Source organism: Manduca sexta, chromosome 11, assembly GCF_014839805.1.
Source record: "Manduca sexta isolate Smith_Timp_Sample1 chromosome 11, JHU_Msex_v1.0, whole genome shotgun sequence".
Lineage (NCBI taxonomy): Eukaryota > Metazoa > Arthropoda > Insecta > Lepidoptera > Sphingidae > Manduca > Manduca sexta.
In genome coordinates this window covers 4,232,033-4,365,632 of record NC_051125.1, presented here as the reverse complement: position 1 = coordinate 4,365,632, position 133,600 = coordinate 4,232,033, and the positions used below count along the sequence as shown (strand labels likewise).

The following is a 133,600-nucleotide window of genomic DNA, read 5'->3' as shown; positions in this document are numbered from 1 at the left end:
TGTGGTTTTGTTTTGTTATATGAAAATGGGCGTTCAAAAACGCACGCGTTGATTGTTTGCAAAAATATTTTGACAGGAAAATTCTAAGTTGTCCCGCTGTCAATGCTGCCGCCTAATTTGAAGCGTGCGCTTGTTAACGCCTACCGTTCATTTGAAATTAGAACGTTTAACTTTTTTATTGTAGCCACGTGGCTTATTTGGCGGCTCGCTGTTCCCCCTATTCGATAATTAAACGTAAACAATTTTTGTGATTTTATGTCAAGATTTTATTGGAGAATTTTTTTTTAATATTGTTCCCAAATGTGTAAGCTACTGGGAAAGTCATTAATGAAAACTAAACGAGAATTGTAATCATATATAATTAAAAACATATATTTACAACAGAGCTAAACGTGTTTTAAAAACAAACAGTAAGAGCTATTCAGGTTCCTAAAACACGGGTATTTAGTAAAAATAAAACCTCTTTCGTCGAAGTGAAACCGTTTTTCAACCTGGCTGCAAACATTTTTGTGTTATCAATTATTTTTTTGAGGGCAAACAGGGATTCGTTTTAGTCGTCGACAGTAGGTTGCGACGTCAAACGAACGGACGGTAGTCTTAAAAGCTCACCAATTAGGGGCTAAAAGCACCTTCGGGCCGGGCTTGCTTGGCGCGCTGCGTGGTTACCTACCCTCATCAATTTTGTACATTGCTCTCTTGTAAGTTGAAAACTTTGTACTCTATACAAAAAATCGACGGATGCTTACTTAGGGATTTTATTAATGTTTTGGTATCGACGTAAATACATACTTAATATTTTGATCTACAGTCTTAGAAGGAATATAAAGTGCTTTGATATCAAGACATGCTTTAAATTAGGTATTCTTTGCGTTTTAATATTTTATTTTTTGTTTTTATATCATGGATAGATATTTATTCGTTACGTTATGTTGTCATGTGTATGGGTATTAATATATATTTCTACAAGTCTTAAAAAAGAATCACAGTACATGAATTACTTTTAACATTCCCTACAATACAGATTTCGATGAGGTGACTAATATGATAAACAAAACTGCTTATATTTTTAAGTATAACAAACGAATAACGTAAACAACAATAACAACCTCTAAGCTGATATACTTTGAATCCCACGTTGTTTCCACCGAGCTAAACAGGCTTAAAACAAAAAGATGGCGAATCCAAGAGCCACAAGCAAACCTTAAAAACTTTCCGACATGAAAGTTTAAAAGTGATCCTGCTAAGGGGGCGCAGTGGAGGGGGCCGTTTGTGGGGGTGCCGGGGGCTGGATGTGGGTTGCTAAGCAACGCCCGCAACCACCCCACGCCGCAAATCTCCGTTTGATACTGAACACCGAAAACTCATTGTTCCCAGTACACGGATTTATGTTTCATTTAGTTGGTGGTTATCTTATATGCATGTACCTGTGTGGATTATTTGGTCGGTGATTTATTGGGATATAACAGGATTCGAGCTCATCATTATATATATTTCGTATCCATGTCATTAAAATCATGAACCCAAAAAATTTAGGAACATGAATGTTTTCCTTGAATTTGATTGAATTTTTATTACACATGTTAGGCTCGGATGATACTGAATGGTTGAAATCGTTAACCTAAGTCAGATTTTTCCGAACAGTTTTTTCAGATAGCACATGGATACTGTTTATAAAATTATTTTCTAGAAATTGAAAACTGATCGTTATGATTACTTTTTGTTATTATGTATTTACTTAGGGAATTTAAGAACGTATCGATGTAAATTTTTAGGAAAAGAAAAAAGGACTAGAATCAGCACAAACTTAGTAAAGAGCTAGGACCGTTTCGAATGTAGTTACCCTTTTTTTTAAGGGTTTTTTTTTTACAATTTGATCGGGCATATTAGCTAAACTATTTTAATTAGATTTATAATTAAGTAATTTTAGTTCATGACTATGCATGAGTCTAGGTTATTTGTATTATTCTGTTGTTTAAAATTTTGGAGAACAAAAACGAAGGTGATCTTTTTAAAACAGTTATAGGTACATTATAACAATTAAAAATTCCTTTTTTAAAATTTATCCAAGATGAGTAAACTTAAACATTATCTCTTTTTAGATAACGGGTGGCCAAACTTTATAAAATAATAGTTTTTTTAAGTTGTAGAAAGTTTATTAATTTATACAAATAAATAAATAAACTAATGTACCTACATATTATAATCCTAGCATTTAGCATGATAATATTTTGTAAAATCTAAAAATGAAAGATTGTTTTGATACGGAACCATAAAAAAAATCTATTTTATAATTTTCTGTTGCTAATATTATAAGACACAAGTTGATGCAAATCAAATCCAAAATGGAGACCTAAACATCCAGTATTGAATTAAAAGGATCCCATGTACTAACAAAGTCATGAGTCATGAGATACCGAGGAACTATGTCAACATACATTGTGAATGAAGATGTATTGGTAAAATCCATGTCTATATAAAATCTATTCTATAGAACCTATTCTCTATTACACAAAAGAAAGCCATTAGTAAAACAAACATTGACATACATTATCAAGCAAAGACAGTATCGAATTTAAATATCTCCGCCGCTAAACTTCCCAGCACAACCCAACAAGACGGTAATTCGTCTCAATTTGCGTCACATATACCAGAGACAAAAGGAACATCGCAGAAGGCTCCGAGTGGAGAAGTCAATTAGCATGCAAATGTAAGAAAACGACCATTAGGGAAGCCTTCGAACACACGGAGTACGCGCCCCGCACCCTCGCTGTATTGATCATACAATCCCTCACACGCTTACATACGCCTGTCTCTTTTTAACTTCCCCGCAACAGATCGCTATAAACATAAACATTTTCGCGGCGAAAAGCCTTTTCTGTTATCTACGTTCATGCAACTAACAACCTTAACCAAACAACTTTAGAGACCAAATGAAAAAAGCTTCTAAAACATTCGCATGCGATGTTCCACCGATGAAAATCAGTCTTGTTGTGCCAGCAAATTCTGTTCCTATCTTTAAAGGAATAAAGATCTATTTCAGCGCGGAGTTAATAGAAAATGAATCGTATATAGTAATTTCAGAGGCCATTATCGATGGGTAAAGTAATGCGTTCAGTTTTCAGTTGTTGACAAGTCTGGTCATGTGTAGGTATATTGTGAGTTGAAAGATAGAGGGTTGTAAACACGATGATGAGTTTGGCTTTTCCAATACTTATATACTAGTACATTTAATGTGTAGTTAGATTGTATTCTATCGCGCGAAATTGACGAAAAAGAGAAAATGTTTAGCTTGTTTCAAACTTTTTGGTTTTATCTTTCGTGGAAGCAATCTAGTTTTATATGTCAAAGAAATTTATTTCAGGAAAATCCGGATTCTTAGTATTTCAATAAAAAACAACCAACAGTTTATTTGGAATAAAACGTCATAGATGTAGGTATTTTATTATAAAATACTTATAGACTTACTTGCATCCATTTTATTCCCAGGGATGGTGGCAGGGATTTTATCAACTTATGCATAACATATACGTAAAAAAGAGGCTTGCACTATACTAAATTTTCAATCATTTTGGACAATAACAAAGTGAGACAAAAACTCAAAACATTTGTTTATTTATATTTATACATATATACAAGAAACAAAAGTAAAACTCAGTCAATAAAAATACTTTTCATAGATAAATTAATGACAGTTCAAATAATACCGTGATGTGTTTCTGATGATGCTGTTATTAAAAGGTTGCTCAATCTGTATAATAAGCATACTCGGTATGTTTATGCATTATATATTTGATCGGCCGCCTGTATTACAGTATTGATTGGCGTAAGTTACCATTAGCTGAACTGTTACAAGTTGTATAATGATTGCTTACGTTTACACGAATGTTAGACACTAAAATAAAAGACAGTGTGAGCTCATTTTGTGTAAACTGGACCGCCAATAGCTAGAATATAAAAAAACATGTAAGCTTATTCTGAGTAGATCGGATCGTCAATATTTAAAAAAAAAATTGTAACATGTAGGTAGATATTGTAATTTTACCTTTTCGGACGATCAACACTTCAGTTATCCTCACTATGAAGACAGTCTTCGAAACGTTACAAGAAAATTATAATATAAAAACCACGATAAAATTCGAAAAATAGTTTAATTTCAATGTTACAAGTTGTATGATTTTTTATTTTCAACTAATTAACATTATTCCTGCTGCTGTAAAATGAAAGATAAAATTATTTTCTTTTATTTATATTTTATTAAAATCTTAATCTTAGGAACCACTAAATTGAAATGCGGCGTTAAATATTAAAACATTAATTTATTACGAGTGAATAATTGATATGGCGGCTTCTACCTTGTAAGGAACGAAGTTGGAGTGCCCACTTTTTAGATAAGACTTGGGATAATTGTTAGTAATAAAAACAAAAATCACGAAAGGTATTTAGACTAATTTCGTACAAAGATCACGTTTTGCATAAGGGATGGCGAACTTTTATCAGTTAACATGCTACTAATTATGAAAAAATATCATAATATGCTTATAACGTGCCATCCAAAGCCGGTCTTTGATATTCGGGCGCCTCTTTCCTTGCGACCTTTTTGGTTTTCGTAGGTTGTAACTATATTTGTCGGCATAGAATTGTTATTAGCATGTCCGAATTATTTTGTATTCCACAATTGGCACGCGTGACATTGATTCGCCATACCTATCCTAAATTAATTCCCGGAGAAGTATGTAGCGGAGCTTTTGTACCGGTTCTTTTATGTTGGCAGAAATTTAGGCATACATTTGTAGCCTACCTTAATATTGATGGTTATTTGTGTTCCTTCAAACTAAGGTAGGTCAAAATACCTTATCCATGAAGTTAAGCTATCTATCGGAACAACGAATATGATTGTCGTTGATGAGTTTCGTTATTGCCATAGTCCCGCATGGAACTATTAATCATTGTCGTGTTAATCTATGCAGTAAAAATATTGAATATAATTATAGTTCAAAACATAAAAAATCAGACATTTTATTTAAAACATAACATTTGATACTTAGTAGTCAGTGCACAAATAAAAGGTTTCTGTGGGTGCACTAACTAGAGTTACGGGTGTTATCTTTTCTGGATCACAGTTGAGCATTCGAAATTTTATATTGAATCAGCAGTAAGAGTTAACGTAAGTTTTATTGTCGATTTGTGACTTGAGATAGCAAACTCCATCCTTACTTACTCCATCTTAGTAAATTATTGAGACCGCGCTCTATAACTCAACGATAATGTGACGATCTTTTGTCAATCGGTATTTATTTAGGAGTATGTATTTCTATATTGATAGAGTCACTATCACGTTTTTTTACTTCTTGATTGCCAATTCCATCATTGTGTCATCAAGCTGGTATTATTGTACCACAAAGTATCAGGTTTCTATTGCTTTAGTAAGCCGGGAGCCTAATGAAACCTTCTCTCTTTCCAATCCTTCCTTACTTCGTCAGTCGCATCAATAATTTTTATACAAGTATAATAATTTATAGAACTTAGAAAACAGGTCTAATTATAGGTAGCGTATAAAACAGTTCTGTTATTTTCAAATTGTTTATCAAACTCTTCTTTTCTTTCTCCTGCATTCTGCCCTTATTCAACTTCAAATCCAATATAAGCGAAAAAAACTTTCTCTCTTAATTTTTTAAAACCGACGGCTTTCTTTTACATTCGACATTCTTGGTCGAGCTAATTTATTCAATAATCATGGTGTAAATATAATTGTCTACCAAGTTCTACCGTTTAAAGATTGCATTGTGTAGGAGTTTCAACGACTTCAGGAGTTTAATTCGCTACACCATCTTATTTTGACAGTGCGTAAGAGGCATGTAACGCGCCGCGCCACATTTAAGACAATAGATATTGGTATGCAGAATATCATTCCACGCTATTTTCACGAAAATAACTTATCACGGCCGTGTTACGAGTTTACGCAGTCATAGGGAATAAGGCCTCAGAATAGGCAATCAGAAAATATTTCTTTTATTGTAATAATAAATTTATTGTATTTAATGGTTTAAAATAATTCATAATTTTGTTCTATTAAAATTACTTTTTAGACGAGGTTATTTTTTACATGTAACTATTTTCCAATATTGTAATACATACAATGAAAGTAAAACGTATTAGGAAGTTCGTTAAAAGTTGTTTACGTCTGGAATATATTATATCACTATGCTAAAGTATATTCGTCCCATTCTCATGAGTTATTTTCATAAATTAACCAAGCAGGCAGCAGATGTGCTAGACAATTCTTCTAATGCTCAATGTCTATTTCTTGTGAAAATGTTATATGCTTTGAAGTATAACATATTTTTTTAAGATAAGGAATTTTTTATACTTATTTGTAAATAGACTTTTGCAGCAGCTGCTTGCAATTCCCAGGATACATAGTAATTTATACTGAGATTTTGTAGCTTTTTACTAGTCAGAGAATTAAGTAAGATCGGTTTACTAGTTCTAAAAATTCCAGCCTTCGTATGAAAAAAACCTTTAGCTTTATATTATAATGTAGGCTACGGTACAAAAAGTTTGTCCGTCTGATGATAATCAGGTACTATTTGACCGTAAATAAAAGCAATTTCACCAATAGTCCAGATTTACAAGCCTTACAGCATTTGTTTTTCTAAGTTGTTATTCTTCATTATTTATTATTTTATTCATTTGTTATTCTTTGCATTGCATTTGTTATTATAAGGTCGGTGTAATACATCCGATTTTTGAATTCAGAATTATCCAGGACGCTTCAGATGCCATAACAAATAGCACATACTGAATTTTTCCGTGAGTAAGGTATAATGAATGATTCTTATTTATTTTTAACATTGGGAAAAAGTCGTTGGTGATCATTCTGGTTTCAGATTTGGATTTTATTCTATTTCCCTTAGTTTATAATAAAAGCGCTAATAAAGGGATGTATTTTTTATTCAATATTTCGTATGTTACGGATTTTATTACTCACAAACCTATAAGATGTATAGGTATAAGATGGCTATAATGACAATTTAACCATAACGCAATTACATGTACGCGCTATATTTGGAAGTGTAATAGATAATGCAGCGTTCCATATCCATACAACGTAGATAATATGAGAAATCTGCAATCAAATAAACAAAAATCAAGTTATTGGTAATTTACAAAATTTTTAGCTAGTTTTTGAAATTGTGGAATTCTATTTATATAAGTGGCATTCTGGGAAATAATATAATTAATATAGTTATCTCAATACACCGTTGACATATTTCTAGCAAATGATTTTTAGTTTAAAGTAAGGATGAGAATAACATTGGAAAATAAATCTTTTTCGAGTATGCTGGTTATTGTGAGTAGCGTGTTCTCGCTATAATGTTTTTCTTTTATACGCCTAACGCCATCTAGTTGGTTTTGATTTAGACTAAGAAAATTTTGGAAAACCTTTACCTGCCATGCGCTGAAAAAGTGCTAAGCGAAAGTGTTATGTATCCCAGTCGTGTAAAGCATACATTTGCACGAAGGTGTCGCGCCTGCGCCGTAACATTGATTTATTTTGTCAATGTTTGACAGATGTAAGGATACGCGATGCCCCTCAAGTTATTTTGTGTTTTTTGTAAAATATTAGATTAAAATACATCATACAGAGTGATGCAGCCACGATGAGACTTGAAGGTATGTTTTGATTGCTTACCTTAAGTTAAAGAATTTCATGCAATGATATTGGATCAAACGAGTAGCAATGATGTAAAACTATTATGGGTATAGTGATTTTCCTAATTGCCCTAAAATTACTATAGGTTGTGTAGAATAGTAAGAACGAGGCATTAATTATTTAAAATATAATTCATTGTTTTCCTTGTTGACTTATGTGTACATCTAAAAAAAGTGACTAATTTTGTCAACAAAATATCTCTGAAATTGGGTGACTTTACCCTATTTGCCTCAAACTTTCATTATTAGAAATTAAAAGCATTTTGTTAGTCTTCATGTGATAATTTTTACGTATATTTGTATTGCAAGTGCATAATACTATGTTAGGACATTATCAATAACAATTTCTATCAATGATTAACCTGATTACTGTATTGTACTCTATGAATTCCAAATCACTGGCTGTAGTTAAGAGCAACAACACTAATTAAATAATATACCGATCAACAATTCATGGTAAACGCAGTGCATTTAATAAATGATTATAATTTGAGTTTACTTACCAACGGTATGATCTCAAAGTGGTGTCATGACTAGGGTATTATAGCTTGTTTTAAGTAGGATAATGGCTGTTATCCAGGCCTCTAGACCCTGTTATTATTTAATAGTTATGGTATCATGCAATCTAGGGCTTTGTAGTTTTGTGTCATCTGCTTCTACAGTTCAGTAAATGATAAACTTCGAACGTTCTAACAATACATACAAGCGTAAGTCCAAATCATTGTCAGATTACTATTAATTGCGATGAAGTAATCGTTATTTAAATAAATTATTTGAGTAGATTTGGTAAAGCAGATCTTATTACTATTGCTAGAAGGTTTAATAATGTTCATCGTAGATTCAAGTGGTATCAAGTATCAGCCGATTGTATGACCTAAGGTCAACTTTGTTGATACTTACCATGTATGTCGAATTGTTTTAAAAGATGTAAGAGAGGTTTACATGAAGGCGAGTGCGAGTGAGCGAGTTAATTCATATATTCTAGGGGGAATTTCTGCGGTTCTCTTAAACCTAACGTAGACAAAATCTGGTTGATAATACGTGATATGTAAGGGTGGCATATTCTCTAAGCGAATCAACTCTTTCAATAAATGAAAAAAAGAAAAAAATATATTCAAGTACTGTGACTACGTAGCCGTTTATTATAATCTATACAAAACAAACGCATCACGCCTGTACTCTCGCTGGGGTGGCAGATCAGGGCAAACATGTTTTGCATGTTAGAATCAAATCTTTAATGATTTCTTTGCATTTATAACTTAAAACAGATCAATATTTTCTTATAAATATTGTAAAATAAATTGCAGAACAAAGTTGTTACAAATCATTGACACGAAGTGATATTTATCAGTCTAATTACAATAATCAGTATGTAAGTCTTTGGTAAAATATTGCTCATGCGACATTTGACCTGCGCCGCTATCTCCTCGCCACACAACACCACACCACTCGGCGCGACACACGTATCACAATGTTGAAGTTAATTATTCTTTTCTGTGTTTTCACCACTGTGTATTCAAGAAGTGTTATCGTCGGTCAAACATACGACTATAATGGATTAGTTAAAAAAGTGTTTGAGAAAGAAGTTGAGCTTGCATCGATACCTCTTATTAAGAGGACACAGGAGATATCATTCGAGTTGGCTGGAACTGAACAGAAGATCAAAGGCATTGCCATAAAAGACTTGGAGAATGGACTGTCCGTGGCTTCGATAAATCGGGGCGGTTTGGGTTTCAACTTTGTGAATATAAAACTCAAAAGTGAGAGGGGTTCGGGCTTCAAATACCTCATAGAGATTTACGCGTAGTTTTAACAATTTCTGTTGTATTAAATGTGACTTTTTATCATTTGTGTTTTTATTATTTAATCTTATTAACGGTCTGTGAATTTAATCTTCTCATAATATCTATTACATTGGAGTTTTTATTTTGTACGATGTCTAAAAAAAATATTACTCACTGCATCAGTTAAACATAGATTTTATTAACGCGTATTAAACACTAATATTCCATAAATTTAAATTTCCAATAATTAAGATAACATTACTCAGAAAAAAATGGACACGGCATAAAGTATTTAAAAATTAATACTATCTGCACATTGCGGGTCAGCAAACTCGAAGCAATGATACTTAGTGTGGTGGTGGAATAAAGGTATTTGCGAGTCGGTCTGTTGGATGCATTGTGATCACATGGGATTAGGGTGTTATCGAGCGATAATGTAGCGGGCTGCCCGGGGCGGTGCCTTTCACTACGCACCGGGGCTTTGGTTTGATTTGTGTTTGACATACGGCCAGATCAGACGGTGAATCTAGTGGTCATATTTTTGTGTATCGAATTATTAATGAAGGTGACCTAATAATGCATGTTATTTTTTTGGTTTTGTTAGTGGCTTCCTCCGCGTCCTCTTGAAATAAAATTCCCGCTTTGCAGTGTCTCGGTTAGAACATGGTGCATTGTAGTTAATTCTAGAATCCAGAAACACCTATACAACACATCGTTCTAACATAAATAGTAGAATAAAAATAAATACAGTGAAGTGGGGATATATGCCAGTAATTAAGATAATTCTGGACACTGTCAAGACGCTCTACGTCTCACCATTTTATATATGAATCACATTATCTTTTGGTCCAATGTAGGTAATATTTTACTATATTAGTAAGAAAGCATTAACACAATCGCAATGTTCTACAAACGCAAAGGCCGTGAGTCACTCATTGTCCCAAATCGCTTGGTACGGACACCCCGACATATGGAGCGCGCACTTGTCACCGCGGACGCATAATTTGTACTCCATTATGGCTTTATTTTATACACTGCGCTCTGTAATAAAGTAGGGTTCGATTAAAGACAGGTCTCGTCTTTCGTCGCACCAAATGTTCCGCGCGAAACGAGGGGGATGTGTCGTCTAAAATGTATTACGCATTCAATACATTGAAACATTTTTGTAATTGATTTTTGGCTGGATGTGACGTTTATTTTTTTTATAAATCGAGCGATTTTTGATGAATTATGATTTTCCGTTGCGTTATTTGTGGGGTTTGTCATACATTAGGTAATTTCGTACGAGGTTTTTATTTATAAATCGAAAGCTTTACTGATGCGTAATATTATATTATTGTTAATAAAAAGCTTAAAAATAATGAATCTGCTTAGATTACTTAAAACATTATTTAATTTGTATAGACTTTTACATATCATTGATATACATTGCCTTTTGTACGTAACCTTGATCATTAAAAATAGAGCTAATCACAACACAAGCAAATATTTAATGTGACGCACTTTTGACCAGACGATGTCTAATTAACGGGCAGGGTCGTTGTGAAATGAGGTGTGAATATTGCGTCCCCGCGGGGCCCGCTCCGGGGGGCTCGCTGCGACCCCCGGGGGACCGCGGGGCCCAGCTGCCCACGGGTACCCTTTATACTGACACAATGCCCGTCATTATAGACAGGTACTGCTGGTATTGTTTTATTTTTGTCATGAAAAACGCTGATGTTATGGGATTTTGATTATGAAATTGTCCCTTTATGTTAATTGCTGGGTAATGGGTATCCTCTTAGGTGGTTTACGTGGGTTGAGATTTATGTGTAATGCTTAGTTAAAGGGCAGGCAGGATGGAAAAGTACAGCAAATTTTTACCCAATAGGTATATTGAATATTCTATTGATAGCCAGTCGTAGTCGGAGTTTCTAGGTATAAACCAACACTTCAAGTTCTACCTATTTTGAATTTATAATAATCGGTAGCCTAAAATTTTATTAAAAACACTATTGACCCTTATGGACTGGTCGATGAAAAAAAAATAAGAGGAACTTAACTTTATTCATAAACTTTCAAATCACAATAAACTCGCAAGTTTCTGTGTCCAACTATCGGATTCTAAAAATTATATTAATAATGTTTTGCGTTTGATTTAGAATCAATACACGCATATGAGGAATAAAGTTATAAAACAGGGAACTGTTACTTCACACCGAAACGACGACCTTCGAACCAATTTTTTACGCTCTAAATCCAATTGTTACGCACTTCTTAAAACAATTGTTTGGAGCAAACTTCACTATGTCATCCTAGCGATCATTTATGTTGTTTTAATCCACAGGAGTTCTATGCCGCAAATAATGATATATAATAGATACGATAGATTGTGTAAAATTTCTGCTGATTTAAATAAATATTATTACTAAAATTAAAAAAATGATTTCTCATTCCATTTCATTGGATATCATACTTTTTACCTTCAAGCATGCCTCCATCTCCTTCTACTCTTGAACGGGGCATTGGGTCTCCGTCGGGGCCCACATCACCCTCACGGCCAGAGCCCGGTTGAACGCCGACACCACCACTACAAGCCGAGGGGCGTCGACTCACTCACAGCTGAATCAGAAGTCCTGCATGACGCTCAGTAAGTTGATAATAAGACTTGCCCTGGTTAATGCTTGTCCATTGCTGAAACACGGGCCTCGTCTACTACTGAGAGGGTTAAGGCCTTAGTCTACCTTGCTGGCTTAGTGCGGGTTGAAAGGCTCAATAGTTCACATACCTTCGAAATTCTCAGGTATGCATGTGTCCACGATGTATTACTTGACCGTTAAAGCGAACGATAATTGTTGATAAATAATACACACTTACCTTCGTAAAGTGAGTCTTGGGTTTTTTTTTAACGTGCGGGCTTTTGTTTCGCTAGTGCGTTCTTTCCCCAACTAGGCTATTGTTCACTGAGATGAATCGTATCATCATACATATCAACTTAGATGAATTTTAACATTAAGTATTGTAGTAACTATTGGCGAATTTTTTCAAAAGGTAACTGAGGCAAAAAATGCCTTAATTAACATATCGCGGCCAATTTAATAGAAAAAAAAAATAAGACAAACGTAAATAAACCTAAAAAGGGAAGCCGATAGGAATTACTCACTGGTAACACTTGTGCAAATGGATTTTATGTGCAGTGATGGAATTTATGATAACTGGTTCTGATTTGCTATTTATGTAGTATGACATTTTTATTGGTATACCTCTTGGTATAGATTAAGAACTATCCCTGGAGTAACATGTAGGTCACTTTGACATAGCAAGAAAATTTAATGCATTAAAAAGCTGATAACTGCCGATTTCAGTACACGATCCCAATCGCTCTTTTTTGATCGGTCGCGAAAATAGACCGATAAGAACAAATTTTTTTTGGATTGTTTACAGAGTACTTGTCGAATACCTTTATTCTTAGTATTGGATCTAGGATTAAGATTGAGTTTGTTCATTGAAATCGGTCGTAAAGATCAATATTTGCCATCAATTGGTCATAGACTTAGTCATCACCTACAGCGGGTTTGATTTACATGAATTTAAATATATTTGTAGACATTTAGAAGAAGATAATAAAGTACTGACAGCGGAGACATTGGCCAAGATGTCACCCGAAGAGTTAGAGTTTCACTACTTCTCAGCTCATGATTTTGATAAGAACTCCAAATTAGACGGGCTGGAATTGCTAAAGGTATTTTTTTACAGATCTTATAAATTGTGTGAATTAATACAAATTTAGTTCAAATAATCTAATTATTTTTTGAGAATAAATAAATAAATTACTATAATCATTGGAATCACAGGGGCACCAGAACTTCAATAGAATTGACCGACTACCTGAATTTGTATGGAACTTTTTTCACATTTTAATTAATATTCAATTATATTTCATATTAGTAAAATTGTAAGTAAAATTATCTGTAACTTTCGATGGAATTGTCTGATTGATAAATATATACCTTAAATAAAAGAAATACCGACAACTCTCAATGTGATTTGCCAAAAATATTAATATAATATTGTGTCATTTTCAGGCTGTGTATCACACTTTACAGCATGAAACTGATGAACCGTTTGAAGATCACGATATAGAGCCGAATGAAGACGAAATGGATGCTTATATTGGTATGTCATGTGAATACAATATTTTGTGTCAAATTTTGTTGCACAATTACATGAACAAAAGGAATATCGTATGCGATGATTTGATTAAAACAGCAAAACAATTTATAAAATCGAATCAAATAAATAACCTAACATGTAGCAAGCTGGCTGATTTAGTAAATTTTGCAATAAGTGGAGTGTCTAATTTATCAATAATTATATATTGCACCTTTAGAATTACAATGACGCAAGTGCAAAAACAGTTACGTATAATTACAGAAAGTCCATGTTGCCTTCGATAGTTTGTCACTTTTCAAATATTGCGGATTATAAAGTCAACTTAATGGTTTTTTGCACTTGCGCCATTGTAATTCTAAAGGTACGATATGTACAATAATCATAAATGTTATAAGTTATTGCTATATCAATAAGCTAGATCTCAATGCCAGTAAGTGCTACATTTGTTCTTACACACGGAAGCATACACCATATCTTCATAACTACTTCTTGTTAAACACCACTGTATCACGTGTGAACTCTATAAGAGACCTTGGAGTTACTTTTGACACCAAACTGTTGTTCGATGCTCATGTTGAGAACATAGTTAGGAAGGCCTCCATGGCACTTGGTTTCGTTTTTAGACTGTGCTCAGAATTTAGTGACATCAAGACACTCAAAATAATTTATTGTTCTTTCGTCCGCAGCCACCTTGAATATGCCTCGCAAGTGTGGAACCCTATATATGATGTTTACATTAACCAAATTGAAAAAATACAACAAAATTATACGATATTTGCAATACCGCTCAGGCAATTATTTTAATGACTATTTTACTCGATGTAAGAAATTTCATATTCTTCCATTGCAGGAGCGTAGGCGAATAGCCGATCTAGCATATCTTCTCAATATTCTCAATAGCACGGTTGATAGCCCTGAACTATTAAGCAAAATCGGACTGCGCACACCTTGTACTACGGTTAGAAAACCGAACCTCTTGTATGTTCCATTTGCTAAATCAGCATATCGGCAGAACTCGTACCTAATAAGAGCGTGCAGATCATTCAATGATGTTTCCTCTAATGTTGATATTGATCTCTTTAACTTCAACTGTACTAAATTAAAGAAAACTTTGTGCAATGCATTTTTTCACATATCGTAATGTACATTTAAAATATGTAGGTCTCTAGGCTGGTTATCTGCCTATTATTGTTCTATATTATTGTATTGTATTTGTGAAAACTTTTAATTGACCTTTATCTTTTTTGTTATATTTACTACTTTTTGTTATGCTAGTTGTAAGTTTTCCTTAAATAAATAAATAAATAAATAAATAAAATAAAAAATAAAAATAATATGTATGTCATAACGTTACCTAATTATAATCATCATTATACAAAATTATTATTTTTAAATTTCAGCTCTAGTGGACCGGACTTTAGAATCAGACGATACAGATAGAGATGGATACGTGTCGTACGCGGAATACCGGGCAGCCAGAGCTAAGAACCCAAGCGACAAACCGCCAATAGTGATGGCAATTAATAAACCATAGACCTGCGAAGGAATAGACAGGATAGATCATGTAGATTGTACAGGGTGAAAGTAATAAGATTTGCAAAGGTATAGATAGAGACAAGGATATTAAAAATTAATTTAGAGACGACGAAATATAAGTAAGTTTTACTTTATCGAGAAAAGCCATTTCTATTCAGTCAATTAAAATTCAGTTACTCAAATAAAGATATTAATGATGTTTAGTTATAAACGACACTTTTAAAGTGGTTATTCAGAGTTTTGAATTCTCAAAAACTTTTTTGGAAAAATTTACTTAATCTTCTTTATCGAATGAATATCTACAGGCGGACACATATAAGGTTTTATAATTCACCTGATTGATAAAAAATATTTATAAGGAAAGCTATGGTTGAGGCCAGACCGTTTCTCTGATATCTCTCCTAGATAATTTAAAACTTAATTGAATTTATACGAAGTCGTTTATTTAAGTAACTGTTATATGTGCAATTCGACATGATTTCCATTCTAGATAATAATCATGATTGAGTCCAGAATAGTGGGGTAATGTGTGGATTTATAGATACTACACTAAATATGTGTGTTGCGTCGCAAGTGTCGTGAAACCAACAACATTGGTTTTATTAAGCTAATTACGGTCTTGTTTTATGTTATAAATCGTTTTTTATTACGTTGATAAATTGTAAAGATTTGAATAAAAACATTTTGGGAAATAAGTTGGTTAGTTTAACAGTATTATTTTATTTATTTGGAGTTAGTGTACTGTCTTACATTATTACTTGTTAATATAAATTAAAAATACACTTCACTTAATTTTAAGCTTTAAATTGATTACTTAAAACACTTTATTTGAGCAGTTACGGTTTTAATATATTTTTACATTATATTCTAGTTTACAAAATGGTTGTAAGGTTTATTTGGCGTAAAGAAAATATTAATTACAAGTAATAAATCGGGTCAGGTTTTTAAATCATCAGATAAAGTTATTTATAACATGAAACACTACATTGTAAATTAGACTTTAATTAATGAAAAATAAATATTTAATTGTTACATTCTGTCAGGTTATTAATTAGCAAATAACCTTCATTTGATGAATGGATAATTAGACCTTTTTTAATTTATTTGATTCACAGTAACGTGTTTGAATAATTTTAAGTTTATTTGTTACTAATCAGTCAATACTGTAATTATCTAAATCTAGGCACGGTTACTTATACGGATTTTCCACATCGATATCTGGTGTCACAAGGCAAGCGTTGCTCCCCCCATGCGGCAGCCTGCTTGATCCCAGCTGCCACGTCTTCATATGGTTCAAGGTCGATGTTGTTACTACACATGGTAATATAAATTAGGTTAGTCTACAGGTCATGTCAGATATAGACTTGCGAATTGCGTTAGGCTTTGTTAATTGAGGAGAACATAAATAATATCGAATTGTATAAAAGTTTTAAATAAGATAATCTTTCGTGTGTTTTCCAGATGCCGGTTGCAGATACTATAGAGAATTAGTATACTAAGATATTTTGATCTCTTTAGTTACTAGTTCTTGTGCAGTTACTGAAGTCTACAATTTAATGCCGAAGATAATTATGCTTTCAAATATTAGTTTCGATTGTGTCTATTCAATTGTTATTTAGGCAATTTTTTCGTTATATTTTGTTACAACTGTCAGGTACTATCATATTATGGAATTAAAAGTATAGATACGAAAATCATGAAGAACATACCCGTGAAATAATTTCGTTCCTTGTAAAAGTAGTTCGGCTCCCGAAGAATACATTGCCGCTTGTTCTGGCCTCTGGCACGATAGAAGATATAGACAGTCGTAGTTCTTATTCTGCTGGCCGGCTAAGTAGCTCAGGTACAGAAGGATCTCGTCTTCAGAGATGTATGAGGCGTTCTTGTTGTCTAGAAAAATATTCATGAACGTTAGAAGCCATGAAATTGATATTTTGTGGTGGCAGATGCTAATGGCAGTGAAGAAACAGTTATTGTTTTGGAAAGGCAAGTATATTAATGTGTTAATATAATAAATTGAACGCCTAATAAAGAAGATAATTAGAAATAATTTTTGATAATCATTCTTGAAATGCAATATAAGAAACACATATTCATAGTAATTAAACCACACAGACAATTAAATCAAAGACCCATCGAAGAGTATTAACGAAACACATATGTTTATTTGTATCTAGTGCTATTTGAGGTACGTTAAAGGGTTAGGGTGACCGAGTCTGCAGCTTGCCCGATGGTCAGTTTCGACGTGTACAAGATAATCCCCAAGCAATGGGATTATCTGGACGGACACGGCATTCCCATCGAAGGTATATCGGATTAAAATTACTGGTCAGCGCGGCGCGTGCCGAGCCAATGAACAAAAGAAAACATGCCACTGAGAGCAGATGTATTGGCAGGAGACACTTCCTGTCAATGATGGTTCATTTTGGTGTTTTTGTTGGTTATAATAGAGATTATCTACATGGGAATGGCGAGTGTATTTTGTGAAGTGGTTGAAGCAACGAATGCTTCCTAAATATAGGAAAATTAAGTGTAACAAATAAAGTAATAAATGTAGGGTAATTGGGTAACGTTTAGCATTTTGTGGCAGACCTCGTAGCGAATCACGGGTTCCAGCCCCGCAATAGATGTTATATTATTAAACATCGTGAGAAAACCTGCACATCTGAGAAGTTCTCTATAGGAATTTCGAAGGTGTGTGAAGTCTACCAATCCGCACTAGGCCAGCGTGGTGGACTAAGGCCTAATCCCTCTCAGTAGTAGAGGAGGCCCGTGCTCAGTAGTGGGCAAGTATATAATACAGGGCTGATATTATTATTATTATTATTAATAGATGTTATGATATAATACAGTGTTGGTATCATTATTATAATTATATGAAATTTTTATCCACTTCAAAGCTAAGCCTTAGCTTACTATCGTCAAAACTCAGGGGTTTAAAACTAATTAAACTATATATAGGTACCTACTAATAGTTTTAGCAAGAGATTTGAACCTAAAGGAACTTGTTATCTGAATAGGAAATAAGACATACCTTCGAGACTTCTTCCGTAATGATGACCGCCCTTCCAAGCGCCGGCGCCAAAGAATCCAGCAGCTAATATCAACGCCTTCAGCACTATGAGAATGACCAGGTTCGTTAGATTTAGACTTAATACCTGCAAAGAAATACGTTAATTATTAAAATTTAAGCCGATATAGTGAAGTAGTAGTTAGTTATTGTTATTGAAAGACAGCAAACTCTAAACAAAAATTACAAAAAAACGATTGATACGTCACCGGCCCAAAGATGCAACTTGCAACTAAAATCAGTGACTAATGACAATAGAATGGAGAATCTCTTATCTTCAACATTCCGCAAATAGCTTAGTCATGCAGGAAGCGTGCAATTTTACATTGGAAGTGCGGTACGAACCTGAGATACGCAGTCAAAACCAACCTGGCTGCTTCCAGTCGACCTGGCGATGAAGTCCTTAGCAATGCTCGTCACCACTTGACCTCCGGTACTACTAAAGAAGTTATTAGCAGATTCTAGGAAACTCGATCGATGCATTAAAGTGTCATTGCCACTATCAAACCTCGCGATAGACTCCTGGCTCTGACTCTCTTGGTTTGGGTAATCACTACCTTTAAACGGAATAGGCGGCTTGTCCACTGGCAATAGCATGCTTGTATCATAGCTTTTCTTCGGATACAATTTCTTGGCGTACTGTGGTGATGAATACGCTCCAGAATGTTCCGCTGCAACGAAAGCAGCACACGACAGGAGAACAAATATTGTGACCATTTTGACCGTGTGTCGGAAACTGACTGGTCTGTAGGAAGCAGGTAGCGAACACAATGGTTAAAGATATAGTGTTAGCGATGTCTTGTCGTCCGTTGTTTTATCTCTTCCCGGCTGCTTTTGTTTGCACGCACGATGACATCTCCTAATGGCGCTATTGTTGTTGCGTTTTAGCTTCGAAACGATATTTTTGTACTCACACTACGTAAAGGTATGTGATTGTATTAAATGATGACTACGTAATAAAACGATTGTAATGAATTTAGATGAAGATGTGATGATTATACATGCTTTCTTTCTTTGATCCAGTAAAAATGTAATTGTAGATTTTGTTAACTTATATCTTAATATACATTTATTATTAGTTTAAAATAAAACAAGGTATTATAAAATATTTTAAATATTACTTGTTAAGAATATTTATTATATTAATTTATATAAAGGGGAAATTAAAGCTTATTTACAAATTATTACATCCAATTCATGTCAACTGCTATGAAAAGCAAAATTCCGACGATTGCAATACATATTTAATTTACCGGAACATCTTTGTTTACGTCGTCTTGGTTCCGTAACTGTGTTGGTGAACATGTGGGACATTTCACTCAATTGCTGCCATTTTTGGTAATACTGATGTAATACTATATAATGTTATGTGACGTTTGACGATTGCTCTATTTTGTGTCTGCTCATTTCATGTACTGCCGTAATCGGAGAGCAAGAAAGGTTGTGACATATTAATAGTTTGATGGAAGAACATTATTAGATAATAAACGCTAGGTAAATCGAATACAAAACCGTTCATTGCTCTTTTATAGCAAAAGATTGGTAATCCTACTAATATTATAAATGCGAAAGTTTGTGTGGATGGATGTATGTATGTATGTTTGTTCCTCTTTGAAGCATAAACTACTTAACGGATTTGGATGAAACTTTACAGTAATATTGGTTATACATTAGAATAACACATACGCTATAATTTATAATTATTTTGTTTAATTTGGTCATAATATAACGATACATATCAATTAATCGGAAAAAAAATATTCCGGAAAAGTTCTTCACGCGAGCGATATCGCCAGCAAAAGCTAGTATTATATAAATAAAAAAAAATAAACCCTTTATTGCCGTGATTCACACAGTAAGTTATACTTGTGTTATCGACAATCACAATCGTTAGTTTAATAATATTACGTAAGAGCGAAACTACTGTAAACCACTGTAAAATTATGAAGAAACAATAACTAAAATATATCAACTTATTTAACAGATGGTTCTCATCACCATGTGAGAAATGAGTGTATTGTCAAATGAGCTCAGTAACATTCCTGATAAGGATAAAGGCAATATCCTTTGCATCTCTTACACCTAAGACTGTACGAAATATATTTAGCAAAATTGCCATCTTACCTTGCTTTTCTGAGGCGATAATCTCATCCCAATTTTATGGATCAAATAATTATTGAACCTACTAAGTATAATAGGCATGTAACTCTAAGTTGATGCAATAACCCATAGAATTCTTCACGGTTGGATAATGGACATGAAACTACAAGTGATATCAATGGGCACAACGACGCAGTTCTTCATACCCACTTAACTGAATAAATTGTTCGTATTCAAAGACTTTTATTGGTTTTATTTTAAAGACATCATCTGCATTGTTGTGTAAGTAAATTGTTTATATGCATTTGTATTTTGCTATCTATTATTTGCTTTATGTAAATTGAAATCATGTTATGCAAATTTATTAGATTAAATTTGTCAAATACAGTAAGAACTCACAGTTCGTTTTAACTCGATTAAAGTCTAAATATCCTGGAGGCAGTCAAGATATTCATGCTAAAGGAAGATAAATGCCAACATTATACATGTTATTATGGGATATAAAAATATATGATGAAGTTATCCAATACATTGAACCCATAACATAAAAACACAGTATTCTAACATTTATCTACGAAAGGTTGGGCTGTGGAGCAACTAATGTGTCCAATTTTTACTAAGTTAAAGATATCTGTCCCATAATATGATAGAGAGTGAGCTCATATTTCAGTCTCTGGGAAACGAACCCACTGTTTCAAATAGTGAATTGCCTGAGTAGTGTGTACGCTACCATAAAACCATTAGGGTGGTCCATAACAGTTTTTAAAATTTAATGCCATCTGTACACCATTGCGGCAAATTCAATACTGCTGGATTTACATTTAGTGCGAAAAAGAAATTGTAGATGGCGCTACTGTAATGTAGAGAGTAGAGGTTCTGTTATAGCGTTGATAGCGCTTTATTTAGTTTCCTACAAAGAAAATAGATGGCGCCAAGAATATTTTCATATTTCATTTTTTTGATCCTTTTTGATCTTAGTAAATTGTGCACATACTGCGCCTTTTATATGACTTAATTTATAACTAAAAACTTTTATATATATAGTACTTATGCACAATATATTTTATTTCTTAACTTTTTAATTAAACATATACTTAGATTTCAAATTGTACTGTAACATTACTTTGAATTTACTTGGCTGCTAAGAAGTGAGAACACTTCATTTTTACCAAAAATGATACTTATTTACAATCTTTATAAATTACCTACCAAGTTTTTATAAGACAGGCTTTTTAAATAATTTTAATTAGATTTCAAGTCACGGTTTGATTAGTGAGAGTGGTAATTATTTTAGGGCTGGGGGTCAACGGTCGATAACTTCACGGTCGGTGGCCAGCGAGCTGTGATGGTAATGTGCTGGCCCGGACATTTCTCCGCATTGTTGAGAGCTCGGTGAAAATGTTTTGGTATCAGAAAGTGAAACCGGGTAGCCATCCTTGACCGTCACGCCTTCACATCTTTTCGGTGGCAACCATAATACTGATGTCCGTGACTCCACCGAGGAATTAGTAGTTATATAATTTATTCTGTGGTAGAGAATTCAATTCAGAAATGTCTAGCGAATGTTCGAGGCACCATAATACTCGTACATCCCGCACTTCCGTCTGAAATCAATAAAGGATGATACTCTAGTTTTCATCTTAATACCTTTTAAAAGCTAAGGGTATACGAATTCTTTACTTATTTGTATGTGACGTTGTAATACCAAGTTAGGCTGGAGTTGCGTCAAACGTTTGACGTGGGCGAAAACCGGTGAGCATCTTATACATTACTCATAATATTACTTAATAACTAACCGATGAGACTGGGCCTATAAATACTCCCAGTCACGATATAATACAGTTCATTTACTTGATGGTCCATAAATTGTTTTAATTTGGGTAGCGTTTTTCGTTTAGATCACTCGATACTCGAAATGTTACGCAACGTTTGATTGAGTTACTTATGGCAGAAGTTCAAACTGCATATTCATAATATTAATCATCATCTCGTATTGAAAGACTGTTGTCTCCATGTAATTTAGTTATGTTTTAATTTGCCACTTTATGCGTTTGTTTTATTTAGCTGATGGAATAGTATTGAAAAAATACTCATCACTTAAACTGACAAGTCAACCAAATAGAAAAGTCACACTCTAAAAAAAAAAAATTCACGTCGAATTGATAACCTCCTCCTTTTTTTGAAGTCGGTTAATAAAATGAGTACTATTTGCATTAGCTGTTAAAACGATAACTGTCAAATAAAATTTACTTGAAATAGGCACTTAGTAAATAAAATGTTCTGATAGCTAAATGCCGAACGCGCGAATGATTTTTTGCCAACACGAATTACGCTTTCGAGTGTGATGCAATTGTACTCAGTAAGTATAATGACAGCAACGTAACAATGCCCATAACAAATTATTGTAAAGAAGAGAACATACTTCCAAGTATTTGGTAGGAAATTATTATCGTATTGTTTAGGTATTGTTAATAAGGCAATAAGACTTTGTTATTTATGTGATTGAATTGCTTTTCGCTTGGAAAGCATAATGAGGAGTGTAATGATTTTTGGGTTTTGTTTGATCTCTAAGTTATTATTAATATCGTTTTGTCAGCGGAGTGCTAATGTTTATTTATTTTGTCTATGAAAATCTATGGCTAGACAAATGCCTTTTTCAAATTATCAGGATAGGGTAATGATTTTTAAAATTACTTGATACTCTTTTAATCGAAAGGATATAAGAAGTGAGATCCGTTTTAATTACGTAAATGATTGTTTAACTGTTAATTGCTTTTTAATTTATGCTTAGTGTGATATAAAAGAGACTTCATGACACGGTTTTAATTAAATGCCAGTCTATAGTCAATATCTCAACTAATTGCGAATGCCAAGGCTTATGAAGTAGACTCCGAAGACTTCGCTAAATGTGTTAAATGATCTTATAACGAGATATCTCGCATTGCCGCTGATTGAACTAAACTAGTTCACAGACCTTAATTAACTCGCATTTTTTCGATGTCTTTATGATGTAATTTTGTCGTGAATAAAGATGGTTAACGAAAATGAATTCATAATAAAATTTTGTATTGATTAACTGTATTTTTTAATTAAAAAAAAACAGGTATTTATAATTTATACCGTTCGAGGTTTGACAATCAAATAAAATCTATTAAATCATATTATGTCGAAACGTAACACACATTCATCGTTAATTTTCGATATGATTATAAATTTGTTTATTAAGTAAGAAAAAATAGTCTTTGAGGAAAAAAAAAACGCTTCAATATATTATTTCCAAAAAAATATAAATACTTCCAAAATAAATTGTATAAATTTCGCTTTAATGTATGTGTCAAAAGCATGAGTGTGCCATGTCCGTAACATCATTTAAAGAAAGCAACTGGCATAACACCGACGCGTGCAGATTGCGTTTACTCCACGACTTATAACCACGGACTTTCTTCTTTGTTTACAAAACTATCGCGTTGTCTGAACTCGATGTAATTGTTATAAACCCGGTAACAACTGTAACCCGTGACAATGAGTTCATTGTGGGAACAGTTTAAAAATGTATAGCTTTTGTCTCCAATTCGTCACTTTTTTTCTTTTGATATCTATTTGGATTTGATTAAATCCAGTGTGAGACTGAAATATTATATTTAAAAAAAAACATGTGTTACAATTGGGGAATATTTGAGAACTGGCCATTTTGGATAATGATTATCAAATGTGGATTTTTAGTGACATTAATGGGGAAATAAAATATAAATAAAATTTGAAAGCTTTGACGCAATTAATTATTACGTAATAAAAATTATATTTAAGAGAAAACTTAGATTAATAATTGTCGTTAATTATGTGAGTTTTAGCAATCATAAATGTTGATGACTGGAGAAATTTGTATAATTTCGCAAGTTACGTAAGGCAAAAAAAACGAAATATAAATTTTACCTAAAATTAATATAACTGCATTGCCACTGTACTCAAATGTTCCCTCTAGACTACGTATGTTTATTACGACGAAAAGTTTATTTAAGAATCAATACAAATATTTTAATTACATTTCGGATAGTGTGATATATTTTAGAAGCTGGTTGTTGACCATAAATATTTTTAAAGCGCAAAGTAAACGTTTTTGACAAATGACATATGTCTAAGACACAAAATATTAAGTAAGAAATCGTTGGCTTCTTGCATTTCAAGCAAAATCCATTCATCACAGACGCAATCGGTGCAATGTGTGAAGGAATGACAATCGTCATTGTCACGGCCCCGCTTCCGCCCACTTCCCTCATTTAACGCCATCCGACTCCTTTATGCTTTCTACAAAGCGACGCACAAACAGATCCGACAAGTTTCTATATAATTTTTTACACACTTTCGTCAACAAAAAATATTATTGTTGAACGTTGGCGCCGCGCTTTCCTTATCATTTCGAGTAATGACAGATGCAATGAGGATTGGAAAAGAAATTGTAAAAACGAATGACCATAATCATAATGTTTTACCCAGCTTTCTATTCGACGATAATATTTCAGTACGAAATATGTTTTTGTTGTGTTGTTTATTTATTATTCTTGTTTGCAAGTTACGATGGAGCGTGGATTGAGATTTATTCATGTTGTTTATTTTTCCTTATCTTTCCATTGTAGATGTTATTAGTGCTAAGTCGATTATAATAAGTCAAATTTAAAATTCGAACAATTAGATGTTAGTATGGACCTTTCAGTGTTATTATTAGAATGTTGGTATGGCATTACTTAACACTGTAGTACGAAATTATTTTTTGTTAACTAACGCAGCTTACGCACGTACATAGTTTAACGAATTGAGACAACCAACATAGTTTATAATATTAATTACTTTAAAGTATTACTATTATTAGTACTTATTTTAATTTTATTTATTATTAGAAATAGAAAAGTATCAGTTAAATATCGCAAAAGTTTGGCATTGCAGGTGATAGTAATAGTATACTGACACCGCTATGTTACGTTTCGTGTGTTCGCGTGTTGGAATATCCGCGGGTTTAGTATTTTGTAGTATTACCTCTGCACTTTATCATACATATGGCATTTACTGCGATATTATTAATTGTACAATATTGATTGACACTATATCAAAACCGTCACGATCGTAATTTTCGACACTCTTTATTAACTATATTTTGAGATATTCATAATTTAACTGTTATACTAATTAAATTAATAATTCTATTAAACATATACTTATTAAGTGAATAATCTCCATGCAGGGCAATCAGTTTTTTTTTTTTAAGACAACATAGATACTACGAGACTAAAACGAGGTAGTTTATGGATTTTAAATATTTTAAAAAGTATAAACACCAAAGACATTAGTTAATAAGGTTTAAAGAAAAGCGTAAACATATTCTTAGTACTCAATGTATTAACAATAGTTATCAAACAATCAACAATAGAGGTGAATCGTGTTTTATACGGCCCATAAACGTCATAACACCGCGGTTGGTACGTGCGATATCGCAGCGAGCTCGAGACGCTCGGTAAAAGTGCACCGTACAATTAGAGCGAAGTTGATTCGAGCCAAGATAGGGATAATAGGCAACTGCGCGATTATGGAGAGAGTCCGACCCGACGCTGCAATGGATTACCGTGGTAGGGGACTCAGCTGTTCTGCCTTAGAACTAAGTTCACGGGTTATTTTTTGTTTCGACTAATGACGAATATCTGAGAGAAAGTTCGTTAATTACTTCGAGGATACGCCGAATTATTCTTTGCGAAATCTTCGAGAGATTTATTACTACATAAATCTCGCCTGCACAGTTGAGGTTCTGTCTAATCATCTATCCAATGAATAATATTATTGCATTTCGACAGTACTACGCTTGTGTTCAAAATTAATTCTGTTATTAATTAAGTCCACACAATGCATGAATGGATTCATGCATTAACCGGTGATGAAAGCCTATGCATCCAAGATTCATTTGCATTCTATACATAACATCATATTTTCTATCTTGTGAGAAACATCTGCGAGCCATTTCACCCATTATCAACGGAGAAAACATCCCATAAAATGAAAAACGGTTTCACCGGAGCCCGGGTCACGGCCCTGAGAGAGCAGAGATAGCAAATTAAGATAGCCACCGACAAACGACAATCGCCACATAATTATCTCGCTCATTCGTCGTGACCGAACTGAATTACCATTGCATTAGAACGCAGGGAGGGTTATTGTGCATCCACGAAGAAAACTATATCAGAGAGCTGCTGCTGCGGCCGGCGCTCAGTCCACGCGCGCCTCGCCTGCGCGCCGCCACGCGACACAGCGAAAGTGAAAATATTACAATGAAACTGACAGTGCGTCTGTTTGCCTTTTGGTTGTTTGCCCTTGCGGTCGCTGACGCCAACGACCCGGCACAAATTGAGAAGCATAACAAGATCAAGACTTACCAACTCGATGTGCCGGGAAAGGAACCGATAACAATCGTAGAAAATGAAGATACAGAAAGAAATTGGAAACAGATCATGGACGTGAAGGATGAAAAGGATAATTTGGAAATGAAAAATTTAATGACTCATATAGTTCATGATTTGGATGGAAACAAACCCCGTTGCTACGGACCATCGTGTCAAGAAGGACAAGGTGACGACGACGAAAACTTCGATGATTATATTTTAACTTCCGATAAATTAAAGGACTTTGGAGATTTTCCTAAGGACCGATTGCAAGCTATTAGCGCGTTAGCTGCGAAACTTAAAAAGGAAAAATATAAGCTTGATCGATATCCGCAACCTGATAGTGAAGAAGATGAAGATAATAACGGAAAAGTTTACACAACCTGGAATAGATTAAAAGTGAAACAGCATAAACATCCTTACGATGATAAAGATGGTTGGGTAACTTTGGAGCCCGTTGCATGGTCTTCCAGCAAGATATCAAAATGGAAACCGAACGTTAAAAAGCAGAAGCCTAGCTATTGGAATGAAGACGAAAACAAATTCCCTGATGATGACAGATATATGTCTAATGTTGGGTCAAGCATCAGCAGTAGTAGCAGTAGCAGTGGAGGTTATAACTACCCACAAAAAAGACCATCGCTATCTCGGCCAGGATTCATCAATAACAAATTGCACGTGCCTCATGAATACGAGCAAGAGTTACCCTCTAGGCCTACGTGGAGTAAGCCTCAGCAAGCATCATATCCCCCATTATGGGCACAGGATGACAGCAGACGTCCACACAAACCAAACTGTGATAATGATGATGGTTATCCAAATGAAGACACGGTATATTACGGCATGTCTGATTCCGTTATGACAGACAACCGCCCATCAAACTTCCCTTATGAATACGAAGCACTGCATCCGTCATCCAGCTCAAAACGTCCTTTTAGAAGACCTACTCAAGTAGTCTATTCTGGGCCTTCAGATTACGATAATGATCGTGCTTCAAGACCACCATACGGTGATGGTCAATGGGTTTTATTATCGACTACCAAAGGCTACAGGAATAAGAAAAGACAAAGGTCTCTGAGTTCGCCTGCAGATGAACCAACTGATGCATCAACTGTAACATCTCATCAGGCAATTGCCTTAACCGTTCTGCCGGTTGACAATATACACACAAACATGACAACATCTCATGGCGGATTGTTAGAAGTTGAAAAGAGTTTTCAAACAGTAGAAGAATCGAAGAGAGATTTGGATAAGAAAAATGATTTAGATGTGTCTGCTTCACAAATAAGGCCAGTGAAAAGCAAAGTTGTGCGGAGGGTGATGTCTAACGTTTCCCCGGATAGCTCCACGCTGCTGGCTGCAGTTGGAGCTGGCATGGTCCCTGCTACGATGGCCATGGTTGTACCTATGATGTTAGGGCGAAGAAGAAGGGACATTCAAGAACCAGAAGATGCCCATATACAAAATATATTGTTTAGATACCAATAGGTTACTATTTAAGTATGAACTGTGATTGCATTATTAATTTATAAAGATATTTATAATGGTATTGTTATACCTTCGGTCGTTTATTAACAAAAAAAAAAAAACGTTTGAGAAATATTGTTAACGTTATAAAAATATTAATTACTTATAAGGTATTTTATAAAATCATATTAGATGTTTGAATTTTCCGGTTATACTATATTTGCCACTTGAACACTTTTTTTTATGTATAATTTATTATAGAACAAGATAACTTCTTGGAGTACCTTTTAAAAAGGATTTGTTGTAGAATATATGGAATTTGTTAGAGTATTTAATTTATTTTATAGTTTTAAGTTTTACAAATAAATATTTTTTAAATTATTTTTGTTTCAATGTCAATTTTGTATACCATAAAAATATTATAGTCTTGGCTACTTGCCTGATCCTGGATTGATATTTGACAATCTCATAAATTTGCCTAAAATATATAGTCATGTTCAATACCAAATACTATGACTATAGTTTTGTATAATTTAAAAATGTAGGTAGATATTGTAACTTTGACTTTTCGGACGACCAACACCTCAGTCCCGCCGTGGCCATGAAGGTTGCAGTCTTCGAAAGTTGGGAGAAAACTGTAATATAAAAAATCCGTAAAATAGTTTTATATTAATATTATTACTATTTTACAGTAAAAATTTGTAACTTTTTTGTATGTATTGCGCCAGTGTTTTTTCTTATTTTATACATCCATTCGATGCAACCGCAATAATTGCAGTCTCAGAGATTGTGAAACGCAAAACAATCTGATAATAATGATCTCTTAAGTCATAAGAAAGTTAGATCATGAATGAGAATAGTTGATCGTTAAAAATAAATCACATTTTATATTCGAATTCCACATATTATGTAATAAAAAGTGACATAAAAGGCATAAGTACTCACCATTTTCACTAACAATAAGATTGTCGTGAACAGGTCTTACAGAATGAGAATTGGATAGTCCTATTTGGAAGCTAAGATCTTCAATATAGATAATTCTAATTGCTTCTGATCGGTAATATGTATTAAAAGTACATACAACACTCACGCTTACGCGTTTTATCCCCGAAATGGTAGAGAAATGCGAAACTGTTGAATCCACTTATCCTCCCTGTGTATTCCTATGATATGACAAGGCACGAGCCTATTGCCTATCGGGCACAAAATTCAGTTTCCGGGCTGATACTGAGTAAAAGCAACCAGTATCATTTTGCCTAACCCGGGAATCGAACCCGAGACCTCAGCGCTAAAGTCGTACCGAAATACAACAACGCCACTGACGCATTCTGACTGACGAGTTTAATTTAATATTACACATTGGTGGCGGTTTTAGTTTAGTATTAGAAATTATTTATTGCTTCTTAAAATATTGTCACCAGAAAATAATTGTAAGCACTCAGTTAAATTCTTATTAAATTGTAAACTTCTATAGTCACTGTAACGTAGGTGTAAATTTTGTTATGGGTACTTTGAAAATATATAGTTTCATTATTTACCATCAAATACAAAATTAATGGACCATAAAAGACATATTCTCATAAAAAATAATCATTTATTTTTCGTTCACTTCAGTCATAACACATTATTAGTTTTTATATTTCCCAATCAAATAACAAATACAAGCGTCTCAATTTATAAAATATACAAATACATATATTATAATTTAGTCACAATTTAATATTTATAGTAAACCTCGCCAGGCGGACTGTAAATGTTTCCTGTGCGTATTGCTTCCATCAAATATTTGACGCTGAACAGGCAAATTATGAGGAGCACTGTAACAAAAAAACATAAGTTTAACGTAAATAAAAAATATTAAATTATAATTTTGATTTGCTTTAAAATCAATAAAGAAGAAATCTATATGATCTGTTGTAATGAAGGCGCGTGTAGTCATCTGCCTCTGGAAGTCTGAGGTCTATCCAAATTTTCGACAATAGAGAACTACTGACCCAGGACTCTTAGAATTTTTTGCCAACATTCGCTTATCATATCAGCCCTGTATTACATACTGTCCCACCACTGGGCACGGGTCTCCTCTATTATTGAAAGGGTTAAGGCCTTAGTCCACAACGCTGGCCTAGTGCGGGTTGCTTTTATTATATCTCATTTAGCAAAATATAATCAGTACAATAAAGTCGGCAAGTAAATATAATCACTTTTATACATGCACCGTTAAAATCATCTGTTTAGATTGTCCACAGTCGTGCAATAAAGATCGCAGTTTAAATTAAAGTTGAACGGAAAAGATAAAAAATCCATTGAATTGTAGAAAACTATTGTCAAAAGCTCATTGGAATTCTAATAAGAAAAGAAGAGTCATTTATCTGAGCACACTGTCAGGTGGAAATATTCATTTGATGAAATATGATCGAGGTGCGCGCTGAATTCTACCCACAGATGCATTTTTCTAGGAAGAAAAATCATTTTGATACTTTTCATGAATATTTTTCTTCTTAAAGATTGTATTGAAGGAAGACTTGTAGTTAATGTTTCCTTTTTAATCTGTGTGATAGTAACTGATAAAAATGATATAGTATGTACAGATGGTGTTAACATTGTGAAACACATATTGGTATTTGATGGTTATTATACTTTTTGTGCAAACTAAATATTGCGAAAAAAATATATTTCTTTATAATTTATCAATGACATATAAATAATGATTTAAATATATGCACCAATAATCCAATTAGGATAAAAAAAATAATGAAATAATTAAGCCCTTCGATAACAAATGGAACTGGTTTCGCTAACAGGTATTATTCTGGCACTGCCTATTTACTATTTGTAGCTTAAGGACAAGTACGACCACAATTCTGCTTCGTATTGGATTTTTTTTATTTCAATATAATATAGTACGGTAAATTTATTGAATAAGGATAAAATTTGTATTTTTATTTTTACACACACTGATCGATTATTATTTAAAGCTTGATTATTGCTAAAATTTTACAAAAAAATTATTAATTTTAACTTTTCCATAAAGTTTATTCGTAAATAGCTTGATTGATTATTGCTAAAATGTTATTGAAAATTTATCAATTTAATTTTATTAATAAAGTTTATTCGTATATAATTCAATATAACTTTATTCCAATTAACCCTTACTTCCCCATTCACCTTCTTTAATGTTCTATACTTACAATCGGAAAGTAATATTAATCCAAGCTGTATCCAGCCGGCAGACAGCGCCTCCCACACGACGAGTACGACAGTAAAGAACAAATGAAAGAAACTGTACACGAAGAATGTCGTCACAAGGCAGTGGTTAGCCTGGAAACAATAGACATGTTAGCTATAAGGATTATAAAACATAAATTGATCTTAAAATTAAACTACTTTTCGCATTTTATCGCCGTTTTAATGTATTACTTTTTCTCCTGACGTTTCGAAGACTGCAGCCTTCATGGTCACGGAGGACAACTGCAAAGTTTTCGAAACGTCGGGAAAAGGAATGTATTATAACCGCGATAAAATCCGAAAAATAGTTTAATTTTAATGTCTAAAATTCGCGTAAACATAAAAAAATTGATCTATTGATTATTTGAGTAATTTCGGTCGTAAAGACGTGGTTATCGCTTAGTAACTCTTGTAACTAAGGTAACTCAAGGTAGTCCTTCATTTACCTTGAACAAATTTTCGGGCACAATTTTTAGATACGATTGTATTTCTGATGTATTGACCTGATCATCAATGCAATCGTACCTAAGAGGTTGCCTCCCCGGGACTATTAAAACCCCTGCAAATCCTAAAAAAAACCCACTTAATGTTGGCCGATTTTAAAATCTAACCTAAGACATCAGTCTCAGTACTTCATCCCTCGGCTTTTAGACGACAAAGAATTATTTTTTTTATACTGACGTGACTTAATATAATTGACGGTCTATACCAATTCGTGCTAATATCAATTAATTGAAAGATATTCGCTTCTAGATATCTCAGGTCGAATCCAGCTCTGATTTAATTCATTCCGTCACTGCCAACTGTGAGTCACAATTCGCGACGTCATCAAGAAGGGATCGATCTTATGCAGCTTCTAAGAAAATTACGATGCGTACTGTCGTGTTGGTTTAATATTTTTTTTAATAAAAACTTTCATATAACTCTTATTTTTAATGTAATAAAATAAATAAATATACGTAAGTTACATATGATTCTAACTATGATACACTAGCAACCCGCCCCGGCTTCACCTCGGTAGCAGAATATGTGCTTAATTTTTTTTCTGTCGTAATATCAGTCTCGATGCGCGTCATCACTCGGCTTTTATAGTAAAAGTGGGAGTGCGTGGGCTTGCGGCTTCGACCGCGCGTATGATTTTCTGGGATAATAAGTACCCTATATCCTTCCCAGGACGTCAAACTATTTCCATACCAAATGGCGCGAGGTTCCGCACCCGCAAAGGTTTTTCCGGGATAAAAACCCGCTATATATTTTCCTGCGATAAAAAATAGTCTACGTCCTTCCCTGAGTCCTAAACTATCTCCATATGATTTTAACGAGATCCATTGTGTAGTATTTGAGTTATTCACGTTCAAACACAAAAGCGGCAGGGGACTTGGTGTTATAATACATAAGGGAGTCTCGTGTCGGGGATTATGAGGGACTTTCGATTTCATAAAACCAAATATTAGAACACAGTCAAATCATCTCTACCAACTCATTTTCCAAATATTTCTTCTATAAAAAAATATTTACATTATCGTATCATTCAAACATAAATAGATATTTTCATAATATTTTAAAAAAAACGGTGACACTAACTAAAACATGAAATACTTTTTTGATCGTAAATCAAATAAAAAAACAAAGTTGGTATTGTAAAGAGAAAGACTAAAAGCTGTTATATAATTTGTTTCACTTTATAGAATCAGACGCGACATTCGTTTTTGCTACTGTGTAATAAGAATTCGTTGTTTTTCCCTCTTTGTACCATTGGATTGTAGATGTTGAATAAGTCTTTTTTTATTCTTTTAATTGAATGAATCAATTGTAATTTTTTTTTTATGCTGAATACTTTGTTGTGTAATATCTCCGTCTAAAATTTAACTGAGGGTAATAACATGGAATATAAAATTGAAAGTAATAGGTTTGTTACCAAAACTAATCTTCCGATGTTACTACAGCCGGTTTCTATGTTTCTCTTTTTTTATTTAAATAAAGGTTAGTAGATCTGTGACTCCCTGAAGACATAATCACCCATAGATTTTATAAGTACTTGGGTGTCCCGGATAACGTATAGGTTATTTTTTATCCCGTAAGTTTGCGACTATGTGAAATGTTTTACATTTTTAATCTGAGAGGTGGCACTAACGTACCAATAGCGCTATGAGTCGCTACGGTGATTTAGAGATTTTTGTGGTAGGAAAATTTATTAACGCCGGGGAAGCCGCGCGAAACACCTAGTGTATTATGCTAAATATTTTATTATACAAAATAAAAATGCAGCAAAACTTTAATATTAATATTTAACTACAGCACTACTCAAATAAAATTTTATGGTTTATTTAATGGCAATTCCGCTTTTAACATTTGGCAATATGAAGAATGATACAACTGATTCTGTTTCCTGATTCGTTACGTAATGCCTGTCCGTGATGCCATGCATCGCTATTGACTTTTATTGGCGTGTGGCACGACATTACTTCATACATACAGAAGCTTTGCATGCAACTACGCCACTGAGGCACCGAGGTTTTTTTATGAAGAGACGGTTTTAGTCTGTTTTGCTAGGTGATATGAAATATAACATTACTCATGGGCGTTATCTTTATTTGGGTTTACACTAATATATCATTAGTATATAAAACAAACACGCATCACGCATTTATCCCCGGTGAGGTATGCAGAGTTGCAACCAGGGCACCCACTTTTCGCCAAGGGTGTTCCGTCCCTAACGCCATATCGGGCACAAAATCCAGACTCCAGGCTAATATTGGGCAGAAAAACCCAAATATCACTTTGCCCGACCCGGGGTTCGAACCCTCAGGACCTCAGAGCGCTACCATACCGCGCATGCAGTACAACTGCGCCACCGAGGCAGGCAGGCACCGAGACATCATTAGAATATGAATTCTGAAATTATCCATCTCAAACAAAATTGACATCATACAACTACTATTTGCTGGATTGACGATAGAGTTTTGATATAACAATCAGAGGATATATAATTAGTTCTTTTATAATATGCCCTACACAGCTCTATTATAATTCAATTGTTGATTTGAGTGCTCATCGTTCATTTATCCATCTTTATTAACATAATGCTTACCTTATATGCACCACATGTAAATATCACAGCAAATATAAACAGCAGAAATCCAATAATGACGTAGCTTAAGTAATAAGCGAGTATAGTTGCAGCAACCAACGCGTCTCTGCTAGCACCAAATATCGTGTCCAGATTTTGAAAATCTTTAAACCTCTCATTGTCTTTGTAGTCGTTGGAAATGTTGAGCCCAAGTTCGTATAAATTAAATGCTATTACTGCTAGTGTGATTAACTGTGGAAGAAAACAAATGAATAATTAAAAAACACATCATTAATATATAATTATTATAAAACATGAACCTATTCTATAGTTTAAGAATTCAACGTCGTAGGTGTTTACGATTTTTAGTTTCGATAATAAGTTAATCAATGTTGCGGAAGGTTTAAAAATAGAACTAGGCATCTTGAAGTTCTTGCTATTATAGTTTACGTCAATTAAAACTTTAATTAAAACAATGAACACAGAGCAAACGTCATTGACCAACGTAGCGATGATAATGATTAATGTAGTGTCAACAGTAGCTCGCTGCCTGCGACTCTGTGATAATTCCTTAAAAGCGATCCAATAAATGTCATAAGGAGTGTGTTATAGCAAGTCGTAAATTCAGAGCCACTCCACAGCATTTTGGTAAGCGCGAATTTCCATTGGAGTTTATGACATGCGAACGGCAATATTGACACTTGAAATTGTGTTTATGTGCTGAGAATGGAAATTTCTGATCTTTAATACTATAAGCCTTTAAGGAATAGTACTTATATATACTTGAGGATAAAAATGTGACGCACTATTGTCTAATTTTGAGATTCTAATTATCTTAGAATTCAAGAGGCTCATTATAATATGTGATAAAATTTGGCCTCTTTAATTGGTTAGTTAACGCGTACACTATCATTGCGGGCTCAAATAGTTTCCAATAAAAGCCTTTTAACTGTTTTATCTCCTCTATATAATCTCAGCAGTCAAAAAATCCCTACTTGTACTAATATATTTTGCAAATATCTAAGTATATTATAATTGTATACTTACAATTAAGATGTATCCAAAAATAATGTTTCCCACTCGCAGTGGGAAACAAAACAAAAACTTTCTCGTCATCTTGCTCTCATCGGGAATTCTGTAACAATAGCATTGATATGTTTCAATTGACGGCGATACATAGATATTGGTACCATTTTGTAAAGTATTTTAAACTAATATACGACTCTTAAATACGTAATGGTACCTTATAAACTTAGTTAAGTAGACTTAACCAAGTTTGAACACCAGTTTCATAATACATATTGGTTTATGTAAAGGTCATCATTTGTGTTTTCAAATATCTTTCCTATTTCTTAACACGTGAATACAACAGGAATATATCTCTATAAGTATTTTAAAAGTTGTTAAGTATCTACTGCAACTTACAATTCCAAAGCATTAGTCGACACCTCAGCACAATCTACTTTAATTTAAATGAAGTAACCGTTACCAATTTCCATAACAAACTGCGTTTGCGTTGTTCTTCAATTTCATATGACCCATATATTGTCCATTCTACGGCACTTTTAATAATCAATATCCACTGACCCTTCAACACTGCACTATCGAATTAACATATATTCAAAACAAGCCATACACAACACACAACCAGCAAGAGCCATAACGAAACACGGTGTGTTATTTTAGGGCACACAGATACCTAATTCAGTTGACCTACGACCAGAGCCATCAGAGCTAGCGTTAAATATTAAAAGGCTATTAACAGAGGCCTTTAAAAAGTGGCATTTGGTTGCGTCGCCACGGTCCGCCGCGCTGTTGCACAAAGGTTATTGTGTAGGGACTTTATATTAGGTCAGGCCATTACATACCTGTGTGGATTTTTGTTTTATTTTTAGGTTTCATCAGTAGTATCTTACCAAGTTATTTATTATTAAAAAGAATTTTGGATAAAGCGAATTTAAAGTACAGACCAATTTTAAAACCTTAATTAACATGTGGATAAATTTTCTATATATGGGCCTTATACCATGTCTAGACTATGTTACTATAAATAGTTTGGCTCGATCAGGAACTACTGATATATTTATTTGTGCTACGGTCTCGTAGAAATGACGCATCCTTAACAATTAATGAGTTTGGCCGCTAATGAGATTGTGGGGCACTCGATAAACCTCTTTTCCTAAATTGACCTTTCCTTTTTCTGAAAGTTCCGCAATAGGATATTATTCATTTGGTAATGGGGATGCTCATAAGGCGGTTTTATCAAACCTTAATACACAAACGAATCAATCTTCAGACGTTTTTGTTTATGAGGTCGATAAATACCTTAGTCATAATATCGTCAAATATATTCGCCGGTAGAAGGTAAGTTACGAAAACATTATATTTGTGGCATGAACATAAAAAATGTCTATTTGGTGATATCATCAGTTTTTGTTATAATGATGATGAAATATACTCATGATGTCCCACTACTTAAAAAAAGGATATGACAGATATAATAACATAAGCTATGCGAATTAAGACATCAGAGAATTTTGTTCATTAGACAGCACGCCATTCTGCATTTAGGTTAGGTTCACTAAAGTTTCAAAGACTTTTTATTGCCTTCGAAGGCGAAAGACCTCGTCCCATCAAATAATAAGAGGTGACTTTCGCCCATGGACGTCAACAAAGCTAAGGGTCCAGCCACCTACCGTATATAGCATCTTATATCTGAGTTTCTTTAATACCTCTCAGATCCAAATATTGACGCTTTAAAATCTTTATAAACTGTATACATGTATAAACCGTTTTACAGTGTTGATACGTGCTCGTAAGGATACAAGGCCAGATAAAGGTGACACAGTTCGATTCCCCCACTATAATAAATAAATATTTTTAGTGAATTAGGGCACCTTTCGTACGCACCTCAGAGGGGCTATTGAAATTTTTATGTTTATTTAGTTGAATTGGGATTTAGTATTGTGTGTGATTTGTATCACATATAGTACTGTTTTGTTTGGTTATATAACGAGGTTGGTAAACATGGTTAAGGAAAACGAATTTTTATTTGGTTTGGTTGTTTGTTTTTTAAAATACATACGTATAAATTAGGCGTAGTAGTGTTGCCGTAATGTGACGGCGATAATATAGCTTATAGGTTACTATATCGTAACGATGTAGTACAATACAATGAAATAGTAAAGTAATACAGTGTACGATTATAATCAAAATAATCAAAGATTTTTTAAAAAAACTAATTTAACGAAAATTCTTTACATGACTCGTTCCAACCCTTGTAAACTATATAAAGAGTAAAAAGGTAACACAATTATAATCTCATTAATTAAATTGTATTTAAATCAAGTTTCATCGATCCGAAACCGCTCGTAAAGTCGCTCTGAACCTTTTTAACCTTAGCAAAACTTGTTCCACCCTCGCTTTGCTCCTAAAATGGCTAATGCCGACCGATGAACAAGCCTATGGACAACTGGTTTTACATAGCAACTAACTTCATTGCACTCGCTTTTAGACTAGCTCTATTTGTGTATGAATAGTATGGACTAATATTATCTAATGAGTCATGTAGTTCAATTTATATACAATATCTCAAACATTTAATTACATGAAAGTGATAAAACAGTAATTAGTTATGATAGTTGACTCGAAAAAAGATAGTAGTGATAAGTTAACAATTTAGGTATTTAATTAAGACAAAACTGTATTTTTCTTTTACAAGAAATAAAAGGCTTTTTATTTTTATTTATATAAATGAGTTCTGTAACAAAAATTCAGGTCGAATTGAGAACTTTCTTTTTTGAAATTGATTAAAATATTGTTTAATAACGCTTATAGAGATAAGTGATATAGGGCCATGTTTATTGTAATAAATTTATGATTTATGCAAGCTTTTATACAATGTAACTAAACTGTAAGTAAGACAGTACTACAGCGGGTAGATATTGATTAGAAGTTGTATGTCTTGTTGGTTGTCCTATTTAAAATACAAAATAAAATAAATCGAAAACCTCACGTCTGATAGCCGGCATGGCATTAGTTTGATGGCAGTTTATCACCCAACGAATAAAATAAACATAACTAATTTATAATTATTTTGTATATTAACGCGAATGTTAGACATTGAAATACAACTATTTTTGGATCTTATCACGGTTTTTATATTATAATTTTCTTTCGACATTTCGAAGACTTTGCAGCCAGCATTAGAGAAAATTATAACATAAAATACCGCGATAAAATAAGAAATAGTTTTATTTCAATGATTATTAACAAAAAAGACGTAATTGGATCAAATTAACCTAATAAGAGTGTTCGTGCCACTGTAAAACAATTGGAAGATGTACGCCTTTAGGATCAGTAATTAGAGGTATAATTAAAATTCTGTGCAGCGCCTGTGTCGGGCGTGCGTGGTCCTTTTGATAATCAGTCTACAGGTGTCATGGATGAATATTTAAAAGAGTTGATCTAACGTTTATTGAAACTTATTGTTATTGTCAATCAACACACCTCACTTTATCCCCGACTGGCTTTTGCTCGCGGCTACTTCCGTTCAAAGGAGTTTACCGGGATAAAAGTCCCGCTATATATTTTCTCAGGATAACAAGTAATCTATAACCTTCCCAGGGTCTTAATCTATCTCCATACAAATTTTCATAAAAATCCGTTCAGTAGATTTTGAGAAAATCATCCACATACAGACAGACAGAAAAGGGGAGTTTATTTTATAATATGTTATAAGGGCTAGGTACAGGTGCAGTCAGGGAACACTTTTTTCACCATGTGTGGTTTATACATATGTGTATTAGAGACCTATCTCTGAATTGCTCATTAACACGATAGTTTTAGTATTCTGTTCTGCATAGTCTATAGAGAAATATTTTATGGTCAATAGGATGTTATTGTTAGTCAACTAGGACAGCAACATAAAATGGAATAATTCGGTAAACAGCGTGTTGGCATCATTCCCGATTTACGATTGGGGTTATATTGTTAATATTGTTTGGTATTTTAGACTTTTGCTTGCGATTTCGTCCGTGTGAAATCTTTTTCTGTGATCAATATTTTCACGGGATAAAAATTAGTCTACAGTACTGAGGAGTAATGTAGCTTCCTTTTAGTGGTTTTATTTCAAAATCGGTTTAGGGCTTAGCGCGAGTTGAGGTAAGCGCGTTCAAACAAACAAACTCTTCAGCTTTATATAATAGTATGAATAGATAAGGTTTTGTGACGATAAAATATTAGTTACCATCTACAAGTTATTATTTACATTTATTGTTAAATTGTGTAGATAATTAATTTGAAATTTGCGTTAAATTTAATAAAATCTATATTATTTGCGACTGATGACTTTACGTAGGATTATAAAAAAGAGGGCCCCATACACAAGTGATAAGATAATAGATTCATCATATTTTAGAGCATAATATATACACTTAGGGTTAATTTTTCAATCATAAGATTTATTCAATAGGACAACACAAGTGAATTAAAAATGACAGTTGTATGTATAAAGTTGTCAATGTATAGAACACATTTATATTTATTCAGGTTATAATTATTTATTTGACGCATAAATTTAATCTGACGATTGAAACATTAAACCTTAATGATTTCGAATTAATGTTATTTAATTACTGAGAATTATAATATAAATAAAATGTAAACAAAGCATACCTTCTTTTAAATAAAACTTTTGTTTACTGTAAATTTCACTAATTATACTTATTGTTGAAGAGCAGATAAATATTTAAAAAGATTTTATATTCGTTCTGTTTATATGGAGATGTGTATATAGAGGCAGTGAATCGTAAGAAATGAGTTTGGTTCGTAGTTCATGCTGCTATAATTCATATGAGATTATCTATTTAAATACATAGTATGTTTTTAGAACGAATTTCTAATTATGGAAAAAGGCAGGCTTCCCTAATTTTTTATAATTTTAACTTAAATAACCTCCGCGTAATTGGAGTAGTTGCATCTGTGTCTATAGCTTTGGCGACAAAGCGTAAACATATTGTAGTATAAGAATATGTAAATAAATGTACTAAGGCGTCAACGAGCATACAAGTTGTATCTTTAAAAAGGAAAAGCTTTTTGTAAATGTTAAGTATGACAGTCGTTATGACTCACACTCTAAAAGGCTACCTGCATTCAATTTATCTTTGTATTGCGTGACGTGCAAGTTGTTTGCAGACTGTGGGTGTCTGGCAGAGTGGAACCAAAGTTGTATATGTATTTTTTTCCAGTACTTGCCTTGTTTATATTTCCTTCTATGAATATACTCGTAGGAGGGAACATGTGTTCGTAATTCAGCCCTTATCCAAGTATAAAGGTGTAGTCCCAGCATGGGTACGTAAGCTAAATGTGTAAGTATCTTTACCGTCATTGACATATATTCTTAGACACGAACGTCCATATAAACTATTTGTTCAAACTCTGAACTAAAATGGCAACCAAAACGTCACTGTTATAACCTATTTATTTACTTAAACAATAAATAATTTTACTTATTTGACTAATATTTTTTATTCAAATCCAGGTTTACACTTAGACTCGAGTTCTTATATCATTAGCGCCACTCCGTACACAACCACAAGCTGTCAATATTGACCATTCTTAAATCAGTTTGAATGGATTGCAGTTCAATTCAGTTGAACACAATGAATGTTCGGACACCAAATCTAGAACGTAGTACGTAAATATCGATGTATATCGTCCATACTTCGCCATCTGTATTATTTATTAAAATGCATTATTACATTAAATATTTTTCCATGATAAAACACAAATATATCGGTAATAAATACGAGAATCATTTTAATATTTGTGAAAGTCACAATATAATATGAAACCAAGTAGCTATAATATACATTCGATTCCTAAACGTTATAGCTGTGAATTCTGTCAATTCTGTTCCCATTTCTATTTAATCTATGACAGGTCCTAATGGCGCGTATGCATGCGGGTCGTGATGCACATTACCGCGCGTCCAATGTCATTCTAATGATAACATTGTGCATTCGCCTTAAACATTAGCCAGGCTATTGATTATGAAACAAACGGCACTCGACATCACTTTAGATACAATGGGGAAAGAGAATAATGATTGTCATTTAAATATGCGCAGCTTGAGAAGGCAGTGGTACTATATTCAAAGGAAAGATGGAAGATAAACAAAAGATTAATATAATTTACCTAAACTAGAATTAATATTGTTGACTTCAGTGGGTTCAATTAACGGTATTCCATCACAAAACATGGCATGATCGATAATATGATGGTTAGTGGTCTCAATTATTTAAAGTCCTGTAAATATTTACAGAACATTTATTTGTTTATTTGGAACATTTCTTTCTTGGCGCCAAGCTATATAGCTTATGTAATAATTTTATTGTTATTTCGCTGAGCGTAAACTAAAAATGAGCGTAACATATCTCGGATTGGAAAAGTCAGTTGCTTGTCTTTTGAAGTTAGATCCTGGTGGAATCAGGGTTGTCTCTTCTAACAATAGCCTACTTTACCGACCAGCCACCCATCTATAGACATTGCCGGCCCACTTCTACTCCATAATACAATCATAAAAAGACATATAATAATACTAATATTCGTTATATTTTGTGCTACAAAACATGCTATTTAAATATATTTAAATACACCCACCGTTTCCACTTGAATATGATCTGTTGCTAGTAAAAACTAGTTTAGGATAAAATTGGCGTAAATTTATACGGACGTTCCAACAGACATCTTAATGATTGTGGGAACGTTGTGCAATTCATCTTTATGTGTGAAGAAAATTTATATTTGCAATATTTTTCAATATATCGTTGGCTCACTATTATAAGGTTCTTTGTTAAATTTTTGCACAAATTTAATTATACATATCACATGATTTTATGTCCATTTCAGTAAAAAAAAATCTCGATACATACTTATATAAAAGTAGTACGATGAATTATTGTCTTTCTTAAATTTTACCTACATAAAAAAATTATCTAATTTTTCCAATATAAATAAAATGTTAACATAAGGCTTGTAATACCGAGCAAACGATATATAGTTCTAGAATCTAGAGGGTTACATTCTGTTATGAAGTTTTAATTGATATAAGCATAAATTAAATTATAATTGCGACAGTAAAGCGAAAGTGTGTTTGGAAGTAACAAAGCTTGTTGTGTGGATCGACATCATTTTAAAATAGATGTAGTTAATTATATTTCGATTGTTAACAGACTATACTCGTATCTCATACTATTTTTAGACATGATTCACATTATATATTTATGGCGACAGATACTTTATACGTCATTAGGTTCTTATCCACAATCAGACGTAAGCAACAGCTCAAATAAATGCAGAAATGACGTTTAGTACGGAACCTATGCGTCCCCTTGTAATATAATTGTAAGCAAAATCGTGAGTCATTATAATTTAGTTCAAATTTTCAACCGACTTCAAAAAAGGGAGGAGGTTCTCAATTTGACTGTATTTTTTATGTTTGTTACCTCAGAACTTTTGTCTGGGTGAACCGATTTTGACGATTCTTTTCTATTTAAATAGCGGGTGCTTCCCGTGTGATCCCATATAAATTTCATTGATATTGGAACATTGACTTCGGAGATATATTAGGAAACTCTTAAAATGATTTCGCCAACTATGATGTACTCAACTTATACTAATTGTGAGTAACAAAAAAAAAGCAAAAAAAACTTTTTAACAAAAAAATATAAAAAATTCTAAGGTTTATTGGTTCCTGAACACACATTAACTTTTACCGCTATTTTTATCTCATCTAAAGATTATTAATCAATTGGAAAAAAAAATTGACTGCCTCGGTGGCGTAGTTGTATTGCACGTCCGGTACAATAGCGCTCTGAGGTCCTGGGTTCGAATCCCGGGTCGGGCAAAGTGATATTTGGGTTTTTCTGCTCAATATCAGCCCGGAGTCTGGAATTTGTGCCCGATATGGCGATAGGCCCGCCCCCTATCACATCATGGGACGGAACATACTTGGCGAAAAGTGGGTGCCCTAGTTGCGCCTCTGCATACCCCTTCTGGGATAAAATGCGTGATGTTATGTATGTTATGTATGGAAAAAAAAACTACGGAACAACTAAAATACTTAACAAAACAGTTTACAACTATTGTTATAGATCATGTGATCTAACTAGTGACAGTACGTGATCAAAGATAACATTTAAATTGAATTTAATAGTTGTTTGTCCCTACGCATACAAATGAACAGGTCAGCGAACTTACGAACTAATTAATTATTCATTGATATGGTAGACCTAATTCCACCTTTGAGCAATGATAATGAAATAATCCCAGTGCAGTCGTTAAGTTTGATTGATTTAATTTATTATTTGAATCTATTAAATCAGGATTAACAACGTAACTTTTGGCTAATCTATGACTAGTATGGCAATTGTTTATTTAAAGATCTTCGGTGCCTTCATTAATAAATATATTGATTGTTACAATATCGAAAAAATTACCTTTTTCATGATTATTGCGTACAATGTTAAAAAAAACTTATAACTATATAAGATACAACTCAATAAAGAAAACTCTCGACACCCACTATATAGTTTGGGAAGAAAAAGGCTTCTCTAATTAAGTTCAGCGCATTAGTCAGCACTTTTTCACACGTTCTTGAGAATTTCTTACCCCATTAGATTAATGGTTACACGGATTGGATTCGTGCGATTGACTTGTAGTCTTCGCCTGGGAAACTGTTAAACGGAACGGTTGATCAGAACATTTTGTCCATTTTTATAATGAATTTATGCATTGACTACTTTGAACCTAATATATACTAATACATATACTAATACGAAAATACTGTGAACATTTTTATAACATAGTTTATAATGTAAACAAGTTTAGTTTTATGCAAATAGCTACCTTACTTAAAATCCCTGTTGTCGCTGCTTCATAGATATGATTTTTCTCGCCTTTTTAATCTATAAATTAGCACCAAATTATTTCACAGATACACAATAAGGACACTGCACTATTCTCGTTCGAAATTCAAAAACAATTCCACAAATCGATCGGTAGGATGCGCGGGCGCACGCTCTGTGTGTCGCTCGGTCGGCTTGTGAACATTGGAGGCATACCGGTTACGTCATAGCAAGGCCAGCGCGACCCAGGCATGGTTGACTTGTGCTTGGAGGAATCGGCGACCAAGGTCACCGAAATGGCACAATATTTTTTCCATATTTCTTTAGTTTACGACTATATTTAGTGTCTAGTTGCTTGCACGCGATTGTAAAATATTACCTTAATGACCGTATTTTGACATGTTTTAAACTTTTTCTAATAATATTAGGTAATTCTGGGTTCTGAGAACACAAGACTATAATTTTGTTACAGTTATATATGATTACATAAGTACCAAGTACACGGAATAGATTATAATTGGGTTCCACGACCTTTAATTCTAGTTCTTGCTATCTATGACATAACAAGGGGAATTACATATTTGATAGTTCTTTTGTCTGTAACTCTATATTCATCTTTACGAATTACAGATTCAGATGTATCATTATTATAGAATGACGTTGGGATTTAAAAATAAAGCAAAGTAGATATCATTATAAAATCATAGAAGACAGAAAGTATCAAAACTGAGTTAAACTTAAATCATATTTCCATAATAATTGTAAGTTACTCATATAAATCTTTTGTAAGAAAAACAACTTTCACGACACGAAAATAGGTTCGTATTTCGGTCGCCCTTGGAACCTCATAACACTGCGGGATACCGCAATAGTGACGTCATTACACCCCATATTACCGCGATTACGCATCATGACGTGAAATTATTTACTTTCCTTATAGACCTCTCGGAATTAATTTACGTTGGTATTAATAATAAGTAAACATATTACTGTATTGGGACATAATGTTGTGGCTACTAGAATAGTACTGTAAAACGGGATGAGTAAATATATAGGATTCCAAGACGACGTGTTGATTGAAATCCTTATAGAAACAAACCGAATTGAATCTCTCTTATCCGGATTTCGGCCACGGTAGCCAATCTCAACGCAGACCAGCCAGTTACGCCGGTGATACGGTGCTCAAGTGTATGCACAATTCACTGGTGCACTTCCTGTTCCTTTACTCTCATAGTCCGGGGAGAGATAGGTCTTAGTGGTCATGTCGGATTGCAGTCTCCCCGCAGAACCGTGCTTTTTCGTGTTTCCCGAGGCATAGGGTTATCAGATAGTCAACTTTCTGATTCCGAGCTGCAACTGAGTAATTTTTATGATAGAAAAACCCATTCACAATTATTTTAGGCCCGATACCGGATTTGAACCCAGAGCTCAGCGCAGTAGTCGTACCCGTACACCATACCCATTACAATTACGCCATCGAGGCAGTTAAAAGAAAAAAGACTGAATTAATGGTTATGCTTAATGGTTATAAATCATAACTTTTATCGCGAATATTACTAAAGTAGCTTCGTTGGCAGCTTTACAAAAATTGTGTTCTTTATAATAAAAGTACAATTTCTTTATACCCTTAATCTAAACTTTTTCAGTAAGTAACTAGAAAGTTTGATATTTTTAATCCATTTAATTTTTTCATCCATACAATTTTTTAATCCATTCCATTATACCTATATTATATTCATATTTCAATAAAAGGTTTTTAAGGTTAATACTGTCAAAATGTACTTATTACAAATAAATGGTTTCCTGATATTTATAATAGTAAGTAAGTAGGTAAGCTTAACTGTGCACCTTAACCACAAGTCACAAGCAGCGATGGAATTTAGCAATTAGCAGGAAGCTTGAATTTGCCCTTTGAGTAGAAACAGTTATGTGAACAGACTTTCTGAAAAAATGTTGTCAAAAACACACACACACACACACATTCACTCACATGATCACTGCCTTCATCCCCTTAAGGGTAGGCAGAGGGTCAACTAGTGCAATTTTTGCCATGTTCCATCACATAATGTGACAGGGGGCGAGCCTATCGCCATAACGGACACAATTTTCACACTCGAAGCTAATACTTAGCAGAAAAAACAATAACGGTTGGCAACATAAAAAATGATGGATCGCGGACACCCTGTTAACTTATTGCCGAGAAATATTACATTATTCTGGAACTAGTATAAGTTCAAGTTGTTCGAGCAACTGTCAGATTAATAGTAAGTAGTGGAGTTTTTCGGCATCAAGTCCACAGCGTTTGAGCGGTGCCTCAGCTTAAATTATCTTAAGTGAAAGTACAAAATATATTTCGTATTTAGTTTTAGCTATTAATTATTTATTCATAGCTTTATTGTACAAAAAAAACACTGTAAAGTTTAAACACAAAGAAGGCAGAAGAGGTACCATTGCTAGTTTACCGCAAGAGGCGAGTATCTAAATTAATTATGCAAAGTACTGTCGAATTTCATTAAAAATATCTTTGTATTGCAATGCTCTACCACCAAAGTACCATAGTACAGTGCTACCAAGAACATTTATACTCGAACAATTATCCAAGGTCAGAATAATAACTTTCAACTTCACTTGCCTATACCCGTTCCAGTTCGACTCAGATCAACGCCCTTTGTTTGAACCCCACGAACACTGAGACATCATAACTAGTTGGTATCAATACAAACTAATGTTTATTTCTATATTATAATATAGTGCGAATATAAGCGAGTATAGAGGAAGATATTAGACTGAATCTTCTTCGTACAGATAGAGTTTCGAAGAGGAAACATCGAATCAGGACGGCCCACTCTGGCCAGGATGACGCGGTGAAATTATGGGAAAATCTGTATACTAGAAATTTTGGGCTTATATTTGGAAAGTCGGATTTTTAATACATTTTGATGTTAAGGATACACAAATGGTATTTGGTAATAATGTACAAAGTTAAATACTATTTTTACTAACCTTATAATGTCGAGTACAATCTATGTATGATTTCTTATGTTTACGAGAATGTTATATATCAAAACTAGTTTTCGGATTTTATTGCGGTTTTTTATATATTTATTTTCTCCCGACGCTAAAAAGACTTTGCAGCTTTCATTATCACGGTGCGGACTGAGGTGTTGGGCGTTCGAAAAGTTAAAGTTACAATATCTATATTTTCAACTACACAAATGTTTAAAAAAATCGCTGTTGACAATGCGATCTACTCAGAATGAGCTCATGTTGTCTTGAAGTCTGGCAGCCGATCTTTTAGGTTCCGAATTAATTAAATGTATAACAGAATCCGAGGCTTGTACAAGATTTCGCAAGCCACTGCGATAAAATCCGGTAACGTCATGCCTTCATTCATGTCGCAGAATCACGGAGACTTATTTTTTGCCTATAGCTTTGAAAATATATTGACCATGTTTGAGTATAATATATTGCAATATATTTGAAATGTAAGTCGTATTACAGAACAACCTTATTGGATAATTTCCAGATGATTTATGTATGTTGCGAATATACTAAGTTTGAAGTAGGCTAATCAAAATTTGAATATATGTACAGGGGACGGATTCACGCTAGATATGACAAGAATAAATTTAGTAGCACTTCTGTTTATTAGTAATCACTAACAAAGTTTGAATTACAATATCTATTCATATTTGATTTACATCGTGACGCGTTTTAAAATAATCCCTTTTGATCTATTTCAGCAATACTTGATAGTACAATAACTAAACGCTTGAATTCAATAAGATCGGTTAGGGTAGTGGATTGTGTCGGAATTTGTTATTAAGTGTAATTAATAACCTTAACAGTAATCTTAGTGTTGCGTAGATATTTGTAGTGTAATGTTTACGAACTAAAATGCCTTTGTAATTAAAACCGATGGTATACAATGTGTATTAGTTATCATAAAATAAAATCAAGTATCAAAATTAATTTAAAGAACTATTATTATAACAACTATTTACACACGAAAAAGTCCCTAATCACGCGGTACTGTGCTCAAGTTATTTGTCGGCGATTATAGTATTCGTCTATGAAACGTAAGAAAAGCTTAGCCTCTAAGAATTTCCCAAAAAACGTAACACGATTTTTAAGTCTATGTTTAATTTTAATGTTTGTGATTGCTCGCGTGATCAATACGTCAGCCACGTGTTTCTCTCTCATCCAACCACAATAAAAAGTCACAAGAAAACTATAGCAATTTAATTATATTTTTGGTTTGAAAATCATATCTGTCCATTATTATTATGTTTTCATGTAGCCATACCAAGGATTCGATTTGATAAATACAGCGACATCTTTATTGTGGAAATATTACCTCTTTAAATTAAAAAGTAAAAAACCATGAAAATTGCATATTGTGGTACAAAATTCAATAGGAATTGCATACCTAAATAAAATATATCTTTACTCTAAACCTGAGAAGTACGGTGATAATCATTATAGTCTTCCAATGTCTAATAAAACCAAACGCAATACAAAGAAAATAAATGTCTACTCTTATACAAAAGAGAACAAATACTAAGCAATTGCGTCATATTCCTGCAGAGATTGCATTACATCATTTAAATAAAAAAGGAAGTGTCGAATGGATTAAAGCTGTGACATTAATCTCAATCAATAAAGTTATGGGAATGAGTAGTGCGACTGTATGGAATATTACTGAAATAATAATACTAAAGCGAAATTTTGTGAATATATTTGGATGTTTGTTAGTAGTAACCGCAGAAATCGATGAATGGATTTGGATGAACTTTGGCACACGTAAAGAATATGTCCTGGAATAGCATATAGGATTTAAAATTAAACTATTTTTCGGATTTTATTGCGGTTTTAATATTTTACTTTTTCTCCCGACGTTTCGAAGACTTTCCAGACTTTTGCAATATTAAAACCGCGATACAGTCTGAAAAATAGTTTAATTTTAATGTCTAACATTCGCGTTAACATAAGAAATCATTAAGAATATAAGATATTATTTATCACGGTAATAGCTTCCGGAGTAAATATTTGATTTTCTTTTCTGACGTTTTAAATAGATAGCGCCATGGATAGAAATAGTAATTATGGACTTCGAAGCGGTAAAGGCTTCTCATGCGGGCGAAGCCGCGAGCAAAACCTAGTTGTATATAAATTTATTGACCAGATATTATGGCTAAAGTTCGCCTATGATACATTTGAAAATTAATATTATTATGTTTTGCTCACGAACAAATTATTAAACTATTACAAAAATGTTTTTTGCTGGTGAAAGTTTCTTTGTATTAGAGCATTTTTTGTGTCACGCGGATTTCGTTGATGCCATGGTCACGTCCTGTAGATAAAGTTCAGTTATCATTTTAAGCACGTAATAAACTATTTAATGATTTCGACATGAACTGAATAAGTATACGTTAAGACGGCGACAAAAAAATAAATTATAAGCGAAAACAAAATTCATATTCCAACCATTTCCATTTGTTGGGTTCGGAAATTCAACGAAGTTTGCTACGCAAGATAATTTTTCCGAAACTATTTCAATATGATTTTTATATATCTTATTTACCACCTTAAGGATATTGAATACTGTTACATGGTTTTCCTTATTATTTTCCTCCTTAGTAACGAAGGCGTCGGTCCTTTCCTTTTGTGTCTTGAGCCTTGAACGCTTTGCAAACTAGTCCTGTGTCAATATAAAAGGTGTGTAAGGTCAGTTATTTTTGTTCAATAAGTTCTATCTTGCTCACTCTTATACTTTTAACCGTAGAACAATGTTTGTAAGAAATTTACCGCTTCATACAGTTTTTGGTTGACCCAGTTCTGTAAACTCTTGGCATATAAACTTAATTGAGGTGTTTTTTGGCTTAAGTCCAACATAAATAATTAACTCGCTAAAAGTTCCTTTCATTATGAGATGAAAATTGGTTCAACAAACCAGAACTTCTTCCGCTACATTTAATTGACCACCCGGAAATCGAATTCAGAACCTCTTACAACCTAAGCTGGCAATATACAATTGAGGCGGTAAATAGCAAGCCTAATTCATATGAATTACCATATGGTATAAAGTGAGCACAAATCTCACCGCTTATTGCACAGGGGGTATACTTTGAGACAAAGGTTAGGTAAGACACGGCTTGAGAATAAGCGAGGATGAGAGCTCTTAGTTTGAGAGGCTCTCCAACCACAGTGAATACGTAGTTAGTGCTCACGTCTTTAGAGGATTTCTTTTTAATTAGTGTAGTTTGCAGGCGCTTGTAAGTCGTATGTTTTGTAACGTTGAGGACTTTCTAAGACGTAAATGGTGGAGGAGGTCTTTTACATCACAAATGTTTAAAGAGTTGACATTAATGCAAAATCTCCTTGAGATACATAACAGCTTACGTTTTTTATTTATTTATCATGTTTACAAAATGATCACTTATATGTAGTTTTGTCGTTTTCATGTGTTTCTGGGCGATGGCAACCATTTACTTATGCCATTGTTAGCCTTTCGTGTTCGTTATGTTTTGTAAATTTGAAATATATAAGTAATATTTCACAAAAGTAGCAGAACAAATTAAAAACAAAACACATTAACTTCAATCGCTTTTTTTTCTTTATTTGTAATAAAGTAGGCCCTATAAAGTTTATTTTGGCGAAGGACAAACAATTGTTAATATGGACACAAAAGTTTAAAGTCGATTTGTAATTTTGACTTTATTGTTCTACTTATGTGCCTGACTGTACAGTGTTAAAATAGACTTTAACATAATTTTTCGTTAAGATCTATTGTTGTGAGAGTAAAGTAATGCACATTCAGTTAAGTAATATTATATAAGAGTTAAGAAATAAATAGATTTACTGGAACATTTGCTGTGAATCCCAAATATTTTATAACAAAGATACTGGATATTAATATTCCATATATTTTTAAAACAAACAGTACATAGGCGATGTTATAATAAAGCAAACTGAATTAGACGTATTTCAGAATAACCGCATGTAGACATAAGAGAAAGTTACATTAACGTCAAAGGAAGCAAAAAGAAGAAATATAATGGTGATTGTTGTTACTGTACATAATTCAATTGTGATCGTATATGGAGTTACATTTTGGAAACAAAATTCAGTTGTATGATTATATTGACTTATAGTAGTCGTGGTCATTGCGATATAATTCAAAATGCTATTTGATAAATTTTGTTCAATATTTATTGGTTATGATTAATGAATAAACTGTGTGAATAAAATATTACGGCATTATTGTAAAATTATAAACGCGATTATCATAATATCAGCCGTATATTACTGTCCTACTGCTGGGCACGGGCCTCCTCCACTGCTGAGAGGGATTAGGCCTTAGTCCACCCCGCTAGCCTAGTGCGGATTGGTAGACTTCACACACCCTCAAATTTCCTACGGAAAACGTCTCAGGTATGCAGGTTTCTTCATGATGTTTTCCTTCACCGTTAAAGCAAGCGATAATTCACAAAGAATACACACATGAATTTAAAAAAAGTCAGATGTGTGTGCCCTTGGGATTTGAACCTGCGGACATTCGTCTTGGCAGTCCGTTACACATCCAACTAGGCTATCGCGCTATATGGCAATGTAATTTATTATCATATGGCAATCTAATCAATAATTGCACCATCAGACGTCGGGTCAAAAGAAATAGATCCAAGTACTATTTGAATAATATAAATAATTTATTCGGAACGTATTTTTTAACTCAATGCCATGGTTCCTGTGTGTAATATTCCATTGTCCTTGTCCACAAGGATGGTATAAAGAAAAGGAAGTCATCCGATGAATACGAAAATTGGTGAAAGACGTTTTTCTAAGCGAATTTATAAGTGGGATAAGCTAAGAAGGTTGTGGAAACGACGTAAATTAATTTCCCGGAACCATTCTGCCGCTGGCTTTTGCGAATAAAAAATAAATCCTATCAACTTGGACAACTTGTAACGATTTTTATCGTTTATTCCTGTTAAAAATATTTTATTTATAACCAACATTTTATAGCCATGTACGAGTATTTAATTTGTGTGTATTTTACATTTGTGTTGAATATGAAAGCTGAAGTAATATATTATCATAAACAGTTACAGTATGATGTTTACTGCAGAATATAGCCTGGTGGAGATAGGCTTCACTGCTTAACATAGGATTCACTGCTAAACATAGGTGGCACTGCTGAACATACGTCCTACTGCTGAACATAGATTTCTAGGCTGACCTGTTGGAAACGTCTTGCATTTTGTGGCTTCCTGCGACCTTTATTAGTTAAAGACATAGGTATATTAAATATCTCATCTCTGTATGATATGTCTAAAGTTTCTATAACAATATAACATAATTTTATAACAACACAGGAAAATGTGGAGAAAACCATGTATATTAAATTTCTAATACGGAATATCTATCATATTTACCGCCTGACTAACTTTTTCTTGCAATTGCGCAGTGAGTGCACAACTATGTGCGGCATCAGGCGCTACACACGGGCCCACGAGTATAAATCACAGTCTGAAGAAATCTTTGTAGTATTGTTCATAAATTTATTTCAACTAGTTGTTGCTTCCCAGTTACGAACATTCTCCAACATACTTGATAAATGCCTCATTGCGGTATAGATTCTTTAAACCTATATTGATTGGACTTGCGTTTTAGGCACGCAATTATTTAAATAGTATTAAAATTTATAAAAAATATTTCTTATTTTAGTATATTCAATTACCATAATCGAATGCCACAATAAAAATATTACAAATTGAATGTTCGGTCATTTGCCGCCTGATTGAAAATGCCAACATTGTAAACAGGTCTGGAAAGACTCGAGTTATTAAATGTTTTTATCATTCACAGTTACAGCGCCTTAAGCTTTTTCTCTCGGAAATTGAAATGTTTACTCCGCAATGAGATATTGAATTTCTTTCGCCGGATAATATTCATGGCAGCCTGTCATATTGTAGGAGCCAACCTACATAATATGTGCTGGGTTATTGATAGGTATTTTGGCACATCACAATTTTGTTATGATTGGCATTGAGGCTTCAATTAAAGCTAAGATATTATTGTTAGATGACTAACTTTGCAATCATAATAAAGACAATATTACTGTTAGTTGACTAGGCGCAATAACAGACTATCGATCTGAATAATTAAATTCTAAGAACATGTTAGTTTTGTTAGCTCTGTCTAAACTAATGGATATTGTGAAGTTAGTCGCATCATATGCTCAATACTCTTCCCACCTCTTTTAATTCACCGAATATTACTTTGGATGCAGTTCCTGGTAAACCTCAAGTCTATCATAAAAATTGATACAGCTGATGATAGATATAGGTACTAAGTATGTTTATAGATTATATTGCGGAATAAAGTGTATTATACAAGGAAATGCTACAAATACGGTTTTATTCCTTAGAGCAATATTTTCCAGAAAACGTTGGAAGTATTTTTTGTTATACCATTAGTTTTTAATATTTCAAGGTACAGCCTTAAAAATTACCTTATAATAAGTGATTATTATCGCCCATTAACGATACTAGCAGACATTTGTTTGACTACAGACAAAAAGAAAATCAAAAACGAAGCATTTATTTCATAGCCGATTCATAGCCCGCTACGCCAGGAATGCTGGCGTATTTATTTCTTTCTTTCTTCTTTTATGTAGCGTATGTAATCTAAGTAATTGCATTTTACGTTTTGTGTGTTTTAAAAACAGGAGCTAACATGAAATTCATTACATGTTTAAATTATTCGAAGGTGGTCTTAGTCGAACAATTTCATTTCACGTCTCGTTACTCGATATTCATGTTGCTCGACTAAGCCCTTTGCGGCATTCAGCGAACAAAAACCTTGTTTAGGCAACTCATCCGATAATGCCGAAGTAATTACAACAAAGGTTTTTCCTTCACTGATATTGCTGTCGTGTGCGAGTAAATCATAACAGCATGTATTTATGGCGTCTGTTTACATTTTGTTTATATTTATTCATTTTATTGAACTCAAGTGATATTGGTTTAGTCGTTTATATAATTTTTCACTTGGTTAAGTCCGTAATAGTTGCCGCGTGAAATACTTTCCCGAATTAAAATTCCTGGAAAAGTAGACTTTTCCTGGATGAATATTTGACTGTAGGTTAATCCAGGACAAGGGAAGTCTGTGCGCCTAATTTCATCAAAACCTGTTCAGTGATTTCTTTGTTATTTTTAACAAACATAAAAATATGTTTACGTATTTACATTGATGTCGTCGACCCGTCTTACTACGCTTGAACGGGCAAAAAGGAGTCCCTGTACTATTATATTTTTACAAATAAATGATGGGTCGCCCTAGCTTGCGAGATTATGCTACCTATAAAGATTGTACAAAACTTTGGATTACAATGCACTAAGAGGTACTTGCCTTCGTAAGATATTACAATTATGTTAAATTAGACGACTACACCTCTGAGGTCTCAGGTTCGAATCTCGGGTCGGACAAAGTGATAATGAGATTTTTCTGCTCAATATTAATGTCCGGTGTCTGGAATTCGTCATCGATTTGGCTATAGGATAGGCCTTATCACAATTATTAGACGGAGCACACACGGTGAAAAGTGGATGTAATAGTTGCACCTCTGTCTACCCTCTGTCTATCTATTGCAAGGTGAGTGGGCGTGTGTGTGCGCGCATGTGCGCGTATGTGTGTGTTCCTATATCGGTTGTTTGTTTGTATAAATCAAAGGATATATTTATTATTTATTAATATACTTACCAGCTTACTACTACATACAAGTATCTGTCACAAAGGATGAGTAAATATGGAATGTAGCATCACTGTGCATTGTGGCATAAAGCTTTCACTTTCATCAATACGCTCCCCAACGTGCGGTGTATTTGTCACGGCTTTGTTTCACCGAGGGTTGAAGCCGCATTTCTAAACAATGCGTCCGTAGCAACAAGAATAAGGTATTAACTAAGTCGGGGACTCGGTGGTTTTCGTATCTAAAATATTGACAATAAATATTTAATAGAAAAATTATTATTCAATGACTTACCGATTTTGTTATAGATAAGTTGTATATCTATATGTATCGGTATGTAGGTGTGTACCTATAGTGTTATGATAGCAGAGCGTGGTTTCGATCCACGGACCTATGTTTCCATAACGATGGAAAATAACAAGAACAAAAAATGGAGTTACTGTTATACATGCGATGTAGCGTAAACTCTGCTCTGTTTATAAATTCTAAGGGCGTTATTACTCTGCAACATATCCCATTCCTAACATATAGTCCATTTACTGGTAATACTAGGTCATATTTCTGGAATATAAATGCTAAGAAAACCTGGACGTTTCGAAATAACGGTGCTTCGTATACTTGTTTTACTTTTTCCGCAATAAAGATTCTAGAAAAGAATTAATTAAGCTTAACCTGAGCCTAGCTCGTCGCTTATGGAGGCATCGTATACGTCTTAACTGACTATATATAATACTGCGGCGCAAAATTAGGTATTCTGCATGAATAATATTTTAGATAGACGATATAGGAAGATCGAGATCAAATTGATTACATTCGTTAGATTTTTTATTAAACAAGTAACAAAGTAATATAAATACTACATCATACAGAATACACGTGATCTTAAGCAAAAGTCAAAAGCTAGGGTTTGTTACAAGCTTAGAAAATAAATTTATTTATTATTTTTAGTATTTATTTTTTATGGTTATATAAAAATTAAAATTAATTTAAAAAATGAAGAACAAAATAAACAACAGATACAAATGGCTCAAACTAAACTTATCGCTCTAGGCAAAATCTTTTTAAACAATTAAGGGATTGACATCAGAAAAACAGAAACAGAGGGTAGTCTAAACATCTTAAAGTAAAATAAGATCTTAGTTACCTACAGATTTCGATCATTGACCGGTGCAAATTGAAAGCTGAACGATTTTAAAATATGAATTCCTATAGATACGTCAAGGTAAAGACGACATTAATCTCTAAAAGCACTCAAATAGACCGATTACGAGCGAGACGAACAAATTGCTCAAATCTATACGCACTATGTATGAAGCCATCAATCTTCTGCAGGCATGATGAGCCGGTTTTTACACTGATTGCTGGCGTAGGTACGGTTGAGTATATATGACAGAGATAGACCATGACTGGTGATTTGAGTCATAGATTAATATTTCTAGACAGCTTTTATCTACGATATTTTCAATATTCTTTTTTTATCTATCTATATATATAAAAATGAATCTCTATTTCCCTTGGTCATCGCATCACGCGTGAACGGGTGGACCAATTTCGCTAATTCTAATTATTGTTGGAGAAGGTTCTTATGAAAGAAAAAATTCAAAAAATTGCGCGGCAATACGAAAATATTAATTTTATATAACTGTCAATTGTTTGAAATAACTGTCAGCGATTGACAGAATGCGCGCTGCAAATTCATAGTTAAGATGGAACAACGTCTGTCGGGTCAACTAGTGTTGAATAAAAATTAAATTTAGTAATGGATTGCGCTTGACATTGTTCAATGGATTTATCTTCATACATACTTCCACGTTCATAATAAAGAGAATATTTCTCATTGAAATGCCAATTTCAAAATTCTTTTAGTATGATATAAGGTATGGTATAAAATTTTGAGATTGAGCGTGCCAAGAATATTGTTGAGAAAGGATAATTTAAACTTTCATTTGCAATGGTAAGATTATAGCGAAGCATAAATTCTGTTTCAGTAGATAAACTTATAACATAAAACATTAAATATATTAATCCTGTACATAACATCTCAACACTCAGCGTTGCAATTTTGAAGTCTGAGCTCAAGTGCAACTTGAGATAACGAATGCTGGTACTATAATAAATGTTTAAGACATATTTCTTTTCATTTCGAGCAATAAAAGATATACACTTTAATAAAAGTTACTGTTCATAACTTAGAAGCGTATATTTGTGAAATATGAAGAATATAATAAATTTAAGAAGAGCTTAAATTTTCACACTGTGCGCACTATGTACATGTTTTAATTAAAGTGTAGGTAGCATACTTCATAGTAAGGCATATAAACTATTAAAATTACTATTAGCAAATTAATTGATCCCAAAAATAAAGATAACTCTCATAACGATACCATAAGAGAATTATTAAAATAATAAAATTTACATAATGGGTTCTACTGTACCAACTTTTGATCTACAATTACATTTCAAAAAGCCCACACCTCATCTACTTATAATAATTGTCGTAATTAACTACCACTGCAAACAATATTCTACTTTAAACTCGCCAATATAGTTGCTAAACTACAGCCGACAAATCAATACTTTCATCTGTCCAAAAACGTTTACGCCAAGATTGAATAACATTATGTCAGCAATGCTGCATTCATGGGCTGACCTTGGGTATAAATTTGGCAGCGGACCATCCCTAAAGTCGATACTGCGTCGCTGACTCATGCAGGAGTACTGGGTAAACGATGGTAGATAGTTATGACGTGTTTGTAGACATTAAAGGGATGTGTTTCTTGCTTATTTTATTGAAATTAATTAATTTTGTTTTTTATTGATATGTACTACATGAACCTTGCAGTTGTCTTAGGATTGACTAATAACAATTAATTTAGTTTGATAAGTTCCTTAGCGTAACGTGATATTATAAAAGAGATTGTGTGTATCGAAGTTCAAAACGATCCACAAATAGATTTAAATTTGCGTTTAATATGATATAAGACTTATATAAGTGGATAAATTGTGACTATCGGGTGTTAGTTACAATTTTATGACCTCTCTATAAACAAGTAAATATCAAACAACAATTACGAAAATTCCTGCCAACATTCCACTAAGATAATTTTAAATTAAACGTTTTAAAAATACGCAAGGCAATCCTACAGCCTAGCGGTTGCTTCTATTGTCCTTAAGCCTTAATTACAAACAACGAACAAAGGCCCATAAGTATACGCTCTATACTTATTCCAGATAGTTTTCTCCATTGGGGAAAAACTCGTATAATATTTAGACAGACGCCGGTCGGTCGCGGCTCCGCGGCGCCGCCCCATCCTTACCACAAGATCTATATTATTATGGCGGTAATTTATAACAAACGACGTTGATTTTATGTCTATTCATGTTTATACTATAAATACCATGCTCTCACTATCAATCAGAAAAATATATCCAATATTTCTTTGGTTTATTTAAAATTATAACGTAAGATTCTAGTTTCATTCACAGTACGTTGGCTTTGCCCATAAAAGGAGATGTAAGCTCGTGCCTAAGATCTTCAATAGGGGTTAATTTTAGAAATTCTAAACATATCATTTAAGACAGTGTATTATTTGATTGCCTCGATGGCGTAGTTGTATTACGGTACAACTGCAGAGCTGAGGTCGATTTCTGTGTGGGTCAAAGTGATATTAGGGTTTTCTACTATCTACCCGGAGTCAGGAATGATATAGCGATAGGCCAAAAATGGATGCACTAGATTCGCCTCTGCTACCCCTTCGGAGGACAAAGGTATGAGTTTATATTTTAATCACCCTTAAATGTATTTTAAAAATAATTTTAAAAGTATTATCTTTATTCACATAGTTTGTTGATAAATCAAGAATTTAGATTCCAATTCCCTACTGAAAATTACGTCCGAACCGCAAATACTTGTTTAGGGTCCGAGTGTTGTGAGACTGAGAGTTCCTCGTAATTCCTGATATCCTACACGCAGGGGAGAGTGCTTGGCGTGTGTAGAATAAGGTCTTAATGTGTATTTATATTTTATAATGAAATTTATTGTTAAAACATGAAAAATGAAAATATTAAAGAAGGTGGAGAAAGCGCGAGATGCACAGAATTGTGCAAAGTGGCAAGCCATAATCTCTGCCTACTCCTACGGGATAGAGGCGTGATATTATGTATGTTTGTATGTATCAAGATTGACGCTATTGGAATCCACAAAACATTTAAAATAAATCATTTACCGTTAAGAGTTATATCGCAAAATTTAAATGTTCTAGAAGACAATAAACAAAAAATACCAAAAGTACGTTCGTTAGCGTATTGCTCAGAGAAAATAAGTAAGAAGTTATCATCGTTAGTTAGCGAATCGCAATGCTCTGGATTTCAACTTCGGATTATTTTTTATCTTTTGCAGAAATAAAATGCAATTTGTAACTAGCATTCTCTTTTAATTCTTTAAAATTGACTTAATACATACAGACATGTATTTTAGTTATTCGTTCATGTCGATATTGTATTTTTAGTTTTATAAACTAGCGCTACATTTGGGATTGTTTTGTATAAATTTTCTTTTATATTGTGCTCAAAATACTCGATTAGCAATTAGTGTTTGATAACTTAAATTTATGAAGCTTTTGTTCTGTTTCTATTAATATATTTAGTAGTTTGGTTACCAGGAAGCCAACCGCTAAATTAATATTGTAATTGTAAATGAATAACAGCTATTCAGATTATATTACCTTTGATTAGTAGATCAACAGTACAGTGGCGAAGGGTGAATTTTTCCTAAAGGGAACCCAGTAAAACTTATAGGTACTATTAATTATAATTCGTTCTAATGATTATAATTAGATTTTACATCAATTATGAAAGAGAATCCTGTAGAAATCGGGTTAAATGGACCTTTCGCCTCTGCAGCAGTAATAGGAAAATTCGACAACCTTATAGTCGGGCATACACTTAGACTTGAATTTCACATTCATTCTCTGGCTCCGACTGAATTCATTATCCCTTATTTTTTAATGGGCCGAGTTATTGTTTCCAGCTAAATTGAGGAAATGACGACTAAATAATAGCATTATCCCATTATGGCTAACGTTTTATTAGTTTATGAATTTTAATAATAGTTGACGGAGTTTTTAGTTGTGAGAAAATTTTTACCTATCTCTTTTAAAAGGTCCTTTAGGCAGGGACATATTTTATGTATTCGTGCATCTAAAAATTTGTTTACAAGAGAGATCAGTAACAAAAAATAATTTTGTATATATTTTTTTAAATGAGCGTTTTTGTTTCAGTGGGAGTAGACTATCCCCTCAGAGGTAGAACTATTTTTTTAATTATTTTGAATGATAAGACGAGCTTGCCATTCGCCTGATAGTAAGCGATAAGACCGCCCATAAACAGTAGAAACACCATCCAACACCTTAATCACAAAGTATTGTTTGGTAAACCACTGCGCTCGCCATCCAAGCAATGAGATGTTAAGCCTTGCTATGTCCAGTAGTTACAGTGGCTACAACTATCTTATCTCCTTACTCATAAACGTTATTTATCTAAAGACGGAGCATTGCTGTGATAACGAGTCTGTTTCACAGTGCTGACGGCATGGCAGCCTTCGCAGTGCGTAGACATAGGGCCCTTGTGATGGGCTAGTATTGAAATACAACTATAATCTAGTTGACTATCAGATAAACAAAGCTGAACAAACAGAAAGCTGTTAGATAAATAAAGCTGAGAACAGACTTGTTATCACAGCAATGCTTCGTCCTTAGATAAATAACGTTTATGAATACGGGAGTTAGAATATTTCCAATTAATGCGATTTACAAGTCAATTCTTGCCATAAACGACTCTACAATATATTCATGACATGGATAGCCCTCACTCCAAATGGAAGTGCAGTATTCGGCACAACTCATCGCTCGCACCTGATATTGAGAACCGAAAGGCGTGAGAGGTAATTAAAATCATGGAGCTAAGAAAACTCTCGTAAACTTTTGTGATGGGATAATAGATTCTAAGTTTAGTCACGGTTAGTTGCTAATTGAAATGTATGTGTGTGTATTTCCTTAATGATTATAGCAGGTGGTAATTGTACATAAGAAATTAAATTTTATTTTATGTGTTACGAATAGCGAATTCCTTCATTTTATTTTAAAATTCACAAACGTATTGTTTCCAATAATCTTTAAAGATACCTACCTATATGAAACCAATTTGGAAAACGTGAGTACTATAACTAGGTTGCTTATTATTTTTAGGTAGATTAATACTTAGATATGGTATGATTATTTGTTTTAAATAATTTAAATATTTAAGTCATATTGTGTGTCGCTTTTACATAGATGATTATTCTGAGTGGAGGGATAAACACCACAGCATAGCTACGCTATTAGAGCCGTTAATAATTAATAAGCATATAAAATATTGCCTGTGTAACCATTTAACATATTCGTCCATTTTTCGTAGCTCTAGGACATCATTACTACACCACTCTATCATACTCGGGCTAATAGGCAAATAAAACGACCAAAGTACCTTCGGCCTGAATGGAATGCTTGCCTATAGATTTACCTATTGCCGTTCCACCACTCAATGGACGTAAATGAACTAATTAGGTACTAGTTAGCGATGTAGTGTTTTGCTTTAATACGGTTATTGTGCGGTGTGAGGTTAAATATGATGTACTAAGAATTGTTAGCGATACAGTCCGCGTTCAAGACCTTTCCTGGTATTATTACGCTGAAAAAGGCGTACAAAATCTACAATATCGACGGTGAATATTTCAAACATAGTAAGAATAATAATTAATTTTACATAAATACCAGAAAACCGAATTTTACTTTCGAAATGTCACATTTTTTCTGTAAAATTAATGTCATCGGTCCTTCATTTTAAGAGATATTGAAATTTTAAATATATATTTTTATGAAGAATAGAATTTACAATGAAATAATGTAGGTATTTACGGCAAAATGAGTCCTATGACAGTTGAAATTTCCAGCGACATTATATCGAAATCAACCATCAAATGCTTAATTCTACAACGCAAATAGCTCTTAAACATTTTCGATAAGTTGTTTAGATTATTTAGTGTGAATTTAGACTTTAGTGTGATCGTTAATGTGACCTCAGCATTTATTGTTATCGGAGCCTTGTTTCAAAATTTCAGAAATTCAATACAGAATGTCAGGCCTCATTCATTTCAAACATATGTTCCATTTTCATGCGTGAGCTTTGATAATTATCATTCACATTTACAAATAAGTAATTTATTTGACAAAAGCATTACACGCAAAGCAAATTTGATTCAATAAATTGTAATGAGTATAATTGAAATGTGAATTCATATATGTCGCGAATCAGATTATAATTACTAGTTTTATGTTAGATAGGTTAAATTTATTTTTAAAAGTTATTTATAGTTTAAGTTGTTTGAGTTTGTTTTATGCTGTCTTTAGTATTATAAAGAATATGCAAATAATATGTAATATAATGAATGTATTAATACAAAAACAAAGAAAAACAGACTAGACAGAAAATTACGTAAAAACCTTTTCGTTACGTACATTTATTTTGAGAAATACTCTAGTACAAATTGTGCTGAGAAGTAATACGTCGGAGACCGACTCTAATTCACTTTCCATGTCTATTATTGTCTAGGAAAATGCATAGGATTATGTTCAGCCGCAGCGGGCCGCGAAAGCTTTCCCGTTGTCATGGTTACGAGACGCTGCAGTGCTTTTTACCCGCCCTTCGCCGCAGTAAGTGATCATACTCCGACTGGAGCGGCCGTCGCGCTCCCACTTCGTACTTAACGCTTCTTCGATGTATTTCCATTTTTAAATTCGATTTGCTAGTATTCCAAATTTAAAATTATTTTTTATTTTTTTTATTTATGTTTAATTATCGATTGTGACTACTAACAATGTTTTGCAAGGAACGTGAAATTCCCAAAGGGCGAATTTGGATGCAGTTTATGTGCTCTACAGTTATGTTATACGGTGTTTTGTGCTTGTGAGCCATGGATGGATCGTGTTCATATCGGATGTTTAATACGGAAACATGACGGCCGAGGACCGAGCGAACATTTTCACTGATGACGACGAGGACTTGGTTCGTATGATTTATTATATACAGGTTTTTATGAGAAATTCGGTTGTTCATTTAACATACTTGCGATAATAGTTCTTAGTGACCATTGTGTTTTGTACTGTAAACGAAAGGGAATAAAGTTATTTATTTATTTTAATAAAGTTATATAACGCAATATCCTGTGGAGCTGGAATCGTTCCAAGAACAACTTCCGTGGATGATTGCTGTTACATAAAGTTTCAAGTGGTTCGTGTCTACAGGGAGATTCATTGCTGTACACTTACTGAATATTCTACACACATACAAGTTTATGTATAAGAATCACATATAATGGAATATTTTTATCGTAAACATTCAGTATTAATTGTTAATTTCCTTACTTAGCATTTTACGGTTCTGAATGTTTTATTGTGTCATACCATAAACTAAAATAAAATATATACCAAAATCCCTGACTAAGCCAAGGACATAAAAAACTGAGGCCAGGGGCACTATTCCGTTTATATGGGTGCATCCGTTTTTTGCTTTTACGGGCATTCTATTTGAAAGACAGATTTGACAGCCGTATAGATAAGAGAATCAGAAAAAAACCTTATTTACCTAAACGGTCATCAAAACAGTCTGTCGATTAGAAGACCCGTATTTGCAAAAAGACGGATATGCCTCTATAGATGAAGCAGGGCCCCCTGACCATACTCATATTTTTTTAAAACATTTAATCAATGATTGACGTCATAGTCCTGTGCCCGGAATATTTCATTAAATCCCGAATAATGTATTTTTTTCCGTAACATTATGCAAGCAGACGCCGAACACGATTATTGACGTTACCTTTAGCTCGTTTTCAAGGAAAATTTGATTCCAAGTCACCGAGTTACAATTTCCTCGTTAAATAAGAGGGAGAGGTACCAAATTACTTTATATCGCTTGGTACGTCTTTGGTGATTTTTAGAATATGTTATGTAAGCTGGTAAAATTAAAGTAATTCCTTTGTAATGTCAATTTGCTAGTTTAAACAGAAACAGTTTTAATGCAAAATTAAAAATGTTTCTTGCAGTATTTGTTGTAAATTTAATGATAATGCATTAAATAAAATTAGGAAATAATTTTGAAAAATAAAAATTGAATCTTGATATTGGTAATTAAGATGATCACACATTTGAAACAAAAGAATAAAATAGCAACAACTTGGTGTATTGCGTATTAGGTTTTGATTGATGTAATAATATGAAGCATTAAATATTATACTATGTGAAGAAAAACAATTTACAACGTACGTAGCAGTATATAACAATCCGATATATTTACGTAGGCCTTTTTAAGTTCAAATACACGTAACATTTTATTATTCCAAACTAATACTTATAATAACTCAGAGACGCGTGGCAAGTAAAATAATTTAGAAACTTCATCCATTACAAATTTGTGTTTCTTGCTCTCTCGACCACGGACTAACCTAGAAATGAGGGTCGAAGTGACGCAGGTCCCGGAGGAATTTACAGGCGTCCGAGATTGCTGTCAGGACTCGGGACGTTGAAAAGTTTATATTATAGATGTATAATTTATGACGAGAGAACCCAGAACTATTATTATTTGTATTTGAAAAAGAATATAGGATCAATTTATTTAAATCTTTGTTGGAATTTTTAATGTGCTAATGGAATTTCAATTTCAAAAGTACCATTTTAGAATTCTTAAAACAAATAATATTATACAATATATTTGAATAATTTAAGCAATATTTATGCTGAAAATATGCGATAAAAGCATTATCATATTTGACAATTTATAGTTTCACTCAACGTTACAATCAAATAACGAAAAGCAATTTTCCTTTTTTGCGTAACGTCGGCATCAGCTTTCTTCGAATTGTGTTTTCCGCACACGAACCACGCTACATCTTCCAAGGAGCATAAATCTTGAATAAAATAACACTGGTGGCTTCGTTTTGTTTCACTCTTCTCCTCATTCTTACTTTTCCTTAGCTATGTTTTGTTCACAAAACTAATATTTGTTCGTAATTACTCAGTTTCCCAACCATCAAAATGCCGTCAACCAATACGTAAATTAATTTCTAAATATCAATTGCGTGGCCATCGTAAATGGGTCAACTATTGACGATTAAACGCATAAAGCCAACGTAGATTAATGGCCATGATTGGTTTCTAACAAGAAACTATATTATAAGTTATAGCATGACGCCCTACATCCCAAAGTAGGTTATTACATAGTGCATTTAGACAACCTTTTTGCCAAGTCACATTGTCCAAGACCGGCCGTGCAAAGGCTAGAGAAATAAATATTTTGGTGAAAAAACGCTGCAGCGCATTGTCGTATTGTAGCGCGCTTATTGTTCGGCATCTCGCGACCTTTGCACTATTCACCACATGGAAAATGGAAGAAAAGAATTTAAAATAAAGAACATTATACCAGCCATTAAGCAGCTGTCCAGTTTCGAGAATTTCACCACAAATTTCGGTATTTGTAGGTTAAAGTTTCAAAACAATGTATAATCGTCATTATAGTTATATAAGTATTGCCTTACGATTTATTATAAACTGCTTTATTAAAATTTGTTTTATTTCTCAGTAGGTAATGGATTTAAGATAGTGCCATTTAATGTACTAGTGGGCGGTCTTTCATATGTGAGAGTCGGCCTGGGTAGGTACACTGTCTATTTCTGCCGTCAAGCAGCAGTGTGTCTGTTGTGTTCCGGTTTGAAGGACATTGTAGCCAGTGTAATTATGTTACTGGACATAAATAGACTTAACATCTTATTATTCAGGAAGGCGAGCGCAGTGGAGTACCAAACAATACTTTGTAATTCAAGGTGTTGGAGGGTGTTGCTCTGCAATGGCAAGCTCGTCTCGTCATTAAAAAAAAACCTTAACTATTTCCGAAATGTGGCGTACAGTAAACATATTTGTTCCATTGTCACATATTTATTTCCTATATCCGACCCAACGATTGTGTATAACACCATAAATCTTGATTGAGGATTCACCGTATTTGATCATTCGGAATCTATGTAATCCCGCCTAAAAGAAATATCGTGTATCTCTTCCATAACATTGGGTACAGGTAATACTTGACTATTATCATATTTCTTCGCGATCCCTTTTGGTACTTCTGGTATTAAAATAAAATACATCATATTACACGATGGGTATTGCGTAATGCGAACAAAATGTTAGCACTTTTTAAAAGGAATGGTATTAAAACAATCAAAAGATTCTTCCTCAGCCTATATATTTAATCGATGTTGAGTGTAGGCCTCTTGCAATGCACGCCAAGTTGTTCTTCCAGAGCAGTCCTCATCCAGTGTCGTCTCGCCACGTGGACCAGGTCGTCGGCCCACCTCATTAAAGGCCTGCCCCGGTTTTCATGACTAGTTCTTGGTCTCCATTCAAGAACAAAAGATTATGCTGTAATATGCACACATACTTTTGTACGTAAAGGGGTGGACAGGGGTAGATAAGTGTAACTGGTTATCCAGTTTCCACCGTGTGTATTCCATCCCATGTAGTAGTGGGGGTGAGCCTATAGCCACATTGGGCACAAATTCCAGACTCCGGGCTGATACTGAGCAGAAAAACCCAATGTCACTGTCCGACCCGGGTATCGAACCCGAGAACTTACCACAGCAGCCGTAACTTAATACGATTATAATGTAGGGAAGAAATACTTTTAGTAGGAACTATAAGTAAATATGTAAAAATATGTTGTATAATACCTTGATTTTAAGGCAAGAGTTAGAACGCTCTAGATTCTTTTCTTTACAGGTTTTATTGAATCTAGCAAAAACAGGATAAAAAATGTATGTTAATGAATAAAGATTTACCAGTGGTTACGATTTACGGAAAAATATGTTTTTGTCAGCGCCAGGATGGGCACGGAAATTATTTTCGATGGAAAGTTCTGTCGTGGATTACTCATTTCTGTACCGGAACTTGGTTCTCGAAGTTATAACATAATATTAAAAAATAAGGTCTATTTCTTATATTTACTTATTGTATTTTGAAATTATATCTGTCATTCACGTTCTTATTTGTTAAAAATTGCAGAACGTATACTTAATAAAATATGGACATTTAAATTAGGATTATAATTAAATATAAATTCTAATATCTATTTTGTTTTTCTCTCAAATATGTTCGTATGAACCTTTTCTCTAATTAAAACTCCTGTTATACATTTCTGAGATAGAACTAAGTATATTATACTTAGATAATAATTCAGGATTACGGCTAAATGTGGCAAATTTGTCCAAACCTATATCAGTGGTTTTCCGTAATTAGATAAAGTTGTAATTGACATTTTCATTTCCTAAATATACTAACATTTATGTTTGTAACGAAATGGAATACTAGGAGGTGCAACTAACTTTAAAATCTTCATAAAATCGTTTAATGAAAAAATATAAAGCGATATTTTTGATTAAATTGCAATATATCACATAACATATATACAACATCATCAACATATATCATATTATTATAAAATGTAATAATAAAAGAACTAACAAAGAAACTTCAGTATGTTTTTGCACTAAAACACAAAAATACCAAAAATATTAATAGTTGCTCTTATTAGGTACTGGGCTTTCTTCGGTCATGTTACCATAGTAATAGAATGTCTTAAAAAGCTGCTCAAACAATTGACAACAGGGTTTAGGCCAATATCCATAGACAAAGAAACAAGTTCTCTCAAAGTTAATAAACATCATTCAATCATTAAGCAGTTCCATGTGGCTTTATAAAGCAATTATCAACTTAATAATCTATCTGATACTAGTATTCAATGTAAGAAAAAATGTCCGCCGTTGTTCTTCACATAAAAACCCTTTACACCTAAAACTTTTACAGGTAAATACAATGTCTATTTTCATATCTAACAAAAACCTAGGCAAATTGTCTACGACCGCGTAGTTTCGCACATAAAGCTGCGATGCGACACCGCGCCCTTGCCCGCCTTTTCGTGTCTCTATACAGCTACTTACAATGCGAGGAAAGGTTTTTGATAAAAATGTTATGGTTTTCTCCGCTACGGGGTTATGAATGATGATAGGTTGAAGAATAATGTATGATAGTTGTGTAGATTGCGTGACCGACTAGAGTCAATACGCATTTTAAACATTTTCATATTCAACGTAAAAAATCTCTGTATATTCACTATTATCAAATGAAGTACACCCTCTTTTCGTAGTATATCAATTGTAAATAGGTCGTTATTAACATAATATTTAAGATAATTTGGTATTACAAACCGTTTTACCTAAGATGATCAAAACAGAAATAAGCCATAAAAACTTGTTTAATTTAATGCATAACAGATAATACAATTTCTAGAAAAACCTACACATTTCCGAAACAAGGACATTAAAAATAGAAGCCAGATAAAATTATTGTACTACATCCCAATATTTCTCGAGAGTTGGAAAGAAATATTAATCTTATTACTACGTCGCAAGACCGACGAGAGCAAAAATCGCGTAACAGGATCTCTTATTCTTTGTAAGTGTGTGCGAATTATTTAACACTCCACCACCTTTATTGGAAAATACTTGACAACATTGAATGACGGGAAAAAATATTATTTCCTTCATTTCCTGAAGTAACCTTGAAACTCCATCCTTTGTGGCGGATCGAAGTTTTGATAAACGAAGATGAAAGGCCCGGGATCCAAGATCAACAAATTGTTTCTTAAAACAATATTGGATTTAAATTGGAAACATTTCAATTATATTTATGTTATGTTGTTCGAACATCCGCAGCATTCATTTTGCTCAATTTGCCGATAAAACCGCATCTCCGGCATTTACATATTTATTTGATTCACCCTCGGAATACTCTCTTAATACGACTGATGTCTTGTTATAGATTTTTTCTGACATAAAGTTAACAAAATAATTGGCGACAAGGTGCTTCAATTTATAAAATAAAAATAATAGAGCTTAAATTTCATCGTAGCTAGGTACGGGCCGCGCCTACTAATGAGGGTTAGGCCTTTCGTCCTTTTGTGGTTATATTTAAAAAAATAATTTATTTTTCGGTTCTTTGGTTGAGACAAAATTACGCGTTACCCAACTACAATATGGGTTTTGTTTATTGGTTTTACGATATTAACCCTTGGGTATAAGTAATAAGGACTAGACTTCATTTTTATTAATATTTAAAAGTGAATCAAATAGTTTTTCTTTGTCCTATATGTAAACAAGGTATAAATTAAAATTGAATTCAAAATAAAATTGAAACGGTACAAGTACGACTGCCGCGCTGAGGTCCTGGGTTCGAATCCCGGGTCGGGTCAAAAATAACTGTGACTGGGTTTTTCCATCTTAAAAATTACTCAGTCGCAGCTTGGAGTCAGGAAGTAGGCGGTGTGATACCCCCGTGCCTCGGAAAGCACGTAAAGCCGTTGGTCCTGCGCCTGATCACTCTCCGGTCATTTCGGATTGCCGTCTCACCGAACTATGAGAGTGAAGGAACAAAGAGTGCACCCGTGTATTGCGTACACACTTGTGCACTATAATAACTCCTGCGTACCTGGCTGATCGCCGTTGAGATTGGCCGCCGTGGCCGAAATTCGGCTAGGAGGGATTCAATTCATTCATTTAAAATTGAATTCAGCTTGTTTTAAATTTTATTTATATTCATTTTGTTTCTGTTTAAATCATTTTAATTTAATATTGTTGCTGTCTTTTTATTGCGTACGTACATTTTATTATGAACGTGCAAGTTATTCACTTTTATAAAAACACTAGTTTCTTACTTTTTGTTCGCGCTAACATTTTTAAGAAAACATAAACCGCCCGTCAAAACCGATTTATGTTAAATATATGAACTGGAAATGTTACCGTTCCGACTCTATTATTTTGTTTTTTTAATACTTTGCTATAGTAGATTAAAACAGCGTTTGTGGGACATTCGGTGTCGTGGCATGTTATGTATCGCAATCGCTTTGTCGGCACAAAAAGTTAATTACAGACATCCATTAACACATAGCGGTAGTTGAAACCCGATTTGCGGGACTGAGTTGCTGTTACCAGTTTTCAATATTCGTAGACATTAAATTTTCTTTATCCTACACTTGTTTATTGATACCATAAGGGCTAAATTGGCTTTACAAACAAATGATGTGTTTGGAATTTCAAGAATTACGATAATTTTTCGATTTCATAACATCCAGACTAAAAGCGGTTCTTAAAAATATGATATACTACCTTTTGCCCGCGGCTCCGCGTGATTAAATTTTTCCGGGCTAAAGTTTTCTGCTATCTATTTTCTTCTTTCATAGGAACCTAACCTATCTCCATACAAAAAATCATCTAAATCCGTTTTGTAGTTTTTGAGTTCAATGCGTCAGACTGGCATACAAATGCAGCGGGGACTTTGTTTTATAATTTATATTTCTTAGAACCTTTTAACAGGGGCAGTTTCGTCATACATATTTCTTTGGTAACTTTAACGGTTTACTCAGCGTGCGCAACGGAGCTTCCGTTACTCAAGAGGAATAAATTTTCCCCGTTTTTGCAAATTATTTTATTAATACTCCACTCCGATTGGTCATAGCGAGATGATATACACCCTATATTCTTCCTCGATAAATGGGCTATCCAACACTAAAATAATTTATCAATTCGAACCGATAGTTCCTGAGATTAGCCCGTTCAAACAAACAAACAAACTAACCCTTTAGCTTTATATAATAGTATAGATTTAACTATTACATTATATTTGACACGATTTGGAAATTGAATCCGCATCGTCTTATTTCAAATCTAACTCATAAACACTGCCTTTCGCAGAATGTAAAAATAATATAAAACGAATAGTCATCTACATAAACTATCTTATTGAATATAAAAAGTCGATTTTCATACAATACGTTACTAATGAACGTACTTGTAGTTAAGAATGCCTCGTTCACGTTACACGAGCTTCTTATTACATCCACATACATACTTCTAGTTTAATTATTTTATAAAGTCTAACCTGCACTTGTATTGAGAGATATTTTATGAATATATGTAAAACCAATGATAGTATAAAGGCAAAAAATGAGATGTATAAAAAGGCTAAGTAAAGAGGTCAGGTTTGCGGTCAGGACTATTTTTTTTTTCGTTTCCAGTCTATTAGTGAATCTGTTTGTACTTAGATCTTTTTATGTAGCTATCGCTATAGCTAATAACGGTGCTAAAAATATTTATGTACTAGCACTCTTAAATAGAAATACATTGAAATTTTTTTTTTAATTTTCCTCATTTTGTGCGTATTCACGATAGTTTAGAACAAAATAAATCATGATAATATTAATATTAGTAATAGCCGAAGGTCATTAATCATTCAGTCTCTAATAAAAGTTAATTTTAAAATGAAATATTGTTGGGTAGAATATATTTAGTAAAAATAGGGAGGTCGATATGGAACAACCACGAGTGCATTTCGCTCGTATGTGATAGTTACCTTGAAGACATTAAGGTCGCTTATGAGCCTGACCTATATTACTGTAAGGAGCTTACACGTGGACTCAATAAGGTCCATTTTATAATATACGACCCATTTCTCGATAATAAACGGCAAGGAAGCGAGCACGTGATTAAGAAACAAGTGGTCGCGTGTTTGATATACTTTATAAAATTGGTGCTATAAAACTACAGTTAAAACAATGGTACCTATTATATAATAATATATCAGCCCTGTATTATATACTTGCCCACTGCTGAGCACGGGCCTCCACTACTGAGAGGGATTAGGCCTTAGTCAACCACGCTGGTCTGGTGCGGATTGGTAGACTTCACACACCTTCGATATTCCTATAGAGAACTTCTCAGATGTGCAGGTTTCCTCACGATGTTTTCCTTCACCGTTAAAGCGAACGATAAATTCACAAAGAATACACACATGATTTTTTAGTTAAGTCAGAGGTGTGTGCCCTTGGGATTTGAACCTGCGGACATTTGTCTTGGCAGACCGTTCCACACCCAACTAGGCTATCGCCGCTTTTTATCTTTTTACTGGTACCTATTAATTAATTGATATGTTTTCTATTTAAAACATTTGTTTTTTTTTTTTTAAATTACAAGTGTATACTTAAAAAAAGATATAATACTTTTTTATATGGGTACGCAAAAGTGACTTCACTGCACCTGATGGTAAGTAGAGTGGGGCTAACAGAATGTCGACTAACGAGGGATGGTTACCTCTCGGCCTGTTGGAATCGGATATACACAGGCTGATCCCGGAACGCGACACTTACGTGGACCACTATGGCGGGTTTCAACACCTTGTGTGTACGGTGGTCGCTGTCTGGGTGGATATTAAATAATATATTCTACCACCAGCCTACAACTATAGGTAAGTTATCTCTGCTTAAAAACACTCGCTTGTATGGTAAAAACTAATATCGCCCACGTCCGGATACAAGTATGAGTACCTAGTAAAACGATTTTAAAAGATTTACCTCTACTAACTTCTTTAAATTTTAGACGAGGTTCGAGCCGAACTATTGCATAATATAATTAAAACATTATTGAATATTTTTCATAGTACATTTTCTGTTAATAAACTGCAACTTGTTACCGGATTCGAAAGCCTTTAGCAATGTTTTATACACCAAAAGTAATGGAAAGAATTTACTTTGTGCGCTGAAAACCTTTCATCATATTGGATTGAACTTATTCCAGTTAGCCCAGAAATACAGTAGAAACGCCTGAAAGTATGTATCAAATATCAATTTAAAAATCTAATATTGAGGTTTGTTTTTACGCAACTATTTAGATTTAGGGCCTGTTTCACAAGTTTTAAGTAATTTTTATTTGACATTTACCTAATTAAACAACTAATGTACTTTGGGAGTATATATTAGAGTGTAACGAGCATTTATTCAGAAGTTGCGAAACAGGTCCTAATATTAAGTTAATCAATAATAAAAAATGTTTATTAGTAAGACGCTAATTCTAGTGTAAATAAGATAATATAAAATACGTATAATGTGAATACAGCATTACAAATATTTGTAAGATCATAAATAATTTGTTAGAAGTCGAAACTGTAATTTAACATCTTGGTCATGAAAATGACGTCGAAGACTCAACTTCGTTTAAGTTTCTACATTGTTAAGTCATCAAAGAGAAAAACTCGAATGTTTTAATAAGTTTATTACAAACTGCTTATATTAACGGACCGGTGATTGAAATGTTCTCTCAATAAAGTCTTTTGTATACTTGGGGCGCTTTGAACATTCTGTCATCCTAAGTAGTAGTTAGATAATAATAATTAAAAAAGTGTATAATTGTAAAATGTAGGTACATATTGTAAATTACTTTTCAGACTTTACTCCTTTAGTTATTGCTGAGTCACTAAGCCAAAACACTAGACACACATTACATCTTTACCACACCTCGCAATTAAGATTAAAATTGATTTACAATTAGCTAAGAGAATACAAATTGATAAAACAATTGCAATAAATATTCTAACAGTTTAGTAAAGATTTACTTTTAATTTTGTTAGGAAGAATAAATTATTTTCGTTAATTTACGAAGTATTTAACATTGAAAGGTTCAGAGATCGCCTGAAGCGTAGCTTGGTATCGTGAACATTTCATTATCATTTGGGCTTTCTAATGAATTGAACACGAAATTTATTATTAATTTCACTGAGTTTGTTTTAAATTATTAAAATATTTATTTTTGTTATATGATAATTTAACAATAACATCAGCAGTGTATTAAATTATATAGTCCCATTGCTTAAGAGAAACCTCTACTACAAGAGACTTCCGTCCGTTTCGCTGACCTACGTCGGGGTAAATATTATTACTACTATATTAGTAACTACCTTTTGCCCGCTGCTCTGCCTAACCTACAGAGTTTCCCCTTCAAACATTCACCAACTCTATCTTTAAAATATTATATTGCTATACATTCGCGGATTGATGAGGAGCGCATATCTTTCATTACTTAGAAATACAAACATTACCACCATAATATTAGAAATGCAAAATTTTAAGTATAATTTTAACTAATATTGCCATGATATAAATTAAACTTCTTGTGAAAATGATAACGTCTCCCGTCCTTAGTTAACGGGACCATCCACGTAGTTAATAAACTCAATTCTACCCGAACTCGCGTTTACAACTTTAAAACTGTTTGTGAGGGAACTTTACGACGTTGTAAAAATAGATTTGCTTCATGATTTGTTTCTGTGTTTCAAATGTAATCCAAATTTACTGAGAAATGGGCTGTGACAGTTTTAAAACATTGGCTTTTAGTTTAGAAACGATAACGATTACCGAAGAAACATTTTTCTGGAATTTAACATTTTGTGGAATTTTAGACTTAAAACACAACCCAGTCGCAATCTTGCTGTCGAAGGATACTAAATTACTATGAAATATTCTTGATGAAGTTGCCTTTATAGTTCTACTGTTTCTATCTATGCTTCCTATCGAAAGAGCGATATTATACTTGTCTCATCATAAATTCCTGGTGGGCAACGGCTTGGCTGTGCCTCTTGCGTTGCAAAGTCCATGGGTGATGGATGCTGTTAACTATCAGGCGGACCGTTTGCTCGTTTACCTACTAAGGCAAAAAAAAGTAAAATATTCACATCTCTAAATATATTATTGTAGATCACTTAAAGTTCAGCTGAGTTTCTTCCTTAACTCCTCGCAGAGGAAAATAAACCATAAAAGCGCACCAGGGATAACACAGAAACATTACTTTAAGAAAATGTAAGAAGGGAGGGAAATTTATAGGCAATTTGAACACCTACAACACGCTCTAAGTTTGTCCCTCTTTTTAAGTACCAACATCCGTTCTCAGCACAGACGAAGTTACTTTGTTCTTTTTCTCTGCATTATTCCATTATTTCGCTTTTAGGGAGCGGATTTGTCCGTTTCGCTGAGGTTTGAAATCGTGCCAATTATATTTTACTCTTATTGGATGCGCTTTGGGAATGCTGAGTCGTTTTTAATAAATGCTTTGTGCTTCATGAAAAATCTTTTTCAAATAATAGTTAAACGAGGCTGTTTATGAGCGTTTATGAGAGTTTTAAAATTGCATAAAAAAATAATTGGATACCGTATGGAGGTGTAATATTATAATATTACAGGTGTATAAGATACAAATTGAGAATTTACGATTTAAAAACACACGAATTAAACAAAAATAATTATATGTATTCAAATCAATAAGGTCATTAAAATATACTAAAGACCATAATTTTACCAGAATGCACAGCTATAAAAGTTGCTTTTAACCCAAAATATAATTTAGACGGAACTTTCAAAATACTGTAAACATTTAGTATAAAATATATGTCGATGACTATAACTCAAATTATTTAATCAGGTGAATATTTACGTGTAAAATATATTATAGGTATGAGCCATGGGAACATATGGAACCAAATTGCAAATGACACGGCAGTTCCGGCATTGAATGGAACATCAATCATGGAAACTCAATTGCGTGCCGCAGTGAATACGTTTACTGTAGACGCAGTTTTATCTTTCTACATGTATATACCTGCTTATATACCTAGAGGAGCGTATGTAGAGTGTGCCAGGAAAAGGGTTATACAATATCAGATATCCATTACGATGTTTGCCATGGCCGTGTTGATCTATATAAATACGTGGTACTGAATTTTGTAAGACTTTTGCCGATATAAAAAAAATCTCATTATCTTTTTGGCTATACCATATAGCCATATTGATACTCTATCTGTGTGTGAAATGTAATCTGAATCCATTTAGAAGTTGCGGCGTTTACTTCTACCAACAATCAAAACGTCTTCTTAAACTAAATAATCTACCAGTAAGAAGTAAGATTTTTTATATGTACACAGCAAAGCCGGTTTGTTTTGCTATTTTACGTGCGATGGCAACACGAAAGAAGACAATGACTACGTATTCCGAATTCCATACACCCTGTAAACCGTACCGTGATAACAGATACTGGAAAAACATGGAATTTGTCATGTCAAGCTATTGTTCGAAAAATATTTTTATAACAGTAGATTTTATTTTTCTTATTTCTTTGCACGCGCTTCTTCCTGGAATTTTCTGCTAAAAATTCTTTCATTAGTAGAGGTCTATATTGTCCGTGATGCTATTGATTATTTTTATCCTCGGAATGTATTTTGCCCGAGCGGAATTGCAAGCAGACTCTAGTATGGTATAACAAGATTACAAAAATAAACTGGAATGTTGTAATAAAATGTTTTCAATTTGTTAAGCCAATTGGCCTAGTTGTTCATTCCAGTTTTAACCAGCGTTCAATTTGCTAACAAATGTATTGTTTTCTATATTTCTCATCGCGGTATCGGCTAAATACCTAGTTTGTTTGCTTAACCTGAGTATTTTATCTTACCAGTTACATTACAAATAAATATGTGAATAATAAAATATATTATTTTCAATCATAATTTTCGATATACGCTAATCTTATATTTTCATTCATTAGTTTAATTAACCATAAACTCACTCCTCAAGTATTTTATAGTTCAAAACTTCAAATCCAAAAACTTACCTAAAATAAATCATCTACTGTACTTGGACTAAACCGACCACTTGCGTCGTGTACGCATCTCCACTAAGAACTTGCGAAGAATCCAAGCGAGCCGCGCCTGTCTGGGACACGATGAAAGTTAGACAAACTTGCCCTCAAAGCCAGAACTTGGGCCTAACTCTGCTACACTCTAAGTTAATTGGCATCTGCGTATTGGATTAGAATTGTTATGCCCTGAAGCGGCAAAAAGCCTTTTACTTAAATGCCATACAAAATGTATGTCTGGCGACAGAAAATGGAGACTGCCTAGGTGGTGTAGTTGTATTAAGGTACGACTTCAGTGCCGAGGTTTTGAGTTTTATCCCAGGGCTGGGAAAAATGATATTGGGTCTTTCTCAGTCTGGAATGTGTACTCATATGACAATAGGCTCGCCCCGTATTATATCATGGGACGAAATACAAAGGGCGGAAAGTGAGTATACCAGTTTTGCCTCTGTCTACCCCTTCAGGGATAAAAGGCGTGAGTGTGTGTAAATAATACTAGCTTGTGTTTGAGGTTCCGCCAGTTTGAAAAGTTTTTCCGGGATTAATGTGGAGCACTCAGAAGTAATGTAGCTTTCTATTAGTGAAACATATTACTAAATCAGTTTAGTGGTTCCTGAGATTAGTGTGTTCAACTAATCAAAAAACTTTTCAGCTTTATATATATATAACTGTACAACTTTATATAAATGTATTTGAAGCCATAAATGAAGTATGAAATATAATTTACAGCCGTTTTCAATAGATGATCCCAATTTCAATCTTTAATCGAATTCTAAAAATTAACCAATCAAAATTATATAATTTGTAAGCATGTCAATTGTTTTTTGATTTGATTGGTTCTTGAGATAGATCGAAAAAGCGATTTCATATTCATGTTTATATTAATATTTACACGAACAACAACAGAGCAAAGCCCTTCTGTAATAGAAATTATGTTTTAAAAGCATTTGTTGTTTATTAAAGCATAAAAACTAAACAAAGGTTGAATAAAAACATTTTCTTTCGTAAAATGTTTCCCTTGTGCCTCTAAAACATGCATAATTTAATACTATAACAACATAGAAAAAAAGGTTTAAAATATTTTTGTTGAAAGCCAGAATGCACGTGTAATGTTTGAAAAGGTATTTTGTACGTGCATTTCACTTTCAATTGAAAAAGCCGGCACGAGGTGTGAGCATGGAAAATCCTCAACAAACATTTGAGCAAACACTATAATAAATAAAAGTGAAGAAAAACTCGAAAACACCGCGAACACTATTGATCGGTGCAATTAAAGTTCGCTGCATTATATTTGTACGTTTATAAAACTATGGCAATAATTATTAATTGTAAGTGATTCCTTTGATTTCATCGGTGTAAGTAGAATTTTTATTAATACGTTATGTGTGCTTTGTCTTGCTCTAACATTATAATTATTTCTAAGTATAATATTTATTAATGGAATGAGAGACTACATGATACTCTGTCTGGCTTCAAACGTAACCCTGGAGAGTTAAAAATAAACTAAGCCAAATTATGTTTACAATATGCATGAAATAATTTGGAAAGCCTAACGGAAATTGGAGTGTAATAATGGCAAAACAATATATACCTACATAGGTAATCTTATTCAATACAAATTTTAATCAACAACAATGACCAGAGAAGCTACGGTAATCCTAAGGCTCAATTAGTCAAAGTCAACGCCTCCCGAGCAGCCATTATAGAATTCTATATGATCTACGTCCACAGTTGTTACATCACCTTCAACAAGTCTGTTAATAATTCACAATGCTATTGTATTACTTGACATTCATTATTGTTTAGACTTTAATACATTGTTTCAAGCATCATATACTAAGAGCAAATGGGTTTCTTTCTGTATAATTGTATTTACTACACAAAGGTGGCAAAGAACGAGTGATTCCTTTGATTTTATCGGTGTAATTAGATTTTTATAAATTTCAGTTTAAGTGTGCTTTGTCTTGCTCTACCCATTTTACTTCTTCTCATATTTCGTGGAGAAATAAATTTGATTTCTTGAATTTTAAACCAGTACTTTGGTATAATATAAGAGGTTTTGCTCGCTGCTTGCGTCGCGTTAAAGCCTTTCTTGCCACAAAAAGGCCTAAATCTTCATCGCAATCTATTGCGCTTTCGGTATGTCAGCGTTATCTATTTAAAAATCAATATATTAAAATCCCATGAGATCAAAATATGCAGGTAAATAGTAGCCTATGTGTTAATTCAGCATATAGGATACCCGTCTGCCAGATTTCATTCAAATCCGTTCAACTGTTGTTGAGTTTACTTCTAACAAACATCCAAACATTTTCACAATCTTTCGCATTTATAATATTAGTAAGATGAAATATAGTAAGATTATTCTAATTCTAACAATTTCTATTTATGCGGGCACATTTAATGACTCCGCTGCACCTGATGGTAAGCGGAATAAGGCCCAGATATAGTATCGGCTCACAAGAGATGATTAACTATCACCACTCGAATCATAAATGCGAAGTTTATGCAGATGTTTGTTAGAAGTGAACCCAGGAAGGGCCAAATTAATTAACATAAAATTTAGCATAGCAATAAACTAGCTCGTTCATTCTCTAAGGTTATTACACATGTTTATCAACCTGGAGTTTTATTTCCCAGAATTTATCTTTCTACAAGATTTCTGAAAAAATGTTGTCCCTTTGTATGTCATCAAAAGCCGTCTGGGCTAGAAATGACACAAAAAAACTAATTTAATCATTAAATGACTGAATTTAATAAAAATTTACCTTTTATAAAAGGTGTCATCTACGAAATCGTTCACACGAAAACAAACATTAGTTGAGTACATTCAAGGGCTATCGATCGACAGCTAGTGGAGAGACGTGACCTGCCTGCGTCTCCACTGGCTTTGCCTCGTTTATTATTGCTAATGAGCCTCTGTTAGTTTAGAATAATTGCCCTCTCTGTCGAGTAACTACTTCTATGTAATGGGGTAAATGGCTTCGAGTCTATTGTGAATTATTATGGTATTGCTAGTGTTATAAATTTGCGTGTTAATGTGGTAGGACTTAATTTGTTTATAAACTATTCGCAGTCAAAGGTATGCTGTATTTTGAAGTAAGTTAATTTTATGATTGTTGATTTATATAATGATTTATAATGTTTACATTTCATTCAATATTATTTAGCCACTTAGTTTCGTACAGCAAATGGTACTAAAAATATATATGTATCTATAAACAGACTAATACTGGTTAAAGTCAGAGTCAAAAATTTTGTAATTTACATAAAAAACACTTTCTTTTCTTATAATATTATGTTTTGCACAGGTTATTATTAAATTAAGTAAAAGAGAAAATATATCTACGATATTTTAAATATGAATAACTGTTTTAAAATTTAAATTAAATGTGTATGATCCATGTCATATTGCAAAGGCTTTATATTGGAATCATTGAACTTTATATCCAGGGCATGCCATTGCATATTTCAAGGGGATTTAGGCTTTATGGCTAAATGGGTTTGGATGAAAGGCTTAGATTCAGTTTTATAAGTGCTTAAAGTATAAAGTTGTTTGGCAATCAAAATATTCTGTTTAATCTACCTCGAGGGTTATAATAGCTTTAAATTTAATGAGATTTATTAGTAACTAGTTTTAGTAGCAGACTAATAACATCATCTCTAGCAGGCTTAGTCAATTGAAGTGTCAGAGCTCAGCTTCAATCTTCTTAGTGAGAATAAATTGTAGAGGTATTCCGCAAATATTTCTTACAGGATTGAGTGCTATGATACTGAAAGACATTGACTGAAAGGCTGAGTTTTAAGCAATTCGTAAATACTCTTTACTTTTTGTCACACTACTGCATTACTATGAAGCTGACAGTTCCTGATGTTGCTTAAGCTGTTGTAGTTTACATTCAGTAGTGTCTTTGGGCAGCAAGTAGACAGCGTATGCGCGGTGTCTTAGTTTCGCATAACAACAGTTTCTGTAATTACTTATAGGGCAATGTAAAATTATTACCACAGTGTCCTCGCTCTCTAAACGTATACTTCTAACATAAGTACTACACATTCACTTCGTCCACTTTCAATTGTATACGGACCCTTTTTAATTATGTGAACTAATTTAACACACTCATTACTTTGTTTTGTACTTTACCGTCAAATGCAGTAAACCACTGTACGAAAAACTGTTTGAATAAATTTCTTTCTCTCTTCTTCTTTCTTCCTCAACAAAGCTTGTATAATGTATAGCTAATCTGCTAACCGCAATCTAGATTATCACATAAAACACCGACCGAGCAATTTATTTTGTACTCATACAAACCACAGCGCTTGTACTATTGTAGGAAAAGTCTTTTAGCGGCTTTGTACCCTGTCCCTTCCTCATTGACAATTGAAGCCCTGATCAGTATCGGCAAAAGGTTTCCTTCAGTTAGCAGTTTCTTTACTTGTACGTGATGCAATCAGATCTTTGTTCTTTTCGGATATTTCTGGTTTAATTTCAAGTTCTGATTTGTTATTTTTTATTAGTAACAGCTACTACTTTTTTAGGAAAGTGAAAAAATTTAAATATACATTTGACAAATTGATTGCAATTTACAGACGTGTATTAAAACTTGTGTATTAAATAACAAAAATAACTTCAAAACTGCTATAAAGTGAAAAGTAACTTGTTCTTTGCTTATTATAAAATTTTCAATTATATAATATACACTGTTACATATGATTATGTATAATAAATATCGTATGTTTGAAGTCTCTTAAGTCTGTTAAAAATAATGGTAAACGCAAAACCAAGATATATTATAATGGGACTTTTTCGAGAACCTTCTTTAATAAATAAATCGATTACAGAAATCGGTCAAGAATTGTCAGAGTAATGAGTGTTAATACTTAAAAAATACACATGAAAAGAGAACCTCCTCTTTTTTGGAAGTCGGTTAAAAAAACTACAAAAATATAATGTTTATTTTCTAATATATTTCTTACCATAGCGTACGCACACATTTAAAAATATGTATAACTATATAAATATGATTTGAACACAAATAAGAGCTACCTGCATTCGTAAAATACAATATACAAATGTTATTCATCTGGCACTTGCCTCCAGAAGGGAATTAACGAGTCTCTATAATTGAGTAATATATCTTAATACCCCATTAAGCCCGCGCCATGGGTAATTTCTCATTTCAGAACAAATAAACCATGGTTTTATTAATAAAAAACATACAGCGAGAAATATGTCTTTATTAAAATTTTGTTACTGCTATTTCTTAATATATAATCTAATAACTTTATTATGTTTTTATAAAATACTTCGAAACGAGAAGAGGTCCCGATACGAAGAGCCTGAAGGACGCTCCATTGTAATTTTTGCTACTTTGGAAATATTTTTTGTAAGCCATATTCATTTTCATTTTATAAATGCTAATATTTTAATTATGTATCCAGTTATGACTAGTTCAAATGTAATTTTTGTATTCTTGTTACTTTTTACTAACCTATACATATAATATATGTTCTGTATTAACTAAAGTGAGTGACAAAGATATCTTGTAAAACCCAAAAGATAGTATAAAATTCCATCCCATAATAAAATTCCATCTTACCTTTTACGTCTTCATAATATTTTGATCATATACAAAGTAAAAAGGTGTCTGAGTTACAAGATATACTAATCCTACATTAGAATCAACAAACACCAATATTTAGATCTCCGTTTTCGAAATAAAGTTCAAGCTTAGTCAGCGAGCCGACAGCTGTGAGATCACGTGGTTTGCGGTGAATGTTGACTTTATATCACGTTGTTTAGATTACAAAGGAGCAAATATATTATTTTAACCTTTACTGCGTTGTGATTCGGTCTAAAATAAATAAACCCTTCGCACGCCTAGGTTGGAGCAATCTGAAGTTGTAGCCTGGGAATTGTATTTTAAATTAGGCTTTTCTTCGGTGATTTTCTTTTACGTACAAAGTTTGTTATATACGATGAGTGAATAAGAGGGCGGTCCTAAGATATAATTTTATATATGAACTAGCTTTTGCTCCCGTATCCGTCCGCCTGGGGAAGTTTTTCCAGGATGAAAAGTCCAATTCTTATTTTCCTGGGATAGAGTCTATATTTTAAGCTAGATCTCTAAAAATACATCGGTGAAAACTGCATTCAATTCCATGCAGTAATTTATTCGGGTCGCGTGTACAAACATAAAGATAAAAATTCTAAAAACCGTTTTAGCTTCGGTTGTTCTAATAAAGATCTCACAATTCACATATTCGTTTTTCTAAGTTTTTTTCGCGATAATATTAAAAGACGATCACCACTCTAATAAAATTCATGAAATATTTAAAGAAACCTTTTTCTCAAAAGCTGTTGTTAAAGAGTATCACAAACGGCTTTAATCTATTTTCTTTAATATAACCAAATTTCACAAAGATAAAACTTCTCTCGTCGGTCGACAATAATATTTGGATATTTCTATGACGTGCAGTATAAATTTAGTATACCGAGATAGAATAAAAGAAAGCTGGTGGTAGGACATATTTTATAACCGCCCGGATAGCGATCACTTTACACAAGTCAAGAACTAGTACACAAGGTGTTAAAGCCCACCATAGTGGCCCACGCAAGTGTATCGTTTTTCGGGATTAGCCTGTGTATATCCGGTTCAACAGGCCGGCATAATTGAGTCGACCGCCGAAGGGTAATCATCTCTCGTCACTCGACATTCTATTGGACCCAACTATACATAACATCAGGTGCAGTGTGGTCAAAAAAAATAAAGTAAAGATCCGTGGTCGGTGGTCGCTGAATAGATACTTGTAACAAGTAAGATATCTTACTGTATACCCCAAAAACACACACAAATAGGTTAGTAATATAGTAAAACTGATCAACTACTACTACCACTTTTACTATACGGAAACTCCAGCTCACCTTTGTAGGAAGCAAAATTGAACTCTTGTCAGAGGGTCACTGAGGATGTGCCTTTAAAATGTATTTTCCGATACGGTAATGGATTTGCTAGACGTCATGTTCCGCATTAGATTACATTGCGTTGTGATAATGTACCTATAGAAAGTTATATATAAAGTTTTAGTAATATAGATAAGGGGTCCGAAAATAGAATATAAATTATACAGAGTTTTTTTCGATCTTGGAATCGAATCCTGGACATTATACGCTGCCACTGAACCAAATAGAAGTTCGCATATGTAGGGAAATTAGTTTTGTCACCCTATTTGTAATTCTAAATTCGGGTAATATTGTCGTATAAGTAGGCAATAATAATGAAGTAATAGGGCTTAATATCGCGACGTCATTCTGAAATAAAAACAAATTGTGAGAATTGACAAAGAGGCAAAACAATAATTCTAACATAACTTAGTATTGTGTATACCAAAAGCGGTAAAGATCTTAACAATTTGTATTTCTTAGTGTCTACAATTATTTGTAATCAAAGTTACAACGTCAAGTTGATTGTCCACAATTCACAAACTTAGTAGAGAATTTATCATTCCGCTAAACACAAAAGAACTAACGAATGAGTAGCACGCCAAACAAATCCGAACCAAAGCCATGTCGGAAAACACTTGATTTATGAACGAGTATCTGCGATACAATCAAATAGCAATCAACAAGCCACTCAGTCCAACTCCATTAGTTAATAATAATTACTTGAAGCACGAAACAAGATCCAAAATATACACGGTATTTACAAGATACGAATACATCCAATTCGGACAGTTAATTAAACTTAGTTTAGAAATGACAAGATCCAGCGTCTGCAGACTGCCGCGTAATCCGATAAGCTGAGACGATGCGGTGCGACAAACTTTTCCATAACGATCAACTAGAGCCTTACAGAATTGTTTAAACTTCGACTAATGATATAGCCGCTAATATAGCGCGCAACTCGGCTTAAAACAGACGTTATAAGTCAAAAGATTGTTCGTGTTACGAAACGATGTCATACAATGTTTTAATGTTATTAAGTATTAAGCTGTTTCTAGCGATAACGTTATCTTGCATATCTTAGTCTGAGATTGATGAAAATAATTAAATCCTAAGATGTTTTTATTACATAGATACGTTATCCGAGCTCAATACTGGCAAGACGAAAGTAAGGTAACTGCCCGACATTCACTTAGTCAACCTCCAACCACTGTCGCGATTAGTCGGCTTACTAACTTTTTGTATTTTTATAAATAAAATGCCTTCCTGTGTTTTTTAGACGATGTACACATTATACTCCAACTGTGAATGAAAAAACGTTTCATTTTATACGTTAGTAATAAGTATACACTTTTAACTTATTNTTAAACTAATAAATGCATTTTATTCGACTGTCATGGCGACGGGGCGGCCGACGCTCGGGCCCATTCGGAACCACTCGGGCTCGCTCGGGCCGTATCGATGCGAGCCGCTAGGGCTGTGACTATAGTAAATACTCCGCTGTTTTTATGTGCAATTTTGTTAGTGTATGACGCGTCTATTTGTAAAATGTCATTGATTAAATCCTTATTTTTTTGATTCAAGTGACGAAACGCGCTCGCCATCCTGAGACATGGGATCTTAAGGTTTATTATGACCTGTCTTCTACATTCTTTAAATTGGAACACAGCAGTAATTGCCCAAGCTGGTGGTGCGATATATTTTGTATGCGTCTAAATAGCTATTACCATACACAACGTGTTTAAACCCGCCATAGTGGCTCACATTACGTTTTAAGATCAGTTGTGTATGTCCGGCTCAAACAGGCCGGCATAATTATGTTGACTGGTGACGGGTATCACCTCTCGTCAATCGACATTCTTTATGGACTCACTACTCAGTAAGACTCTTACATCCCTCCTCTCCTGACACGTCTAGAAGATCTAGATACAATATTTAGACAGCATATAAATCTAAACTTTTACGTGCGAGTTTGGTGTGCGCTCGGGGCAAACTAGAAGTTTCCCCTTCTCCACGAGCTGTGTATGCATCAACTGACGGTATCATTAATATTTAGTGTTTAGAATACACCAACATTCACGAAACTCAAAAGTTTCGAAATCCTGCCTTATATTTGTCTATGGGCCAGTTTTCACACGTGTTCCCTTTATGATTTAAGTACCTAATAAGTTGTGTATAGAGAATATATTTGGTAAATAGACATATTTATGGTGATAGTACCTAATAAGTTGCGTATAGAGAATATATTTGGCAAATAAACATATCTATGGTGATTATCGATAGAACTAACCCTTACTGGTCAATATTATTATATAAATGCATCTACAAGGAACTTTATCGAGTTCTATAGCAAAGTCCAAGTACGATTAAACAAATATTAATGCGGATCGCTCTAGACCGGGAGGTTGGCGCTCGCTTGGGGAGGTCTACAAGACTTATTAATAATCATAAACAAAGCATCTCAGTTTCAAATAATCACATCGTTTGTGTCTACAAACGCTATACATCATTCGAATAAACTACTAATCATGTTTAAAAACAGCTCGACATGAAAACACTAGACTGACAAATTTAATTCGTCTAGCGCACACGAGTGTTCACGTAATAGAATTACGTGACTGGCTTTATGAATGCGGTTATTAAGTGCCTCACTCGAAACGTCGGTAATATTGTTAGAATATGACATTCTGCTTAATATATCCTTAGCCATTGTTATCAGTATCGCTAGTGTTATTATTCATCGGGGAACTTTTCCTTTCTCTGGGTTGAAATATATTTTGTGAACGATATTTCTAAATTGAAATGACAATGAGTCGGTGGAGGTATCCAATTTTTTTTATTTTCTTATGTGGGTTGTCTTGTTATATTGATCACATATATAGTAAAAATCCATCAAATTAGCTTATGACATCGCCTGCTGGGGTATTATTCGCTAATATAATGTCATTTTTTTATGTCAAGAAAGAAGGCTTTTCTTCTCAAATAAAAAACGTATATAATATAGAACATCGGCAAGATAATCAAATCTCAACGGTTAATTGCGTGTATTAACAAATAAACTCTGCAATGCAGGTGAAGGTGTAAGGTCACAGGAGTTTTTAAGTTCAAAAGGATTTTATTACTTTACCCTTTTACCTTTTCAGGCGCTAAACGAAGCTAATATTACTCGGCCGTGGTAATACTGATGCGATATACAATCTCTTTCAGTGAGACTATAATAATCCGAAGAAAGTAGGCGTGCTTCTTGAATAGCTACTATAAAACTTTCAGCTTTCGTTGTACTCTTATTTTCTGATTTATATTTCAAGTATACTATTTCGGTTCTTTATATATTTCATGACAGCTTGAGAACGTGACCTCGTTAAAATATATAAATAGTATATGTCAAAATTTCGTCGTTAAATTGATTATATATAACACATATTTTATTATACATATTTAGAACAAGCACTCTTACACTACTATATGAACTGTAATCATGCTAAATTTCACACATAGTGCGCGAAATGTGTTTAAAAAGAGGTGTAAAAAGTTTTTTCCTTACATATTAATATTATATAGATAAGCGCCTTTTTGTATTGCGTATTGTATAACTTGCGTTTTTCCATGAACGTCTTTTATGTTGGTTCGCTGCACATCTGTTGCACGCTCCACCATTCCGCCTTCTTGATCTTGTGTTTCTTAACATATCAGGTATTGGGAGAAGCTTATTTCGAATAAAATATATTCGTGTGGAATATAATACTCCTTTTTTGTTTATTTTGGTTCTTTGATGAATTGATTATGTCAGATTGGCTTTGTTATTATATTATTGCGGTTTATTAACATTTTAATTCCGCTCACACTTTTTAAATGCGCTTTCAAATCTCGTAGTAATAAAATATTACATTTCTATTCATGAAACACTAAAGGCAAAACATTTAAAACACGGCTTTAAAATGTAGAGCAATATGAGTATAAAGTAATATTGTCATATCTCGGATATATTTCCCGAGAACGTAGATTACGTAGAGGAACGAGGAGGACGCTTGCACCAGAATTTAAGCGTGTGCAGGAAGGATATCGCTATCGTTGAGACAGTCACGTGCATGCTGTCTCCGCATATCTAAATCACGTGGCGCTAGATCACTGCTGTCTCCGCATATCTATACGGTATATTTAAAAAATCCTATCAAGATTGAATTTGCTAATGATTTCTAAAGTGTATGTTTTATGTTTTTAGTTTTATCTTACGCTTGTGTAAACAGTGAAAACATTATGTAAACTAAAGTTGTAAATTATCTTGTTTATTTTTCCATCAACTTTATCTGTTCATATATGTTAGTTTTTGACTGGTAAATGAAAATTATGGTAAAATTAATTTATGTTCGATGTTATGAAATATTTCTACTATATTTATACCACTATTGATAACTATATTACTTATTTTAATTATAATATTCTGAAATTTGCGTAGATATTATCTTTTTTGTTAGACATCTTTTTAAATTACCCGCGTGAATAAATGACTTCCATATGGCCAGAGACGCGACCAAAATATATTTCGTCAAAATTATCACCCCATCTTAGAAGCATTAGCCTTGCCTCCTATTAAAGGACTTAACATAGCTGGCGAAATATTGGTTTTGTTACACCTCTGCCTACCCCTAAAGGGAGGAAAGGCGTGATCGGTGATGTTATGGTGTATGTGTTGTTGTTGCTCTACGAAATGTTATAATTAATAAATGATTCCAATTTTATACCTTCCAAAAAACGAGTTATTTAATTTCCGCTTGAGGTAATTCCCTAAGTCTTAGCGTGAGCGACTTAATTAACAAGCAAATACTTGCCTAGCTTGAAGACTGAATGAATTCCAATTTACCTTGAAACTACGTTCTAATCTGTTTGAAGAACCTTATTCGAGTCCTGTGACTGCTCATTGAATACGAATCGCTATTTTGAGATTAATCAGTGTTGAATATGTTAGTGCGTAGTAAAAAATACGTATAAGTAATATTAGTCGTGAATATGATATTGTTAATAGTATTCGTTTACAAAGTAGCTTAGTTAGTAATGATAGAATATTTAGAATCTAAAGAGTAGACAGTCTCGGTGGCGTTGTTGTATTGCGTGCGCAGTATGAAACAGCTCCGAGGGCCTGGGTTCGAATTCCGACGAGCAAAGTAATATTGGGTTTTTCTGTTCAGCATCAGCCCTAAGTTTGGAATTTATGCTTCATGTTTGGCGTCTATTACATAATGGGACGGAATATATTATGGGCGAAAATTTAGTGCCCTGGTTGCGCCTCTGCCTACCCTATCGCGGATAAAGACGTGATGCTTGATTTGTTTTATAAAGAGAAGATAATAATAATATGTATAAGGTCTGTAAGAGTTCCTATGTATATTCCTAACCTTATGTAACGTAAAATTAAAATTATTATGTTATTTAGAGTTTAAAATAAAATACAACAAAGTTTAATATAAATAAAGTCGACTGGCCGCGAGACGTAGATCGTAGGTATCCGATATATTGACGCATATTATTATGTCTACAAAGCACTAGTTAATACAAGTATTGATATCTATAGCCTATGTAAGTCACAAAAATGCCAATGTATTTCAAATAACATATTTTTCAAAAAGTAACGAGCCACAAAAATGCACGCGGTCACTTAACACTTGTTTAGTGTTCAAGCGTTGAAATGAACTGCCTGAAAGCAATTCAAAAGGGAATTGAAAATATTTGTCGTGTTTTTAGATCAATTCACTCCAAATAAAAATAAATCTTTTTTATTTATTTCTATGAAGCTATTCATTGGCATCTACTAATAAACATTGTTATAGTTTTCATTATATGCTTAAGGAATAATAATTATTAAAAGGTTCGTATAAAACTGACCACATTTAATGCGTTATTAAAAATACATTTTCGAATAATTTGCAAAGCGGTATATTTTATTTATAGCGAACCTCAAAGGAGTTGCGAGATCCCTTTGCAAGAATTACGTAGCGGAAACTCCTTTGTCGCTGTGAAGTGAAGAAGGCCGACGCACCGCATGAATTTTACTTAATGAGATCAAGACCGCAATTCCGTATATAAATCCGCGCGGAATGTTTGTTGCGAAGAAGTCGCTGAGTGAGAACGAATTGTTCCGAACACGAGCATTAATTTAAGAGCTATGAAACTTTCTTATTACTATTTTATATAATGTTATGACATTGATGTATATGGTTTGTTCGTGGCAAGACTATAAAATATCATATCGAATTGAGCCTCAGGTCAGCTTACGTGGGCGGCGAAAGCTTAGAATAACTTTCAAATTTCCCTGAGCAAATTCACCGCGGCTTCTAAATATAAGTTAATCTTTCACAACTTGAACAAATGTTGACATTTGTTTTATGCCTTTTCTGGATCTCTGAGGTACAGCTAACGAATAAGATGCTAAATTAAGCCCGTTGTATTTTAAAACGGCAGTGTTTTTATCACTTTGAAATTATCGTAAACATCATAATCTGCCCGTTCGATTTACTTCATAGTTGAAGTTATTTTGATAACATGACTCTGTTTTGTTATTACAACAATTGTAATTGTGGTTGAGTCTAATTTTGATCTTCTTTATGTCTTCTTATGTACGTTATAATATGTGTGAGCTAACTATTGTATCATTTGTTGGTGAACCAAATAAAATTATAATTAATGAACATTAATAAAGAAATAAAAAATGTAAATCAGATCATTCTTCTATTAGAATGCTACATCTATTTAATAAAAATCATTTATTACATGTATGTAACAGCATCACTTGAGAACAACTCCACCGGTTTCGCTCATTCCTTTTTTGTTGTGTTCCTAATTATCATGACAAGGATTATAACAAAAAATAATTTTGAAAAATCGACGGCGATAGTTGGCAATTTGGTTAATATTTTTGTATGAAATCATTCATTCGTAATCGCTTATCTCCGACATGACCGAACGGATTTCAATATTTTTGTGAGAATTGAGTTACATCTTACTTGAATCCTAGGATAACGAACCCTAGGATTCTGGGTTGTCGCTTATATTCGCTGTAATCGAAATCTAAAAGATAAAAAGATAAAGGTAGTTTACATAAAATGTCTGTGGCAGAATGACATCTACCGGGCCCACTTATCCATAAGTCCAGGAGTCCAGTCTACCCAGGGAACGGATTTTACGCGCACAGTCAGCTGAAACTAGTTTTTAAAATTCACAGTGAATGATAATTGTTTATTGACTGCTTGTTCTTGATACAATACTTTCAAACTTAAATCACTCATGCCCTAAAACAAAATTAGTGTAAAATAGAGAATAGCATGAAAGGTGTGACCTCCTTAAAACGTTATTTTATTTTGGAACATCATTATTCATATCGATATAGCACACAATTTTCATTTTACACGAGTTAAGTAGAAGGTTTGTAGGTCAAAGTTATTAAGAAGTAGATTTCTTCAACTTTTTGTACGCACTATATTAGGATTAATGTCTTTCGGGTTGTCAAAAAATATTGATAAAAATAGACTTTATTTTATACTTATTAACGTTACTCTAAAAGCAGCTTTTAATAGTAGGCAGAATGTTGATATACTTAAATATTTCATAACCATGCCATGAAATCTCATTCATCAACTATCTAAGATTCTAATAAACTGTAGATACTATAATTTTCCACGTTCTGCCTACTATATTTATACAAATTGATTATTGAACACCATTTGAGTAGTAAGATTTTATCTATAGACTAAAGACTATTCAGGCAGTCTAGAATAACACACACACAGACACACTCACGCATTTTATCCCCGAAGGGTATACACAGGCGCAAAAGCTGCACTCACTTTCCGCCTTATGTCTTTCGCCCCATGATATGATAGGGGACGTTCCTATCTGTACTCACTTTGCTCGACCAAATCCGAGACCTCATGAGTGAATAAAATATAAATTGATGTGTTTAATCTCTGAAGAGGTAGGCAGAGGGGCATCTAGTGCACTCACGTTTCCGCCTATAGCTTTATCATTCCAGTCTCCGAGCTGACTGAGTAGAAAAACCCAATATCACTTTGTCCGACCCGGGGATCGAACCCGACACCTCAGCACTGCATCCGTACCGTAATACAACTACGCCACCGATATCGTCCAGAATTATCGACATCTGATAGTTCGTTATGGTCTATGAATTCTAGTGGTAATAAAATATTTTCTGGTATATATGTATGAGAACCAGAGCGTGACAAACACGACGGGCTTGAGGAAATATTCACAGCTTCGGTTTACGGTGAATTAATATCAGGGATTTATGTCAGTAGGTACAAGTGTTTCTGACTTCGCCCATAACAACGGCTTTTCCTAATAAAAATTTTTTCTGAGAAAACGTATTATAAAAAAATTGTTAGTCCAAGACTATGTTGTATCCATAAAATGGATAACTGTGTCGAATTTCTTAAAAAACCTTGCATCGATTTATTCGTTAGTCTAAAACGATAGTCTGCCATCTTCAGAAATTTTTACCCTTATAAAAGAAGTAGAATGTTTTACTTCATATTATTTTTTATTAAAATAATAAGTTTCAAGTAGATAATATTGTTTGGTATTTATAAGTATTACAATATTATGTTCTTTCATTAGAACAGCATTAAAATTAATATGAAACACTCAAATGTTTGATGTTAATTATTCTTGTTAATGACTTCGAGAATGTATTAATATTTATTCGCCTAGAGTTTCGCATTAATTAATACAGTAAAAGCAATTTGATTCAAGCAATTATCAAAGTAGCAACACGTATGTTGTTGTTTCTATTGTGCTACGAGAAAAAGGACTTGGAACTGGCTTGTAAAAGGCACTGCAATATGCCTTCCGTGCTATCCTTTTTGAACTAGAACATCTTTAGGGATGCTTTGTGCTTTTACAGTACCTCAACCGTTACATTTGGCCTGTATAGTTATCTCACTCTAACATTAACAATGATATTACTGTCTCCCTCACTCTTGCACGCATTATTATGTGCATGCATCTTCATATTTATCAACAGGGTTTTCGAGGAATAAATATTAACTTTGTCCACGTTTGAGAGGAGAATTCGCTTATTATCTTTGTGGGTATTAAATGTAATAACTGGTGGAAGTATATCATTTCACTAAATAAACTTTGCCACAAACTATTGAGATATGTTTAAATTCGTATTCCAAACTCGGACAAGTTTCTGCATAATAACTACTGAAGTTCTACTAGTTGGTGTTGTCTCTCCATCCCAATAGTAATTTATCAAACTAATTGTTTTTATTAAAAGGTTTTTTCTTTAGACAATTTCTGTGGTTTTACTTTCTAAAAAAAAATTATACACAAAGCAGACTGTTTTATTTTTTCGAAGTTTTACTATTTAAGTTTTAAGTGCACACGTTTGTAAAATTATAGCACACCAATATAGTTACAATTCGTTTCAATCAAGCGAGCGAAATTCCGTCTGCGATAAATCTAACAAGATATGCAAATTTAACTAAAAACCTTTCTAAAAAACCTCAATTGTTAATAACTCTAGACCAATTAAAATATTACTCGGCAAAACATAACGATTCCAGCCGCCCTGAGAGGCGTAGTTAAAACATTTTTAACGAAGCCATCTAAATTCTCTCTGATCCCAAAAAGTGGCACTTCAATGGCATAATTTAATATTATCGAGAAATAGAAAGTTTGTGTTTACTAATTTGAAATAGAATCTAATGTCATTTACAATAAAAATACCTCAGAAAAAATACCGAGTGTTGACGAGATTTGGAAATGACAGTACAATGACTTAGAAGTTTTTATTTAATAGTATTTGTTATGGATTCTTTGTTGATCTTACTATTTATTGTATAGCGTATTTATCCAAATACGAGTAATTTCTGTTGAAATATTAATTTCGCCTTATTGCCTAAATTTCCACGTTTTCTTATCATTCTGATTTCTTAAGTAAGAAAACTACGTATAACTATATTTAGAGTAATCCGTTTCGAAGGTTTAGGATCGGCGAATGCGTAACGTTACTCATTGATTGATATAAATTTTGGATTACACTGTTATAGTATCTACTTATTTCAAATCCAGTGTCCACTTATTGTACCAGGCTAACATATAAAAATAATATTAATTATATTTTGAAACAATTCAGTAACATCGTAGGAAATTATGTTTGATACTAAGAATTTTATGTTAATAATAATACAGATGTAAACGCTAATAACATTTCTGTATAATTGGATTTTTTTTTCAATAGACGGTGTTAGTTACCTTATAAATTGAATACGTGTTAGATATGTTGGTTTTTAATATGTTCTATTTCCTTTATAGAAAAAAGAAAAGTTTTACAAAAAGTCAGATACTCGCACCAGAATATAAAACGAAGAATATTGTATATCATAGAGCATTACAATAATAAACACTATGTTTTTGAATAATATTCTTTTATTAATTATACCAATTCGAATTTAATATTCATAGTTAAGACAGAACAACAATTTTCGGGTCAGCTCGTCGTTTATAATTATAATTAGCAAGTATTGATCATGAAAAACGAGCAATAACAGCGACAAAGTTCAACGCCTTCCAATAGCAATCTTGTTCAAGAACATGTGGACTGAAGAATCTTTCATTTTGTCAAAAAATATTTGAACATCGCCCTAAGGGACATTGGGCCAGTTATTGGGTCGGTGTAAATACTGACAGCGATTCGAACATTGGTCCCAAGTTTGCCCCAGCCCATTGTACTGATCAAACACTTTTGTATCTACCCTTGTATGAAGTTATTTTCCGTGTTAATGGGGTTTGTTTATGGAATTGTTCTCGAATATTACAAATATTGGTCCCAAGTAATTGTGTTTGTTGTTTACATTCTAAATATTGTATGTATATGCGAAATTTTAAGTTACATTTTTGGTTAAAACACCGAAAAAAATAAATAATGTTTGTTATGATTAAATGAATATGATGTATTTTTTTTGTAAAGGTCGATAATGCCAAGTAAATAATGTATGTTAAATAATAGTTAATATAATATTTTTTTTGGTATAGGTCGATAATGCCAATGTTACATGGAAAAGGTTTTATGTTTCTTTGTCTTACTTTGATGAATGAGAAATCATGCGCTATAGTTATCTTTATTTTCCAAATCAAAATTACTTTCGTACCAGTTGCAAAAGGTGAAATTTTCGAAAGGGAATCCGACCCAAAATATAGATACTAATATGCATGAAAGCGGTTTGTAAACCGTTCTAATGATAATTAGATTCTACATAAATTTTATGTAAAGGGAAGCCGATATAAATCGGGTACATGGACCGTTTGCCACTGCTTCGTACGGTATATGTACAAAAATTTGACTGCAGTAAATATTTTTGCCGTCGAAAATTTATTGAATGTTTCGAAAGGATTAAATTTTCAAAATTAGTTTTGTAAATCCGTAAAAGATTTGGTTGTTGAGTTATTTTTACGGCTTATAGTTTTGTTTGCAAAGGCTTCTCTTTTTGTTTATTACTGTAAAGATTATTTGAAAGTCACACGTCTAGAAAAAAAAACTTTATATGTATAATGTTTCATGAGAAATTATAATTAACCTTTTCAATTCGTGTTTTTATGTTTATATGCACATAAAATACTTTTTGAGTTGGTTCCTAATTTAATGAAACTAACTTATATTTAAAAATGAAACGTCTAAAATCGCCTTAAAGCTCAAATTTGTTGAACAGCGGCCACGACAGCAGAGCTTGGGCGGCGTGTTGCGGCGCGAAGGCAACTGGAAGTGCTTCATGCTGACGCTGATGATCGTCGGCTGCCTCGGCTCCGTCGCCTGGTGCAACACCGCCGAGATCGACAGGGACCTCATTGACTTTAGCAAGTGGGTGATTTTTTTAGTCTTAATCCTCAACATCATCTAAAAGAAGTCCAGTATTCAATGGGTCTTACCTAAAGATTTCCAGACCGACTAGTTAGAAGCGGCCTGCATCCAGCGAGTTCCTGCGATTTTTATCATGTGCCCTATATTATCGCTTTTTATAGTAATATAATGTAATATGAGCTCTGTATACTGTTCTACTGGTGAGTACAGGCTCCTCCAGTACTGAGATAGTATTTTTTATATATTGTTTATTGTAGAGTGTTTACGAGGAAATACGTCTCCATAGTCTGTGAATACTAATTATAATGCGAGAGGAATTAGATCGTCATAGTATGTGTTTTATTCTTATACGATTTATCTTAAACTCAACGAAGTTATGTGGCAAAAATAATAACATTTCTAAACAAATACTTATAAAATCCTTAGGGTTTATATTTATTTTATTTAATTTTAATAAGGATTATGAATGATTATTTGAAATTATACTCAAACATTTATAAACATAAAATCCAATTTTGTACTAACATCGGTATACTTCGGACGTAAATGTTATCCTCCAATTAAATTAAATCCAAACTCTATGCGAAGCATTGGAGCAAGAGCCTCCAATATAACTTGAGTATCTTGGAAATAAAACTTCCTCGTTAAAAGTTTAAAGCGTTCGGAAGATGGCTACCGAAATATTTGTGAGATGTACAATCGGCTCCAAATATAGCTGAACAGGTTTAAAACTTCAAATCATCTGTATTCTTTTTTATGTTATCAATAATCATTTTTTTCGTAAGGAACTGCAAAATGTTTTATTTTTTGAACAAAGATTAACATTTACATGTATGAAAAAAGATTAACATTTACATATGTTTAATTTTTGTTGCTGACTGTAACCAATAAAATATACATAGAGTTCGTGATGTTATCGATCTTAAGAGTTCGAATGAAAACGAAGTGTGAATGATAAGATTGTGCTGCAAAAGTTAGTTTCAAATGTTTGGGACGCCTTATATTTTACGGGAACATTTATTGTATCGTATATTGAGGTGCGTATATATGGGTATAGATATCGGCTTCACAATTCACTGTGTTATTGTTTAAAGATGTATATACTTTCCCTTTTTAATGTGTGTTTAGAAATCACATTTAAATTGATTTATACAGAGCAATCTTATAAATATACCCTATATTTAGAGTGTCTTTCCTCTCTAATCGATGAATATAAGAACTTAAGGCGATACCTCAAGGTCCATTTTCATACATTTTGTTTTGGCTTTAATCTGGGTAACTAAACAAGTATTGGCAAGTAAAGAATTTAAATTCACGTCTAGTTAGTGATTAGTTCTCGCAGTTGAAAGAAAAACGTAAAAATAATTAATAATCATGGATATTTCGGCCTTTAAAATTTAATATGACGAAATTTTACTTGTTTAGTTACCCAGATTAAAGCCGAAACAAAATGTATGAAAATGGACCTTGAGGTATCGCCTTAATCAATCATTTACAAACATTGCAGACGTAGAACGTAATTGTCTTCTCGTAGAGCTCTCAATACCAATGCTTGTCGTGAGACAAAGAGCAGGAGCGTCGTTGAATAAATTTTATGATTCCTCTTAGAATAATTTACATTCAGTTAGTAACACGTTTACAGCAAAATGGGTGATTTTACACGCTCTCGCGGCGTCGCGGCGACAATTCAGATTATTGCGGGCTTCTCAGTTCGTTTACCGAGCCAGATGATTTTAAGCCTTCATGCATCTTAGTATTCATCAGCACGATACATTTTCGCTTGGTGTTTCACGCGTAAACATATAAAATAATAGCTTTTTTTCTTTCAACGTCGAATATAGTTTTGTGTAAATTGTAGAGGGAACAGATCAATTTTCGTTAAAGCAATTTCTGCGGGATGGATGCCCGAGGCGCATTCGCTTCATAAGTTTTCGGAAGCAGACGACCGATATTTTAGATATTAATTCGGTTTAAAAGCTTAAACGATGAGGTTATAACGTTTTAATATTGGGTGCAATAAATATATTTCCCTGGCTCACTAATACAAGTTCCTATGTAAATTTTTGCTTATGTTGAAAAACCGAGATTTAATGATTTCTTATATTTACGCGAATGTTAGACATTGAAATTAAACTAATTTTTCGGATACTATCGCGGTTTTTTGTTTTTTAATTTTCTCCCGACGTTTCGAAGACTTTGCAGCCTTCATGGTCACGGGGGGACTGAGGTGTTGTTCATCCGCAAAGTCAAAGTTACAATATCTACCTACATTTTACAATTATACAACTTTTTAAAATTTTTAGCTGTTGGTGGTCCGATCTACGCAGAATGAGCTCACAGTGTCTTGAAGTCTGGCAGCCGGTCTTTTGGGTTCCGATTTAATTAAATGTAGAACTGGATCCCAGGCTTGTGTAAGCTTCCAACCATCTTCCCTATTGAAATTAGGATGTTTTTTAATTTCAATAGCCTCGCGAATCATCCTGGGCAGGAATCGGTGTTCTTTGGCGAGGATTTGTGGCTTGTCTAGTCGCAGATAATGATTGGCGCCTCCTTCAGAGTGTTCAGCGACTGCAGACTTCGTCGAGCGTCGGTGTTTCACGTCAGCTATATGTTCTTTTACGCGGGTCCCTATATTTCTTTTTGTTTGCCCGATGTAAGAGAGGCCACAGTTGCAATCTATTTTGTATACTCCCGGTTCTTGTAGAGGTATATGACACTTGACAGGTGGTAAAATTGACTAATCTTCTTAGGCGGCTTAAAATAAGTTTTTATGGAAGCACGCTTCAGGATGTAGCCAATCTTGTCGGTGACTCCTCTTACATATGGTAATACAACCGGAACACGTTCAACTGTGGCTGGTTTCACTCGGTTTCTGTGACGGCGGCGTGGAATTTGGAGCTTGTTGTCTCGCAGTTCTTGCTTGACATGTTGCAGCTCAGCGGCCAGGTGTTTCTCGTCACAGATTCCTTGTGCTCTCTGAAACAAAGATTTGCCCACGGTAGCTAACTGTTTTGGATGGTGATGAGATTCACCGTTCAGATATTTATCAGTATGGGTCTGTTTCCGATGCACAGTATGACTTAAGGTCTGATTAGGATTACGGATGATTAAAACATCTAAGAAAGCAAGAGATTTATTCTGTTCTAACTCCATAGTAAATTGGATTTTATTGTTGATGGAGTTGAGGTGATTTAAAAATGCAGTTACTTTATCAGATGGTAAAATTGTGAAAGTATCGTCTACGTACCGTTTATAAAACCTTGGAGTGACCGGGGCTGTACTCAGGGCTGTCTCCTCGAAGTCTTCCATAAATATATCGGCGACTACCGGAGATACAATTATACAACTTTTTAAAATTTTTAGCTGTTGGTGGTCCGATCTACGCAGAATGTAAAATGTAGGTAGATATTGTAACTTTGACTTTGCGGATGAACAACACCTCAGTCCCCCCCGTGACCATGAAGGCTGCAAAGTCTTCGAAACGTCGGGAGAAAATTAAAAAACAAAAAACCGCGATAGAATCCGAAAAATTAGTTTAATTTCAAACCGAGATTTAAATTTTTCATGTCGATTTAAATTAGTTAGATAATAAGTAATAGTTCTCCCTTCATTTTTATTTCGGGATTATTGCAATTTTTTACTGAAAAAGGATAGGATTATGTAATTCAATTTGAGCAAAAAATAGAATATGAAAATGTATATAGCGAGCAAGGGATTTGTAAATCAATATATTAATCATATAAAACATCATACGACTGGATACATCGAACCACTGACTTCAACGGAATTTCTACAACGCTTACGAATCACTTAGCTTAGTACTAGCTCCTACACAAATTCCATCGCTTGAAGCTGTAGTCCGAACTCCAACAGTCGCGTGATGTACAAACATCCAAACATCTTCACAAACTTCCATATTTACAATATTAGTAAGAAATGGAACACAGTTAGAGTAATTTTACAAACGTTGGAATTGAAAGGTATCATCATAATTTATGCAGGGACTGTCGGTTCTGTATTGGTATTTAGTAATAAATAATGTATTAGTGACATACGCGTCCAACCGCAGCTATTTTGAGAGGTGTATTATACACCACAATAACTACCACTAAGTATAACGTGTAAGAAAAGTGTAAATGAATTGAATCATGCCTGTACGAAGGAGTGGGCAAAGTTTCCTGTACATACAATCTTCGCTAAGATTATTTTCGTTTCATGATACAGGGCGAGTATTGCCCAACCTTGTATTGGAATCAGGCTTGATATTTTATAGAAATACATATTTGTTGCACCAGCTTCGGCTCAAACCCGAATCCTCAATGAGGTAGGTGCACAGCGAACACGGTACATTGCAGTCTATTCTAAAATCCCTGTCCTATTTTTTTATAAACGTTTCACTTACCATACATTTCAATACGACATAAATATGTATACATAAAGTTCATTTCGTTAGAGAAAAAGCGCTCTTAAATTTTTTATTAGGGACGTGCGAAATAAATTGTCGCTCATAAAGGCGATGGAACCGGTCATTTGCTAGTATCGGCCTATCATTGACCTGACTCGAGCCTCGCCGAATTTCAATATACAGTAGATCAGCGTTGTTGCAAATATTTGCTACGTATTTTTTATATTGATGCGCGTGAATTTTAATATTAACATTTATATACTGAGTGCGCTGGAAAACGAGAGCCTAGTTTGTAGTGGAACGCAGTAAGGAACCGAAGAGATTTATTATTTTTGGACTTCTTATATTTACGCGAAGATTTGACATTGAAATAAAACTAATTTACGTATTTTTAACGATTAATTTGTCCGCCTCGTGAACAAGAAGCCTGCAGTCTTCGAAATTGCCAAATGAATCGCGAAAAATTAGTTAAGGAATTTGATTTAAATTTTCATTAATTTTATTTCTCTCACCAGGCACCCTATAAAGCGCACAGTTCGCGAGTCCCCGTGCGACGTGGGGTACGCCTACATCCCCATAGCGTTTGTGCTTCTGCTGTACCTGGTGTACCTGGTGGAATGCTACCACAGCACGGCCAGGATCCAGCTCGCGAGACGGGTGGACGTCGCCGCTGTCAGCGCCAGGGTGCACGCCATGAGGACCACTACGCCGAGGGTCTGGTAAGATCTTGAATTGATTCTGCTTAACATAATGTAACCTAAACTACCATTTTTTGCAAAACTGTTAAGTTCGTGTGGCAGATGCGAGTATTTTACATACCTACACCGATTCGTCACGCAAATTTAGATTCTAAAATATAAATTTTGATGTACCATCACGGTACACGACTGTGTAGAAATAAACGAAGTAGTAGTGTAGTACAATACATACACTTTTTAATAAATATATTTAAATTCAGTTAGTTCAGAATATATTAAAGTCGTGAACATATTTTTAAAAGATACAGAGAATATAAAGGGTCTATGCTAATTTTATTGCAAAAGCGATTTTTACAAAGGATGGATGTAATAGAATAATATTTTCAACGTCATATTATATTTTGTTGCATAGAAGGCCAGCAATTTCTAAGCCAATAAGCTCATAATAACTTTATCAAGGGCAATTTGCCCACGACCGACGATGTACTAAGAAAGTCACAGCGTTTTACATCTTATTACGAACATTCTGGAAGACGAGGATAATTTGATCTGAGTTATCAAAGAGTTTGTAAAAAAAAATTACTTTTATTTTATAATATCAATGTTTTAATTTTTCTTTATCACAGGTTTTAAATAAATTACATGTTAGAGATTTAAGACGACTCTACAGTAGTGCTTGAAAAAACTAACACACAGCCCCGGTTTTTAAATGATGCCTCTGTTTAGACCTGTCAGTCTAAACAAAGACAATTTGAATTTACATTTAGATTAACCTTTGTTCTATATAACACAGATAACAACCAATCTCAATACGTTTCATTGAACAAGTTTTGTCCTACAACAAATAATTCATTCCTAAATCTATTTCCGAGAAAACGGACGACTTTCCTTAAACTGTCAACTATTCCAACCCTCTCAACCTTTACGGTCTGATTAACAAGTATGCAAATATCAACCCGTAATGGTGGGTACTAAAATAACACTAACGAAGCCGCTCTAAAAAGGAAGCCGGTCCTACTGACCATGCTGAGCAAGAACATTTTCTAACCCTCTACTCATTGTTACGGCCTTGTCATTAATCTTTTAACGTCATGCTGGACAAGATCAGGAATTTTACGGCCCTTGAGAAAATAAGAACGCTTTTTATAACTTTTTTTCTGCGGGATAAACCAAATTTGATGGTATGTTGAAATGATATAAAGTAATGTTTCTAGTTATTCTGGGTACGAGGTTTTTATTATGTTCCATTTGCTAGCTAATGTTATTTTCTTTTAATTTATAAAAATATTGTATTCGGTTTTTGTGTTTCTATCCTAGGTTAAAAAAAACATCGTTGAATTAGAATTGCTGTAGGGTCATTTTCGATAGAGCTCTAATTGAGATTATATATAAAGAAATGGTTTCAAAGTAATAAGTTGTCAGAGTTGCAACCATGTGAGTAAACTTTCGAACACAAAGCATTGATTAAAAAGAAAAATGTATTTGGTCTTGCCAATTATAATAACATATTAATTAATTATACAAAATTATAATTAAATATCAATTAATTATAATTTAATATTGCACACAAAGTAATTTTTAAATTTATTGCCATAAAATTATCGCAGATATTCAACATTCTGAGTAAATCGAATTAATTTATATCCCCAATGCGACGCGACGCGCCCAACCCATAATATTTAAAACGATAACATAACAGAATATACAATCCCGTGTTCTGACAATACTTTGTTTACAGCAAAATTTCTATATATTTTAAAATATTATTTTCTTTTGTGCTATGTCCGGCGCTTATTTGGAGTAATAACGTTATTTAGAATCCTATCAAAAGAGAAAGAGAGACCTAAAGAGAGGGAATGTATATCATCCCCTGAATTTCAATAATCAAACATGTGCCTTGTAACTACATTTCAAAAACAAACACAAGCAAACGTCTTGTCTTTGTATATGAAATGAGTTATTTCTAAATATATTTTTTATTCAAATTTAATATCTAACTTATCGGTACTCCAGATTAAAAATACTCAACCCCGGTACAATAAAAAAATAACAAAAACCGGGAAAATCCATATGCAAATAACGTGTGATTCAAAAACATTTTAGCGTAAACTTGCCGTGTGCGTTCATGTCACGTAGCGCAAACAATGAGGTGCCCACCTCGGATTTAAACGAACTACCGTGTTCGCATATCGACAAGCGTTCATTAAACTCCTGTGAAATTTCTGAACGTAACACAAAACTATTGTAATTATAATTAAAATAAATTAAGCCGTTAAATAAATTGTTTCGCAATTTAAATTCGTTCCATTATAACGGTTCTGAATTATTTATTTTGAATTGTTGAATGAAATGTATTGTTTTATTTACTTTTATTATCGTTGATATTAAAATATGGCAGTTGAAAAATTTTATTATTTAAATTATTGTTAATAACTACCAAGACTTTACTATAATATATTGCTTATTTATCACATATTTAAAGCATAACTTAGATACTTAGACTAATTTCTTTATCGTCATGTATTTCTGTAGAGTGATTTCAGCATGTAAGGCCATTAGTGTATAGATCGGTATTTATATACGGGAAACAAACAGAACAATATTAGCAAAAAATATATTCAGTGGAAATAAATTTTACTTGATTCCGATATACATTAGATACCTAGCGTAATATTTTTAATACAAAATTTATTCCTTTAGCTATTTTTTTCAAATTTGTGATGCAAAAACATAAAAAAATGTTCATTTTTCAAGGCCCTGCCATTAATTTAACAGGAGTAGTGATTAAAAAAAACGGATACTTCAAATTCACTTTTAATTTCGTTGCAAATATTTTTCTATAACGATATCACTATTTTCCTATAGACCCTTTACAAAAAACCTATTTCCCAATTCCATCAAATAAGCATCTTAGTAAAGGATTTCGGTCTAGTAAATGGGGCCTGTCTTCCATTGTAATACGAACTATTACCTGCCTTTTCAAATATCGTGTTCAATCCCTCGACCCTTTGAAAGGTCGCGTGTATACAGTTTATTTATAAACGACATCCAATATTGTTTTAGGTGGAAGGCAATATGCTACCACTACGTGAGAAGGAAGCGGCAGGTCACGCGATATCGGAACGGTGACGCCTACACCACCACGCAGGTAAGGTTCTGGATTCTATGTTATCGGATTTAAAGGCTATTTCATAAAAGGACTCGAGGATTTATGGCTGGTCGGTGTGGATAATGAAGTTTAGAAATTTAATCTTAGAGCACGCAAAATAAATCTGTTTGTATTTTTCAATATAAAAAAATATACTATCGAAAAATTTTATTGAGTGCCTGGATTTGGAATTTGTGCCAGATATGATTGTAGGCTCACCTGTATCACATCATGCGACGAATATTATCTAAGATAAGTGCGGGTGTACTAAAACTATCACAGTAAAGCGGTGAAATATGATTACTAAAATTATTGATTTTTACTCGATTTTTCGAAATGCCAATGTAATAGCATACGCTACACACAAAAAGTGCGATCGAACCGAACAGTTAAAATTGCTTCGAATTCAATTTGCTCCATCCCACAGGGACTAAAAAAAATTTTCAACCAAATAAAAAAATGCGATGCAGTCGTTTAAATTTGTCAGAATGGTTTGAATTTGGAAGTGTAAAAAATACAATATTTGCTGGATTGTGCGGCATCTTATAATTATATTCATAACTAGTTGATTTGCTATCGTACATTATTTATTTGAATCAAAGATCGATTTAAAGTTTAATTAAAACCATTAATGCCAATGACTTGCATATTAAAATTATTGAATACGTAGTTGTTGAGTGCTTCGATTGAACCAGGTGAAATGGTTTTAAAAGTAAAATGTATTATGTTATATATTAGTTGATTGGCGGTTATCATGGCCTATTGACATAAATTCCAGGTAGGTAATATTGAATAATATTGCGTTAATGTTAATTGGTAATGTGAAGTCCCTTTCAGATACATTCGAAATTCAAAATATTGTATTTGTTGCGTCCATTAAAATCTCTTTGATGGAGCATAAAGTTCTATATTTAAGTGTTTAAAACTTGAAATGTTCTCGATATTTAACTGAGGAATAACGTGATAACGACGACCACATATCAGAGTGGTTTTTCATATATCAGTAACTTTATTTACATTTTAAAAGGGGTATATCTGTTGTAGTAAAATAATTATTAATTGAGATAAATAAAACGGTGAAAGAACAATACTATACTAAATTTGCGACACACAATCAGATTATTGCGTTAAGCTTTAAAAGACTACGTAATAAGTCATGACGTCTGCATCTGTAACCGCCCTGCTGACCACGCCAGTGACGCAGGCGCTGATGAAGCTACGCATTTGACGATCTCTTCTATAGTTCGTACTGACGCAGCGATCCGTTGTTTTTGACATATATACGTTATTTGACGCTTGTCTGAAGACTAAAGCAACGCGCAGACGCTCTTAAATTGTCGGCAAGAAAAAATTATGAAATTGAGAGTTGTTGAAGTTGATAGGCAATTATCAGTAGTAGTGAAAAAAAAAGAAAGTTAATAGCGTTCGCGAGGTGAGTTTTGTAGAGAAACAACAACAAAATACTTTTAATTACATAAATATCGTCCATCTATAACATGTAATAACAAAAAGATGCTCTTGTTGTTGTTTTTCTTTCCTACTCAGTTATAAAGGAAACCTAAATAAAATGAAGAATGCCTCTTTCCTTGTTTCCTCAATTATCCCAAGTTCTGAGGGTTCCGCTCTATTTATTTTATGTCTGACCATTCAACCGATGCGAGGGATTAAAATAATTTTCAAAAATTTGAGTTCAAGTTACTGATATTTATTTATGAACATAACATGTAATTCAAAATACTGTACGTATTGCGTTATTTCATTACAAAATATCCACCTTCTTATCTTTTACTTCATTGGGAATGTTACGCAGTTATAAATTGACGAATTTAACTAAGTTCAAATCTACTAATGCAATTCTAATATGTCATTAACCTGCACAAAGCTGTTAAAACCACATAAAAAGCCAGCGCCATAACGCGCACCATTAACGCGAATTAAAACCATAGCCAAGCTTTTAGTATCAAACGATGCCTGGAAAAGGTAATCAATTCTTAATGAATACTTTCACATGATTAACTGATCTAAGAGGCTGTGTCGCTTATTAAGGCTTTACAACAGTGGCTAAAGAGAACCCGACACAATATAATACTTATAAATGCGCTCTGTAAAACGTTAGATTTTACCTAAATTACAAAAGGGAAGCTAGCAGGAATATAAATGGACGCTTCACCACTGTTACAGAGTTTTTATTAAGCCAATTTACCACAGCCATTGTTAGAATCTTGTGGCCTGGACGCTGAATGGGGTTACACATATTGTTTTTGAATATGACTTTTGAAAGGCAATATTGCATATTGGCATTCGTCTGATGGCCCTTCGGTTTTAGCTGCGCAGCGTTCGAATATTGAGATCCATACAAAGGATTTAAATATGGTTGTAGATCTATCTTACTTAGATTTAGATTAAAATCAGTACTAAATTACAGCATGTTTAGGATTAACATTAAAAGTTTTTATCTCGGAAAGTAAATAATATAACTTTTCCAGAAAGGTCATGCAAATGAAGCCGTGAGCCTAGTTCCTAATAATCAGACTTTAGACACTCTTGAAATAGAACACGTTAATGTTATATTATCAAACAATTTAAACCACGAACTTCCAGTATGTACATAAATGTCTAGTTAAATCTTGTTTACTTTTACTCATATATAGCGCGCTTGGAGTCCCGAGATACGATATACCGCTCTGATGAGTACGAATTATGTACATCATAAACCAAAATAAAATGTAATATCTATCTTCATAAATAACGCGAACTCTTCCTGCTAAAAGTTACGTAAAACATATCTGCGTCATGGAACTGCTTTGATATTTTTATGAGCAAAACTCAACTTAAATTCTGAGTAATAAAACCGAGCATAAGTACATTTTAATAATTTACTGTCAAGAAACTTACCTTAATTTTGACATTTTCTAATGAATATAAATATAATGCTTTATTTTTAGAAGTGTAAAATTATTTATATTGACTTTGTCACATGTTTGCTTATTTTTTATTCAGGCACGTAAATGATTCCATTGCATCTGTTGACATAGTATATTATAGTATCCATCTATCCATCCAAAGTATCCAAATATAGCATCAATCGACGAGACAATATTCATTCTCGCCAGTAGACAGAATTATACTGGCCTGTTCAAAACTGGAAAAAAATAAAAATTATCAAAACCCTATAACTATGCTTTGATTACCAGGTCTACTATGAAAGGGTGAACACGCATAGTGCGAGCACGTCGTTTGCACACGCGTGCTGTGGCCAGCGCGATGCGTCTAGGAACTTGGTGCTCGACACCAAGACTCCTATCACTAAGGTGCGGTTTAGCAAGGGATTTGCATTTGCTAACATCGAGGCTGCTAGTGGTGAGTGACTAGACTTATAATATGATTTTTATGATGTTTTTCATACGGTTATAAACAATTTAAAAAGAAGACGACAAAATATTCAAACTTTCTTTAACTATTAATTATTAGTCAGCGCTTCGTAGGTGTAAAAGGCGGAAATAAACTTTTTTTTATAATGTAGTAACAATTTCTCATAATATTTTCTGCACTTAATAGATGATAGTGAAAGGTACTATTAAAACTTTTTACTTATTTTAGAATTCGAAGACCAGCGCTCAAGGTTTTTTGCTGAGCATGAGAGATTCGACGATTTCATGGAAATGCGGGAAGGATTAGATCTAATTGGAGTTAGCTCTTTTAAAGAATACATGGTAGCATACAGGTATTATAAATAATAATATATTATACTTAAATGTTTATGTAGGTATATAAGGCACCTTGAACACTGTTTTTATTTATGTTTTAGGGATATCGATCGCTGCCCTTGGTATTCTTCACAAATACTTTTCTGGACGCTCTCCTGTCTACTTCTGTCTTGGCCTCTTCGTATTTTGATAGAATGTAATACCGCCTATGTACACTATACGGTGAGTTTTATATAAAATTTACTTAACCTGATTTATTCAAGGTTTTTATGGTATTAACTTAAACATCTTACTCGCAGATTACGAAAATATTTGGTACAAACTACGAGCTAGATCCAAGTAGGCAGTTGGATCTGGATACCCACCTGTCCGACACGTTACCACCAGTTACAGCCACAAACTACGCTTGGGCCCTCGCGGACGAGCAAAGCGCTGTTCTCACTTCAGCTCCCCGTCCACTCCGAACTCTTCCCCTATCTCACGCCTCTACAGTAGACAGCCTCGAGCTATTCGCAGCTATTCGAGGCAATTGTGCCTTAGTACCCTCGTATTCTGAAGCGATGCGCATCGACGCTGCTGTCAGAGAGGAACCAACCGAAAACACTGCCAACAATAGTGTTTTGATTGACGTCGAGCCCGATGCAAGACCAAGAGCAGCTATAAAGGCAGCCTCGTTCGATGAACCTCCCAGACGACCACGAGTTCCTATAGCTAGTACGCATTCAAGCCACAGTATTGCGACGAGTGCTCGGCCTAATGAAGCTAAATTGTTGAATCGGCGGTCTTGGGCGGGCGTGTTGACAACCGCACGAAGCGCTAGACAAATTTTAGAAGACTTTAGGACATCTAATCCGCCATCGTACACACCGATACCGGAACCTCATGTTAGTAGAAATGATGAAGGTACTTTGTATTTCTCGAGAGAGCTGTCGCCGACGTGTTCTCGGGATCCTTTCGGAGGTAGGGCACAAACGACTCCGACTGACGAACCACCAACGTATGAGGAAGCGTTAAAGTTGCCTGCATTGAGGAGACTGACGAGGTCTATAACAGGGACCGATCTCGCTGGACCTCGAAGAGCATTCCTAAGAGACGTGCTGTCGAACAGGCGTTCGTGTTTGGAAGGAGTTGGGGTTTTAGCTGGGTCTAAGGTCGTTAGGTTACCATACACTGAAGGTGATGAAACACCTCTATAGCGCTTCAGTAAATGTGCAATTGACTTATTATGGTGCAATAATGTTAGCATAGGCAAAATAAAACTCGTATGTAATAAGCGAAAATATATTGATAATATTTGTAACCCGTTTTTATGCTTTGGAATTGTTGAAATATTCTGAAAAGCTTGTGAATTATTGTATAGATGTGGAATTGAAAGTCTGTAATTTAATGAAACAAGGAAGGTTTGAGATGCGAGGGGATTTTACTATAAAAACCGTTACGCCTTCTAAAATACTTTTGTGAAAAGGAATTCTTAATGATCTTTCTGAAATTGAACAGTGTATTTAGCTAATTATTTCGGAATATTCCAGATTACAAGGATCCTGAATGTTTTATTACGAAATACATTTCTTGTTTCAAAACATTATTTAATTAAACCTTACCTATTGATTTCTAAGAAACACGGACAGATTTTTATTTATTATTATAATATGATAATGATTATAATTCTTACATAAATGAAATTAGTGGAGAAAATATCGCACTCCCATAAATAAAACGGCGTAAGACGTATAACTATAATTTTTAGCAGTTTTGAATAGCGCGCAAACAAACATATGAAATATACTATTTTCCATGAACATTTGGCCAGAATAGAATAATTTAAACCGGAAAATAATTTCTGTGTCACAAGTTCTCGTCAGTCTTACGTATTTATTTCACAAAATGTAGCAATAATTTCATATGAATATACTATTTATTATAATTTTTATGGCTCGATGTAAAAACAAAACACTAAAGCAATACTTATGCGGCGACTTAAAAAAATAAGGCGGTATTGCGATTTAAATCTACAAATTGATATAACTACAGCAGTGGCGAAGGGTGAAGTTTTACGAAAGGAAACCCGATACAGCATATAGTTACTTGCATAAATAAGGTCCGCAATTCGTGCTAATAATTAGATTTTACATAAATTATGAAAGGGAACCGGCAGGAATCGGGTTATATGAACCCTTCGCCACTAAAATACAGTAACGAATCAATCAGGTCTATGCCTTTTTTAATTTTCGTATTAAATCTATATATATAAAAATCAATTGCTGTTCGTTAGTCTCGCTAAAACTCGAGAACGGCTGAACGGATTTATCTTATCTTGGTCTTGAATTATTCGTGGAGGTCTAGGGAAGGTTTAAAAGGTGAGAAAAATTCGAATAATTGCCGGGAAAATCCTCAAAACAGCATTTTTCTATTTCCCATACAAACGTTTTCTAAATAAAATGGAGAGTCAATTTGTAATTTATTACCGCTGCATAAAGTTCAAATTCGCGTGCGCGTTGGAGGATCTAATATCGCGTTCTGAAACTCAACAAAAGTGAAAGTGAATCGCGAACGCGACAAAATTGCATAGTCTCAAAATACATAGTACATAAATAGAGGTCGGCTTCGAGAAACTCAATTTTAGCTAACTTCAGTTGTTAATATAATATATAACTCAAAGGTGACTGACAGTGATATATCAAGGAACAGCCCAAACCATTGGACGGATCGGGCTAAGACTTTACATGCATAAAGCTACTATGACGTAGGCATCCCCTAAGAAAGGATTTTGATAAATTCTACCCTTAAGGGGATAAAATAGGGGATGAAAGTTTGTATAAATGTTCTTAGATTTTCGACTGATTGAACTGAAATTATAGATTGGGGATAAAATTAGTTTGAACCTATAAGTACCGGGAAAATATGTAGCAAGACTTTTATCAAACAGTGGAATTTTATCCTGGAAAACACCTTCACGCGGGCGAAGCCGCGAGCAAAAGCTAGTGCGGTATAAAATTCCATTAAGACGTTACAACTAGTATTGATAGTGTATCGTTTATTTTAAATACGATAAACGGAGAAGCAATCATGCGTTATTATTTAAATATTTTTTCAGGGATTTTAATATAATTATAGTAAAAGCATTATTTTTTGCTCTCCTGTAAAATTAATATTTTCATCTTACACCTTTATTTCACTGAGAGTGCGATATATCAATGTTGTGATAAAATTTTATGTAAGTTTAAAAAACAGAGAGTAGGATCAAAGGAAACAAGCCGCATATAACTTTGAACAGTGATACATAGCCACTACATTGCCATTCTTGTCGTGTGAAGCCTCCCGAAATGTTTGTTAAATTTGTGACGGCTTTAAATAGTACGTGCTCTGTATGTAAATGAAATGTCATATTTTATACAGAGCTAGAGAAAATGTGGACTATATTTTCTTTTTATTAAAACGTGCCTGCTCTAATATTCTGTGGCAATACGGCTTTTAAGAATCAAATTTATTTGAGGCTTCACTTTAGCCTGCAAAAGCTAGCAGTTTTAATCTTTAAGTACAAAGAAAGATTAAACACTATTATTTGTTTTTGTTGAAACGGTTTCGATAATTTATGGATACTTTTTAATTGGAATTATTTAAGTAATTGAAGTTAATTTAACTTACAAAGTAAACAAGTTTTTTATTGATACCATTTTGACCAGTTGGCTGTAATAAAAGTTTTTGGTAAGTACAATTTAAATAACTGCACTGGAACATTAAAGTCAGAACCTGAAATATATTTAAACTAATCAGACGTGGGGCATTTACACGGTCATTGGCCCTAAGCTTTTGATTCATAAAGCCACCATTTCCAATACATTTGATACAGTAAATATCGCTCTAAAATTTTGTCATTTCACACAGCATTTTAAATCAGTGCCTTTAAAACATTTTAGAAATAAGTTTTTCATAAACTCTTTGTTATTATGTGTCTTAAATTCATTACCTAAAATATTTTTAACGGCTTATACACAGTTTCTTGTCATTGTTTTATTTTTTAATTATAATTTTTTACCAAATTATTTCAGAAAACTTTAATATAATTTATAAAATCACTAATTCTCAGACGCACAAAACAATTTATAAACAATTATAATATAATAGTTGAAATAGATTTCAACATTAAAAATAAAAAAAAAAATAAAAAATCTTTAACCCTACGTTCAAAGTTATTATGGAAAATTGCGAATTCTTAGTCCGATTACATAAATATAGACTTTAAGTGTAACATTTCGTAGGTAGTAAATGTCTCTTTACTTTCAACATGACAAACTAAGAGTACGTATCGGCGGTTGAAAGGCTAATATAAGGTGAGCGACATTTTGTTTTAAATATTAAGTAGTTTAAAAAAAATATAAAAAAGTGCTGATTTTAAATAAGTATGAAAATTAGTGTCGCTAAAAAAATTTCGCCTTAGTCAATTATCCTTTCAACCGTGGACATGTCTTCGAAACACTGCATTAAGTACCTAGTTTCGTATTGTCGTTTAGTTGAAACAGTCTGATGCAATTAGGTAAGTAAAGGTTAATAAACTGGACAAATTGTTTTGTATAAAATTGCTGTACAAATTTATGTTAATAAATGTCAATGGTAAACTTTAAAGTGATACTATTGTAAGTAATTTTAAATAATATTGGAACCAATTTTGACATTATTCCCCTGCTATGTGTAATTAATATCTATGTTTTGCTTATGGTCCTTGCAATAAAAATAATTTTAAGTACGTTATACTTATATTATACTTCCATGTTACGAAGTAAGGACGACGCGACCATTTTTGAAAACGTATTCCCGTCCATGTGTTTTCTTAAAATCTAAGGGCTGATTTTTCAATCAGATAAAAGATATTTGCGGAGTAAAATACAACACGAACAAATTAAAAATGTCAACTTTGCGAAAAAACATGTTCAATTGTCTCACTTTTATATTCAGTTAGGTTATAATTTATTTGACGGATAAGTTTATCAGATTATTGGAAAATCAGCCCTCAAGGATTTAATTTTTATTGTTAATTTTAATCAACTTTTATTCCAAGTACATTAAAATAAACAAGGCTATTAGAAATCGAGAAATAATTAGTCATGCTTGTAAATAATGTAGAATAAGATTGAAAATAAAATGACTAGGTTATTGTAAAGTGCCAATGAACGTATTACAAAATAGATATAGTTATAGATATATAGCATAGACAAACCTACGGACTAAAGTAATCCCACAGTTAAAAAGACTTTGTACTAGATTTTGTGGGTCTTATAGGGTTGGCAGATGCGCGTTTTTAACCTCAAATTATGCTAAGCGCCCTTTATAAAGCTAGTGTTTCTTGTAAACGATTATGGCAACCCTTATTTACGATACGCTTAGAGAAGCGTTTAAAACATTTGCTTTGAGCTTGTCGCTACACACTTAGTTATTTGTAATTAGATTAATATGTGACACTATGCTTTTAATGTTGTAAGTAACGACATCGTAATGTAAAAAGTCGATTATTTTACTTTATATAAATAACGCGTATTACTATCTACGATTGTAAATTACGAGGGAAAAGATTATTATTTTCAATAAACTATGTTATAATAATTCAGAGTTTTATTTTATGGTGTTTTTATATCTGCATAATATAATCTATGATTACGTTTTTCTATACGAATGAATAGGGGAATTACTTCCCGATAAAGCTACGTGAAAAACCTATATTAACAAAAGCATCTTACTGAACTTACGGTCTGTAATCCTTTAATGATAGCTATTAAGAGAAAAGAACGGAGAAAATGAGACTACAGGAAACAACTATAGTCCTTGGCTTGAATAGAGTGACACGACACTAATATGTGTGTTTACTTTTCCAATAAAGAGTAGCGTCTACGTTAATCTAGGAGATGATATATGTATCAAATTACATCCAAAAGCGCATAGCAACTTCTGTGTTTACTTTTAAAATCTAAACATCCAAACTTTCGTTTTTATTTATTTATTAAGGCCCCTCCCCCCGAGCAAATAGCCTTCAGCATTAATTCCATACTTTTAGGGCGCATAAGTTAAGTGTGAGAATATGAATATGGCAATTTCTCCTTTTTCCTTTTTGAAAAATTTAAACTCTCAAAATATTTCTTAATTAACTGTTTATTTAATAATGTTGATTGCAAATTAAAATAATGTTTACTTTAGAATCAGATTTATTAAATTTTTGTGGCATTTTCATTACGAATTAAGGAAATAATAGCAATATTAAAAAAAAAATTAAGCAACCGAAGTTAAGGAAACATATCAGAAAAATTATGTTTAATATTTTTCTATACGTATTATAACATTGTATAGATAGGTAGGCACTAAAGATACAGTCAGCGCGCCGATTTTCTAGGAGTAAGGCTTACGATATGTCTATCTGTCACGTTTATATTTCTGATATGCCAAGCACAGGCCGTCCTGCCCGGCTGAAGGCGTCGATAAACGAAAAGAAATACATCGCCCAACGTTCTACATAAATATACGAAGTTATATATTTATCATATATCGTCTGTCTCGGGCGGATGGGCATGTAGGCGAGCCCGCTCGACTGAGCCGCAGAAGTGTAATAAAATGACACGATCTTTCGAATTTTCATCTTATCATAACACATCTGGGAGTTAACAGTTGTTTCGATATATTCATATTATTTTAAGCGTATTTTCTGTTTCTTGTACTAATATATTATAATAGTATACGTGTAGTAGTTGGAGGCCTTATGGCGTTTTTTTGTTTCTTTAAATGACGAAACGAGCTTGCCGTTCGCCTGATGGTAAGCGATACGACCGCCCATAGACAGAAATACCATTTAATACCTTGAATTACAAAGTTTTGTTTGGTATTCTACTGCATTCGTCATCCTGAGACACGAGACTTTAAGTCTAATTATGGTCAGTAGTTACACTGGCTACAATGTCCTTCAAACCTCAACACAACAGTGACTACAGACTGTTGCTTCACTGCATAAACAGCCTTTGCGGTGGTACCTAAGGCGGACTCTTACATATGAGAGACCTACTACCAGTAAAACAGGGGCGAATCAACTTTTAGGAAAAACGGTCGTTCTAACCAAAGGCTAGCCTTGTTAGTCGTATAGGTAAATAGAGGATTTTTTAACTCTTTTACTTATACAGGTATCAAAACTGTGCTTCGATTAAAATGCCCGTAATTCCAATCAGCGCGGTAGTTGTACTCGTACCGCGTGCGCATTATAACTCAGCCACCGAGGTCAAACTCAATTATACTGCCTACAACATCCTTCTAAACGGTTTACAAGTACTCGCACAACGCTGCTTGCCGATAGAAATAGACATCACGATGGTATACACATAGATGATAGCTTCAGACAAAACATCCCGAGCATTAAGATGTCGGAAAGTCTTACATACAAGAGACGTATCAGTTTAGTCTACAATCAACACTACTGCATTTCGAAAACAATCTCCAACAAAGTTCGGCAACCATTTTACCAAAACGTAATTCGTATGCATCGCAAAAACATTCCGCACACATCGGCATCTAACCATTGAATCAAAACATTTCCCACGCTCAGATAAACGCAAACTCCAATCGATTACCAAACCGCCGCCGCTTAACTGAGAACATTAAATTTTACCTTCAGTGTAAACAGAAACTCCCGAAGTGGAGGGTTTATTTACGACGTTTCACAGGAACGAATAAAACATGGGAATAAATCAAAAGTTTATTTTCATTCTCAATGCGTTTTCGCGCCGTTGAACAATTTGCGTTTAGGGTTCCGTGTAGGACGATGGTAGCACTTCATCAGGCAGAAGACCGAAGCCAATGGGGAGATATCATTATAAAGATAATTGAGTCACGATCCTTAATAATGTGGGACCGATTGGAGAGAGAGAGTAGAACGATGGTGTGAGAGAACTATCAGGCGTACTCAATGTGAATAGAATTTATTTGCCTTAATTTAAATTAAGTGTAATAAAAAAATTGTGATCGGCTTATTAAAAATATAGGAGTAATAAATAAAACCTTAAAGACATGTAGAATATGCACAAATCAGTCTTCGCTTAGTGTTTTCAATTTCACCAATATAGTTATTTACAATAAATTTATTATAATATAGTTAAAGTTTTTGAACAGTCTATACCAATTATAAAGAGTTAGTTTCTCTATTTGTTTGAATGCGTCTATCTCAGTAACTACTAAATCGATTTTGTTTTTTTTTTAATAGTAAGCTACACAACTCCTGACTGTTATAGGCTACTTTTTTTCTCGGGAAAATATTTATCCCCATAAAACTTTCTCACGTGTACGGAGCCACAGGCAAATGCTAGTTACTAATATAGTTAAAGGTGTTAAAAATAATGACATATACTCAAATTCGGAATAGTGCTGAGTTAAAACATATACATGAAATGAAGCTCCTTACATAAATATTGCAACTAATGAGGTGTTTATTATAAATTTCATCCCTACAAATTCAATACTCGTTAGTCCAATAGCCGCCTTTTTTTAAAGCATTTAATGAATATAGGACCCTTTACAAAATTCGAATATATTTTGACTCTGATTTTCACAAATAATAAGAAATCGATAAGCTCGTTAGATAAATTGACAGCATTCGAGACTCGTTTCCAATAATTCTATTATATTCACATTCTTAAAGTTACAATTATGATTTTCAAATATACTGTGTGCGACCTATTATAGTCTGTCGTTTCCCTAAAAAGAGATAAAATTATAATTTTCAAATATGAAGTTCTGAGTGCGACGTATTTATAGTCTGGAGATGTTAAAGGTAAGCTTGAGGCTTACAAAAATAAAGACACACCTAAACAAAATTTGTATCATGTATTGAATTATAACTTTTAATATAATTTTTACGCCTTTTCACCGAAGGGCATGCAGAGGTGTAACGACAACGTTCATTTTTCGCCATGTGCGTTCAATATCATGATGTGACAAGGGGCGAACCTATTGCCGCCATATCGAGCATAAATTCTAAACTCCGGGCTGATACTGAGCAGAAACACTCTTTATCACTGCCCGTGATATTCAAACTCAATATCATTATAATTATGCCATGTATGTCGGGGTATTCACCTATGGTACACAGCAGTGGCGAAGCGTCCATACAACTCGATTCCTACCGGCTTCCTTTTTAGGTTTATTTACATTTGTCTCAGTTTTTTTTTCTCTTAAATTGGCTGAATATGTAAGGCTTTTTTTTGCGTCGGTTTACCTTTTGACAAAATTCGCCCCCCGCCACTGGTACGCAGTTGATCCTTTATCAGAAACTAGTTTGATAAAAGCGTATAAGAATTAATGCAAGTTGAAAATCTTTTCCCTTAGAAGCAAAATAATATAATACTGTTGGTGGTAATCTTACTGGTGGCAGGTCTCTCATATGTGATAGTTCGCCTGGGTAGGTACCACCGCAATGTCTATTTCTGCCGCCGAGCTGCAGTGTGTAGTCACTGTTGTGTTCCGGTTTGAAGGACATTGTAGCCAGTGTAACTACTGGATATATTGAGACTTAAAATCTCATGTCTCATAATACCAAACAATACTTGGTAATTCAAGGTGTTGGATAGTATTTCTACTGTTTATGGGCGGTCGTATCGCTTACCATCAGGCGAATGGCAAGCTCGTCTCGTCAGTCAAAGCAATAAAAAAAAATTAATATTTATGGCGTCTGAAACTCGTGAAACATTTACCGTGCGATGTTGAAGATTCGAACCGCGGGTGCATTATATTACACATTGAGGTAGCCTTTTGGTACACCCCTCGGAGGGTTCGACGCCGAATTTCGGGGTGCATATCGATTGGGATAATGAGTCCTGGTAGGAATACGACCCCCCATAGGTTTATAACTTTATAAAGTATAAGAAGATAAAACTTTCAAATATACTGATCTTAGCTACTTCTGGAATCAGATGAATATTAGAATTTGTCTAAATGCGGTATAAATTCTTAGTAACAATAATGGTGAAGAATGGTGGAAGTTGGTTACGTTTCTTACTATTTAATAAGGTATTGTCAGGAATTGAAGCAATTTTGAATAAATAATAAAATATTAAAATAAAAAGAAATATCTCTGACTACAGATATACTTCAACAAATATTACGCCAACCAACCGACTGATACAGTCAATGCCCCGGTCTATAAACACTGTGTTTTTATAGCAAAAATGTCGCAAAATACTCTCACAAAGATAACCCATAAACATAATTATTTAAAGACCTATTTCACAAAGTTAATTCAGAGACTCATATTATGTAAACCCTTCTCCATGACTAAAAATACAATTCGATAACATTAAATCATTTACCAAACCACTTACTGTTCGATGTCACAAATGAATATTTTGAAATTCAATCATCATTTTCCTTCCGCTCCGTCGCTTCAATTCATTTGTTCGCTGTTTAATTTCAGTCGCTGCTTTTAAATAGATAACATCCTACTAATATTATAAATGCGAAAGTTTGTGAGGATGGATGTATGTATGTTTGTTCGTCTTTCACGAAAAAACTACTGAACAGGTTTGGATGTAAACCATTCAGTAATTTTTTCGTAAAAAGCATATAAACTTTACAGTAATATTAGTTATACATCAGAATAACACATAGGCTACAATTTATAATGATTTTGTGCAATTTAGTCATGCATATCAAGTAAGTCGGAAGAAAAAAATATCCCGGAAAACTTCTTCACGCAGGCGAAACCACGAGCAAAAGCTAGTCATATATATTACGAACTATATTTTTTAACACGAGAGACTATAACATCTCCAAGGTGTAAGCATATTATATAAAGATGTAAATGAAGAAGCTTAAATTCAAATTTAGAACATTTCTATTCAATAATCGAGTTGGGCCAGAGAAATAAAAAAAAAAAGATCACTTGCTGGACCGAACAGCTACCATTTTCCGATCTAAATACATTTTTCAAGATCAATACATTTATTAAGATCAATACACACAAAAATATTTTACCATTATGAATATTATTTATTTATTTATTTATTGCACTTAATATACAAATGTATACAGGCGAACTTAATGCCATAGGCATTCTCTACCAGCCAACGCTAGGGTGGTGCAGAGATAATCATAGTAGGTGCATCACGGTAAAATGACACTGAGAAAAAAGATAAATATATAAAATACCTATAATAACTATAAACACAATATAAGTAACATTGCAATTGAATATCAATATGCTGATCACTCACAATTAGCCTAATTTGCTAAATATACGCTATTTGCAATATGCTATTACCTACATTCAAAATGCATATGTGATGAAATTTCAGAACCCAAGCCTTGTTTACATAGCGAATCAAATCTATTACATGTAGATTGGCCGTGGTATGTCACGAGATAGGGTAATAACCACAAAACTAGATATCCGATTTGGTCCTCGTCCAAACACCCGACAGACAACTGTATTCAGACTATATAACACAGGCTTTATCTATAAAATAGATTTTGAAGAGGAATCTCATAATATTACTACATAGTATAAAAAAAAGTCGCTTTCTCTGTCCCTATGTCCCTTTGTATGCTTAAATCTTCAAAACTACGCAACGGATTTTGATGCGGTTTTTTTTAATAGATAGAGTTATTCAAGAGGAAGGTTTATATGTATAATAATATCCATTAAATAGTGGAGAAATACTGTTATTTTATTATGTTATACCCGTGCGAAGCCAGAGCGGGCCGCTATGTTTTTATATACAACGTTCACAGTTTTTCTGTAGTGTATTTAGTATCAGCATTGCACCCGTGCGAAGCCGGGGAGGGTCGCTAGTTTTTAATATAAAACTGAATAAGCAACTAAAATTTTTTGAGGAACTAATGAATAATGTTTACTAATATCCTAATTTATATAAATACTTTCCGTACGTTCGCGATCGCCTAATTAAAACTTGGCTAGAAATAGATTACTGTGTATCGCAATTCCTTACCGGCCATGGTAATTTTAAGGGTAAACTGTTCTCATTTAGGCTGGTTGATTCTCCTGCGTGCCCATGCTCTACACCTAGTTACGAGGTTGAACAATCTGCTCATCACGTACTTTGGGAGTGTGGTTTCTGGCATGAAGAACGCAACATCATGTTAAACAGTATGCAAATAACATCTGGGGTTGTATACTACATGGACCTTGTTGAGACTAGACGGAATTTCCGTGCTTTCCGGCGTTTTTGCCATGCCTATTGTAATCAAATCTAACAGCTCATGTGATAGGACCCTTTCATTTAATTTTATCCGTGGTGCTTTATAACTAGCTTATCTAGTTGTAAACGTCCCTATCCTTGAGGTTAAATCGCCTCCTTTCACCATGATTTTGTCACCCGCATTGCTCTGGAGGGAAGTGGACAATTAATATTTCCAACTCCTCCCTATCTTTCTATTTGATTAATTTCGTTGCGGGATAATGACATATTAGTTTTCCCTGAGACTCGCCGAGCTTCACTGCTCGGTGTCATAAAATGCGTGCCACTGCTGATCCTGGCTTACAGGAGTTGTAGTGGTGGGTGTGAGGGCGGGAAAGTCTCTCTAATATCCTAATAATATTATAAATGCGAAAGTTTGTGAGGATGGATGTATGGATGTATGATTGTTCCTCTTTCACGAAAAAACAACTGAACGGATTTGGATGAAAGTTTACAGTTACATTAGTTATACATCAGAATAATACATAGGCTACAATTTATAATGATTTTACGTAATTTGGTTATAATATAACGATACATATCAAGTAAGCCGGAAAAAAATGTAACCCGGAAAATTACTGCACGCGGGCGAAGCCGCGAACAAAATATTATATAGTTTAAGAGTTTCTTTGTATGCAATAAACTGAGTAACTACTAAACAGAATTTTTCACTAATAGAAAACTACATTACTCTAATATAAGCTTCTTTATATTTCGGGAAAATATGTATCCCAAAAACTCTTTATTAACGCGTGCGAAGCCGCGAGCAAAGCTAGTATATTATATAATAATACTAATCACTGTACCAAAAATAACAAAATAAAAAAGTGATTAAAAAAATTGGGAAAGTTGTACAAAATGTGATGGTATGATTACAAAACATTTAATTAATAAAAATACTTTTTTATTATGATTGCGATTAACATAGGATTTTTGATTCGTCGATGTCCTCTCGGTCGAATCCTTTCATCCTATAGGTACGAATGAATAGGGACAGTGTTCCTTTGTCAATATACGCTATTTTTAGCATTGCTTTGTCACCAAATTAAGTATAATTAAACAGGGTTATTTCTAAATAGCTAATAACTCCGCAGAACGATATTAATAATATGATAAAGAACAACTTTTGTTCTGTCACTTTAGAAAACATAATATCAGATCAATTAACCCTGTTTAGAAGTTAAAAGTAGTATAGATTAGTCTAATGAGATTCATAAAAGCTATAAATAGGATCTGTCAATCTAATACCAATGCTGTCAGCCCACGTTTCTCTAAACCCACCCACAGTTATGACGTCATCGAGAAATAATTCAAATGGCAAACATAAATCTAAAGCGTTCAGTTAATATAGATACAATACCAGCCATGTATTATATATTGCCACATAGTTGGCCTAATATAGTAAAGGGTTATCTTTACTATTGAGAATTTTGATATTCATATATTCTAACGCAAATAAACTTCATTTTATACGCACTCATTCACGCGTTTAGTCCTTGAAGAGGTAGACAGAGGCGCAACTGTTGCACTCAGTTTTCTCCAGACTGAATATGCACATACGTAATAGTGATAACTATCAAGCTATTGCCATATCGGGCAGGGTTTCCAGACTCCGGGCTAATACTGAGTAGAAAATCTCAACACTGCCCGACCCGAGGATCGCCACTCCGCATTGCAGTCGTGCCGTAATACAACTATTCCACCGAGGCAAACATGGCAACTTTATTTTATATTTCACTAGCTATTTCTCGCGGGTCCACCCGCGTGATAACGTTCGGACAATATATATTTTGCCGGGATAAAAAACCTATAGTACTTAGGAGTAATGTAACTTCCTATTAGTGAAACAATTTTGTAAATCGGTTCAGTAGTTCCAAAGATTAGTCCCTACAAAGTTAGAAACGTATTCTCTTTATAATATTAATACAGAATAAAATAGAATAATTAAATGAAAAATCGTTTTGCTATTAAATGAATTCGATTGAGCTCTCTTTTAATGTACACTGGAACCGATAACGCAAAACCACGCGAATATAATTAGCCAACAACAAATTAATGTGTTATATCAGTTGACGGCGGTAATTGATATTGTGTCAATATTTCAATTTGTTCATTTGTGGTATCTCTACGTAGAGTCAGTCAATACGTTAAAATTGTTGATCATTTTAAAATTTTGGATATTGAGGTTGGTCAGTTTAATGGTTTTTGTTAACTTGTTTAAGCGTAAGCAAGAACATTTTTTTTATTAAATGCTATAATCTACATGATTGGTAAAGAGTAGAGACTCTATCGATTATTTAATATTTTTACTAAGTTTGATAAGCTATATCTTACTTTTTCGACTTACAATAAATATTAACTATATACATGTCGCCAGTCGTATGCGCTATAGTTCTATGCAATCTCCTCATTATTTAAATCAAGAAACAGTCTCAAGTCCTTTGAACTTACCTCTTATTGTAAATAGACGTCTCACGATCAAAGCTAAGCTTATCAACGCTTGGTTTGCTCTGTTAACTGAACGACGCTTCAATAAGGCTCGAGGCCCGTTCAATTGGGACAGCCAAGCGTCAATTAGTTACCAAATAGAGCCAAGTGGATTAGAAAATGTTGGCCTCGTTTCGGTTATTGAAATAATTGGACAGAATTTGGATAAACTATTAAATACTTATCTAATTATATAGTATTTAAAAATTAATTTAAAAAGTACGCAAATTGGGCAATTGTTTAACAAAACTTTGATAAGATCGAACGTGGATTGTAGTTAATAGTGCAGTATTACTTTTCAAATATTTTATTTCGTTTCATCACACTAGTCAAATTTATACAGCAAACAATTGATAAGAAAATACACAAAAAATTGATTTCGAAATTTATATCAAAACTATAATAATAGGGTTGTAGAGTGATTGGGTGAAATGAAAGATGTTATTTTAAGGATAAATCTTTTCTCAATTTAATGTTTCAGCCTCAGGCACATTATAATCAAACTGATGTCTGAGCTATCGGATAAACTAAGGCTTGAATTGTACGTGTCAAAATCAAAAGGTTTATGAATTTAGCATAAATTATAACACGTATACGCTATCAAATATTATGAGACACAATTAGAATAAAATATCTCTACTGCCTCAATAGCGTGGTTGTTACGCATACACAGCATATATACTGCGCTGAGGTGCGGGGTTCAGTTCCCCGGTCGGTCAAAAATAATTATGACTGGATTATACATCTTATAAATGACTCATTCGCGCAGCTCGGAGTCGGGAAGTTGACGGTGTGATACTCCCGTGCCTCGGAAAGCACCTAAAGCCGTTGATTCTGTGCCTTATCTCTCTTCTGTCAGATTACCGTCTCACGGGACTATGAGCGTATACGATCAGAGAGAACACCTGTATATTTCGCACACACTTTTGCTCTGTAATATCTGTGTACCTGGCTGATCACCGTTGAACCTCGTAGCCCAAAATACGTCTAGGAGCAATTTGTTAATTCATTAAAAATATTTGTACCATTAGTCACACGAGGAAAAACTTAACGTCAATGACTTTACCTTTTTCACTAATGCCTTTTTCACTCATGTCAAGGTCTGTCAATTTCATTTCATTAGAGATAATTGAAGCGGGTAGCTTTTTACCTATACACTTTCCTCTGAATATGGTAAAAATATTCATGTTGTATTTTTCATAGTAGAACCATGCCGTTTATTTACTACATTACTTATACTATATATGTATATTACTACTGCCTCGTAGATAAGCACCGTCTACCGATATTTTACTGTCGTCTTTAATAATGTGAAGTGCGTGAGATTTCCGAAGATAAAACATCTCTTCCATCTGTCAATTCCTCTCCCTTTCCCATAATGACCACATTCCCGTGGCATTATGTGCCTGACCAGTAAAGCTCCGTTAATATCATATAACCTCATAAAACTTCACGAAGAACTCTAAGTCCTTTGAAACCCGCATATCTAAATAAACGAGTATTAAAGCCGTACCAACATTTTCATCAACTCCGTAGTTAGGTTCAATGTAGAGCGTGCAGTGCTTAATTACTTTCCTATCCCGGGATGAACGAGAGCGGCAATCCCGTTATCCGGGATCCCGGGATTTCCGTCCGGTCCAATTGTCGGTTTCGTACGATATACGAGCGGCTAATGATCCCTTTAACAGTTCACAAACGTTTTCAGCTCTTTGTTTTTCCAAAGCACCTTCAAAGGGCATTTTAACTAGCTTATTTAGAGTTTTGTAGCATCAGTTACTTTTCTTTTGTAAAATAGTTCTGTTGTAAATTTATTATGATGTTGTTAAAAAGGTGTTTTCTAACAATGATTAAGTTTTTAGTTATATAACGATGTTATAATATGGCATATAATGAAGGCCGCATTTGAAGTAACAATTCTTATACATTTACTTGAATATTTCATCATTACAAGTACATTTTATTAATATTATTTGGTTTTAATTATGCAAAACAAAAGAAAAACCAACTTAATAAAAACGCTACGCGATAATGCTGCGAAGTAACATCTAAATCGTAGCTCTCGTAGCACCGAGAGTACGTGCTACGGAGGTCTACGGTTGCGTACTTATACGCATAAAATAAATCAATTTGTTTAACAAATTATTTCGTTTGTATAGTTTAACCGTAAGCTATTTAAAGTCAATATTTTTCGTTAGTAAAGTTACAATTTATATAAACAAGGTGTCTTCACGCAAAAAATTTGTACTCTATCAAATATACTTGCAAACTTAGATTACTGCTAAGGAAAAACCGATGATATAATAATATATTCATTTATGTCGGAAAGTGTTTATGGTAATGTATTGTAGGGTGTTAGGGTGTCGGAAGTCATCGGTATGCGTGACGTCATCCCCGTGTCATCGACGTCACTAACGAACGGTAACCATGGAAACCCTTATGTTTTATATTATTAAGATATCGATAATAAATTGAAAACAATATGAAATAAAAATCGAATATAACGTATTCATTTTAATGACGTAAGAAAATAGGGTTTAAAATACAAAAGGCGAAATATGATAAAGACTTTGAATTTTTTTGGGCCTAAAGTAAAGTTTAAGGTCCTGTATATTATTCGTACTTATGTTTAAAGAGTGGCTCATAATGTTTTCTGTATTAAATATTATTCTTGAAATATACATTTAAGTAGACCATCTTAACACATTCAGAAATCCCTTTACACGAATAAACAGAAGCATGAATAGCCAAAAAGCCAACAGCATTAACATTATGGAGATTTTCGTCTTGCCTCACTCAGAAATAAACTTAAATCTAGTAAAATAGGAACCCATACATTAAAGGATTTTTATTACCTTTCAAGCGACAAGCTAGTTAATATATAAACAAAACTACAGCTGCTTACGGACAAAGCAAAAAGATCGATTACCGGTGACCGAGTACAGGTGGGCATAATATCGAGGCGGTGAGCCATGCGGCCAGATCAAAGCGAGGGGCCCTTTGATGTGCCGTGGAGCGCGCCGCGCCCACACCTCGACCCCGCGCCCTGCACCCGCGCGGGCCACACAATTCACAAACATCCTGTACTTTCAAATGGCCGGTGAAACAGTGCCAAAGAGTCCATGCAACCAAATTCCTACCGACTTCCCTTTCGTAATTAATGTAAAATCTAATTATTATTATAACGATTTGAAGACACCATTTATTAGTACCTATATTATGTTCTGTCGAGTTCGTTTTCGGAAAATTTCACGCTGCGTTATTGCAGTGATACGTCTGATTATTAAATTATTTATTATTTCTTTTACTACTAAATAACGCCACTATTGTCATGAATATTTAGAGCTCTTACTTCTAGTCTTGAATCATTCAGAATTTAATGAAGCGATACTAGGGTTGTCAACAAAAAAAAGTACATTCAGGTCGGTGAATTAAAATAGACATTAATGTAGAAACATTAACAGTATTTTTTTTTAGTTTTTAAAACGTATTGTTTTGGAGTATTTTTGCTTAATTGTAAAATAATTATATACAATAATAATAATCAATTGCAAGCCCACAATTACAATCGAAATGAAAATAAATGATTATATTATTTAATTAGCGAAATGAAGAATAATACTGTTTTAACAGACTAAAAACCGGTTGACAGCCCTAAATTATACTTTTCTTAACCTTAAAGCTTAGTTCGGACTAGGCTAATATTTTCGAGTAGATAGTAATTTAGTAATTAAACGTGCCTGAATACCGTCAATTTTGTCGACTACATTAGTACGTTTATTTACCAAATTACTCACAATTCAAATAAAATACTAATACAGTCCGAACTAGGATTTAGGCACCACGCAGACGACTTCAAGTTATTGTACCATATGCCAAATAATTACGGTAAGAAGGTTTTAATATTTTGTTAATAATTACTACGAAACTACTGGTATTTATTTATCTTAAATTAGTTTAGCAATTTATTATTATTACCTGATATGTTTACAATAGTCAGTATCATAATACCAAGTTACTGCATTTGTTGTAACGCGTATGTGCTATTGCAAATGTAATACATTGTGAGCACTCTACTTTTTGACAATTATTACTTTATAAATAATGTTAAAATAATTTTCCTTTGACCTAAACCTATCTAGGCTTAAATATTTCGCGATTTCCGCATTAACAGACGCGTTACACTAAAATCAGGACTAAACTCCATTATACAGTTACCACTCAAAGAACAGAGAAGCACTTACTTTCAGCTGTACCTTTCGAACGTGTTAAATCTTTGATCTGCTTGCTCGGAAACAAAGGCAGCGGGACACGCGAGTCGAATTCACGTCGATGAGTATTCATTACTTTCTCGATAATTGAACAAAGGTAAGGGTCTACATAATAACACTTTCTATATGGTAATGACTACACCGCACCTTTAACTGTGTTGTAAATAAAATAACAAAAAGGACAAAGTTATGCTCTCGACACCGTCTACGTGATCTTTTCTCAAATAAGTGTAGAAACCAATGTATATTTATGTTGGGAAAAAAAATCCGTTGATTTGACTTTTATACTAAAATTACATCGATGCGTTTCTTCTTCGTTATATCAAAAGATACACCACGTACTACTATTAAATATAAAGTAAAAAATTTTACGTTTCTAGAAAATATGTTTCAAAGGCATTTACTTTTCCCTTACTGCGCTGCAGTAATTATTATCACAAAAAAAAACAAAATATACATACATCTTACGTTCGTAGTTCAATCGTTTAATACGTCTTTAAAGCAAAAACAAGTAGCAACTATGTATTTATACAAAAAAAAAAAAAATGGTACAAGAATAATGTTCGACTATATCCGACGTCCCCACACGAGAATGGAAAAATGATCGACATCTGACATGTAAGGGCCCCAAATCAAACGAAAATGGGTGAGACAAGCCCGACATACTTCGTCCGCTTGGACACATTGACAGCATAAAATAGAATATTTCTATCAATCGCCGACAGGAATTGGCGCCAGTAAGCCGCGTGTCACGCGTGGCCTCTTTTGGAAGTAGTACATGTTAGTAATTAGAATAAATAGTTGCAAAATAGTGGTATAATGCTCTTCGATTTTGAATACAAGGTTATTTATTTATAACACTTTATATATAAAGAGTATAAAGACGGACTTAATGCCGAAGGTATTCTCTACCAGTCAACCTTTGGTTGGTTCAGAGACTAAAGAAGGTAGGTGTACACAACGAGAGAAGGTAGTGGAGAGAACATTAACAAAAAAGACTGATATAAATTAAAAGTATTTTGATTCTGGAAACGCTTAATCCTTAGGTATAAGGTTCCTTGTGTGCAACAGTTTGGATTCTATCTACACAGCAATTCCTGTGGTCTAAGATCGAATTGTATGGACTTAATTGCATTTTGTAACATCGACATTCAAAACTCACCAAGCCTCTGGAAACATTGGGTTGTCTTTAACTCCTAATGAAATCAATCAAATAGAAAACTGCGAAGAAGTATAAAATATATTTCAATATAATTAGCGTCATCATTCATCATTCAATAGTAACAAAGAGCACCACACTATTCAATATTTGCTGAACGTATACCTTTAAAAAAATAACTAATGATTTTTATTTAAAAGAGTTACTACTTTTTATCGTATAACATTAACAAGCCATTAATCTCCATCGGGATGGTGACAGCATCCCATGTATCAACAATACAGTGCGCGTGGAAAAAATAAATGTCATACATTTGTCATCGCACTCGCTCGCTGACAATAAAATGTACGTGATGTCGTCGCAGTATTGTGGAAATTTGATATTTCACTATCACTGTACTGTATTTTCATGGTATTGAATATTAGTTTACATTTAAATTTAATTAAATATTTATCTTTACATTATTATGCACAATGCCATTGCTGGGTATAGGCTCCGCTATTAATATGAGTGATGAAAAGAAATAGGTATTTGCGTCCACATGGTAGTTTAGATACATACTTTTAGAATTCTTATAAGGAAATCTCAATGTTTCACACGTTTACCTTTACCGTTAGATCGAGTCGTATTAATAAAATTTTATTTCAGAAAGTTATTTGTACCCTAGGAACTGGCAATGAACGCGGAATTTCAAATAAGAATAAAGATTTTACATCATATTATACTATGGTTGTTATGCAATCGTGTACATTATATTATAATATCTCATTTATTTTTACCACAGATAGATATATAGATTTCTTAGAACCCTTAATTCTAAGAAATTCAGTCTAGAACATAATATATCCCACCAGGAGCAAGTGGATTAATATTTCTAACTCCCTCCTAACTTTCTATTTGATTAATGTCGTTGTGGTATAAAGACAGATTAGTGTTCCCTGAAACTCGCCGAGCTTCACTGCTCGGTGTCATAAAATGCGTGCCACTACTGATCCTGTCTTACAGGAGTTGTAGTGGTGAGTGTGAGAGCGGGAAAGTCCCTCACATCAGATTCATAAATATTTGGTATCTTTTCCGAAAAACATCTTCATCGAATATCCAACCATCTTAGGTCCAATCCATTCGCGATTATTAACTTTCCCAATACTGTTAGGCAAGGAAATTGATGCAAAATTCCGACGACTATTCATTAAGGATTAAATCGTAGAAAGAGAGCCATAGTGGACCAATATTTGATCTGATTAAAGTTGCCGTTGCGGCGCTCCCACGAGGACGGTCGCCTATAAGTCTACATATATAAGGAAGGATGGATGTTTATACTTAATATATGTACTATCGGATTATTGATGTATATCGCTAGGTTTTAATCTTGTCATTACTTTAAATGTAGTGCGCCGTGTTTAGATTCTTTCATTTACGAATATAATATATTTTGTAGATTAGATGCATGTTAAATAGAGCATTTGTTAAAATCCAGCAGTAGTAAGAAAATCATATTTATAGGGAAAGAGAGTCCGTTAGCTTTCTTTCCTTTCAAGTCTCCAACCTCCTCTAAATAGACAGATATCCACTTTTAGTTTTGCGTGGATAACGTATCATAATTTAATTACTCATCTACTCGTTTGCTTATTTTTGGACATAAGTAAATCTAAAATAAGTAATAGAGATATTTTCAAAGTAATTGACATAACATAATTTACATAATCAAGTCAAATGTTGATGATAATAAGATATATTTTATATTCGCCCGGATTGAGACCAATGTACACAAGGTGTTAAAACCCGCCACAGTAGCCCACGTAAGTGGATCGCGTTTCGAGATCAGCCTGTATATATCCGACTCCAACAGGCCGGCATAATTACGTCGACTGGCGATCGGTAATCATCTCTCGACAGTCGATATTCTATTACACCCCATTCCACTTACCATCACGCGCAGAGGGGTTAATGAGCAATTATAAAAAAATGAGCACCAAAGAAAGCGAAGCGGTAAATATCTGCAAACAAGGTTAACGTAGAACAGCAAGAGCCTGCAAGAGCCTTAATCAGTCATTAAACATGCAGACAATACGCTGAAAGTTTATTCTGGTTGAAGATTATGTACAAGTTAAGATTTACAATGGTTAAAGTTGTATCTTGAGCATCGCGTGCTCTGTGTATTTCGACCATAAATATTCATAAGAAGACGCTTTTTGCTAAAATTATGAATTTTTAGTTTATCTGGTGAAACTGTTGCGCGTATAAATTAAATGAAGTTTGAAAAACCAAGGCTTGCGAAAATAATTTTAATCTGACGCGTCTGTTTCTATATGTGTAATACATTAAAGACTTTATTGTAAATAGTTAAATAAGTAATTATGAACTCCATTTAACATAGTGCTTATATACTAGCGAAAATAATACACATAATGCTATTAGCTTTACCTGAGTAAAGTCTGAACACTGTTAATTAGTTACCGAGAACATTACACTGATATAAAATTGACCAATTGATTAAGAACAAGGGATAGCTTAGTTGGGAGTCGAACGGACTATCGAGACGAATGTTCTCAGTTTCAAAACTCAATAGCACGCGTCTCTGACTATTCTAAAGTTATGTCTGTATTCTTTGTGAATTTTCGTTTGCTTTCACGGTGAAGAAAAACATCGTAATGAACCTGCATATCAGAAAAGTTTTCTATAAGAATTTTGATAGTATGTCAAGTCTGCCAATCTGCACCTAACCAGCTTGGTGGACTAAGGCCTATCAGTTCCACAAGTGTAAATAACTAGGGGTTGCTCGCAACTCCGCCCGCGCGTAATATCTCCCGATACAAAAGTCTCTTGTATCACTCTAGCGATTTATAGCATCACCTGTACAACGCCAGCGACATCTAGTTAAGAAATCAGATAATAAGACTCCATTATTTATTATGGGGGTGTATTATCAGGATAAAAAGTCGCCTATATGTTAATCCAGACCATGTTCTGTCCGTGTTCCAAATTTCATACATATCCGTTCGGTAGTCTCTGTAATTATAACTAACATACATTTTTACAAACTTTCGCTATTATTAGTAAAAAGTAAGAAAAGTAATCAAACTCGAATGCCACATTTTAAATGGGTATGCGCGAACCTTACCACACGGTTCGACATTGTTATCAGGCTTTTATGCAGAATAATACCGACATTAAAAGCGGCAGCCGCAAAACAAAAGCCACCCACTCATAAGATTAAATTGAATGTAAACATGGGTGTCTCTGAATACATAACCTGTGTTATGCTAAAGTGGATCAATCTTTGTTCGTATCGTGTTTCATTAGGGGTGTGCCGCGTGGTTTTCAATTTATACATTTCCAAACTAAAATTATATTCTGTTCGTTTCAATGCGCATGATAAAATTGATTTTGTATAGTAGCCGATAAGTACCCCAATGATCGTTGGCTTAGTTGCGAAAAAAATTGGGGGTGTTGTAGACTTATATACTTTGAAATTGCGTTACTAAATGTTAGCAGAGGTAAGGAGTATGTATTTTCACTTCGTAATGTTATATCGAAATAACTCTGTATAAATTACTGGTGGCGGTATACAAGAAAACATGCGAAATAAAAACTATATTTCTTTAGAGCAATTATAAAGCACGTAATGAAATTGATATAAACAGGCTTGATCGGTAACTTTGTTTTCTATTTACAAATACATTTTTTTACAGATGTTTATGAACATCTGCAACTACGGTTACTCGATTTGAATAGTTCTTATTTTAATTACGAACTTTCCAAAACAAAGCCGCATAAGGCCAGCGTGCTGAATTAAGGCTTAAAGTCAGTAGCAGAGGAGGCACGCGCCTAGCAGAATACACCGGACAGGGTTGACACTAATACAATTATATAATATCATTATTTAAGAAAAAATATATAAAAAAATGTACTACAGTGTTCATAAATTCAAAGAAAGTTAATAGAGGCTTAATTTAATTTCACTCAGCCGTATGATCCACAATAGAAAAGTTACAATCCGTGTTCATTTAAAAAACCGAGTAATAACACTTGGGAATCCGCTTTTGAAACTTTGAATAATGCGACTCCTTAACTCGTTGTAACAAGATTTTCTTTTCTTGTGGATACACTCAAGTGGACGTATCGAGGAGATAAATCAGGGGTCAAAAAGTTTTACGAAATGTTAAAGGAGACCTCGCTAACTTCTTTTTTTTTACCTAAAATGTAAAGAAATACATATTGTATTTACTTTATATTTTACTCAAATTATAATTAATGACTATACTTTTATAAACTTACTTTATAATGAGCTCGGACAACACACGAAACAGGTTACTCTAGTGCCGATAGTATGTGACCTATTATAGACTAGAAATTAACAGACTATAGAGTTTGAACATTTGAAATCATTATCATTACAATCATCGTAATTCGTCAGGCCTAGCATTACCGTAGTATTTCTTACGGCATGGGAAAGTGCCCCCTTGCACTTGATAGTACTTGGAATCGAGTCCGGGTAGACTGCGACTGAAGAGTGATGATTATCCGATTATCCCTGGCCAATCGACACAATTATGCCCGCCATTTTGAACATAGGATTCCTCCAAATATCAAAAGGCCAAACTGACGGAAACAACTTGGAAATAATTCGAACTAAACAAAATCGATTTTGACTCTGTCGCATTGCCAAATAATTAGCCGATGTTGACATGAGGAGAAATGGCCCACTCAACGCTCCCTTGAATACGTCAATACTTATGTTCGCAGTCGCAGACAAGTCTCATGAATATTGAAGTGTTCCGGATGTTGTCTCAATGAGTGCTTACTAAGGGACAGTCGAGTGGTACGTTAAATAAATTTACCTTTGTTTGAAATCGAAGATTGTTGGAGATTGTAACCTTCGTCGTGACTTATTATTTTTTATATGTTCTATTTTTAGAACTAATTGTATTTTGTTTGCCATAGTTACTTCTCTTTAGTCCGAAATAAACACTCATGTCAATAACATCTTTTTACTAACTTTATTTAATTACCAAGAACATATACCATATTTACAACACGTTATCAGCACGAACGCTTAGTTCTTAGTTTTTCTCGTTATTTAGTAAAATAAAGTTGAATATATTTTTTTGTGTGACTAGGAAATAGTAATAGTCTGAAAATGTCACATGAATCTGGAGATGTTTCGAGTATGAAAAATTCCCTGCGTCGATCACATCTTTTCCATTTTCCTTGTTTGAGGATAAAAGATGGATATCCGACTTGGAAGTTCAAGATGCGAAATTACCTTATCCATGAGGATTTATGGGAAACAATTAGTGGATACCGAGATGGAGACACAACCCCTGCCTCTATAAAGGTACGCAAAGACGCAAAGGCATTAGCAAAGATATGCTTATCAGTAGAAGGTGCAGCGATAACCCATATAAGATGTGCGAAAACTGCATCTGAGGCATGGACTTGTTTGCAAAAAGCCTTTGAAGATAAGGAATATGACGAAGATTATTTTTGTATCCTAGACTGTACAGGTTGAATCTATCAGAGTTCAAAAATATTGAACTATATATTAACGCAGTTATGTCAACCGCACAGGATCTTGCGGATATTGATGTAGTCATAGAGAGACAAGTCTATTGCTGCAATACTTTTGGGGAGTCTAACTCCAAGGTATGAACCTCATTATGGCTTTGAAAGTGTGCAATGTAGACGTGACTACAGAGTTGGTGAAAACAAAACTGCTTAATGAAATGTCCAAAGATGTGGCTACGTCATTAGACTCTGTTTTTCATGCGAAGAAGAAGCCTAAGTCAATGAAAGAAGAATATAGTTTGTTATGAGTGCAAAGACACCTGGACATAAGAGACCAGACTGTCACA

At 33.6% G+C, this 133,600-nt stretch overlaps 5 protein-coding genes across 10 annotated transcripts; 3 read left to right on the top strand and 2 right to left on the bottom strand.

Annotated features, from left to right (window-relative positions):
• Window positions 1-7,508: 7,508 nt before the first annotated feature.
• Window positions 7,509-15,894, top strand: LOC115442822 (multiple coagulation factor deficiency protein 2 homolog). 2 transcript variants are annotated; one of them, XM_037437585.1, is made up of 6 exons: window positions 7,509-7,674; window positions 11,967-12,126; window positions 13,083-13,218; window positions 13,562-13,652; window positions 14,336-14,470; window positions 15,050-15,894. In XM_037437585.1, exons 1-6 carry the CDS (start codon window positions 7,662-7,664, stop codon window positions 15,181-15,183), a joined length of 669 nt encoding a protein of 222 aa, XP_037293482.1. In that variant the 5' UTR covers window positions 7,509-7,661; the 3' UTR covers window positions 15,184-15,894. The 2 variants fall into 2 exon arrangements, with proteins under 2 accessions (XP_037293482.1, XP_030023856.2); XM_030167996.2 differs by lacking the exon at window positions 14,336-14,470 and having other exon boundaries at window positions 7,536-7,674.
• Window positions 15,890-19,079, bottom strand: LOC115442741. 2 transcript variants are annotated; one of them, XM_030167895.2, is made up of 4 exons: window positions 18,625-19,079; window positions 18,220-18,343; window positions 16,895-17,075; window positions 15,890-16,496 (listed from the first exon to the last, which is right to left on the bottom strand). In XM_030167895.2, exons 1-4 carry the CDS (start codon window positions 18,970-18,972, stop codon window positions 16,379-16,381), a joined length of 771 nt encoding a protein of 256 aa, XP_030023755.2. In that variant the 5' UTR covers window positions 18,973-19,079; the 3' UTR covers window positions 15,890-16,378. The 2 variants fall into 2 exon arrangements, with proteins under 2 accessions (XP_030023755.2, XP_037293481.1); XM_037437584.1 differs by having other exon boundaries at window positions 18,601-19,076.
• Window positions 19,080-26,618: 7,539 nt separating this feature from the next.
• Window positions 26,619-28,463, top strand: LOC115442494. The gene has a single exon (XM_030167532.2). The coding sequence runs from the start codon at window positions 26,667-26,669 to the stop codon at window positions 28,263-28,265; it is 1,599 nt and encodes a 532-aa protein (XP_030023392.2). The 5' UTR covers window positions 26,619-26,666; the 3' UTR covers window positions 28,266-28,463.
• Window positions 28,464-29,824: 1,361 nt separating this feature from the next.
• Window positions 29,825-44,669, bottom strand: LOC115442898. 4 transcript variants are annotated; one of them, XM_030168102.2, is made up of 5 exons: window positions 44,449-44,669; window positions 35,587-35,674; window positions 34,561-34,791; window positions 31,433-31,562; window positions 29,825-30,061 (listed from the first exon to the last, which is right to left on the bottom strand). In XM_030168102.2, exons 2-5 carry the CDS (start codon window positions 35,653-35,655, stop codon window positions 29,961-29,963), a joined length of 531 nt encoding a protein of 176 aa, XP_030023962.2. In that variant the 5' UTR covers window positions 35,656-35,674; window positions 44,449-44,669; the 3' UTR covers window positions 29,825-29,960. The 4 variants fall into 4 exon arrangements, with proteins under 4 accessions (XP_030023962.2, XP_030023971.2, XP_030023978.2 ...); XM_030168111.2 differs by having other exon boundaries at window positions 44,454-44,669; XM_030168118.2 differs by lacking the exon at window positions 44,449-44,669 and adding an exon at window positions 36,029-36,229.
• Window positions 44,670-62,967: 18,298 nt separating this feature from the next.
• Window positions 62,968-108,893, top strand: LOC115442936 (transmembrane protein 151B). The gene is made up of 8 exons (XM_030168148.2): window positions 62,968-63,300; window positions 95,507-95,655; window positions 100,576-100,779; window positions 103,822-103,906; window positions 107,101-107,266; window positions 107,507-107,630; window positions 107,715-107,835; window positions 107,913-108,893. Exons 1-8 carry the CDS (start codon window positions 63,250-63,252, stop codon window positions 108,807-108,809), a joined length of 1,797 nt encoding a protein of 598 aa, XP_030024008.2. The 5' UTR covers window positions 62,968-63,249; the 3' UTR covers window positions 108,810-108,893.
• Window positions 108,894-133,600: the final 24,707 nt, after the last annotated feature.

Coding starts and splice junctions, on each gene's coding strand:
- LOC115442898 (XM_030168102.2), bottom strand. CDS start 35,655: ATGACGAGAAAGTTTTTGTTTTGTTTCCCACTGCGAGTGGGAAACATT. Junction 34,792..35,586: donor TTTTTGGATACATCTTAATT/GTAAGTATACAA, acceptor TTTCTTCCACAG/TTAATCACACTAGCAGTAAT. Junction 31,563..34,560: donor TTACATGTGGTGCATATAAG/GTAAGCATTATG, acceptor TATTGTTTCCAG/GCTAACCACTGCCTTGTGAC.
- LOC115442741 (XM_037437584.1), bottom strand. CDS start 18,972: ATGGTCACAATATTTGTTCTCCTGTCGTGTGCTGCTTTCGTTGCAGCG. Junction 18,344..18,600: donor GTTTTGACTGCGTATCTCAG/GTTCGTACCGCA, acceptor ATTTCTTTGCAG/GTATTAAGTCTAAATCTAAC. Junction 16,497..16,894: donor GGAACGAAATTATTTCACGG/GTATGTTCTTCA, acceptor TACCATGTGTAG/TAACAACATCGACCTTGAAC.
- LOC115442936 (XM_030168148.2), top strand. CDS start 63,250: ATGACGGCCGAGGACCGAGCGAACATTTTCACTGATGACGACGAGGAC. Junction 95,656..100,575: donor GACCTCATTGACTTTAGCAA/GTGGGTGATTTT, acceptor TTCTCTCACCAG/GCACCCTATAAAGCGCACAG. Junction 107,267..107,506: donor TAACATCGAGGCTGCTAGTG/GTGAGTGACTAG, acceptor TACTTATTTTAG/AATTCGAAGACCAGCGCTCA.
- LOC115442822 (XM_037437585.1), top strand. Junction 12,127..13,082: donor GAAGTCCTGCATGACGCTCA/GTAAGTTGATAA, acceptor ATATATTTGTAG/ACATTTAGAAGAAGATAATA. Junction 13,653..14,335: donor CGAAATGGATGCTTATATTG/GTATGTCATGTG, acceptor TTTCGTCCGCAG/CCACCTTGAATATGCCTCGC.
- LOC115442494 (XM_030167532.2), top strand. CDS start 26,667: ATGAAACTGACAGTGCGTCTGTTTGCCTTTTGGTTGTTTGCCCTTGCG.